This window comes from Brachyhypopomus gauderio, chromosome 13, assembly GCF_052324685.1.
Source record: "Brachyhypopomus gauderio isolate BG-103 chromosome 13, BGAUD_0.2, whole genome shotgun sequence".
NCBI classification, from domain to species: domain Eukaryota; kingdom Metazoa; phylum Chordata; class Actinopteri; order Gymnotiformes; family Hypopomidae; genus Brachyhypopomus; species Brachyhypopomus gauderio.
In genome coordinates, this window is record NC_135223.1 from 9,601,102 (window position 1) to 9,727,382 (window position 126,281).

General features: G+C 45.6%; 9 protein-coding genes across 14 annotated transcripts in view; 3 read left to right on the plus strand and 6 right to left on the minus strand.

Moving 5' to 3' along the window:
- Positions 1-398: 398 nt before the first annotated feature.
- On the minus strand, positions 399-8,493 carry cpvl (carboxypeptidase vitellogenic like). Of its 3 annotated transcripts, none has more exons than XM_076970732.1 (13): positions 8,275-8,493; positions 4,423-4,614; positions 4,116-4,234; positions 3,665-3,779; positions 3,498-3,556; positions 3,272-3,351; positions 3,122-3,188; positions 2,884-3,006; positions 2,650-2,781; positions 2,381-2,479; positions 1,737-1,910; positions 831-1,013; positions 399-690 (listed from the first exon to the last, which is right to left on the minus strand). In XM_076970732.1, the coding sequence occupies exons 1-13, from the start codon at positions 8,360-8,362 to the stop codon at positions 586-588; spliced, it is 1,536 nt and encodes a 511-aa protein (XP_076826847.1). In that variant the 5' UTR covers positions 8,363-8,493; the 3' UTR covers positions 399-585. The 3 variants fall into 3 exon arrangements, with proteins under 3 accessions (XP_076826847.1, XP_076826849.1, XP_076826848.1); XM_076970734.1 differs by lacking the exon at positions 8,275-8,493 and adding an exon at positions 6,851-7,000; XM_076970733.1 differs by lacking the exon at positions 8,275-8,493 and adding an exon at positions 4,926-5,081.
- On the plus strand, positions 6,358-35,803 carry chn2 (chimerin 2). 2 transcript variants are annotated; one of them, XM_076970736.1, is made up of 14 exons: positions 6,358-6,550; positions 6,640-6,949; positions 18,392-18,430; positions 20,329-20,384; positions 21,309-21,340; positions 21,971-22,084; positions 22,439-22,709; positions 28,539-28,625; positions 30,952-31,036; positions 32,661-32,834; positions 33,508-33,585; positions 33,771-33,908; positions 34,108-34,213; positions 34,702-35,803. In XM_076970736.1, exons 2-14 carry the CDS (start codon positions 6,901-6,903, stop codon positions 34,871-34,873), a joined length of 1,401 nt encoding a protein of 466 aa, XP_076826851.1. In that variant the 5' UTR covers positions 6,358-6,550; positions 6,640-6,900; the 3' UTR covers positions 34,874-35,803. The 2 variants fall into 2 exon arrangements, with proteins under 2 accessions (XP_076826851.1, XP_076826850.1); XM_076970735.1 differs by having other exon boundaries at positions 6,358-6,949.
- A 3,148-nt stretch (positions 35,804-38,951) lies between these two features.
- fkbp14 (FKBP prolyl isomerase 14) lies at positions 38,952-41,868 on the minus strand. Its single transcript, XM_076970737.1, has 4 exons — positions 41,517-41,868; positions 41,165-41,316; positions 39,651-39,778; positions 38,952-39,517 (listed from the first exon to the last, which is right to left on the minus strand). Exons 1-4 carry the CDS (start codon positions 41,711-41,713, stop codon positions 39,359-39,361), a joined length of 636 nt encoding a protein of 211 aa, XP_076826852.1. The 5' UTR covers positions 41,714-41,868; the 3' UTR covers positions 38,952-39,358.
- Positions 41,869-42,092: 224 nt separating this feature from the next.
- Positions 42,093-50,810, plus strand: plekha8 (pleckstrin homology domain containing, family A (phosphoinositide binding specific) member 8). The gene is made up of 13 exons (XM_076970738.1): positions 42,093-42,260; positions 42,648-42,764; positions 42,860-43,015; positions 43,238-43,368; positions 43,757-43,933; positions 44,112-44,152; positions 44,297-44,412; positions 44,560-44,833; positions 45,757-45,842; positions 46,426-46,484; positions 47,109-47,310; positions 48,148-48,209; positions 48,316-50,810. The coding sequence occupies exons 1-13, from the start codon at positions 42,221-42,223 to the stop codon at positions 48,511-48,513; spliced, it is 1,659 nt and encodes a 552-aa protein (XP_076826853.1). The 5' UTR covers positions 42,093-42,220; the 3' UTR covers positions 48,514-50,810.
- A 2,580-nt stretch (positions 50,811-53,390) lies between these two features.
- On the minus strand, positions 53,391-65,483 carry colq (collagen-like tail subunit (single strand of homotrimer) of asymmetric acetylcholinesterase). The gene is made up of 17 exons (XM_076970740.1): positions 64,886-65,483; positions 63,508-63,614; positions 62,984-63,097; positions 60,715-60,759; positions 60,285-60,311; positions 59,383-59,454; positions 59,158-59,220; positions 58,959-58,985; positions 58,776-58,820; positions 58,662-58,697; positions 58,490-58,570; positions 58,294-58,390; positions 56,777-56,916; positions 56,308-56,427; positions 55,768-55,894; positions 55,568-55,670; positions 53,391-55,467 (listed from the first exon to the last, which is right to left on the minus strand). Exons 1-17 carry the CDS (start codon positions 64,974-64,976, stop codon positions 55,398-55,400), a joined length of 1,365 nt encoding a protein of 454 aa, XP_076826855.1. The 5' UTR covers positions 64,977-65,483; the 3' UTR covers positions 53,391-55,397.
- A 1,829-nt stretch (positions 65,484-67,312) lies between these two features.
- hacl1 (2-hydroxyacyl-CoA lyase 1) lies at positions 67,313-73,802 on the minus strand. The gene is made up of 17 exons (XM_076970739.1): positions 73,665-73,802; positions 73,209-73,313; positions 73,056-73,096; positions 72,874-72,954; positions 72,704-72,776; positions 72,541-72,618; positions 72,331-72,425; positions 71,964-72,076; positions 71,499-71,634; positions 71,040-71,145; positions 69,940-70,023; positions 69,745-69,846; positions 69,456-69,610; positions 68,696-68,854; positions 68,497-68,604; positions 68,199-68,385; positions 67,313-67,497 (listed from the first exon to the last, which is right to left on the minus strand). The coding sequence occupies exons 1-17, from the start codon at positions 73,713-73,715 to the stop codon at positions 67,465-67,467; spliced, it is 1,707 nt and encodes a 568-aa protein (XP_076826854.1). The 5' UTR covers positions 73,716-73,802; the 3' UTR covers positions 67,313-67,464.
- Positions 73,803-74,351: 549 nt separating this feature from the next.
- Positions 74,352-75,417, minus strand: c16h2orf66 (chromosome 16 C2orf66 homolog). The gene is made up of 3 exons (XM_076970152.1): positions 75,234-75,417; positions 75,044-75,146; positions 74,352-74,609 (listed from the first exon to the last, which is right to left on the minus strand). Coding segments are annotated over exons 1-3 (297 nt in total). The 5' UTR covers positions 75,236-75,417; the 3' UTR covers positions 74,352-74,417.
- Positions 75,418-75,974: 557 nt separating this feature from the next.
- ankrd28b (ankyrin repeat domain 28b) lies at positions 75,975-93,477 on the minus strand. The gene is made up of 28 exons (XM_076970743.1): positions 93,269-93,477; positions 86,893-86,976; positions 86,580-86,658; positions 86,316-86,386; positions 85,905-86,105; positions 85,678-85,765; positions 85,445-85,587; positions 85,138-85,350; positions 84,899-84,977; positions 84,624-84,738; positions 82,536-82,618; positions 82,365-82,428; positions 82,189-82,257; positions 81,823-81,963; positions 81,626-81,737; positions 81,483-81,509; positions 81,302-81,376; positions 80,726-80,927; positions 80,552-80,639; positions 80,000-80,117; positions 79,635-79,854; positions 79,456-79,543; positions 79,269-79,352; positions 78,788-78,933; positions 78,554-78,636; positions 78,322-78,404; positions 78,083-78,174; positions 75,975-77,996 (listed from the first exon to the last, which is right to left on the minus strand). Exons 1-28 carry the CDS (start codon positions 93,293-93,295, stop codon positions 77,713-77,715), a joined length of 3,159 nt encoding a protein of 1,052 aa, XP_076826858.1. The 5' UTR covers positions 93,296-93,477; the 3' UTR covers positions 75,975-77,712.
- A 25,813-nt stretch (positions 93,478-119,290) lies between these two features.
- The window catches only part of hdac9b (histone deacetylase 9b), a 37,194-nt gene continuing 30,203 nt past the window's right edge, over positions 119,291-126,281 (plus strand). Inside the window, exons 1-3 of one of the 3 annotated variants that reach the window (XM_076970747.1) lie at positions 119,291-119,392; positions 121,417-121,674; positions 121,908-122,039. In XM_076970747.1, the coding sequence (XP_076826862.1) occupies positions 121,659-121,674; positions 121,908-122,039 (148 nt within the window). In that variant the 5' untranslated portion in view covers positions 119,291-119,392; positions 121,417-121,658. Of the gene's footprint in view, positions 119,393-121,401; positions 121,675-121,907; positions 122,040-126,281 lie in introns of those variants that run through there. The other 2 variants (XM_076970745.1, XM_076970746.1) reach the window with 2 other exon arrangements.

Below are 126,281 nucleotides of genomic sequence, written 5' to 3' on the forward strand. Positions count from 1 at the left end.
AGAACAGGCATGTTTTGCATTTTACATGTAATTACATTCTGCTCTTCAGATTCTACGGGGTTTGTGGGTTTTCAAATTTTGGAAATGATTTACTCGGGAAAATCTTTTTTAAATGAAGATAGAAGGACGTCATGCATTTGACCCCAAGACCTCTGGTCTACATGAACCAAGTTTCAGTTATGTAGCACAGTTATGTAGGAATACCAAAAGAGCAAAACCATATGGGTAGACATTACTAAGCATTTATGAGAAAGCATGTGGAGCACACACACACACACACACACACACACACACACACACACACACTACATTCAGCAGGGAGAATGAACACAAAGTTAGATCCAAGCAGTAGGAAACCAGGACGCCTACAAGCCAATAATAAGTGATACAGATAAATATTTGATTTTAAAATCAGATTTATTAAAAAAAAAATCTACAACAAAAGGAAAAAACCCTGGGAATAATCATTTAGTTGACAATTATAAATACACTGTATTTTTATTCATTCACTGAAGCTTTTAGTCACAGCCTTGCAAAATAAACCTAAACTTATGGACTAAAACATTGCACAAGACATGGCCTTCATCAGACAGATGAGAATCCCTTAGTTGACAGGAATCGATCAATCATGTCAAAAGATCTCTCTGGTTGGTCATAAGGCAAAATGTGTCCTCCCCCTCTAACAATTACCTAGGGGGGGGGAAAGAAAACCGTTACCCAGGCTTACATCATTTATCCATTTTTAGCAACTGTAATCAAGACCATGAAGACTAGCATCTTTGTTCCATAGACTACCCTTTCGTAGCTGCATTCTGGAACACACCACTGACCTGGTAGAAGTCGGCCACCTGCCGGACGTAACCTGCTACTTCCGTGTCACTGGGCTGGACCTTCCAGTGGAAGCGCTCTGTGTTTTTAAATGCATCTGCGCCGGTCCAGTTGACTGTGGGCAGGAAGCGCTCGGTCAGTGGAGCAGCCACGATCACATCCAGTTGCCCACTGTAGACCAGCACCTAGACACGCACCACAGACAAGAGCAGCGTTAGGCTGCACTGCAGTACAGGGAGAATGAGAGACGCGTTACGCTGTACTGCAGTACAGGGAGAAAGAGAGACGCGTTACGCTGCACTGCAGTACAGGGCTGAAAGAGAGGTGCGTTACGCTGCACTGCAGTACAGGGCTGAAAGAGAGGCGCGTTACGCTGCACTGCAGTACAGGGGGAAAGAGAGACGCGTTACGCTGCACTGCAGTACAGGGCTGAAAGAGAGGCGCGTTACGCTGCACTGCAGTACAGGGGGAAAGAGAGACGCGTTACGCTGCACTGCAGTACAGGGGGAAAGAGAGGCGCGTTACGCTGCACTGCAGTACAGGGGGAAAGAAGAGGCGCGTTACGCTGCACTGCAGTACAGGGGAAAGAGACGCGTTACGCTGCACTGCAGTACAGGGGGAAAGAGAGACGCGTTACGCTGCACTGCAGTACAGGGGGAAAGAGAGGCGTTACACTGCACTGCAGTACAGGGGGAAAGAGAGGCGTTACACTGCACTGCAGTACAGGGGGAAAGAGAGGCGTTACACTGCACTGCAGTACAGGGGAAAGAGAGGCGTTACACTGCACTGCAGTATTGGGAAAAGTGACGTTACGCTGCACTGCAATACAGGGGAAAGAGACGTTACACATAAATTAAGTACTGCGGTCATGGCGATGGTACACAGTGAGCCAGTGTCTCCGCTCTCACCCTGTAGCTGTCCATCAGGACACCGAGCCAGGGCTTAATGGACTTCATGACATCCTGGAGCAGGTGCTTCTCCACTTCAGAGCCATCGTTGAACGTCAGGTTTCCTACATGGATGGAGAGCCTCACTGCAGGCGAAGTCACAAATTCGTGAAAGTACTCCTGATCCACAGGTTCCTGCACAGAACACATCACACCCACACGAGACAGTGTATGAGTGCGGTATCTGCAGATTGTAGTTAAAAAGAAATGTCCTCGATACATAGACAGTTGCTATGCTGAGATCATAAAATATGTCCTATTAAGACCATTCTAAAAACACTGCTTCAATATACAACAGCAACATTTAGGACTTAATATATATTTAAGAGAACAGCATCCAGGATGCTTAAGAAATGAATGCAGCGGCGACAACACCATACCGATATCAGACATACCAATTGCATCCGCAGTGTACATGTAAACAATGGATCTAAAGATCCACTTGAACAAACATCCCTAAACTGATTGTGCAAGCAATTAAAAAGGTCTGTGACAGTCAGATGTTTAAACAGTGAACAGAATAAAAAGCCATTCCTGAAACACAACCAGTGTTCGGATATGAAACACCCTATTTAGGTCCAGTTTCAGCCGCTTTGTCCCAGTACCTGACACTGCAAATAGTTGAAGTAGTTGGTGCAGCCAGTGGCGTTCTGGAGGAAGGAGGGATATGGAACAAGATCTCCATTCACCAAGCTATCAAAAACCTGGAGGAGAAAGGACGCATGACTGTAGAACCGTAGAACCAAAGACCAGTAACCTACACGAGAAACCATTCAGCCAACATTTATTTAAAAGAGCCTGTTCTCTATAGCCAGCTCCAAACAGGGTGTGGAGACACATGCAGAGACGACGTGTCATGGTTATGAGAGCGCACCTCAAAGGCCTCGATCCACCTCTGCTGCTGAATGAGTCTCACACCAGCATCCGTCTGCAGCTTCACATAGTCTCTCTGCAGCTCGTCCACCAGGCCTGTCTGGTACAGGAAGTCCGCATAGCCTCCCAGCATCTGAGAGAAAGACAAACGGGTAAAAATCAGGGTCTCCCCCCCACGCACGCGCACACATGCACACGCGATTGGCTTTAGAAGGGGAGTCCTCTGCTGACTCACCAGCTCAGGGTCACACAGTCCATCACCAATGGCCACTCCTTTAAAGTTGATTTTCACTTTGGCAGAGGGGTTATTCTTGTGGATGTAGTAGCCAATTGCTGGTACATACTTGCCTGCGTAGGACTACAGTGGAAAGTAAAAAGCTGTGAAAGACTTTATGTCTGGATACATGTACATGTTCATATGTAACACCATCTAAAGATGTTCTTGTCATCCACCATGGCTAGACAGCACACACCTCTCCTGTGGCATAGAACTCGTTGGTCTGAAATTCACTGAAGAGCTGAAAGAACTGAACCAGCGCCCTGTTAGGAGAAGCCAGCAAGTGTTTCATAAACAATCAAAATGTCAAAATAAAAGCCTGGTTTGTAGACATGGGCCAGCTTACGTGTACAGGTCACGGCCAACATCATCCTGGTCTTTGGCAAAGCCTTTTTCATTTTCAGTGAAACTCCATCCAGTTCCCACCTAATTTAGTATGCCAAATTACTCACAGGACAGAGACCAAACTCATATGAGCAAGTCACTGTGCAATATTACACTGTGCTTTGATTCTCAGATACTAGAGTTCAGCTAGAACTACTGGCTAGAAACAGAGAAAAATAAGAACTTACTGGGTTGTCAATGTAAAGGACAGAGTACCTAGATGTCCAGGCGTATTTTCTGTAGCCCACTAAGGGAGAAGAGGGTCAGGTTTCACACATGCATTAACAAATGAGCACATCACCTGGAATTTACATCTTCCATTCCAAAGAATGCTGGACATAGTACATGTACTCACATGTGAGGTTCTTATACACTACATAGGGGCCGTGCTCCACAAACAGGCCAAACATGGAGGTGCCACCCGGCCCTCCCTGAAGCCAGAGGAGCAGAGGAGCCGTCTCGGGTCTCTCCTGCAGACACATACGCACGCAAGTGGTAACCAGCAACCACAACATTGACATCAAAAAAGAATAAAGGCACGCACACTTCAACATAAGCACTGGGGTCGCCTCTTGGGTTAAGCTGAATCTATACTTGTACTTATAATTTATTATAAGGGAAATAAAAATGACAAGGGAGAAATGGTTCTTAGATACATGGGCAGTATCTCTAACAGTTCTACAATGCAATCAGCACAGTTCATATCTTGAGTACAGATGTTATGGTAAATGTGATTCCATGAGTCCAGGGCAAAACCCAAAAATATGCCTCAAGTCTGCAAGCTGCACTGGGCTGCAGGGTTTTACCTGGGCAGGGACGAACCAGAAGAAGAGGTTGCTGTTGTAGTTTTTATTGACTGTGAGATACCCAGAGTAACTCTTCACATTGGCTCCAGGTAGAGGCCCCACCAAGCTCAGACTTCTGGCTGCAAGACATTACAGAACATTCCTTCAGTAAGAACCAGAAGAAAGGGTTCATAGTTACTGCTGAGTGGACGGTCTTCTCTAGGAGAAGTGAAAGTGACACACCCTTCTCAACCGGGACACATTCAAAACAGAAAGCAACTTTGCAGTCTCACCACAAAGTCGAGACGTCTGCATGACAAAACCATACCTTCATCCATCTTGCCTTCCTCTATGTAGGGGGAGAGGAAGAGAGGCTTGCCGGGGTCCGGTCCGTAAAACCCACTCACACGGTGAGGTTTGTGGCAGAAGAACGAGGAGCATCCTCTGGAGCGGACTGGCTCCACCACAGCACAGACCACGAGAAGACCCAGCAGACCCAGCAGCTCCCTCAACATCCTGGCTGTAGATACGGACAGGGCCCACAGGGAGACACGACACGCCATTTGCGATACTAAACGGGTCACATTACTAACCGTGCTGCATGCTGTAACATTAGTGTGCGCCCTTCTCATAACAGCACGGTAGAACTTCTAGAAACACACTAGATCAACAGTATATGAACATAGAAAGAACTGAAGAGTAAAACAAGCTAAATTCGCTCTTGAATAATTCGACTAGTGTATCCTGAAATAGACAACCTCCTAAAATACAGTGACTGGCACTCACAGAACTTTAAATCCTTATAGTTTTTAGCGGTTGCATAAAACCTACCTTGCAGATGTATACTGAAGTTGTGACTACTGGGATGAATCGGCGGCCACATTCACGTTACACTCAGTGACCGTATACAGTCAATGGTTACACTGCGCTATAAGCGATGAGGTCACGTGAGTAGTCGGTCATATGGCTGTCTGCGGGTGTCATGTGATCGATCACTGTTTTCAAACAAGAGCTATATTAAAAGTCTCCAATATAAATTGTCCAAAATTTTAAATATGGGGATGAAAAGCTGCGAGAGTCGTGTAATAGTAATAAATATGAAATATACTATTTTAACGAATTAAGTAATATGTGTAATATGCGAACTAGGACTTTTTCCTAATGGCCACGTCTACTGCATGTCCAGATAGACTATCGCGCAACATGCCAGACTGAAGCAGGTCGTTGTCCTGCGTTGCAAATGATAATTTTAGAAAATGTGCTAATCACCTTTACTTTGGTTACGAACTAATTTAATAAGTTATTCAATATTTACTATGTTATTTGTCTATAAAATAATTTTGTTGTTCATTAATCTATTTAATCATTCGTTTATTAGTCTATAAAGGATATTCGTGTACATTTGTAGATCTGTTTTTCATAAAACATTAAATAATATCAAATAAACACGTTCTGTTCGTGTTTTATGTTTGAGTAAAATGGACAAATACAATACACAGCGGAATAAAAGTTATAAAATAGGTAAAAGCCAATATAGCTAAAGAGAAAGAAATAAAGAATAGTGAGTATTTCAGAATAGGCAACATATTCTGTGATAGGTCATTAGGTTCAACTGTTGTGTCTGAAAATGCTAACAAAAATTTGACAATGTAATCATTATTATAAACACTAAATTATTAATATAATTTTAACCAAGTGATATGTAAAGGAGAGGAGTGTATCTTCAAGGAAATTAAAAAATCTGCAGTAGCAGTATTTTTATGTTACATATTTATTTATTTATTTATTTATTTATTGTCTCAGTTCAGTGTAATCCTTACATTGTACAGTCAGGTCATTTGACCTAGTTTGTGTATATGCTTCCATACCATACCATACCAGCTGCTAACATTCAGGTTAGCATTCATTTGTTAAGAAAACGTATGCCAGATGACTTTCAAATTAATCGATAAAGCCTTCTCCTGGTGTATAACAAGCTTGCGCTTGTTATGCCACGTATTTCTCTGAAATAATAATGGGACAAAATATCAAGAATTGATTTTAGAATATATTGTTTTTTTTCGCTGCAAGCGAGCTGATTGATTGATTTTTATTTACTACCGAGTTGCTAGAATTCAGAATAAATGTCTGTTATTGTGAAGTTCACCACGGTGGGTTGCCTAGATGTAGCGGACGCATGCTTCCCCCCCATCTGACACATGTCCCCTGTTACATGTTTGGTAAACTTTTTTAGCTCACACTGGGAATATGCGCGTTCCCCGAGCTTGTCCACCGCCACACGGCGCCCTTCCGCTTTAAGAAGGCGGATACAACTGCAGAGCGTGTTTATAACGAACCTCGAAGTGGCACATGGAGACGATAGAGTAATAATGTGTTTTTTTCCAGTACGACGAAACCCGCCGGTAGAGGAATTAAACTGAATACTTAAAGTTTAAGGTCATGGTCTTTGCCATTAAGTACGTGATTTGTTGCCATATTTTCTCCATGCATTTCGATATTGTGTGCATTTACAATTTTTTACCACATGCACGTTCCATTGCCACAGCAACTGTAAATGCGGCAACGTTGGCAACTCCCGTCTGATCTCGAGCGCCAGAGAGACTCCTGAGAGCCCGCCGGAGCGTGCAGTGCTGGGTAACAGCGGCGCGAGCGTGCAGTGCTGGATAACAGCGGCGCGAGCGTCCTCGCGTGAAGACGGCGCGCTAGTTCACGAGCGGAGTTTGACAGAAGGAGACGGACTGAGATGGACAACCTACCAGATGTGAGCGCACCTTAAACCAAGACAAATTATTTAGCGCATTGAGAGATGGCAGCTTCTAGTAACTCGAGTCTTTCGGGTTCTTCCGTCTCCTCTGGTGAGTAGGATTAAAGTGGGCGCGTTTAAATATTCATATTGCCTGTCGTAGTTGCGTTATCGTTTCAATTCGTTATTTTTCGGGTGAAATTCATTGTGTGGCACTTTGTAGCCCGCCGTAGGTTTACGTAAGAAAATGTCAGCCTATTAGTTACTCATTAAAGCAGGACAGAACATGCTGAGGTGTGTCATTTAGTGAAGTCTTGTTTTCCTCCTTCCTGAATACGAAACGTGACAATTCTGTATTTCTGTTACTGTGTGTTCCGTCCCTGTGCAGCAGAACCCATTTTAAAGTTCCGGTGGCAACGTGCAGAAATGTGGGCTTGTCATAACTGATACTGTAACCAGCTTGCGTTCGGCAGTCCTGCATGGCTGGTTTGGACCGAGGTGCACGCCTTGCTGCTGGGGAAATCAGAGATCGTGTGGCAGAAATAAAGGGGGTCCCACACTGATCACGGTTACTCGGATGTAAGAGTGCTCTGTGAATTGACATCATCCTGTCGGTTGATTTGGTGTAACGCCAGAGGGATGGAGTACAGGGCACGCTGCCCTTTCTTCCCTGACAGCTCTCTGAAGTTCTGATGGCTTCATTCACGTCCATCATTTTAATAGACAAAGAATCGATTGGCTCTTTGTGGCATGACGAGGTTTGACAAGAGGCCCTTTAAAGCTAAATATGTAAATACAGATGTATAAAGAAATCAAAATAAATGCACACAATGATATGCATGAAGTATCGATTGGCATATTAAGAGTGGTTCTGTCAAAGTATTGCTAAATTAGCCAGATTGAAAAATGTGGAACTGCAGGTTTAACTCTGTTAAATAAATCTGCCACAAATAGCTCTCCATCAGCTATGGAGGATGACCATGGTAACATCCTCTTCTCTGCTGCCTGCCTGAAGTTTTTAGAACACTAAAATCTTACTTTAGCTCCCCTGAGATGTTGGCATCTGTGGTCATTTTTCATTGCCGATGCAGTATGTCACAATGGGGATATTAAAGGTAATTTATTTAGTTCGCAATCTAAAGGCTGTATAGGTTCTGTGTGACTCCTACTATGTGAGTCGTTAATCCTTTTTAACTTCCCTTAGTTTGATTCACTTCAGTGATATCTTCTCTTATTCAAAGCTTGTTGTCCATTGTTGCTGATGATAATTGTCTTGAATTCTGGGGCTTACGTATATGAGGCATGAAACACAACTCAATGCATCCTGAGTGTTGATGTGTAATGGGGATGTTTCAACCCGCTACAGCTGGTATTAAACACCCACATTTTGAATTCACAAGGAACATGAAGCATTCATTAGGCAAACGCGATACAGACCTTGGGGTGGCTGGCCAGTGTTTCCCCGAGCTGTGATAAAGACATATGGCTCCCGTCGCCCGCTGACATGTGCAGAGGGGACCGACATGCAGGTGTTCAGACAGCCAGAGCAGCAGACAGCCAGGTGGAAACGGTGAGGAGGCCAGAGACGGCCTGTCTGTCTGTCTGTCTGTCTGTGAGTGAGTGCGGGGGTAGAGGCCCTGTGACGGTGGAGGGCTGGTACAGGACTCTCATACCAGCACGAGCTCCGATAGTGAGGAATCTGCTGCCAAAGAAAAAGGTTTTGTTCACTGGCCAAACACTGTTAATCAGATTATCACGTTTTTCTGCTAATCTGTCCTATAGGAGTTTGGTATTTAAAAATGCTGTCAGGCTGCTCTGTGGTGTGGAGGAAGAAGTTTGAGATAAAACTCAAGCTTGGGGTTGTTATGTATGCTGTGATTCACTCTACACTTGCTGTAACCATGCACACACACACACACACACACACACACACACACACACACACACTCATGCATATACATTCACACATGCTCACAAACACAATTTTATTTCCTCATGCAGGCCAATTCAGTAGAGGTGGCCAGGTCAGCGTGCCCGTGTGGTCCCTGAGTGTTCTGGAATAGCTTCTCTCATGTACACAGAAGATGGGCACGGCGACTGTGGGGACAGAATGGAGGGAAGTCTCCTCGGCCTGTGGTGCGGAGGGCTGGCATTAACGTGCTCTCAGCGGGCTTACGAGACGCCGGGTGCCCGCACCTCTGCCCGGCCCCCTCCACAGCCTGTCATTAGGATCCGGGAATGCTGCTCACCACAGCTCCAGCTCAAATGGCCTAGCCTCCCCGCGCGTGACTTTTGCAGAGCTTAGGGTGGGGTAGCTTTTAGGGGTGGGAGGAGGGGTGTACATGAAGACATTCACTCTGAAAGATGTCCACGGCACTCTCGGCTATCCGGATTTCGACATCAAAGGGCAGCCCGCCGGTGCCCATAAGGATCGGCGGCTAGCACCGGAGGTGAAGCGAGGTCAGGGTTCGGCGCTCGAACCTGAGGATTTGTACTACGAGGGCCTGGCTCCTGCCGCCGTGATTATTCCTCTCTGGGTGGGCAGGGTGTTGCTGTACTGAGCTGCCACAGGTTGTTCCTGGAGCACCAGCGTCACTGCTGCCAGTGCGGTAAAGCAGCGGTCAAGCGCAGAGAGCCTTCTGGACATGTTTAAGCTCCACACTTAGCAATAAAGCGGATGAAACGAGGAGGCTGGGGCCCTCCGGCCACAGCGATGACGTTGGGAAGTGAGGCGAGCGCTTCTTTAAGAGAGTGAGTGGTGTAATCTGGAAGGCCTTTCATGAACACCATCTAGTATTTAAAAGGATCCCATTTCGGAAGGAGGTTACAGTAATGGATGCTGTTTATTTTTGGTTGTTTGGTCGTCCGCGGTGTGTCTCCGGAGTTAGCCTTGAGCTTTAGGCTGTGTGAAGCTTCATGAATTACAGTGGTTACTCAAGCCTGTAGTTTTTTAGCTGTTGAGAGTGGTGGGCCAGAATAGGCAGGCAAGTTTATGATGGGTCTGTTTTAGGCCTGGAGCTTCTCTTTTGCATTCATTATTAATTGCTTCTGTAGTTATCGTCAGTGTCATCCATCACGCTGTCTTGGATTCATGTTACCAAACATCGGATCTGTAGGCAAGCATCTGTGGTGTGTGCACGTGTGTGTGTGAACATGTGTGCACACGTGTAAGCGCGGGTGTCGGAAGGAGACGAATAGTGTTCAGTTCACTTTTTCTGGAAACGGCCGATGCTGTGTTGGTGTTTGCCATATTGTGAACCTCACACAGCGTCACACTGACTGCACTGTGTCCTGCAATCCTCAAGTTGTGTATTGTATCCATAACGAGTGAACTGAGAAAACATAACGGTAGGCGTCTCATTAATGGACCATTTGTGACCGAGAGACGCACGGCATCTCTGCATAATGTACCGAGGCACTTACAGAACAGTACGATATACAGATGGTCTCTCTGCAGGAGACACCACATGTCCCCATAAATGCAGGATCCGCGCGGGTGTGTGAGAGGGAATGTGTGTGGGGGTCGGGGAAGAGGAGCAGAAAAGTATGTGCGTGTATTTGGGAGGCAGGGGAGTAAATAGCATATGTGTGTGTCAGGTTTTACTTTGACTGTCTTCCATTTTCAGCTGTGGTTTCAGTTATTTGGTTTGGTTAGTAATGCATGGGCGCTTTGTGTGTGTGTGTGTGTGTGTTGGTGTGTGTGTGCAGTGTCGAGGTTCTGTATTTGCTCTCGTCCACATCATTCAGATAACTTTAAAGTGTGTGAGAGATAAGAGTCAGCAACAAGAAAGAAGAGCCTGCAGCAACAGTCAAGATCAGAGGACAGTGTGTGTGTGTGTGAGAGAGAGAGAGAGAGAGAAGCTTAGGAAAGAGGTTGAGAGGCAGAGTGTTTGGGAGTTAAAGCAGAATGGTTTCTGAGTCGTTGTGTGCATATATGTGTGTGTGTGTATGTGTGTGTGTGACGCAAATGTCCATCCTAGTTTCATGCTCACGGCTGCCATTACACATTGGAGCTGCACAGTGGAAGCGTGTCCTCTGACAGACCGCCGTGGCTAACAGACTGCTGCCTCTGCAAGAATCACCATGCACAACACTCCAATAAGCATTCTGACGTGTCACTCACACACCAAAACGTCTCCTCAAACACAGACCAAACGCCTTGTCAGACACACACCAAGTGATTTGTCAGACATTCAACGAATGCCTTACTAGATACACACAACACCAGATCATCAGACACAAACCATACCAAGTATCTCATCAGACACACACCACATCAGATGGCTCGTCAGACACACAGAAAGGCACATCTCATCAGACACAATTCAAGCGCCTCATCAGACACACCAAACGGTTCATCAGACGCACCAAACACCTCAGCAGACACACACACCAAACGCCGTATCAGACACACACCAGACGCCGTATCAGACACACACCAGACGCCGTATCAGACACACACCAGACGCCGTATCAGACACACACCTGTGCTGTGGCTTTGCACAGTTGGTGCCACCTCCCTCCCCCATCTGGGTGGAGGTATGTTGCCTTGGTAAACTCCACACACAGCACCTTCATCTACTGGTCCCCTTCTTCCCCCAGTACGAACGCCTGTCAGACACACACTGTCAGACACACACTGTCAGACACACACTGTCAGACAGCTGAAGGCCGCACCGTTAATCACATTTTCTACTTCTTCAAATATTCATTTGATTTCTTTTCCAAAAGACTAGGTGGACTAAGCACTGAGCTTTCATAATGCATGATCTTTGTGACTGCAGAATTCTTACTCTGTCTCCAGTCCCATTGCCATTTATCTGTTTACGCACATTATTTATACGTATATATTTCTTACCGCCGATGTGCTGTGACTGTGACTTTTAAGATTTTTACAAATCCCTTATGCACATATGAGGCAGTTAACGTTCAATTGACTGGTCCTTCACTTTGCACCTGCTTGGATTTAATGGACGCCACACCAGTGCATGTAACCATACAGACGCCCAGCGTTCCACTTTCATACAGTCCGCCTCCCGTGCAGTGTCACAGTACAATAGCACAGTCAGGCAGCCTCTATTAATAAAACAGATGGACGAGAAAGTGAACGTTTGGCGCGCGGCCAAAAGAAATCACCTTTTCAAACGGGCTGTAGCAAAAGGAGCCCATTTACACGGTTCTCCAAGCCTGGAGCAGCACGGCGGTGCCTTTCATCACCCCAAACCGGTCCAGCCGTGAGCTCATGTAGGAAGGCCAAGGCGTCTTGGTGTGCATGGTGGCTTTGGAGTCCGATTAGTTGTTTCTCTTGTGCTTCCTGTCCGTCCTCCATCGGAGGGAAAGGTGCGATAGCCCCTAAAAGCCCCTAACGCTACCTCGCAGGCACTTTTCAAGCTGTATCGGAACTGTGTCTCGCTTTGATTTACGTGGGTCCGCCCAGCTGTAGCCTGTTAGTTTGAAAAATTGTACACTTAAAGAATGTGTTATGTATTTTCAACCCATACGTTATTAAGATTGCTGATTCTATTATGATCATGCACAGCCTGAGCTGGGTGCTAGGTCTGGCACAGAGCACTGGCGTTAGCACAGAGCACTGGCGTTATCCTGTAAGCCCTCCAAAACCCAAATTAATCTCCTTTTGAAAAATCTGCAAATTTGCAGTATAGTCACACACGTCTTTGTATTTATTTGGAGCATGATAACAGCAGGCCTTCATTTCTGGCCTTAATCACACACGGTTCGGTAGATTTAGAAGAACCTGCAATTGCAGCAGTACATTGTAACTGTAAACCTACACACCTGTATTGTAAATAAAAGCTGGTAGAAAGTATTGCTTCCAAGGGCTGTTTCTGTAGACCAGATTAAGACGTGTCCTTTCCCTGTTTTCGAAAAAGCAGATTGATTTGACTTGAAGCCTTTAATGAACGCACCATTGGATATAATCTTGCCAAAGGAGTGGTGAGTTTCTCAATGCTGAGATTTCTCAATAATGAGATTTCCAAGACTTTGGCATGAGGAATTATGAATGATATCACTTAAAATAGAAGCTTAAGTGCCCAGCCCAAAACCCATTCAACCACCCTGCCCAACACTCCATCAACCCCTCATCAACCACCCAGCCCAGCATCCAGTCAACCTCCCACCCCTGGACACAGCCCAGCACGCATCCCAACACACAGCCCAGCCAAGTGTATAGCCAAGTACATTGTCTTCTCTCCTGAGGGTGTGGAGACCTCCACCTGGCGTAGCCAGCTCCTTAACTGATTGGTTGAGCTGACGTGCCTAGAGGCGAAAGACTTGCTGCGTTGAGCTTGCACTTTGACCACCCTTGCTAATTATTAACATGACTTTTGATATGCAGAAAGAAAGCTGTTGTCAGTAACGAGGGTGCTAGCATTATTTCCCTGGCTAACAGCACTGTGCTGAGCTCGTTGCTCACAGACACAGCCTGTTTTTGAAGAAGTGGTGTGTTTGGTAGGTTGGGTTTGGCTAAAGCAGTGTGGTTCTGGTTTGAGAGTTTCTGGTTTGTGCCTTGTGTGTGTGTGTGTGTGTGGTTAATCGTGTGTGCTCCATGTTGAGTGTAGGCAGTATGGAGGGAAAATGCTGACCCTCTGAAGTCTGAAAGTGCTGACGGAGGGTGAGGCAGACGGCCTGAAATAAGACATAAATTCATGGGGAGGAAGCACACATGCACAGAAGATCAGAGAACACACACACACACACACACACACACACACACACACACACACACACACACACACACACACACACACACACACGTATACATGCTATCACATTCACTGACACCCCCTCCATCCCTTTGCCTAAAAGCAAACCTGGAAGTGGTTTGTGTTCGTTTGTGTTTTTGAATTTGGGTTTTCTGTGTATGGCTTACAAAAATGACATCTGATCGTCATCCAGGTCCTAATATTAACTAATAATCGCAGTCTTATTTCACAGTGTTAACACATGCATATACTGCTATACGTCTGTATAATGATCTGTAATCAGGCTCACTGATGAAAACAAGTGTGCGATCCCTTATGTTTAGCAACTTGTGAAATCTGCATTGGCAAGAACCTCAATCAAAAGCTTCTTCTGTTGCTGTTCATCATTGCACAAGCTGTAGAAGTTATAGGAGTTATTTTGGTATTTTGGTTGGGATTTATTCCGGCCCATTGCCCTATACAGTATCTCTACAGTGTGTTTACGAGACGTCTCGCATGAACAGCCTGCTTCACACGACGCCACAGCCACAGCCCTCCATAGGATTGAGGTCAGGACTCTGACTCGGCCATTAAAAAAAAAAAAAATTTTAAGCAAAAAAAAAATCCTGGGTGTGTTTTAGCCACTGTGTGTTGTTTGCTGCTGAGGCCTGGCTGGCTGGAGTCACGTGACCTGAGGGTTTCAGCCCATGCTTTACAGCTGGGATGGAGACACCTGCTCCTCAGGACAGGAGCCATGGTGCTGAATCTGGTCCACCTGTCTCTGCACTGTGGGAGGCTACAAACGCCTTATTTACAAGATTGTAAAGTTTTGTTAAGTAAAATGTTACTGTTTGTTTTTAGCTTTACTTAATAGCTGTTTTTTTTTTCAGTTTTCTCAATTCGTTTGGCACATTATTATTATTCTCAAAACCTGTGAATCTTTCCATATCACAAAAATGTTTTCAGTCTTTAAACAAACTGCAAATGTTTTAGCATGTCTGTTCAAATGAGCATGCACTGTAGTCCACAAATAGCACACTTATCCTATTCATGTATCTTGCTGTATCTTGCTGATCAAAAAACAAGTTATGCTGCTCCCAGGTTGAATAGTTGTCCTCTCCAAAACATGTAGGATTTCCTTCATTGTGTAAGTCATCGTTCATTCTTATGTCAGTAGCAGTTAGTCACATATTACATAAAGATCCTAGAGTGTTTGGAATGCTAAATTGCTAACATGCCTGTCAGATGAATCTTGAACGTCACTAATGAATCTCAAGTCTCACATCGACCAATCACACGTGCATTCACATAACTGACAAGTGCTTACTCGTGGTTAATAATTTATCGTCAAACGTATATATAGCGCTTGATTGACAGAAGTTTCTGAACACGGAGGACCGTGGCCACGTAACCAATGAAGGGGACCAGTAGCCTGCTTATGGAAGAGGAAGAGGAGTTAGAATGTGTGGTGGGATGAGGGGGACGAAGGCGGAGTGGAGGAAGAGGAGTTAGAATGTGTGGTGGGATGAGGGGGACGAAGGTGGAGTGGAGGAAGAGGAGTTAGAATGTGTGGTGGGATGAGGGGGACGAAGGCGGAGTGGAGGAAGAGGAGTTAGAATGTGTGGTGGGATGAGGGGGACGAAGGCGGAGTGGAGGAAGAGGAGTTAGAATGTGTGGTGGGATGAGGGGGACGAAGGCGGAGTGGAGGAAGAGGAGTTAGAATGTGTGGTGGGATGAGGGGGACGAAGGTGGAGTGGAGGAAGAGGAGTTAGAATGTGTGGTGGGATGAGGGGGACGAAGGTGGAGTGGAGGAAGAGGAGTTAGAATGTGTGGTGGGATGAGGGGGACGAAGGCGGAGTGGAGGAAGAGGAGTTAGAATGTGTGGTGGGATGAGGGGGACGAAGGCGGAGTGGAGGAAGAGGAGTTAGAATGTGTGGTGGGATGAGGGGGACGAAGGTGGAGTGGAGGAAGAGGAGTTAGAATGTGTGGTGGGATGAGGGGGACGAAGGCGGAGTGGAGGAAGAGGAGTTAGAATGTGTGGTGGGAGGTAGACAGCATTATAGAAGAATAAGCAGAAAAGCAATCCCCGATAGGCCAGAAGAATTGATTGTCTAATTAACTGTGGCCTTACAATGGTAGAGGCCAGTTAAAGAGTGCAGCCCAGTGTAAACTGTCCTACGGTATCTTCAGTTATTCAGACATGCTGCAGAGAAATACACACACGCGCACACACACACACACACACACACACACACACATACTCATTCAGTGCTAGAATCATTCATATTACTGCACTGTAGATAAAGCAATACAGTAACTAAATGTCCGATGCATTCCTGAAACTATAAGAAATGAGACCTCACAGTACAGTACAAATACAGTAACATTGTTTACTAATATGAATTCCAGTGTAAATGCCTTTATAAGCATTCATATAAGTACAATGTATAGGACTGTATATATGTACAGTGTACAAGTGTACATATATACAGGTCAGTATATGCTTACAGTGTACAGACTTTTACATGACATATAAACCTGCCTGTATGTTTACAGCATATAGGCCTTTGTACTTTTCTGTGATTGATTCTATATGTAGGCTGGAGTGATATTTTGTATGCTGTATTCACAGAGTAATGGAACTTACACCCTTGTGTTTGTGAATGAGGCTGGTTTCAGTTTGTTCAAAGACACGAGCCGTGGCTGAAACGCAATAGACCACCGTACTGTATCGCCTGTTCACCAAGACAGCGCGGAGGCAATATAACCAGAATAAGTGTGAATGCTGTGGTGCACATTTGGCCAGTATAGGACGGTACATCCTGACATTGGGCACCGCCTACGAAGATCTTATCCCTGAGGAACGAAAGAGGTTTTGCTAAGACACGACTTGCCAAATGTTGTAACAGTGTGGGAGAGAATGTAAGTTTCCACCTCACAGATGTCGTAGGGGGGATGGTTCTTCTGTCTGTCGGAGGATGCAGCTCCTCTCACCATATTCTCCATTCCTCCATCAGTCAGTACAGAGTACATGATCATGAAGTCATGACCAAATATCTCTGAACAGAAGATGCGTGTGATGACATCACAGCAGAGCATTGCAGGAGATGCAACTAGATTGTTTTACCCTCTGGCGTTGCGAAGGAAATTATCTGATGTGAAGCTGCTGGTGATCTTTAGCCAGACATACAGGAGTGGGAGGATGTTTAGTGAGGTGGAGACTGTTCAGCCATATTCTTTTGCCATTTATGGGTTTTGAACATGACATCCCATTTTTCAAGCTTCAGTGTCTCCCTCTGGTTGACCATGGCTTTTTTTAGCATAAAAAGGTCTCCCCATGCTGAGCGACAGTATGTCGGTGTGTACATTCTCTAGGTGCGTTTGCCAGGTCATAATTTGCTACATCTTTGAAAAGTGTCCAGGAATGCAGTAATATGCTCAGTCATACCTGTCGTCCTGTTAGAACACGCCCCCTTATAACATCCCAGAGATCTAAGGGAGCTGTGGCTATGACATTAGCTTGCCGTGACTTGACAGGCAACTGTCTGGATCGCTGCCAAAATAAAATAAACCGCACTGAAGCCTCGGGACAAAGGTCCTGATTTAACATCTCCTATATCTTCTCGCAGGGAGTAGCCGTGTAGCAGCACTACTGCCTCTCAGGCATTGGTTTGACATACTACGGCTGTAGTGTAATTCACATTATTCACGTTCGTACAGATAAAGCAGTCGCGTCGATTTCCACACACACAAACGTTAGCTAACTTGTGTTTTCATGCTAAATTGTCAGATAGCTGAAATGCCCCTTTAGTGTGGGACCTTAACTTACACCCAAACTACTGTTGACTCTTCCTACAGTGTTTTTACAGAAAACTTGTCAGATGGGATCCATTTTATTTAGGCTTGGTGAAGGCCCAAGAAGGGAACCTTCTGCTAAAAGTTTATTTTCCTAAAGGGGAAACGTGTATGTCCTCCCAGTTAGGTCCATTCGGCCTGCGCTGTGTCATGGCTGTGTTCTGCAGTGGTAGCGTAGAACAGTAAGTCTTTGTGCTGTGAAAAGATTTGACCCAGCAGCTTTGTGGTAGGGGAGTGAACTCGGCCTGCCACTGTCCCAACGCCACAACGCAAGCCACAAATTCCAGAGGTGTTTAAAATGTAGTTATAGTTGCCCTGACTTCACCCAGACATTAAGCATGGCCCTTTCCCATTGGTTGTGTGCCGAATCCCACCAACATGCACACGGCAGACATGAGCTCAGCTCCCTCCTCTGTTCAGTTTGGTCTGACCCAAACTCCTCCGTGTGGTACGGTTTCCTTTGAATCGAACATCCTCTCTGTGCTTTGCTTTGCTTTGTTTTCTGTTGTAATAGTTCTGTTAGCACTTTCAGCTGCCCTGCTTTTTTGCCCATGCATATTTATGGCAAGATTATATAGAGTAGGTGGGAGTACGCGGGAGTAGCTGTGTGTGAGTGTTTTGCCGAATGTCGGCGTGTGTGTGGATGTAATTGCGTGCAAGGCAGCGTGAGTGTGTGTATATTGATTCTCCTTGAACGCGGTGTTTAAATGGGATCGGCGTGAACACACACGGGCCCTGCGGGGAGTCAGGAGAGGACGGGCTGAATTGTGCTGCGCCGTGGAAGCCCCTGTTGCACAGCTCGGACGAAACAATGTGTTAACCTTGAAGTAAACTCCCCATCTTCACACTGACACTGCGCCTGCAAGCTGAAGGAGAAAGACGTCGCTGCTGATAGAAGCGTATTTTACCTCAGCCTAGTCTTCTAGCTGCACAGCATGTTGAATGAGGTTTTGTTTGTCTTTTTTAAATATTGTTTTGTTTCGTTTGTTTTACAGATCCCGAGGACTACCAACCACCAATATGGAAATCCTACTGTAAGTGTCGGATTCCTGACGGCTCTACAGTGCTGGTGTAACATAAGACCAGAAAGATTTCTTCTGGGTATCCCTTTTGAACTTAGCTGAAAATATATACAGTGACTGAAATGAGCACTTCTAAACATGTCCGGGCTGGTGTGCTACAAGGGCAGAAGACGTTTCACACTCTCGCACTCTCCTGTGTCACGTCTCCCTGTTAGTGGGTGTGACATCATAGGAATGTGGCCCGAGTCAAGGGAGCAGGTCAAAGGTGAAGGACGCGCACCCAGGCCGTGATCCCTTCCCTTCCTGACCAGCCTCTCCTAGCCGGCTGGGCTAAAACACGCCCCCCTCGCTATCTCTTACCCCCTCCCCCCACCCACCCCTTGCCGTGCCCGTGAATGTTCTCCGTTCCCTGCTGCTTGCGCTGAGCGTCCCAGGTGAAATCGACGGGGGATGTGGGACCGTCCTCGTCCGCCATATCTGCTGCCTGCCCTGGGCTCTTCTAGCCCGAGTCACCATGAAAGTGGCCCAGCATCTGTAACACCTACAGACTAAAATAGGTGGAACTTATAGTGCTTTTTATGCTGTATTTGAATCTGTTCTAAATCTTAGAATTGGGTTTGGTGTGTGTATGTGATGGAGCAATTCAATATTATAATAAGTATATATTAGCTATTTATAAATAAGGTTGTTATTATGCTTCAATATTTACAAAAACACTTCTAAAATGTACAGGAATATGATGTTTTTGGCATTAGAAACATCTTCAGTGTCTAGCAATAACATGCTAACATAGAAGGGCTCCAATTTCCTTGGTACCACTTGGTGCCCTCTATACGTAAGGATTTGAGATTGTTCTGGAACAATAATCTATGAGCAACAGAAAACACCTGAAAACATTTGGAATCAGCTTGGAAACATTTGTTAACCTGTATAGTCTACAACATTCAGACCTGAATAGTTTTTCTTTCAGTGCTGGTTTTGTTGGATTATGAATCCGCGGTGCCTTTCAACATCTCAGACCTGTGCTGTGATGATCCGAAGAACACTGTGTTCCTGAAGGCCAGTGGGGCGGGTCACCTCTGTAGCCACGCCCCCAGCTCAGCCGCCCTCTGATTGACTAACTGCTAGCGTTGATTTATTCACTGGCCTCCTGCGAAGGCCCGGCTTCATGTCCCAGTGGCTGTATCCACGCAGGCGTGAGCAGCGGCGTAATCCCTCGCCTCGCACTTTGACGCCATGTGCCAGTGCCCCACTGCCCCACTGCGATTCATTTGAATCAAATACCAAGTGGCATGTATATGGAGGCTTTCTGCAGGGACATTTCTGGGTGCTCTCCACTCCACTACGGGGAGAGACAGGAAGACACAGGGATCAAGAGACAGGGGGAGAGATTAGTCTGTTGTGTGTATGAAGTACGGTGACGTGCCTTTGTCCCGCTGAGGGCTCAGTGGTAACATGGGAGAGGATGGAAGGTTATCACAGCCATGGGGAGTCAAGACTGAGTGAGGAGCAGCTTTAACCTGACTGGAGATCTGGGAACGCTGGGGAGGTCTGGAGCAGCGCTTGGACCAAACTCAGCGCTCGGATCAATAACCAATAAAACACACACGGGCTTTTCCCTCCTCTTCTGCCCTCTGACAGCTACTGTTTCTGTATAGTGTTTCTTTTAACAGACATTGCCAAGAAGCAGCGTTGTGCTTTTTGAATTGAACAAGATCTGAAGAATCCAGCGTGTAGAATTCAGTATTAGCATTGTTACCTATAGCTCATTATTACCTTACTGTCACACCTAGTCTCACAGTTACTTATTAAGATGCTACATTTTCAGCGTGTGTGTGTGTGTGTGTGTGTGTGTGTGTGTGTGTGTGTGTGTGTGTGTGTGTGTGTGTGTGTGTGTGTGTATTTAACAGTGTACCAACTGCAGCAGGAGGCACCGAGACCAAAGAGAATCACGTGTCCACAGGAGGTCAGTACAGGTGCATGTTATTGTTCGCTGCTGGATCTACCTCCTGTTGGGCTTCCTTTAGTACCACCACCTCGTATCCCTGTGGATCTGCCCCACCCTGCTCTTAGTACCACCACCTCATATCCCTGTGGTTCTGCTCCACCCTGCTCTTAGTACCACCACCTCATATCCCTGTGGATCTGCCCCACCCTGCTCTTAGTACCACCACCTCATATCCCTGTGGATCTGCTCCACCCTGCTCTTAGTACCACCACCTCATATCCCTGTGGTTCTGCTCCACCCTGCTCTTAGTACCACCACCTCGTATCCCTGTGGTTCTGCTCCACCCTGCTCTTAGTACCACCACCTTGTATCCCTGTGGATCTGCTCCACCCTGCTCTTAGTACCACCACCTTGTATCCCTGTGGATCTGCTCCACCCTGCTCTTAGTACCACCATCTCATATCCCTGTGGATCTGCCCCACCCTGCTCTTAGTACCACCACCTCATATCCCTGTGGATCTGCTCCACCCTGCTCTTAGTACCACCACCTCATATCCCTGTGGATCTGCTCCACCCTGCTCTTAGTACCACCACCTTGTATCCCTGTGGTTCACTGGCTCCCCTAGTGGACTCGCCATTCTTAGGTTTCAATACAGAGCATGTTGTGTGTGATTAGACTAAGTGATTGGAACAAAGATTACTTAAAATTTATATCCTAGTCTACAGTTACATTACACGGACTTTGTAGAGACTTGAACCTAATTTGCTTGTTTCAACCTGCAATTAGTTTTGTATGTTTTCTGTCTCTCTCTCTCTCTCTCTCTCTCTCTCTCTCTCTCTCTCTCTCTCTCTCTCTCTCTCTCTCTCTCTCTCTCTCTCTCTCTCTCTCTCTCTCTCCATCTGTCTGTCTCCATCTCTCTGTCTGTCTCTCTGGCACTGCAGGTGGAGAGCAGACCCAGGCACTATGGCCGCGAGTGAGTGTGTAATCATATTATTATCTGCATTCTGGTTCCTTTACAGTAACATGTGTCCAGTGTGCAGAGTGTGGGCGAGACGTGTCCTTTATGCCTGGAATTAGATGGTGCTGTGAGACTCCGTGATGTGTGGGTGTTAGTAAGAGAGTATGAATGAGAGCAACAGTTAGTGAAGGACAGTAATGTGTCGAGTGTGTGTGTGATTGAGTACATGCATGTCCTTGTGTGTGTGTGTGTGTGTGTGTGTGTGTGTGTGTGTTTTATATGAGTCATCCTGTAGCATAACGCCAGCTCGGTTCGTGGGACTGACGGTTCAGCATTTGCGTCTGTGTTTTGTTGTTCGTGTTGCTCATGTGTGAAGACGAGACTCAGGACTGTTAGTCGACTACACAGACATCACCTCGACATTCATGTTTAAATGATGTTTCCTTTTGCATGTGTGTGGTTTTTGAGCTTGTCTGTACGTGAATGGGGGTTTGTGTTTATGTAATTATGTGAGAGCACGTGTATGTATGTATGTATGTATGTATGTGTGTGTGTGTGTGTGTGTGTGTGTGTGTGTGTGTGTGTGTGTGCTTGTCCATGTGTGTATAAGCATGTGGTCTCAGTGGTCCATGGGCTCTCATGCAGGTTCCACGGCCTGATCTCCAGAGAGCAGGCAGATGAACTGCTGGGGGGAGCAGAGGGGGCTTACCTTATCAGAGAGAGTCAGAGACAACCTGGCACTTACACACTCGCCCTGAGGTACACACACACACACACACACACACACACACGCACACACACAGACTCAAACACAGACACACACACACACAGACACAGACACGCGCACACACTCACACAGACACACACACAGACACACAGACACGCACATGCGCACACACACTCACACGCGCACACACGCACACACTCACACGCTCACACACGCACACACTCACACACACACACTCACACACACACACGCACGCACTCACACACACACACACACACACACTCACACACTCACACACGTACACACACTCATTTATTCACTTACAATGGCCTTTATCCTTTTATCTTTTAATTCCCCCCCCCCCCCCCCCCCCCATCTGTGTCCAGGTTCGGGGGTCAGACCCTGAACTACAGGCTCTTCTACGACGGTAAACACTTTGTGGGCGAGAAGCGCTTCGAGTCTGTTCACGACCTGGTGACGGACGGCCTCATCACGCTCTACGTTGAGACCAAAGCGGCTGAATACATCGCCAAGATGACCACCAACCCCATCTACCAGCACCTGGGCTACACGTCACTACTGCGGGACAAGCTGACCCCCGGGCTGAGCCGCCCCCGCTCCGAGCCCAGGAGGGTCACTTCACAACCCAACGACAAGGTCAGGAGACCCCTTTGCTATGGATAGCGGCATCTGCCAAAATGGGCTCAATGTAAATGCCTTTCGTAATGTAATATACTAATGGAGTCAACACATGTGACTGCAGGTGGTAAATGAGTAAAGAGAACTTGGCCATTGATAAGATGTGCAGTCACCAATCAACCCCTTTAATCAATCAGAGTATGTGTTTAACATGTAGAAAACATCGTCTGTCAACATCTGAACTGTGCTGTACAATCTCATGTCCCAGTATCACAGCTGCAAACAATCTGCATGTTGTTCTGTGTACACTCACCGAAAACCTCATTAAGTACATCTGTAGATCTTTTATGTATTTCATATAGTTATAGACTGTAGCCAATCTGACATTGAGATGACCAGTTATTACGTCATCTATCGATATAGTTTTTAGGAGTATCACTCTTTATTAGATATTATTATATTTGGGGTTTGAGGAACATTTCCAACGTAATTGTGACACTGACGTGGCATTGTCACGGTAGTTTTAACATATGTTAAACATAGGGGTTTTAACATATGTTAAATATAGGGGTTTTAACATATGTTAAACATAGGGGGTTTTAACATATGTTAAATATAGGGGGTTTTAACATATGTTAAACATAGGGGGTTTAACATATGTTAAACATAGGGGGTTTAACATATGTTAAACATAGGGGGTTTAACATATGTTAAATATAGGGGGTTTAACATATGTTAAATATAGGGGGTTTAACATATGTTAAACATAGGGGGTTTAACATATGTTAAACATAGGGGGTTTAACATATGTTGTTGTCACTGCTGGGATGAGAGTTCACCTCTGCCAAAAATATCCAACCAACACCAGTCCTGCGGTCAAAACAGACTACTGAGAAATGACCAGAAGACACTTGCTGCTCCTGACCACGGATGGGCTATGGTCTCTAATTTCACATATATATGGTGTCTCTCCAATGTACAATTTCTAATAAAGTCCTCTGCAAGTGTATTTGTTTGTTCTGGTCTGCCTTTCACAGACCATTAGGCCTAAATATTAAACGTCATTTATCATAAATAGACATGTGAGGCTCTATTTGCTCTGATTCTGTGGAAGATGTTAAAATAGAGCAGGTCCTCCCATGACAGGGTGTGATGGACTGTCCCCGCTGTCGGGACCCTCTGGCCCCGGAGACTCTGATGGACAGTTTTGGTGGTGAATGTGCCTCTGTCTCTCCCGTCTCTCACACGCTACGCATGATTTGGTCTCTCGACGCTCAGACGTGCTGTCTGATTTGCTGATTGATGAGTCTGATCTGAGTCCAGTGGGCACATACAGTCTGAATTCCAATCCGATGTACTTCGAGGGATGTGAACTTAAATGACTGGAGGGTGAGTGGTTTGTATTTAAAGGTCATACGAAACCTGAGCTGTTAGTGACACATTCGTATTCTTGTAGGACATCCTTTGATAAAGGCAATATTGCAAAACTGCATTAATTGAATTTATCATGGAGGCCCTAAAATCTGTTGTGATCTGAGTTCAGTTGGCTAATGAAATCCGTGTGTTTTGTTCTTTGCTCTCTCGCCACTAGAGGGCAAAAAGATCAAATCCGTTGAAGTGAGCAATGCAGGGTGTTTATACAGCAACATTAACTTGAACTTGCTTAGTCCTATTGTAAAAACAACTGCTAAACAAACAACAGTAGAATTCCAGTTCATTAGACCATAACCTGCAGAGACACATTGTTGGTGAATTACTAATTACTAAGACCAGTAGGGGGCTGAAGAGTGAGTATTTAAGTACATAAGAACGTGAAGGTGTCTGTGTCCGGTGTAGTGCAGATACACCATTATTGCTTCATGGGATCAGACACTGCTGACCAACCTGACAGGCCTGCTGACCACACTGACGTCTCAGGCCAAATCTGCTGCCTTTGGAGTCAGTGAGGTACATCCATAAGTATCTTGTGATGATCCTGTAAGGAATTGGTGTCAGAAACGACGACGACTGAGTGACGTTCAGCACAGCAATACTGAAAGTGACTGAATTTAGCGGCCCGGATGCTCCAGGTGCTCGTTCTCACGGGTCAACGCAGTGACGTTGCTGCCAAGTCAGAGCTTGCATGTAGTAAAACAATACAACTCGTCTGCACCTTCTGAGCTATGAGGAATGCAAATTAGATTCCTGCCTTCTGACGTGCAGGGAGGGGATGACAGGCATCTGTGGGATTGCTGTTGCCAAGCCTTTGATCTCCGCACACGGGGCACACGGGGCACACAGGGCACACGGGGCACACAGGGCACACGGGGCACGTCCTCCTGCCCAGAACTGAAAACATCCGTCCTGTTCCCTGCATCTTTCAGATAAAGAAGCCCTGGAGGAGGAAGCCAGTGTTGTGCGTGTATGCTAGGAGAGTCATAACAGAGGAGTATGCTAGCTGTCCTCGACGAGATAGGAACCACAGCACCTTTAGCATCTTCAGTAAGCACAACCCTGGATGTTTATTTACTTAATTTAGGACTTGAAGAAACAATGAAGGCAGACCATAAAGTACTCACACATCACAGAGCCCAGGTTTCATCCCAGCTGTTCTATGTGCAGCATGTGTGAGGAAGCCAGCAGTTTCTTTTCCTTTCCTGTCATAATATGATACTGGAACCAGTGGGGGCCAGTGGGGGCCCACACTGCATTGATTTTGTCTGGTAGGTTGGAAAGTGCTTCAGTAGGGTCCATGTTGAGCTGAGTGGCACACGAGTGGCAGCTGAGTGGCTACTGTACTACTGTCATGTGACACTATGGAGAGACCTACCGCACTACCACTTATCTAAAACTAAAGTGTGTGTGTGGGTGTGGTGGGTGGGGTGAAGGGTTCACTAAAAATGACATTCAGTGCTTGTTACACTTAAAGTAATTTATATATATATATATATATATATATATATATATATATATATATATATATATATATATATATATATGCCAACTTGAGTTATTACGAATCGGATGAAGTGTAGAGGTGTGCTTTAAGTTCAAGTAAGGATGCATTATATGCACTGAATGAAAGTCCATAAACAATTGCTGTCAATCCCCTCCGGTTTCCTGTAGTTCCACAGGAGCATATTAGTGGTGACACACCGGCTGAGGCCCTGATGTTCTGCACATGCTCACTCACGCTCTCTTATATATTCATATACTTTGAAAAAACTATTATTACCTTCATTGAACTTCCGTGTGGGTAATAGATAACACTAAAGTGTGGTTAGTCTCACTGCATGCTTGTGTGCATATATCAGAATATAATATTTTTAATACAGTAATGATAATTAGAGAAGTTTGTCCATAATCCATTGACTCAACCTACCTGTCCTGCCACCTTTAACATTCTCGAAGCACATCAAACATCATTTCTCATTTTGTGGTTGTAATAAGCTCATGTGTGCTGCCAGTCAAACTTCACCTAGAGGGCCATTCAGTGTGTATCTGTACCTCTGAATGTTCTCTGAGGAGGGTTTTCATGCACCACTGCTGGCATTTCTGCTACACAGTGTCTCTTTGCGTGAGGAGTCTTCCTGCGGTGTTTAGTTGTCCTGCGGTGTTTCGTTTTCGTATAATACTCTGATCTTTCACAGAACCATGCTACTGTTTCTGTTCTTTTTTATCTTTTCCGGAAGTATATTCAACTGTTGGGCTATAATCCAATTTTTGATTAACATATCGACATGATACATTAGTCTATATAGTCTGACTTTGGGAAATGAAAAATAAACCAAAAACAACAAAAGTTTTAAAGTATTCAATAAAAAAAAAAGGTTTTATTGTGCCAATATGCTTTAATTAGCTTTTCAATAAAAAAATACTCTTTTTTTTTAAACTTTCAGCCCTTTTCATAGGTCTATATTTTCAATAAACAATTATTATTTGTTAATACCCACAGACCGTTTATAAATACGTCTTTATACCGACTCCCTTTGAATGAATGTAGCCACTGTTTTTAAACGGTATAAAAGCATACTGCATGTTCCAGTTACATTTTAATATAAAACATAATGTTCTCTACATGTGTGTCAGTAAACAAACACTTGTGTATATTCTCCTTCATTCCAAGAAGCCCTGAGTTTCTTTTGTGGCTCAGCTGGGTTGTGAGTGTAGAATACACAGGGAGCCCTGGGAGAGAAACCAGCCCTCTGTGTTTATCTCTGTTGCTCCATTTATTCTCTCTGCCTTCTTTAGGAGACAACAAGCCATCTGCCTAGAGACAAAAAGTCCTGCTCTCATTCACACACACATACGTACACACACACACACACACACGCCGTGACACATGTCCTCCGCCCTCACGCCCTTCTTTGTAATGGCCTCGGTGTATGTGACTCCACCACGGTCGGAATGCACCGCGGCTGCACCCGCTGCTCCCCGTCGGCCCGCGGAGGTGCCGTGCTGACACGCGTCTCCGCCAGAATCACGGCGGGTGGCGGCCACCTGTTCTGACCCCTGGCAGCGGCGCTGGCCCGGCTGGGCCGACAGGGTCAACAGGAGCAGGAGCCCGCAGCCGGTCTAACCTCCTCGGTAAACAATGCGCTGCTCTTCAGCTGTGGCCGTGCGCTCTTAAGGGGGCGGGTCCGTTCTGAGCGGTTCCGGAGTCGCTCCGGGTGACCTCTGTGGGGAGACCTTTTGGCTTCTCGCGGGACCTTTTCATAGAGATGTGTGAGTGTGGGAGTTACGTTTGCACTGCACTCTTGTCACAAACTACAGATTTAAGATCCCTTGAATAGTTCCACTGTTTGCATGACTGCAAAGAGTCCCAGTAGGCAAAGGAGTTTTTGTTTATAAATAGACGCATTTGAACCACTGTTTTGTAAAATGTGCACATACTGTTTCTGCTCTTTTGCAGGACAGTGGTTGTGCAACCAGATTACTCTGGAGTGTTTTTCAAATAGAAGTCAAACAAGGGCAGATAATTTCAGATATAGTTCTTAAATCTGACTTACTTTATCAGCCAATCTACTAGACAAAGAGTTTCTTCAGGAGCTGTCAGTGAATGGAGTCCCTGGTCTCTTTATAAACATTGGTAGATATTTACACACAGCTTCATATGCTGGTGCTGGTCTTGGGGACTGCCATATGTACCACGAGAGCTGAAGCAAGGGTTTAAACAAGTGTGTATTACAACGTGAGGAGCGATTATAACAGTAATTTGGCCCTGTCATGAGGAGATCTGAGGTGGATGTGTGCTCAAAGCTTCTGTTTTGATAAACATGATGCTCTTCGTATATTAGAAAGGGCAGTGCAAGAAAGCAGCTTGTAACTGGTGTGTTGGTTTAAAGGATTTTAGTGCGGGACCACAAACCTCATCCCTCCACCCGAGTCCTTACGCAGGTCCAGCCACTGAGAGGTGCTGGGCCATATCAGGCGACACTAACGCCCCTGCCCTGCCCTCTTCTGCCCCTCCTCTCCCCTCCCTCAGCTCCTGCCCTTCTTCAGCACAGCTGAATGAGTCCCACTGTGTGGAGCGCTCTCCGGTCCTGCCCCCAGGACAGCCCCTGACCCCCTCCCCTGTCTGGGGCATCCCACCCTGCCCGGCCCCCTCACAGTCGACGGGGAACCGCGACAGCCACCGTCGCCGTGTCTCCCTGTCCGACAGCCACCGCCGTCGCCCGCCACGCTTCCCCGGAGGAGATGCAGGGCCCTGGCTATACTGCCGGGCCGGCGGGGAGCCAGCTGGCCCCTCTGGGGCCGAAGCGTCAGGGCCGTAAACGTCAGGATCTGCTGGCCCTGGCTCTGGGGGCCAGGCTGGGCACCACTGGTGCGCTGCTCTGGAAGCCTCTAAAGCTCTTGACTTGTCCACAGATCTCCATGTCTCCACTGGGCAGACGCAGCACGCTGAAGGACGGAGCCGAGAAGCACTGCAGCTACCACAAAGTCCATAACTTCAAGGTGAGCACCGATCGCACCGTAGCTGCAAGCACCTTGTTTTGCAGAGGGTACTGCAGATCTCAGCCTAGAACATTATACTTCAGTGTCATGATTAGTATAATAGTATATTGTAAGATGTCATGCATTAGATGCACAAATGTATCACGTATTGTATAACAAAGCTCTTAATCTATTGTAATCAACGCACTCTTAATACCTGGAAGAGTAAGTAGATCACGATGCTACTAACACCAAGGTCATGGGGTCAGTTCCCACCAGGTGCGTGTGCCATCACCCTGACCAGTACGTGTCTGCCAAACACCATAAATGTAACCTGACAGCAGCATAGATGAGTAGGACCAAGGGGCTCTATACTAACAACCCCCTCTCTACCCACCCCATACTGCGAAGGATTCATAAATCACTGGAATCTCCAGCAGAGCAAAGGGAGATGCATTCTGCTCAGTCACCCCTGTCATTCGAGCCGGGCAGAAACCGTGAAGCGCTCAGACGTGCCGAGCTCTTTTCTTATTGTGCCTCTCGCCAGTGAGCAGGGATTATCACGCACTATAGATGCGGATTATGGCATACCGTTCCTGACACACCCTCCTGCTGTGCGCACTCCGCTTCTCTTTTGGCAATAATGAGAAGGAGTGTCACTAATTGTTGTCATGAGACATGGCTCCTTAGAAAATGACTGCAGTGTGTTCCTTGAACTGGAGGTCGGTGTCCTGAGAGGTGTCGGGCCCGAGCAGGCGTCGGGCCGGTGGTCGCACGCGTGGTCTTCCTCAGAACCGGAAGCGGATGCTCGCTCTCCTGTTGCGTTGCGCTCAAATTTGGCTTTCATATATCAGAAATATGGTTTCCCTTATCTGACGTATAGTATGTTGACTTTGTCCAGACTATGCTTGTGAATGCATGAATTGTCTCATAATCTGATTTTGTCCAGATAGTTTACTCTCTACATCTGGGTGGTGATCTTATAATCCTGCCCATTCATTTTCAATGGGTGGTCAGATCTGATTAGAAGATGAGACTATAGGACTATAGAAGAGGAATCTGTCAGAAAAAAAAAACATCTGCCTGATTATTTAAATCTCTCTTACACAAAGTTCGAAATTTGACCTCATTTCACCTTTTGTCATTTGCTTGTATAGCATTAGAACTAAACCTTGTTGTCTTGCGCGCACACACACACACACACACACACACACACACACACACACACACACACACACACACACACAGAGTTCAGTGTTACATAAATCTGTGCCCACAGCTCTGAGCTTTAAATAGCTTTATGCCGGTCTCACTCACATTTTAACCTGCTGCAGCTGAATAAAGAAGCAGCTATGTATGATGTATGATGCTTTCAGTCATATATTTAATCAATACTGTGGCATGTGGTCATGCCTTGGCCACGGTGAACCTGAAGAACTGTAGGAGGAAGTGTCTGAAGTAGGGCATCCCTGAATATAATCCAGACGACCGATGAGGAAGAAGTTCTGCTCCCGTCACAGAACAGGAATTTAGTGCAGCCTTATTAAAGCCGAACCCGCGCTGTAAAAGATGGTGACGGCGTCGGCTGGAAAACGCTGTGCTATATGTAGCTTCAAGAACAGTCAGTACAGTTAACCAGGTCTACAGCTCTCTTCCACTCATTTTCTTGGCCAACATATGTCATTAAGTAAAAGGGCTGTGAGAAACACTGTTCTCTAAGTCTGAAAACTGCTCCAGGTTCTGGAGACTTCTGTCAACTGTAACGATGTACAGGGGTACAAATTGGCACGCAACTGATGTTTGGTGTCTGCTACATAGTCTAGAGTTGGACTATTGAGAGATGAACAACTACAGAGGGTTTTATAAACTTTGTAGAGAACCTGACATTTGAGGTGGAGGTAGAGATACCCTAGGCTGCTTTTTCCTCCGTATATAAAAACCTGACAAATGAATTGTTAATCAAACTGGGCATTAATAAAGGAGCCAATAGATCCCCAGCTATAATCTATAATAGAATGCCTGCCACAGTTAATGTTCATGCACTTATTAATTTTAATATAAACTGAAATATCCTTATCTTGACTAAATTAATCAGAATGCTGTGAGTTTGCTTAGTGTCTTTGGTTCTGTGAGATCAGGTTGGCGCAGTGTAGGCTCTGCTGCTCAGGGGCCATGTTGATGTTCTCAGCTGTAATTCACTCTTTGACCTTTTTGTTTGTGTCAAATTTGATTGCCTTGTGTGTGTGTGTGTGTGTGTGTGTGTGTGTGTGTGTGTGAGAGAGAGAGAGAGAGAGAGAGAGAGAGAGAGAGAGAGAGAACCTTCTCATCTGTGCTCTCTGCCGTGCAGGTCCACACCTTCAGAGGGCCACACTGGTGTGAATACTGTGCCAACTTCATGTGGGGCCTGATTGCCCAGGGCGTACGCTGCTCAGGTACCCACCTCCTCTCGTATACCCTGCTGCACGACTCTTCCATTCTCTGGATCATCTCCGTCATTTCAAAGTGAATCACTGATATTGAAATGCAGGATGAGGAAACAAAAAGCTTTTCTTCTGCAGAGACTATGACAGCTCGGCTGTAGACCTGTGCTAGTTCACTCTGTTACTGGGCTGACCCCTCCCAGGCAGTTGAAAGCACTAAGAAGGCCATTGCAATGCGGGTATATGGCATTCCTGACTGACACCTGGTCCACACCTGCTTCTCTCCTGTGTGTTGGCAACTATTTATAGTGGCATGTGCTCTGCTAGGGAAGCTTGAGATAGACACACCCATGTAACACCAGGACAAGCAAAGACTGTATCAGAGTTCAGCAAAAACTTTGGCTTTTCACCAAAGCTGGCTTTAATGTACACACAAACACACACATCCACTCGGCCACCACCAACCATGAGAAATGTCTTCCACTTCGATGAACGTTTAAAGGGCTTTTACACATGAACCTGTTTTGGATGCACTGTGTACGTAAACAATGAACAATGGCGAGTCTGATTTATTGTTTCCAGGCGATCTCACTTGGTTTTGCAATGTTTTCCCACGTTTGTTTACATATACACGTTCTGCAGCTATTTTTTTTTTTCTCTTTGATTGTCAGGTTTGTTCAGTAAGATGTTCCTGACTTTGGCTTCGTCTCTGACGTTTGTGTTTCCATTACTCAAAATTCAAGGGGTTAAAACTGAGGGACAGTTTGGAGCAGGAACCTCCCCTATAATCATGCTCTCACGCTTGCAGGAGTTTGTGTTAATAAGAAATAACTTGGGTTCTTTAACACACGAGAGACTAAGAGAGCCTGAACAGTCACAAGTCTTTATTATTTTCCATGGTTCTAACCGTAACTCTGACCTTTATCACCCACACAAGAGCTGCTGTTGTTGGCATCAGGGCCCCGAGCTAATCTTGGTGTCATCAGTCACGCTGTGCTAACAGCAGCCCCAAATCTGAGCGGAGGGCCACAGAGAACATTTCTTTCACTCTTTTCTTTCTCCTTTCTCCTCCCCAAAGACAGCACGGTGAGGGGAGACTTCAGGCGGGCTAGCGCTACAGTAAAAATGGCAGGGAACAAGATTGATGGGCAGACGGGGAGACAGCAGATAGACAGATGGGCAGAGAGAGAGAGAGAGAGAGAGAGAGAGAGAGAGAGAGAGATACGACTCTGTGGTCGGCTCACTAGTGTTTCACATGGCACACAGTCAACAACACACCCACAATAAGATCAAAGTGAGGCGCAAACTAGCTCACACCCACCCAAGCAAGCACACTTGTATGTCCTGAAGCAACTCTGCAGCCGCAAGTGTCACTCAGTGTCGCGCACTGTGAGAAACGAGTACACACACACACACAAATGCCCTTTGACATCCATTTCCACACTCCCATTTGACGTCCAGCTTAAATGAGCTAGCAAGCGGTGACTCACCTGCTTCTGACACACAGGCATACATGTGCTCACGCACACACACACACAGACACACACACCTACTACATACGTCCAAAAGAAGTTATGTCACTTCCTGTGGCAGTGTGCGTGTCTGACTGACCTCTTGACTTCTGGCCCGTCCTCAGACTGCGGACTGAATGTGCACAAGCAGTGCTCCAAGCTGGTGCCCAGCGACTGCCAGCCGGACCTGCGGCGAATCAAGAAGGTGTTCAGCTGTGACCTCACTACACTGGTCAAGGCCCACAACACATTGCGTCCCATGGTCCTGGACATGTGCGTCAGAGAGATAGAGCAACGTGGTATGTCCGCTTGTCCTGACAGGCTACCTCTCCTTTGTCTGCTTTCTCACGTTTGAAGAACGCAGCACTCGTGAGACCCTCCCCCACTGCAGAGGGCCTGGATACCTGCTCGGGGAATTCTGTTTTTCACCGTTTCATTACGGTAGTGCTCCTGTTGTGCCTTATGGGAAAGAAAGAGGCTAAACGTATCAGCCATTGCACTACTAGAGGTAGAAAGGTATCATGGCTGATGTGGAATCATTACCTTGAATACCTGTATTGTTTAATATTAACATTCATTTTCAGCAAGTTGGTTTTTAATGCTCTGGGCAGGATGGCAGATTGCCTGATAGATTAGATTTCAATCTGAATGGTTCATCCAGGAGTCAAAACCCTAGAAAGCTCATCCGCATGTCCATACATAAACCTCAAAATGTAGATCCTTTAAAATCCTTCCCACTCAGTCACATTTGAATAAAAAAAAACAAGTGAATTTTTATCATTCAAATATTTATCTAACTGTTTTCTTTTTTGACTTTGCAGCATCTCTGTTGTGATGAGCATCAGTCTTAGGCTATGGTTAGGGGTTAGGGGTTAGGGGTTAGGGGTTAGGGGTGCAGTATGGGGCGAGCCTTCTCCTGTCCTCACCAGTATTACTGCTGATCAGTAATGCTGATGTCTTCACTGTGCTCAGGCCTCAGGTCAGAAGGCCTGTACAGGGTGTCTGGCTTCACTGAGCACATAGAAGAGGTGAGGCTGGCTTTCGACAGAGGTACGTTAACACAAACTAAACGAAACCACAACCTCGCAAATTTGTACGTGAACGTGTACAAATTACATCGTCAAACTAGTTCCTCAGTATACCACATGAATAGTAACCACATTTCTTCTACGTTTTAGCTAAGCGCTAAGATGTTCATTATGTGATTTACAGGTAATGGTTATTTTCTTCCATAGATGGGGATAAGACCGATATCAGTGCCAATGCCTACCCAGACATCAACACCATTACTGGAGCCCTGAAACTCTATCTGCGGGATCTACCTATTCCAGTCATCACCTATGATGTCTACTCGAAATTCATACTGGCAGCCAGTAAGATACTTCATATACCATTTTAAAAAAAGAATAAACATTGATTCTGTGCCATGTAATGTGATCATAGTCATCTAAAGCGCAGCTGTTTGGAGGACTTCTTGACCTTTTGAACATTCAGAACCACCTGCACAACTTTCAGCGGAAGTTGTGTAAGTCTCCGCCGTGTGTAAGTCTCAGGCAGCGTGCTCTTGTGCAGAAATGGCCGACCCGGACTCCAGGCTGGAAGCCGTCCACGATGGCCTGCTCCAGCTGCCCCCAGCTCACTACGAGACACTCCGTTACCTTATCTCCCACCTGAAGAGGTGAGCTCCACCATCTGCTCCTGGGTCCTGTCCTCCTCCTCCTCCTCATGGTGTTCAGGGAGCTATCGGTCTGTTGCGTGACACTACAGCGAGAGCAGATGAACTTCACGTTCCTCAGATTCGCCGCACAAATGTTCGAGCAAATGATCTGTATAGTTCTACACCCATGTGCCCCGACTTTGCAGTGGCGTGTATATGCATGTCAGCTTTATTAAGGAGAACACCTTTAGGCTGGCCTTTTGATGTGCACTAGACTGCCTAACTCGGTCCCCCACATTTTCAAGGATATTTGGCTCTTTTCTCATTTCTGAAACATTGTGGGTCTTGACATGCGTGACCACTGAAACCCCAGGCGTATTATTATTCAGTAATAACTCCAGTACCTCCAATGTGAAAGGTATGCACTTTGAAGAGCGAGGAATGACCGTCTGGAACCACATGCGGTTCATTACCAGGTAACATAGTGTTTCTCTTGCATTTTGCATCAGGGTCACCATGTTTGAGAAGGACAACCTCATGAACGCAGAGAACCTGGGAATCGTCTTTGGGCCAACACTGATGCAACCTCCAGACCAGGACACTCTCACAAGCCTCAGCTGTATGCGGCTCCAGAAGCTCATTGTCCAGCTGTTGATTGAGCATGAAGATATCCTGTTTTAACCTCTTAAAACTGTAAACCTGTCCAACTTAGAATATTACTGCTGAAGATCTACATGTGCAGGTTCCAAATGTCCTCAGTAATCAGTGCCATTCATGAGACTGGAAGAACCACTTTCTTGAGTGCTTCACATAACCTGGAGATATTGCATACATTAATTGGCTGATAAATAGGTTACAAATCACCAATGAGAGTACATTTTTATATCAGCACACAGAGCACTACTGTGAACCTGGTTCATTTTATTTGAGTTACTTCCAATCTTGAATAAATACGAATGCTATTTTTATGCATATCATGCATAATTTTTTTAATTTATTCGTAATGTGGTCTCATGCAGAACAGTCCATGAGATTAATAATGTAAAAACAACTAAAAAATGGTTTGTATGTTAGAAATGGCAGAGTGTTCCTTAACAGAGTAAAATATACCGTTGTACAGGATCATGGTCAGAGTGTTGCACTGGCAACTATTTAAGGGTTCAGTATGATTTAAAAAGCTATTCCTTTGTATCGTGGTTGGTATGTACAGATATATGTGCACCTTTGTAATGTGTTCCACAGTAACACCCAAGATGAAGCACTTTTTTTCCTTTTGTGAAGAGTGTAAATATTTTGAGCTATAATGTTTGTGCCTATTGTTAATAACAAAACAATCCCCAACACTAAACATCATTAAATAAATATTTCCTAGCACGTCATGCATTCCTGGGAAGGTGCTGATACAGGGAGTTCTGACCATTCTTTATGTTCAGGCCTTTCACTAAAGAATTAATCATCCCCAGTCCTGTTGCTTTCATGTCTGTTGTCTGTTGAAGTTGTTTCTGACATGAGACCTTTCTACAAATTGTTTTATTACAAATATTTTCTGTGAAGAATATAATTATGATTGTAATTTATGAAATTCTGATGTATTAAATGATGTAAACATGGTTTAATGATTTATAAGTTATCATTTTCTTTAATGCGTGCGGTGTCCATGTTCTCAGAAAAAAAAGAAGTTTCTAACTAAATCGTTAAATAGACTCTACAGTGATGAAAAGCCGGCCCTGGACATACTGGAGCAAATGACCACAGTTTTCTAACCATATGTCTCTAACATCATGTGTCCAGAATGTGGATCATTTTTTACATTAATTAGCACTTCTAGGTTCAGCCTCAGAATCATGTACCCTTCTTCTACAAACGAAGGTGTTCAGCGGTTTCATGTCGCTTGACTGGATCAATTCAACAAGCGTGCCTGCAGGTGACTTTTTTTTTTGCCAGCTGACAGGTGAAAAGCAATAAAACCCTAAACCAGTTTTCTGAGGACAGGGGGAAGAGCTCCAGGAGTCAGAAGACCAATGAAAACGAGTGGGAGGTCATACAGACACTCAAAGGTGTGTGGGTCGAAAGTAAACTATAAACTCTCTGCTTGTCAAAGCTTGTTATGTCACAGATATAGACAAGGTGAACCGGTGTCCTGAGGTTCATTAGAATGGCTTTAAGGGCATTGACACTACTCTGTTGATGCCCATTTTCTCCAAAGGTAGCCTAAAAACTTGTTTTTAAACTCGGGGGAAAACACCAGATGCTGCTGTAAGCTTTAAGTGAACCCTGACATTACTGCAACAGTCCCCATATAATTTGTGGCTTTGGTAAGTACTTTTAATCAGTTTCAATATTGTGCGTTTCTCATTGCAGTCTGTATAATTTTTCACATGAACTCTAATTATTCTAATTTATGTTAAAGGTGATTTAAACACTTCAAGGATGGCAGAAATATATCCCTGGTGGAAGTCCTTCGCCGGGTTGAAGAAAAGCAAAATTCTTAAGGAATCTGTTGTTCAGCAAGATGCCGAAAATGAAGCCAAACCTGTGGATAACCCGTCCGTAAAACAAGGCACAGAAAACAAAACCTCCAGACTGAAAAGTGAGAATACTTATGATGATTCGCAGTTAGAGCCGGTCTTCAACGAAAACACCTGTCGGCGGAACATGAGAGTTTCGCGTTCGGGGCGCTTCAAGGAGAAGCGGCGAGTGCGGGCGGCGCTGCCGGTGAACGGCAACTTTTACGACAGCTCGGCTGCCAAGTAGCGACGGTACCGCTGAGGTTCACCCGAAGGCCGGAAGCCCGAGGATGACTTCGGAGGTTTCACTTGCAGAAAACTACAATGAGAAAACTGGCTAAGCTACCTTGCACCTGTCGCGAGTCTGAGTAGGCCAAGCAGTGGATTCAGAGGCACTTATATTTCTTTTACGAAGTTTTGACAGATATGACATGGACTGTACTGAGACAGGCCACCCACAGCTGTAGTTAATGTGTGGCTATCAACACTCATGGTCATGGTCAACTTTCAATAGTCCGCTTATTTATTATCTTAAGGGAATTGTAACACTTTAAATATGTTTTGAATGAAGGATAATTACAGTATATGTGTTCATGTATAGGCTGTGTGACCAGATTTGGGTTGTATGCAATTTAAATCGTTTATTAGCATGAAATGATACAGTTCACAGCAGTAAACATGAACACGGCACTTCCAATAGTAATGTAGGCCATCTATAAAGACCTCCTAGTTCCAAGTTTTGTTTTTATTTCTTGGATATAGCACAAAAAGTGTAGTTCTGAAGAGCTTTGCATTAATGTAACTTGTTTTTTATAAGATTTTCAACACAAGTAGAATTCTCTTTTCTTGTAAAATGAACACATACGTCTACAGAATTCTATTTTGATTCTTTATTATCATAGTAATGATTAAAATGCACTTTTGCTTACAAAGTGACAGTATAAAGTTTCTTGCAGAAATCCCTGACATCATTCTCCTGAAATCATATTCCTGTCATATAATCAGATTCATGGCCAGCATTGATTCTGGTGCCCATGGTTATGTGACAGTAGAACTTTCTCCAGTAAAGAGGTGCCACTCTTCACTGTTATAAAACGTTGACATGTTATGAAACAGTGTTTGTTATGGTCAGTGGAATTGTTGTAGGCTAGTCAATCCTGATGTACACGTAGAACATAACCCTACTAATGTTTCACCATTTTCTTGTTTAGATGGGTGGGAACCCAAACAAGGCATTGCAAAATGTAATGTTTAAATGTAATGATGTGTCTGCATTTTTTATATCAGAGCTGTATAAATTAGGGTTGACTGCCTTTTACCCACTTTTACGTGAAGTCCATAATTAAAAAGATAAATACTCTCGTAAATATGTCACAGTCAATTTTAAAGAGGATTTAGACTGTCAGAACTTGTCACCCATGTTCAATTCTGAAATCAAGCTAAGATCAATATGATTACAATCAGATGTTTTAGTCTAGTAAACACACAAGTACACCAAATAAAAAGAGAACATCATGTCAGGTTTCATAAGAACCGTTCCATCATATAATTATTTGGTATAAACCCTTTGCAATTTGAAGGTCTTTTAGGGCTGGATAATAGTTTAATTGTTTTCACAGTACTGGTCTTTACAATACTGATGTCACAGAAAGTTCATAACAGTAGATGCACTGTTGGCATTTTGAAGAATTAAGGCACTGAAGTGATCTAAAACAACATTTTGATCAAAGGAGTCTATTAAACATCACATTCTGTATACTTTTAATATTCCAAAAGGCAATAACTATCACAATATTAAACAACAGTATATTTGTATTAAAATAAAAACTGTTAAACAAAATCTTTTCCCAAGTTTTCTCTTCCAGCTGTTTGGCACTCTTGTGCACATCATTTCACTGCTCCTCTAACAATTGGTCCAATCTTCTAAGCTAAGAGCGCCACCTGCTGGTCATTTCTACTACTTAAATTATCCATCCTGCGTGGCTGGTCAGCATTTGAACCACACTTCATAGTGTACATTAATATCAAAACTTTTTTCTTAACTTTAGGAAAATGGCAATTCAGTTTTGAAAAATAAGTCAGACAAATTGTCTAAAAAGTCACTGCAAAAATCAGACCTATATCTGAATATCTCATATGCTTCATCAGCATTCATTCAACAGGCACTGTAAATACCAAAAGAACATAAGTCGTGCACGCACTTCTCCTCAGTGCTTGGATGTGAGTCATATGGCTGATCTTAGCAGTTCAACAACAACAAAAGTATATTGTATATTTCAAAAGGGAGCACATGAGGTTGGATCATCCCTGAGAATATTAAAATGACTGCAGACATAACCACATAATTGCTCACTAATACTTTTTCAGATCATTAGTAGCAACTTATCTCCCCCTCCCAAACACATTATATTGTACTGGGGGTGGTGGGAGGTACAAAACTGGGTCTAGTGAAGCATGTTCAAATTCAGAAAGTAAAAGATCTCCGCAGGATCTAGTTTCAACAGCCTGGATATGCAAATTAGTTCAAGCTGATACACAATAATGGAGTTCATGTTTTGTTTCTGATTCAGAACATGCGCTTCTCTGACTCAGTCCTCTGGCTGTGTTTAGGATCAAGTCTTCATGATCATTAATCAGGGGCAATATTCATGAAGGGTTTCTATAGTTCATCATGTTTATATGTAAATTCCCGGGCAGATATAAAGCCATCCTCATCTTCATCCTCTTTCTGAAAAATGTCGTCCACCATGACTTCATGATGGGTATCATTGGCAGGGTATCCATGTTTTTCAAACTCCTTACGTAGGTATTCCTTCACCTGAAAGACATTTTTTAAGATTACATCCAGTGCATTTTGACGTAATGTACTCATATCTTTGTATTGTTGAGGTCTGTTCACTGAAATCAAAGACCCGAACAAAGACAAGTCTACATATTTTGGTCTTACACACCTCGGATTTGGAGAGCTTCCAGTCATCATTGAGGTCCATTTCCTGGAAGGACTCATGTGACCTTGGGCCATTCCTGATCTCCATGACCTCGATCTCAAAGATTAAAACGCTCTCTGGTGGGATGACCCCTGAACGCAGGACACAGGCACATGTGTATCAGAAAAGTTGCAATTCTCTACAATTGCATCGCCAACTGTAATCTTTTCTTAGTACCTTTTAATATGGAATACATACTTTGTGAATTACATTTAACAGCATTACATTTACAGCGTTAAGCAGGTGCTCTTATCCAGAGTGACTTATAAAACTACCGTCTTCCACTCAGAATGTGTCCTAGCCAGTACAGTAGGTTAAGAGTTCAAGATATAATTGAACTAGAATACTGCTGAAATCTAAGAGTCAGTGCAGATACCTAGAAGTGCAGAATAAGCATGATCTACGTGTCAGATAATTGATCAACCAATCCCAGACTAGTGCTGGGCAATTCATCGAAAATACATAAAAACTGACCTAATAACCTTAAAATAATTTTTAGGTTAATTTTGTCCATGTCCGTTATAAATATATGTTAATGCTTAGCCCAATGTTCATGTACATTAAAATATTCTACTGCATGTGTAGTGCATGACTCCGCTCCGTCACAATATGAAAATATCCAAGCATTAATAGTTTTTAATTAATTGTTTCTGAAATGAATTAATGGAATTAATTAAATGTCAGTGTGAACTATAAGGGCAAAAATTTGTACCAAACAGTAAACAATACCAAATAGTAAATGATAGAACCTTCAGTTACTCAACAGTAGTATGAATTTCCAAAGGTGCAAAATCAATAGTCATTTAAATATTCCATAAATAGATGCCTTCAGTCTGCGTTTGAAGACTGCAAAGGTGTTTGCTGTCCAGACAGACAGTGGAAGGTCATTCCAACCTCCAGGAGCCAGGATAGTCACAATGCTTGTCTTCAAAGAGACTTGAGGCATGGAGTATCAAACCAGGCTACACTTGATGTTTTGAAGTATTCTGTCTTTCCATTTCTGGTTTGGTAGGTGAACATCAGGTTTCTGATGTAGTCAGCTACACAACACAGGTGAGAATACAGTAGTGAAGCGATGTATGAACTTTAGAAGACTTGAGGATTAGTCATGGTGCTGCAGCCTGGATCAGCTATAGAGGAAGACCAGCAAGTAGCAAGTTGCAGTATCCTAGCTCTGTGAATGACAAGAGAGTGCACCAGCATCTGGGTAGCTTCCTGTGAGAAAGGGCTGAATCCTTCATGCTACAAAGGAGAAACCTTCATGACCAAGTCAGGTTTGAAACACGGGTTGAGGACAAATTGCTGTGCTAACTTATATGACCAGGCTATGAACAACTTCAGAAGGCTACACCAGGGAGTTCTCAGAAGAAACAGTGAGGTCATTAGGAGGATTGGAAGTTACCTGGGATGTACAGAAGGTTGGTAACGCATGAGAAAATGACAAAGTCGAACAAGAAGTGCACTGAGCAAGCACCCACCTTTTCCCTCTTTGCCGTATGCCAGAGTGGGGGGAATGGTGAGCTTCCTCTTCTCCCCAGCACACATGTTCTGGAGACCCTTGTCCCAACCCTTTATCACCTCTCGGATCCCCAGTGTGAACCACACCGGATTCTTATCACCATGATGACGGCTTGCAAGAGCAGAAAATAAATTAATTTGATAGGGGTGCGACTGAGGGTTTGAAATTATGTCAACAAAAATGCATTCAATTATCACAAAAAACAACTTGGTTCAACTAATGAAGTTGAAGTGATGCGGATGAAAGCCAGAACTGTGCAGTGATTAAACATGCATTAGACTACAGTTACTCGTCATTCAGCACCATGTTACCTGGAATGAAACAGGGTGCCGTTACTCTCCAGAAATCCCTCGTAATGTACGAGAAGCATGTCCCCGTATTTTGATTTTCGATGACATAGGAAAGGTTTGTACAAAACTTCAATTTTCACCTCCGGCTCCGGAAGTTTTGCTCCATGAACACATAAAATTAATGCTGTGACCAAGTACACCCACAGCTCCAATATCATTTTAAATATAAAAAATAATGATCGGCTGCTTGTAACTGCAAAAGGGGTATTTCTGCACAAATATATGGTTTTTAAAAAAGTAACCTGAGTCTGGACCAAACCCGCTGACTACGTGGCATGCGCGTCTTTCCAAAGGATCTATTCAATCCCAAATATCGTCCCGTGTGAAAAAAATCTAAACACTCTGCTTGACTGCTATTGGTAGAATTAACTAAAAGACCCGCCTTAGAACTGAACGGTGTCTGTTCATTGGAGATTATTTAGACGGGTTTACGGACGGATTCCAATCAGAACAGCTCGAGGAGAACTTCCACATGACCTCATACAAATGGGCGGTGCCTTGCGTGATCACGTGATAGCGTGGAACGGTATTCTCGTACAATATGCGCTCATTGTTGCCGCGGTGTCAAATTATAGATGAGGCTTCAAACTAACGACTTTCGTGTTCAAGCGTTCAAGTGTTTTTAAACGAGCTAAAAGTGATGAGCCGTCAGGAGAGGAGCTGCCATGGAAGGAGTTCTTTATAAATGGACCAACTATATAAGCGGTACGAAGTTTACGTTTAACTAATGCCAGAATGTCAAGTAAGTTGTTTTTTGGGGAGTTGAAGAGTCTAACTGTGCTAGCTAACCCAGCTAGCCGGGCTGGGCTGTGTTTTCTGGGCGCTCCAGCTAGCTGAGGCGGGCTAACCTAGGTAGCTTCTGGCTAGGCAGCTAGCTGTGGAGCTATCGGTAAATTTTGGGAGATTTGGGAATCATTTGTGCGGTATGTTAGAGGGACTAAAGTAGCAGCTATTTGCTGGTTGTGTTGGGTAGCTGTCCACAGAGCTGGCGTTCGAGCTAACATAAGTTAGCTAACGTTAACCAGCTAACTACATGAACCTGGGGGTGACCGACACGTCAAATACCAGAAATGTCATTGACATTCCCTCTAGGCTGGCAGCCCCGCTGGTTTGTGTTGGCTGGTGGGACTCTCTCATATTATGACTCTCAAGAAGATGCGTGGAAAGGATGCAAAGGCAGCATCAAGATGTCCGTGTGCGAGATACAGGGTAATATAAAACACACAATCACATTCTGTAGTGGTCAGTGGGAGTTTGTTGCAGTACATGTTGTTGATCTTGGTTTTATGTTCCTCCTGTTTCAGTGCACCCCTCAGATTTCACGAGAGTTGATCTGACAATACCAGGGGAACAATACTTCTACCTCAGGGCGATCAATGCAGCAGAGAGACAGAAATGGCTGGTGGCCTTAGGAACAGCAAAAGCCTGCCTGACAGACAACCGGACAAAGAGAGAGAAGGGTAAGAGATACACGTCCTAAATCTCAATCTCTCTCTCTCTCTCTCTCTCTCTCTCTCTCTCTCTCTCTCTCTCTCTCTCTCTCTCTATGTAACCCTCTTTGAAGTGAATTCTTACAAATAGTGTACATCATAGAAGTATAATGAGCTATATATGTTTTTGACTGTATGTATTAAGGCATATTTTTGTCTTATTTTATCTACATTGTACCTCTTTCTACTCAGAGCTCCAGGAGAACACAGAGGCACTGAAAACCAAGATGTGTGAGCTGAGACTTTACTGTGACCTCCTTCTGGAGCAGGTGACCAAACTCAAGGAGGGTCCCCTGGGTGAGGGGGCCACTCCCTCTGGAGAGGTGAGTAGGTGCCTGTCTCCTGGTTCACTCCTCTTGGGCATATTGATGGGTTGACCTGACTTCTGTTGAGGTGCCCTGACGGGAAGCAGCATCTGCCATCAATACCCTAGCAGTCTTTAGTCAGTCAGATTGCTGCCTGATACGGTCAAATAATATTTTCTGATGCATGTAGGTTTACTCCTCAGTACTGTATAAAACACAGCTGTACTCACAAGTTGTACTTCAAGCCATTTGTCACAAGTCTACAAAACCCACAAGGAAGAATTCCTTAATCAGCACCAGCTTTTACAAAATGTCTGGCATTTGCTATTATTCAGACGTATAAAACCGCCTCTGCATTTCCAAATGTGTCATGAAAATGGCCCATTGTCTTCTGTATGACGCGTAGGTAGGCGATGACACGGGAAGCTTGGTGAAGACCACTTGCACCACCTTCCTGAAGACACTGGAGGAGTGCATGCAGATAGCAGGGCGGACATTCAGCTCAGACCTGCTGAGCTACGGCGTGCCCGGATCCCACAGCCCTCCTGGGTCTCCTGCCCTCACTGCTGTTAAACCTCAAAAGGTGCTTCTGAAGAACTAAATCAAGCTCTTGCTTGGTGAAATGTTACGTCATATTTAATATGGTGAAAAAAATAATGAAATCTCGTATCATGCTCTGCTTGAATGATTTCTGACTGCATAGATATAAATAGTTTACTGAGAGTGTAATGTTTTAACATGCCTGTTTTGATATCCTGCAGATCAAGTCTCTTAATCAAACAAGTCCCCATCCAGAAGAAAAGTGAGTCAAAGGAGCATTCTTCATGTACATCCTTTTTGGGTCAATATATTTATATTGTTCCTGAGCTTTATGGTTTAAATGCCCATGGTGGGCAGTTGGAACAGGGTTTACTCTCTCACTCTTTATGTTGAATTTATTGTACAGACAGAAGTCTCCAGTCAACAGCTCAGCTAGTGTCTCAGCACAGAGGAGTGTAGAGTGTGGACCAGGGGGACAAACCTCTTCACCTCCCCCACACCACACAGTTGCACCTCCAACAGGTACTCAAACACACTCAAAAACACATGTGCTCAAATGAACATTGTACACCCTCTGAGTCCAGTGTCCTACTGTATATATTCTAGTTGAGGAAGAGGAAGAGCTGGTAAGCCAGTACTCTTCATCTCATGCAGTCCTCATGTTTTCAGGGAGCAGGCTAATGGGGCAGGAGAGCAGGGACCCTGCGGAGGCTCAGGCTGCTCTTCATCCTGGCCTGCAGGCTCCTCCCGAGAATGAGCACGCCACCGCAGAGACAGAAAGGGACGTGTGCCCTGAGAAACCACGAGAAGTCGAGGAGTCGAGCCGAGAGCGGCGAGTCGGTGATCAAAACGAGGCCGACCCGGAAGCGAATGAACTTGAATCACAGGGTAAACAGGAAGAAGAAGAGCAGGTGGAAACTTTCTTCAGTAGTATGAGCCACAGGTATGCGGAGCCTCTGCTATGAGACAGAGGTCAGAAACCTTTTGATCTGTTATCTTATGCAGATTCAGGACCAAATAACATATCAAGTACTACACACCTCTTCCCACTAGTACTAGTAGGTAGCATTCTCCTTGGGATGGTGTACTTATTTAAGAGTATGTAGCAGAATTATAATTCCGTTACTGAGCTGTTAAATAAATACTAACAAAATGTGTAGGTTTTACGCAAAAGGGTAGGTTTTAAGAAATACAGATGAACATGGAAGTTCTGAACATGGGGTCTTACTGTAATCTGAAAATGTCTCTAACAGAAACCAAAATATTACAGTAATTCTGGAGTAATGTTTGGAGGACATCTTGTGAATGATTAGGTGTTTATGTTAGTGTGTTTTCTCTCACACTGAAAGCGAGGCCCTGCCTGTGATAATGGGTTTGTAGAGCCTTTTTGTTACCCTTTCTCTTCCCATCGCCCTTGTGCAATAAAACGATCAGCACACTGTAAGAGTAATATACCATCAGACTTTTCATGGTGGTACGAGTGAGGTTTAATGTATCAAGGAATCAATATGCAATTCATACTGTGAAACATTTACCAAAGCAATATATAAAAAATACCTTTCCAGTATTCCATTACATTTTGAATAATGTAGTCAAGTGCAGTGAGAATCCATTAGCAAATTCCGCAGAGAGGTTTCTCATGAACCAGCTGTCGGCTACACATTTTGGTGCACATTCTTGGGTATTCCTTGGATTTCTTTGCATGTTCTTTTTCTTAAGTTTGCCTGAGTTCCTGAATTTGGTTTGGTTCGAGTGTATTCTTTTGGTTGTCATTGGTGTTTGTGTTCATCAAATAAATGTGTTCTTCTGGAGTGTGCTGCAATGATTCTGTGTGGTTCTGAATGTCTGTGGTTTTCCCTTTTGTAGATTTAGTGATATAAGACTGGAAGACGACAATGGTATCCCCACACGGGCCTTTTTGGACTCTTGCTATGCTATAGTACCAGTATTAGGTAGGCCAGTCTCTCCTTTCACTCTCCACACTGACCATTTGCCTGTCAGTCTCTCTCTCTGCTCCCTTGCTTTCTCCTTTTCACCCTGCACCTGCTTTTCTCCTCACTGTCAGCCACCTTTTCCTTTTTTTCTGTTCTTTTGGATTCCCCTCTTCACATCATCACTCCTGCCTTTACACCCCCTCCCCCAATTTGCTGTGGAGTCCTGCTCGACGTCTCCTTTCGTGTCCCGGAGGTTGTGTCATAAGTAGGTACGGACAGGGTGACTGCTGGCGACAAAATGCTTGTGTTGCTTTCGCTGCTGGACGCTGGTGCATTTACGCTGGTGCTTTTACGCCGAACGAATAGACAGTAGAGGGCAGTTTCTGACCTGTCGTAAGCTAAACACGCTCACGTCAGAGAAAAAGCACCCGGGACCTTTCAGGCTTGAGCTGTTCCTTTCGCCTCGGTCATCACCGGGTCCTTTTCCGACCCACGGGGTCCAGCTGTGGGAATTTCATCAGCCTGCTAGCTGATCCCATACACAGGCCTCTAACTATGCGAAATACTCAACTGCACAGTGACGCTGGCTTTTTCTCCTCAGACAAACTGGGACCAACTGTCTTCGCTCCGGTTAAAATAGATTTTGTGGGCAACATTAAGGTGAGTGGGACATCCGTTAAATATCCAAAATGTAAAAGGAGGTTTCACTATTTTTACTTCAAAAGGGCATTGCTTTAATCACAGAACACCGTCATATAACATATTACATATAAAGCTTACATATCCGCCATGTAAGCTTTACCTGAAGTCCTTTTTTTTTTTTTTATTTAGGTTTTATTGTGAAACGAAGCTCATATTTTATGACCACAGACTAATCTCCGTGTAAGGGTTTAAAAGTAGCCAAGAATCTGAAGAAAGGCGCCATAACGTCTCGTGTTTCTAGTGATGTGGCTTGTACTTGTTCACAGGGTCAATAGCTTCTGATGACAGTAATTTGTCCTAAAACTCCCAGAAGCTTAAATACATATAAAATCAGTACATGGAGTCCAAGATGGGTTTAAATCATCTGTGATGTATAAGTCCAAAATTATCCATATCTCTTTACATTTCTATTACATTACTGTAGTGCAAAGAATGATTGATTCATTAACATTATTATATGTATTGTATATTTTTGTACATACTATAACACATTGTTACCTATAACTTCAAATGACCATTCATTTAGGCCATATCAGCTGTGAAGGGCCCTGAATCTAGAAAGATCTTTGGTTCCTTCCTCAGAAAGTCCAGCAGAAGCTGCTGTCTGAGCCGGACACTTTCCCCACCCTTCAGAGCATCGTTCTGCACGAGGTGGAGGGGAAGGTGGCGCACGTGAGGAACTCCGCCACAGAGGCGCTGCTTTGGCTCAAACGAGGGCTGAAGTTCCTCAAGGAGTTCCTGGCTGAGCTGGACGGCGGCGAGCAGGACATCCATTCTGCTCTGAGTGAGTGGTTTGGGGGGGGGTGTGTGGACGGCCAATATGGTGGTGGCTGGGGGACGTTGTGGATAAACACCTGGAGCCCTGTCACTGCCTCAGATGTTCTTGCCCAAGATCGGTTGAATTTTTCGGTTGAATGACTTTACGCTTCCTTCTGCTTGTACGAGAGCTGGTTTTGTTGATCACAGTGTCACAAAGGAATTCATGTAGGTCTTCTTTGGCCTTATACCTCAAACTCCACAATGGACGTACTCATTGTTTAGTTAAGATTCTGAAAAGAATTATATTTTTAGATGGAAATATGGAATCATGTGCATTGTCTTTTTGAAGCCACAGCAGTAGGTTTTGTACTAAGTTTGAATCTCAGCAATTAAATAACGTTTAGACTGCACGTTCTGGTGATGTTAAAGACTTGGTCTTCCTGTTGCTACCACTATCCCTGCGGTGTGATGTGTTGAAATGGACCAAGCCATTTTGAAAGTTCAGGAAACATAAACACTGCTTTAGTCTTTGGCAGTAATGGTGTCAGATTGGAACCCGAGACCATCTCTGGTCTAACCAACCAGGACCAGAAGCACCTGAATATTTTGCCATTTATCAGAGCCTGAGAGATGAAAACAAGTCCTGACAATGCAGTGGAGACAGTATAATAGAATGGGGTAATTGAGCTTGGCCTGCCAGGCAGTGTATGTACAGGAAGAAGATTCACATACACACTCGGTGTATCTCATTTCATCTATATAAAGCATCCTTATCGGATTCAGTAGTGTGTGGTGTGCAGTTCCCATTGCGGCACTGCAATCTTAAACCAAGATGGCTCAAACATGGTTCTTCCTGTTCCAGACAGCGCCTATGGAATGACACTACGGCAGTATCACGGATGGGTTGTGCGGGGAGTCTTTGCTGTGAGTATTGAAAACGTGACCCATTTTTCCACACGCACAACCACAAAACACGCCCATCGACCTCCCTCCTGCCTCCCCCCACAACGACGTGTGCTCGGTCTCACAGCTGGCTCTGAGGGCCGCGCCCTCTTACGGGGGCTTCATGGCGGCGCTGGTGTCCCACGAGGGCGATGAGCTCAAGGAGGGGTTCTCCGTCAGCATGCACAGGGACCTGGGAGTCTACCTGCCCGCCATGGAGAAGCAGCTCTGCATCCTGGACGACCTGTACGAGGAGTACGGCCTGGAGTCGGACGAGGTGGTGTGAGTCGCCCGCCGAAGCAAGCACAGGCCGAAGCCAGACGGGGCTCTCTCCATTCAGGCGTTCTCTCGGGGTGGGCGGGGCTGCGGAGGGGGTGACGGCCCGGTTAGGGGACGGTATACGCTGCTGCTGCAGGGGCCTGGTCCGTACGAGCAGTGCAAGCCGTGCTGGAGCGCCGGGCTTGTGCAGATAGCTATAGTGCTCTGGCCCCGTGCACTTAAGACACGTGGCTGCCTAAGCTTAATGGTGTCAGAGGGGTGAAGAACGCTCTGTCCTGTAGGCTGTGAAGGTGGTTTCTGGGAACAGATCATTGCATTTAACCTCTATGGTGGTTTAGTTTGGAGATTAGTGGCTTTATTCCTTTTTATACATCTGTGCCCATAGATAATCTACAATGCCATTTTTAATGATTCAGTGTTAGATTTTTTTGCAAACACATCCACACCTGCGGTGGTTATAGGAATACCAGTATCATACTGGGTAGTTTATATATATGCAAGCCACAGGTTTTCTATTTGTGGTCTGCATGTAAAAGTTTACCTTCGGTGATGATGCCCTTGTTATTTTCTCTTACAATATCTTATTTCCTTTGGTACCTTGAACAAATAACCACAACTACACAATATAGTGTATATATATATATATAGTATATAGATGAGCACAAAGGAAGCATTATATAGCAGTCATCTAAAAGTACTCATATGTACCTAAGGAAAAAAATTAGGTTGTCACACCTGTCATCTGTTATTGTAAAAATACTTTATCTTTAGCACATTTTTTCTGATTTTCTTATTTTATTAAAATTGTAAAGTATATATTTCCTAACAACTATTTGTTAAATTATTGAGACGTGTAAGAACTCTGAGTAGGTTGTATTCTAATTGTACAATGTTTACTTGTTAATATAACCTAATGATCAGTACTGACTGCATGTGATATTGCATGGGTTTGTTCATTTATTTTTTTGGTCTACTGAGTTAAAATTACCCAGACTGAAGTAACGTGTTGATTAGTAATATACTGGCTAACTCTGCATTATAGTTTCCACGAGACATGAAGGCCAGCTGTACAAAGCCAGTTTCAGGCTATGTCTGCCTACTTTTAAGACTCCTTAAGGGATTTGCAGTCTCCATCAGAGTCCCCTTGTTGAAGAAATATAATAGTGATCCATTTAGATTTTGTACTTAATGTTTGTGACTTTTACCTCATGAAATGGAATTCCATTAACGCCCATTAACTCGGTGGCTGAGGTTTGAGGTGCTCCTGTTCCCCTATTCTGCCTCACAGGCTATCCTGACTTTTACAGTCTGGTGTTTGCTGGAGTCCACACATCTCTGGCGTCCCCAATAATAACCCTAACAAATAATTGTCACTTTTTTTTTTAACATGTTGACTTTTTAAACTCATTAAACATGTCTGTAAATTCTGAAGTCCAATGAATATGCCCCACCTGAGTGGATTATGGCTTACTGTAAGAGGTATGGTGGCCTTTGAGTTACAGCTGTGGAACAGGTGCTCCTAAAGTGTGAGCTAGGCCCGTTGTTTACTTGGTTAGGTGTTGGTATCTTCTAGGTGAGGGATGTAGATGTTCACGTCCAGACTGGAGTCTACATGGTGCCATGGCCAGCTTCTTTCTGACTGATGAGCTCGTAACCAGGGCCGAGCAGATCTGATTTTGAGTAGATCATTCTCCAGACAGCCGTTGCGTGGTCGTCATAGTGGCATGGTGGCGGACACGAGTGGATCGGCCTCGGCTGTGGTGATGGATCTTTTGCACGTATTAACGTAATAAATGTAAGTAGTCGTGCCAGTCACGACCCTGTGGTCAGAAACTGGAGAAAGACTAGAACAAACATGGCACGGGCTACAGCGTGTACCAGGGGTTTCTGAAAGATACATTGCTGTTGATGTAGAAACGTATTTGGTTAAACAGTGCTTGTTGTTCATGTAAAAATGTAGATCAAAGCACATTCTTGTAGTATGGCACAATGACTGTGAATAAAGATCAGTGACCACGGAAGAGTGGCCTTCAATCTTTAGATTATTTCTTTAAGTAAAGGACAAATCAGAAAACTCCAAGTTCACATTAAACAAATGTAATGTAGCATATGTGAATTCCTTCAGGTCTCTTGTTTTTACCGCATTGCCAACATCATACTTACAATCTCACTCTTCCTGGCACACCACGGATGCTAAATTCATTTTATTGTCTATTATCAAACACCATGTTTGCATATGCAGTGTGTTCATATGCAACACTGAAGTGTCATTTTCATCAGACTGTATTAAAAATTAAAAACATGCATATTGTGTGTGTGTGTGCCTTCGTCACTATTAATAAAAAAAATAATCACATCTAAACACTACAATTATGACTTATTCAGATCTGTCCCACTGTCACCATGACGATCAACCTTTCAGTATGTCTGCATGCAGTTGCCTGGACACGCAGCAAAAACAAAGAGGGTCATTGTCCTCAATAATGGAGTCCAAGAATAGAAAGATTGAATTTTCATAGGGGAAAGAAAGAGGTTGAGCGGTGGAAAGAAGCAACTGTTGCCCTGTGCACCTGGAGTTGAGATTATCACTTCTCCCTGATCACAATCGCACAGAGGCTGCGGATGCACCTCTGACTAAATCCAGTGGCGTGAATGACTGGGGTGAACCTGTTTCCTTCGTTAAGGTCTTAAACGCAGCTCTACCAGGACTAAATTTACCATAGTTGTAAGACTAAAATAGTGTGGACTTCACTGTCGAGATGAATGTGACCACATTGCATTCCATACACAGTGGAAACACTTTTACTATGTGACTGTAATCTTCTGTGCTAGAAGGGTCGTGTGTTCATCTGTGACAGTTTGGAAACATTGCAGAGAATGAGCTGATGGGGTTGTGGTAGAAACAAACAGGCTCTATAATAATCAAAATCAACACATTGATTCTTCCAGATCAATTTAACTTATCTGGATAAGTCACTTACTAAATATTCTAGTAACATGTCTGGACCATCACATACTGAAGTGGCAGACCTTGTAGAGAACTGTGTAGTGTATAACATGTAATGTTGAGTAAAATCGATTCGATCAGGTATTGTTCAGTGAATGCTCCATGACGTCATATTATATTGTGACGTTAATTAGTCTAATAAAGGCACCTATGTCTTGAATTAGGGCAGACCAGATCTTGCAATGATACCAACTTGACAGCAAAAACAAACTCAGAAAAACGACATTCTCATAGTTCATAATTCATATTTTTAGCCATCGTATTGGAGCATAAACATAGTAGATTTGAAACAAAGCCAGAAAGCCTAATGGACCAAGAAGGTTTTCTGGACAGGTGGCGAAAGGGTCCCTATCCAAGCATACAGTGCTGCCTGAAAGTTTGTGAACTCCTTGAGTAGTTTAGATTTTTCTGTTATTTTACCATGATTCTCTTATTTTCTCACTACATTTTGTATATGAAATGTCAGGGTTATGTTCATCAATTCCATTTACTTGTTTTGTGTTTTTGTTTAATGTATGAGTTCAGTTGCCAGCAGACTACATGAAACATGGAATCAGAGCATGTGCAGAAATAAATCAACCACAGCTGCACTGGTGAAGTCAATTAGGTAAAAGACTCACATGTGAGTGCTCAAGTAATCAATTAAACAGACCAATCAAACAAGACGTCCTTGGGAAAAGGTTTGAGCCACACTGATTGAGAGGAAAACTAGAGAGGAAGCCAACCAAACCACTGTCGTGTCAACAATGCCAGGTGGAAATGAGACATCAGGAAATCAGGAATAAGGTGGTGACAGCCCGTCAGTCTGGGGAAAAGATATAAAACCGTCTCCAAGAGATTGGCGGAAGCATCAGGGATAAATGTACATACATCTACAATCAGATGAAAAATCAGTAGACATTCCATGGGACATTCATAGGAAGCCCCAGAGAAAGAAGATACGCACTTTGGATTGGCCCAGTCAAAGTCCAGAAAATGCAGATGTGAGACGTTTGTGGTTACAGAAGACATTTGGTTGAAGTAATGGCTGCAGGAGGAGGTGCCACAAGCTACTAACTAAAAGAGTTCACATACTTTTACACTTGGCAGATTTTCAGTTTTCGAGTGATAAATTACTTCTGTTTACTGAATAATCAACGTGTAAAAACGGTACGTTAGGCCACAGAACCCTACGTGTCTGCCATTTCATCCCATCGCAGCTTTCCACAGGCCCTGAGCAGGCAGCTGGCCCCGCATGTGTCCTGTGTGAGAGGCCCCATGTTTCAGCCACTCTGGAAACGTGACACCCCCCGTGCACCAAAATAATCTGTATGTTAAGTGACCTCCCTGCCCCCTTTTTAATCTCACCACCTAGTCCAGGTCATCCCCGAGTTTCCATCCTGCCTTTCATTCAGCACAAGTAGCAGCGGCAAACCACGGTCGGCACGGCACAGATCACGTTACCAAGTGCTAATCTTTACTCCAAAGTCAAGCGTTCTTTGAATCCCGCTGCCTCGTGTTGTTCAGTGGCCATGATCGAACACACACACACACACACATAAACAACAAAACAAAAAACAAGCACATGAAAGCGCCAACCAAGCTAAGGCCAACAGCCCTGATGCAATTAGAAAAGTGGAGATACAGCTGTGTAATACGTTTACAGAGCAGCGCTTGCCCATCGAAAACCCCCCTACACAGCCCTCCGCCTGTCTCGCACACTGACAGGGAGGAAGAGAAGCCATGAGTCAGTTATCCTGCATATCCCGCTCCCCCACACCCCCCCACGGCGCTGCTGACCACGCGCTCGCTTCCTGCGGTCCTGCCACGCCATCACCGCGCATGCCGCATAGCACGCCCTCCGACAACAGTAATGAACAAAAAGGAGGATTTCATAGTGGAGCTTTTTAAGCTTTATTTTAAACCTCAGTACAAGGCTGTATCAAACATCCGAATTTCATAAGAAATGGTTCACCTCAACACAGGTCGGGACATTCAGCACTGCGTTATATTTTAACATGCAACTGCACCAGTGCTTGCAGACTCGTTTCTCTGTTTGTATACACTGCATATGGCATGAACACACATTCTCCAGTCACTGGAAAGGTGAGACGGCAGTCCATGAGGAGTCTTAATGCAGTTCGCAAACGGCCTTCCTTTCAACAACACAATCACTGTATTTAACGACACTGCCTGTAATTGGAAATACACACTATAGACATACGTTAATGCATTGCATTCCAGATCTTTTTCAATGGGAGTATACAGTAACAATAACATGCATATGCACAAGAACGATTTCAGACATTTTTCTTCCCTCATACATTAGATGTACACAAAAGTCAGGTGGGTCACACCCAGAAGTCATTAAGTAAGGAGCGGCCTCCATTGCAAATGCTGCTTTTAGCTTATGGAAAAACGTAGCTTGCAGTACACTGTATCAAAAACGACAAGTCCCACTTAAAATACAAGAACGGCAGACCGATGAACACAGTATTTTCTATATGCTACACTGTAGTTTTGTGTCCGTAGAGAGATTGAAGACATGCTATGTGATGAGTGGAGTTCAGTCCAAATTCCAGTCCTAGGAAATAATCAGCAACTGGCTAGCCATGTTTACTCCACTGTAACCTACTGGATAGCAGCATTAGACGTCCCCTACCAATGCTGACTGACAGTACACAAAAGATTTATAACAGTTTGAGAGCCGGTAATTACCCTAAGAACAAGGATCCAAAGGTGTCAAGATCTAAAGGATCATAATGGGGCTTTTTAGGGTTCCTTCATCAGATCTAGAAGCATTTACAGCATACATGTATTAGTAGACAAGATATCATCATAAGAACACTAGAGTATGGCAGCCTTGCACCACCCAGTGATGGAGGCACAAAGGCTAATATGAGGAGAAGACACTTCCTGAGGTAACAGTGAGAATGTCTGACTAAACACTAAGCTTGACCCTTTTTTCGAGGTTGTGGTCAGAGCGCTGCCTCAAAATGGCCCCAGGTGAGGAGTGTTAGCACTCGAGCTAGCTCCAGTCTTTTCGGTTGTTCCCCGTAGAGACGGTTCTTCTGACCTTGCGGCTCGCTCGACGCATTCACAGGCCTGAACTTCACGGCCGTGCCGCCCGTGGAAAACGCAGAGGCGCTGCTGAGCACTTGTGTCACAGAGCAAGGCTCTATTTCAGAGCCAGTGTGGTCAACCGACTCCCAGTCCTTCCTTCCAGTGCTCTAACCATAGGCCTGGTTTCCTGGTTTTTGGTCAGGGCCCACCCACTGAGCTCAATGTACACAATTTTTAAGGAGTTGAGCGGTTTTCTTCTTGCCTTGCACATACATCTAAGTGGCCTATTGCCATAGCTACAGCGAGCGCAGCACCATGCTAAATGCTACAGGAAATGGTTCACATTGCAGTGTGAGTAGACAGCACCGTGGGCAAGATGGGCCTTTGTGTTTTGTTTGTTTTTTTTTTGTGGAAAAGTTCTACACTGAGGTACTGAAGGGCCTGGTTTGGGCTCCCCTTTTTTTCCCAAGAGGTGGCGGGCTATCCAGGTTCCTCTTCTGGTGGCGAAGCAGAATGTTGAGCTAGGTACCCAGCTCCAGAGTGTAAGGCTGAGCAGAGAATGGCATCTGAAGTCCCAGTTGAGTTCTTAAGACAGAGAGCGATGAGTTGTGTCCGTCTGCAGTGACCGAGTGGAGAGGCTCGTTTACCCTGTGAGCTACGTGGCTTCTCAGCAGCATTACCACAAAGGAGTACAATATACATGTTTGCACCATTCCCCTCTTAAATGCAACCTCGTCACATCCATCCTCGGGTTCTGGTTGTTTGCAGTATCTTGGGTTACCTGGGTCTCGGTCCCTGCCGCTTAAACAAGAGTGCAGGCTCCTTTGTATCCTCCTGCCCCCTCATGTAAAATACTTGCAGTTTGTGGAGTCGATGTAGCAGTCATCAGTGCATTTGAGGTGCCCGTAAGATCTGGAGACGGTAGAGAAAGCACAGGACATTAGTTGGACCTGCATCCGACCCAACACCGCCGTCACGGGTCCTCGTATGGAAGCCTTGAGACGTGGCTTACCCAGGAAGGTAGGATTTGCAGGTCTGATAGCCAAAATCCTTTCCATCACACTCCTCAGCTCCCTCGTAGCGATAGCCATCTCCGCAGTGCGCGTGTCTGCACTCTGAGAAACACACACGCAGGTGGAGAAGGGCAGACAGACGATCCCTGAAATGGTGGAATACGTGTTTCGAGGCGAGGCATTTAGAGGCCGTACTCACTGACACAGCCGTCTGTAACCACTTTGTTTGCATCGTCACACTCCTCGCCGTTCTCAACCTGCACGACGCCGTCGCCACAGAACCCATCCGGGTCTGGAGCGTGCTCCATGGACTGGAACGGCGTTAGCTGGAACGACAAAACTCTTCTGCTGAGTTTAGAAACTCGGGATTTAGCGTCTATACCAGGGGTACTCAACTGGCGGACCGCGGTCCGGATCTGGACCCGAACGCAGTCCTGTCCGGACCCAATCTCATTCCTGATTAACTGGATACGGACCAAAAAAAAAACCGGAGCATTTATTTCAGGGCTATGGAAAAAACACTTCGCCACCCCCCCCCCCCCCCAACAACTTACGGTCGCCACCCCCGCCGCACTAGACCTCAGGTCACAGGTATCTGCCAAAATTGGACCGCGGACAAATTTAGTTGAGTACGCCTGGTCTACCTGGTCTATACACTATATTGGGACTAAAGTACTAAGATTAAGTTCTTTATTAATCTGATGCTAAAATGCTTCCAGCGAGTTTGAAAAGCAGGTACCTGAATTGGCAACCAGCCGTCGGTGTCCTTGAAGTAGAGGGTCCTCTGGTCTTTGCGGAAGGCCAGAGCATTCGCAGTGTGGAGGTGGTCCAGCTCCTCCTCTTTACTCACCACAAAGATCTGCAAGGCAGCCATTACAGGAATGAAACAGACACATTAAACGTGCTGCGTTCCTGTTCTCTTTTTGACATAAATCACACACTTTTCCTGAGAACACGTGAAGGACGAGAGAATGGCCTCAACGCAGACGCGACACACAAGTCCACAGAAGTTCCGCAAGTGTTGTACTACAGTTCTACGAATCCGCGCTACGCTTGGTACTCGTGTCACACGTTATTCTCTTTCCGTTATTTAGTTTCGCGACTTGCACTTCGTTCGAAAACTCCCACGTTTACAACAGAACCTGTAATAGTGAAAATGTCTTACTCTCGGTAGCGGCAGTATTAAGGTATGGCAAACACGGGCTTACAGCAGGCACTCTGGGATAGGGGCTTCTGTGTGAGCTCTGGTCAAAAGCAGGGCCGTTGATGCTGGTGTGGGAGCTACAGCCACAGTGCCCTGGGCTGCCGGCGTGGCCCTTCTCTCCCTTGGGCCCTACCACGTACAGCCCTGGAGGACAGACACAATAACACCAACTACTGGTTAAAAATCCCTCTGTTTGTCTTCATATCTGGAATAAAGGCAAACTAAGCTACCCTGAAGAGGCTGAATCAATGAACCTTCAAAAATAAATCTATACAGTGTAGGCCCGACATTGTAAGTGAGTCTGGATAAGAGGGTCTGCTAAATGTCGTGAATGTAAATGTAAATCTAATGCACCAGCAGTGTTCACCGATGCTTTAAAGCTTCTTATAGTCCGTCACAGAGAGTACGTTCATTTGTACCGAAAGCTGAACAAAACGGTAGCTGCCGCTTTAATAAAGTGATGACATGATGTTTGTGCATTGGTGAGAAGCTTGACTTCTTTATAGGTCATTTTAAGGACATGATGTCATGGCCGTGGCCTCCAGCTGGGCAGATCGGGTTGCCCTTGGACTAAATGTGTCCTTCCGTGTGACTTCCTGTACTCCTTCTGTTGGTTCTACTCACGCTGCAACCTCCCGTCGAATACACACATACCCGACGTGGTGGACCTTGTGGTCCCTGCACCCACTGTGGGATGCACATATAGTGCCTGCCACTATTTAGACAGCTCTGTATTCCAGCTCACTGATTTTAGAATGAAACAATGAACACAAGGTTAAAGAGCGTCTTGTTGAATGTGAGGGTGCTAACATGCCTACGTGCCCGTGCCCTGGGTAAAGCCCACAGTAATTGTAGCCCTCACGGTCCTCCTTAACTAATGAAACATTTGTTCATGGGTTTTCTGTTGTTGGTTGGGCACCAGTGTGTGGTTGCATCCATGAGAGAGTCCTCAGGAGGTCTGGAGCTGATTGTAAATGTCACACTTGCACCTGTAGTGTACCAGGAGAGGCAAAGGGGAAACTGTTGGTAACGTGCAACCAGATGCCTGGATGGAACCTGCAGAAGAATCGTCCAGAAACAAGCGCTTCACCCGAGCACAGCATGGGTTGTAGAGTCACCAAGGAGTTGCAAGCAGATACTAAAGTTTTATTTAAGATTATGTTAATCCCATTATTTATGATAGCCAGAAATGGGCATCTATGTATAAAAGGATTGGGGTTTATATATGTGCAATACATTTGTAGATGTAAGTGCAGATGTAAAAAAAAAAATTATGGCATTCTGCAACAGTGTTCTGGGTACAGAGCCAAAGTAACCAAAACTGGGTCTAACTACCATACAAAACACTATATGTAGAGATGCAGAGTGGTTTAGAGCTGCATTAAAACATTTTAAACAAAAGTCTTCAGCCAATTACATTACATTCTACCTCCCATTAGCAAATAAACGCAAAACGTCATTTCAACTCATCATTTCATTTAAACTCTGTTCGTAATGACAGGTTTGTGGTTAGACTCCTACCTGAGGCAGGCAGACCAGGTGGACCAGGATGTCCAGGGGGCCCCTGAAGGCCCACAGGTCCCATTGGTCCTATTAGACCAGAGTCTCCCTTGGACCCCTGAATCAGGCAGACACATAAAAGCTCTGTATCCAACTGAACGCATGATGGAGTGAGCCACAAAGCCCCGTTCTTCAGAACTCAGGGGAAGTCCTTCACCTGTTTGCCTCTCTTTCCTGGTCGTCCTGTGGGGCCCCTGTTTCCAGCGATCCCGGGCTCTCCTTTCGGGCCCATTTCACCCTGATAAAATACCAAGTCCACAGGTTTATCAGCACGGTCTCCGTGTCCCCTGGACTAATATTACCAAATCTCACTGGGCTTTGTCCTTCACCTTTTGGCCAAGCATCCCTGGCAGACCCATCGTGCCCTGAAACATAAGAGAACACACCATTAGAAAGCCAAACTCCTCACCCTTCACTAATGAAGAAAGACCTGGTGGGCTCACCTTATCACCCCTTGGGCCGACTTCACCTCTGTCACCTCGTGAGCCCTAATAAGAGATGGGAAACACGAAATCTTAACAGGCACGGCGCAGACATGTTTCAGCATCAAATCATCAAATTCCAGTAGTTCCACTGATTCAGATTTAATCACCTAGGTGAAAGAACAGAGTCCGACACCAACCTACCTTTTCACCTTTATACCCCGGCACACCCTGCATCACAGAAAATAGAAACACATATTACTGCAATGGAATCTAACAGTACTGCATGTTGTATAAAAAATGTACTCTTGGCTACTGTATTTCTGTAGTGCTTGGTTGCAAGACTAAATGAAGTTTCACAGCAATAGAGTTCATTTAGCATCTGCTCCCGGCCAGTGCAGACCTTGGGTCCAGCTGGTCCTCTTGCCCCGGGCAGACCCATCAGTCCAGCGTCACCTTTCTCCCCCTGACGGACACACGGGTTACTTCACACCGCACCACCACCTGCTTGCTACTTCTGCATTTTCCATAGCATGCTTGCGAACGGATAAACTGCTTGATGAAGTGTTAACACGAGTGCAGTCGAAAGGTTGGCTATCGTGGAGTCAGTCCGACGGGTGTCGCTCACCTTGGGCCCACCTGGTCCTGGCCATCCACTTGGTCCCTGTCGCCCTGGGAGACCAGGTGGCCCAGTGCGTCCCTGGAACAAGACGAAATGTTACATAGCACTTACAACACTAAGCCTGACTGAGACCTTGTGGTCCTGTATATTAAAATAAGGCACAGTCTTATGGCTGAGCATAATGGTTATGGCTCATCAGAATGAGGAAAATACAAAACATATTTTCTGCAAGAAGCATTAGGGCACAAAGCAGTAGAGTGTCCATGGTGGAGGCTGCTTCCCTGATGACCAGGAACGACTTCTATTATTCCCTAAAAACAACCTGGAGAAATGTAGGAATGTGCTTGGAAGAAGGCAGAGACTGGGCGAGGGAGAGAGAGAGAGAGAGAGAGAGAGAGAGAGAGAGAAAGAGAGAGAGAGATAGAGAGGTCCATCACTCTGCTGGCTTTAATTAAATGATGTGCAGGGGGCAGGAGCCAGGGCTTGTGGGAAAGCAAATGATTTATGGGGAACTCCAGCACTAAGCTAAATTGCCCTGCAATGCTGCAAAGCTCCATCCACCATCGCCAGCAACCCCCCCCCCCCCCCCCCCCCCCCTCAGGCCAGCCCGCAGGGTGCCCACCAATGAGATCCCATTGTTAAGTGCAAATTGTCTGCAGAGTTCCAGTGGCGTATCTGAACTCTGTGACCCAGGTATCTCTGTCAAGGTTGCATTTGCTTAGAATATCTTTACAATTGTGTTGTGCACGTGGCTGCGTGGAGCCCAGTGGGGAGCAGGGCCGGCGGGCACACGTGCACACACGTGCACACACGTGCACTTCATCGGCTCCTGCTTGGATTTATTTATCGAATTTACTTTTGGGCCAGCCAGCCAAATCCACTTATGGAGAAACGGAGCAGCGTCTCACCTTCTGTCCAGGTCTCCCGATTTCTCCCTGACAACACGAGGCCGACAGCGGAGAGGAAAGACGAGACGAGAGGCGCATCAATACACTGCATAACCAACCTAGCCACGCCCCTGTACAAACCCCGCCCCTCCACAAACCCCGCCCCTCCCAAACCACACCCCCATTCCTCTACGTCTCATTAGAAATCACGCTTACACAACATGGCATTATGTGGCTCCGGGGTACAACGGTGGTATATGAAAGAGCTTAAAATATGGGATCATAGCACACAGCACGAGAGATTAGTCACTCGTATTTATAAACATATTAAAAAATACACCTGCAGTCAATAGACAGGGAGATGTCTTAATCAGACTGATGTCTTAATCAGATGTCTTAATATTTAGTTCCTAATTCTATTTGCTCCCCTTTGTGTGTATGTGAGTTTCACCTTTTCACCCTTTGGCCCCTTTGGTCCTGGCAGTCCGGCAACACCCTGTAAATGACATGAAGACTGTGGGTTTAGGCATCACAGGTTAAAGCATTATGAAGCCCTAACAACTATTGGTATCAGGATCCTCCAGAATCATAATAAACGAAAATAGTGAATCCACCATGTTACAGTAGATCTTATTTAGACATCCTTAACTAACAAAAGATCACGGAACAGTGTGGTGGTCCCTCAATAACACTCTTCTTATTGAAGGCATCTTAAAACTGCAATCCCGTAACCTCTCGGAAGACATGATGAAAAATATCCAATACATATCATATATCATGCAGACAAGCAGCGTCTTTATTTAGTCTGTGTGGTGCAGTCGGTGAGCCGGTGAGCCGGTGGACCGTTTCTAAGAAAGGTGCGCGGGGCAGAGACGCGCAGTGGAAAAAAGCTATTTACGTCCGCTCTAAATGCAGGGTGTTAATGGGCTGCAGTGTGGCGTGGTTGTAGGGGGCTTGGGGGGGGCGCGGTGGCAGACACTGGTGCATCTCTGCCAAGGCCGAAAGTGGTCAGAGGAAATGAGAAGGGTCTCGCACGGTAAGGAAGCCCCCATGGCAAAAAAGGATCTAGCCAGAGGATGTGGATAACTAGGAGTTACCACCTCAAAGAAGCATTCGATGTAAAATTCAACGTGAGCATAGGGGTTACGTCGAGGGGGCTGTTGGACATGCTGTAGCTGGGGCCCTCTAGCTGGACGCACTGTAGTTGGGCTCAGTGTAGCTGGGTGCACTGTACAGCTGGGCTAACTTTAGCTGGGCTCTGTGTAGCTAGGTGCACTGTAGCTGGGCTAACTTTAGCTGGGCTCTGTGTAGCTAGGTGCACTGTAGCTGGGCTAACTTTAGCTGGGCTCTGTGTAGCTAGGTGCACTGTAGCTGGTTGCGCTATAGCCAAACAACTACTGAACTGCTGGTTACAGGGTGAATTTAGGAGACTGCTCTCATCATGACCAGTATACATGAACATTCGTAAAACCAGAATAAACTTTACCACAAATATACACAACTGTGACCAAATGCCAAGCCTTCAAATTACATGGTCACCAGCTTCATAGTTCCTGAGGCATGCTGCATAAACTCTTCCAAACTTCACAATTGTTCACCACATTCTGGGTCATACTGTGATCATTTTGTACCTCAGTGCACAGCAAATTTTACAGTGTGAATAAGTTTTGATATTCTGAGCATTTTTAGCGTTAAAAATGTTAATTACAAGTATTAGGTAGGAGGTTTAAAACTGATCTTGGAGGGGGGTGTGGGTTTGGGACACAAGACCTCGCTGAAAAGCCCTCCGGAGGTGTCACGGACTTAATTCAGACTATCACAAATATGAAGGGAGGAGCTTGACATTCCCTGTGAGGAGCGTTGAGGAAGGGTTGCTTAAGTGAGTAGGATGGGTGAAACTGCTATGATTTGGCATAGGATATCCTGACTGTAATTACATTTGGACAATTTCACAAGTAATAAAGTGAAATATATCATTAATCAATATGTTGTTGTATCTTTTTTTTACTCAGTGCTATTTGAATAAAACAAGACACATGTCAAAATTGTGTAATTAACTTGGTCAGTGTAACCTTAACTCATTTCGTAATGTGGTGGTTGTACATCTGAAGCGTGAATGACACCATTGAGCTTAAAGTGCATTGGATTTTGTGGTCTTGTAACCATTTTTAAATTAGCTTGGAATCCGTGTGGTAAGGCATGTCTAATTATTGCACCTGGTTGCTGTGTTTGAGGCGAGGCAGAACAACCGCCATTTTCTCTACGCTTGGTTGGTAGTAACAGATACGCATTTGCTAAATAGGCAAGTATAAGAAAGAACAATTTATATGTATAAATGAATTCTAATAGGCATGAATACCTACTTAAGCACTTCTGTAATGAAATGTGATGTGTATAATTAAACGAGCCCTTAAAGAAGTGTAAAATACCAACAGTTAATAACATGTCATACGAACTCAGTTTGGTATCTACATGTACTGTATGCTAAGGAGTTTGCCTCCTTAATCTAGAAAACACGATTAGATGCAATTAGATGTGGTGCACATTTGCACGTACACATTTGCAACGAGGGGTTGTGTATCCTGAAGTAATGAGAACTGAGTAATGGCCCTCTCTGTGAACTCTGTGTCTTCACCCTGTCAAGCAGCCTGTGACTCCTCTCAGTCTGGGAAGGCAGCGAGGTGGTGTCTGCTGTCTACCTGCCCAGCCGAGGGTTGTACCTGAGGTCCTGATGGGCCTGCTGGTCCAGGTGGCCCCACAGAGCAGGTAGGGCCGCTTGGCTTGTGATCAATCTCCTGTGTGCTCTCGTGTTCATATTCATCGCTAACATCCCTCTGCAAGACGAATCATATAAAACGTGACATTACGTTCTTTAGCGTTTTCAAAGGGAAATGTAATGTTAATGTAATGTTCATTTTTGTAATTTCAATGGTATTTCACACCAATGGCTATTGTTATATCTCTGGCATTTAAACTAACGGCGCTTTTGTTGACCATTCGTTCATAGTATTTGCGCAATATTTGCTAGCGTTGACTGCATAAGCACAGCCCGAGTGAAATGCGAGTTTCACAACACCACATACACATGGTGTCTTCCACCTTAACGATTTTATGACCATCACGAGATCCGTCTCATCCACAGATCGGTATCAACACCTCCTCATTGTTACCCACAGACGTAATCGTGGAAGCCGTCCAAGGACGGATCACACCCCCACTGAAGCGAGAGAGTCACATGTCATACCAGGGGCCTGCGCCACAGAGAGGGGGGCGGGGGAATCAGGGGGGGCGGGGGCGGAGTCAGCATGCAGCAGGGGTCCAATTTCTTTCTGGGCGCCAGTGCCTGGAGATCTGCAGTCGGGGGGAAAGAGGAGGAAGATATCAACAAACATGCAGAAACAGGGGCAGGAAAGGCCCAGCGACGCGTAATAGCGACGCGTAATAGCGGCGCGTGGGGGGGTGACAGCTGGGCCCGAGCTTAACAAACGAGGCGAGAGTCACAGGCTGAGACTCTCCACTGCCAAACGTTGTGGGATTGCTGCTAGTGGTGGGCCAGTTTGGACTTATGCAACAACAGATGCCTTCAAGCAACCCGACGTGACCATCTGCTCAAATGAAGATGACAGGCAATACTGTATGGGCTCGTCTTGCTCTCTTAGAAGTGGGGGAGACTCATGATGCTGTAATGGCAGCTCATCTTGCTCGAGTTCCCAGCAGACAGCGAGGACAATCACAGCGGTCGACATATCAGAGCGGGACAGATGTAAACACTCGCATGTCTGCAGTACATATATACATGTTGTGGAACACAAATCACAAAACACAAATATTGATATATTTCTAATCAAAACTGTGCAAGAAAAAAACTTTGCACAAAATTACTGATCAGCTTGGACTCAAAACGCTGACTTGTCTCAGATGAGACCTCAATTGTAGTTTCAGCACTTAGAACCTACTGAATTTAGAACGTCAGTCATGTTTGAGCTGTAATCACATAATCATTGCTTAAAAAACACTTATTATTAACCATAACCCATGACACTTCAGCAAAATTCACAGCCAGAAGGGAGGATGTCTAGACAAGAGCAGTGAGTGCATGTGCCCGTCCACATACTAGATACTGGAACGCTGGCCTTTAGACGGCTGCTAAATCAGAAGACTGTTAAAACAGAACCATCCAAACAACATACAACAGTCACCATAGCGGCAATTTCAACACCTTATTACTAGCGTTGTTGGCTTGAACCAAAAAGAAATCCCTTCATAGTTCCCTCTTTACGGATTCAAACGGTCTGACTTTGAATAAGTATTTTCCAAGTGGTTACAAATCAATGGAGAACATTTGCACACGTCTAACTGTAAATGACAGACGGCAATAAATATCCTGCTGTGATGCTGCTATTCACCGGTCAACACTGGAACACAGACTAAAACATGCTGGCGTTTACGCCACTGTAAAAGTCGAAATGCTGCAAACGGCAAAACAAAGATCACTTCAATACTCTCGATTCTGCACACCAAATACACACATCAGGCACACATCAGACTGACATCAGACACACATCAGACCAGGAGCAGCCAGAGTGTGCAGCTCCACGCAGATGGAGCAGAAGCTGCCGTACCTGTTGGGATGGGGAACAGGTCACCCATCAGAGACTGAGGGCAAACGTGCTGAAGGAGGAGTGGGAGAAGTCCGAGCGTCAGGAGGAACATGCTGCCCACCGCAGAGTGTGTGCTTCACTAGCGACTGATCTGGCTCGCACGCCGAGTCTCCACGCTGCTCCCCTGCCTGCTCAACGTCTCACACACACACACACACTCTCACTCCCCTCCCTGCTCAACATCTCACACACACACACACACACGCGCTCTCTCACTCCCCTCCCTGCTCAACGTCTCTCACACACACACACACACACACATACGCACTCTCTCACTCCCCTCCCTGCTCTCTGTCTTTCTCACATACACACACACACACACACACACTCTCTCCCTCCCCTCCCTGCCTCTCCCACTATCACCACGCCTCTGGGAGAAGAGAATGCCAGCCCATGCCACAGCTGAGTGCCTCCTTTGCACTGGTCCTGTGCTAAACATGGAGTCAGTTGGCCTTTGGTAGCCAATATTAGCGCCTCACTACTGCCTCTGCCTTTGTTTGTGCCCCCTGCCCCAAATGGAAGAAAACAAATCGAGTTGTGTGTGTGTGTGTATATATAAATATATACATATGGTAACTAGTAGTAGAAGGACCCACGTTGCCTCAATGTCAAGCAGTACAACTGTTTTCTTCCATATGTGTGTACAAATATATAGCCCATAGTTCTCAGTGACACATGCTCATGGGTGAATTAAGACCTCACATCCAACATCCCTGGTGGGATGCGGTTGATTAGCTCCAGAAATTCCACATTTACATAATAGGTTATGGCCACTGAAGTAGCCATCACCTATTTAACTCACCCCCTTTCAAGGCCAGGACAAACAGCATTTATTACAAATAGTAGTGACAGATTTAGACTGGATTGTGAGAGAGTCTGCACCCCCACTCCCGCCCTTTGGGCCGGGTGTATCGACCAGCCCAGCAGGGTGATGGCTGCCCTTCCTTCCTGTCAGAATGAATGACAACACAATCAGGCGGAGGGCCACTTTAGTCTTCCAGTGGGAAGGTGCACACACGTTGGTGCCCCCTGCTTCAGTTGTCCGCCCATCACCACAAAGAAGAGACACACAGTGGTTTTATAATCAACGTTTAATTTACAGCACGTCGTCTGACGAAACACAAACGCACGTGAGTTTAATCATCCGTAGCCACATGCGTAAATGGTGTACTAAATTACCCCGGGCACATCACCGCACGAACCGTTCTGAATCTTTACAGACTCGCACGTGCTTTTTGCACTTGCAAAGGGAAGTTTCACTTCATGTCTGAGGAGGGTGAATGTTCCTCTGCTCTTCTTAGGACAGTGAGGTAACAGTCTTTGAGAGGAAGCAGAGAACAGTTAGACTGTAATTGACTGCAGGCTGAACTTAACAGGCTGAGTTTAACCAGAGTTCACCCATCAACCTCCGCCTCAGCCTTCAAAGCACCACCGATACCTCTGCATGCGCTTAAAGCTCATCACGCACCTTTTGTGGGTCGAATTCATATTCATATAATCTCACAGTCCAACCCCAAATTCTACTGCCATAAAACGTGTTTCAAGTATTTATCTCTTAAAAAACATTTGACTGTATATGACCCATGAACGTGTGTAATGCTGGAGAGGCAGCGTGCGGTGGAGGGTAGAGGGTAGATGTGTAGCTCTGGGGGGGGGGGGGGAACTGACCACTGTGCCCTTGAAGCAGCAGATGGTGGTGTGGAAAGTGTGTGGTGGCCATAAAGAGATGACCTGTAACTCAACAACCACAGACTTAGTCAATTAGACAGAACAAACATCCCTCAGGGAGTAGAAAGCGTTAGACCAAACAATTAATGAACAAGCTTTGTATGCCGTCACATACAGGATAGCTACTGTGTAGCAGCTCAAATCCGGTCCTGGATTTTGTAATGATTCATGTAGCCACTGTATCATCACCCCTGACTCCTAGATTAAGGTAGAGAGGAAAACCTGTAGCAGCTGGATCCTGAGGACTGGGATTTAAATACATCTCCTCCAGGGCAACGTGCTTGATTTCTTGCAATATCACAAATGAGACGCAGCTTGAAGACACACAAGGACCTGGAGACTATTAGGTGTGTTTGAGCAGAGACACATGAAATGTTATAGGTTATGCGAAAAACCAGTCCAGGCTGCTTAAGCCTCCTAATTGATGTGCACGCACACACACACACACGCACACACGCACACACGCACACACACCTGCCCTCGGTACTCAAGATCCTTGATCACTTCTTTCGGATGTGTACAACAGTGAATCTGGAGCCAAACTCGGCAGGAAGATGAATCCTCAGGTGCAGACACGTGAAGCTGTTTTCTCCCCAGACGAGGCCATTGTGGAAGTAGCATTATGTGCAAGATGAAGCACAATCTTTATTATTAGCTATCCCCCCCCCCCCCCATCACCATAAATGTAGATTCAAAATCCAGTGTACTGAGGTCAAGCTGTGGCCCTGAGCTTCAGGAATGAGAGCTGACCCCAGTGTGTAAAAGAGGAGAGGTCAAGAAATACACTCCCCCGGGCACGTCTACCACCACCCTTACAGGCTGGACCGTGTCAGCCAGGGGAACTCCTAAAACACACACACACACACACACACACACACACACACACACACACACACACACACACAAACAGAAGAGAGAGGGTCTGAATTTGTCATTTTTAACAGAAAACTGTTCTGTGGGCTTTAAAATTCTGAGCCACATTTGGTCAATCATTAAAATGCGATCTGTTGACCTGCACACCCACACACACACACACACCCACACACCCCCCCCACACACACACACACACACACACACACACACACAGATCGAGGGTGTTCCACAGTCAACATGACACCCTATCCAACAGTGTGTGTGTGCCAGGACATGCACAGCATAACCCTGCAGGCCTTTACTGTCTATACTGAGTTCACAAACAGCAGGGTCAGAGATGGTGTGTGTGTGTGTGTGTGTGTGTGTGTGTGTGTGTGTGTGTGTGTGTGTGTGTGTGTGTGTGGGCTACAGTGTACGTGGAGTAATGAATTAACACATGAGAATATTAACAAATGAGGACATTTGGCCAAAAATCCTATTACAACAGCCAATCAATTCAGATCATATTATTGTGATTTTCTTATAGACAGTATATATGTTACATAATACATATGAGGTATTGTAGCCAAGCCAAGGAGAAACTGGGTAAAACACGTCTGTTCATATCTGAGAAATCACTCACATTTTTTCAGGGTGTTTATGGTAATGTGGGGGGGGGGGGGGGGGGGGCTACCTGCTGCTTCCTGTCAGCTGCTGGGTCTATGAGCACGTTGAGAAGGCTCGGGGTGGCCGTGTCCGCCAGGCTCTGCTGCAGGGCACCTCGCAACTCTTCCACCGTGCGTACCAAATACCCACGACCCCCGAAGGCACGCATGACCTGCTCGTAGCGGGCCTCGGGCAGGAGCGTGACGGGCGGGGCTCTGGAAACACACCGCCCAGTTACTCCACCTCCACACGTCCAGACGGCTAGACGGGAGGACAGACAGCAGCGCGGGGGGGGAGCGTCTGCAGGTGCGTGAGGCAGGACTCACGTGGTGGTCAGGTCTCCCATCTTCTCCATCTCCCTCCACGTCTCTGGACTCACTCCGCTGTAGATTCCGTTATTGTTGACCACGACGATGATGACCGGCAGCTTATACCTGTTCAGAGGGGGAGCGTTAGGGTGTTAGGGTGTTAGGGACTCTTATTCTTCCGCAGATCCTGGTGAAGGTTTTCGGGTGTGAGGTTCACCTGCACATGGTTTCCACCTCCATGCCGGAGAAGCCGAAGGCGCTGTCCCCCTCCACGCACACCACCCTCCGGCCCGTCCTCCCGCTGCGCTCCAGGACGGCCGCTGCCACGGCGAAGCCCGGTCCCACCCCCATGGTGCCGAACGTCCCCGCGTCCAGCCTGGAGCACACGACCAGCGGGCTATCGTTAGCTAGCACACCACGCTAGATGCTATGGAAGTAAAGAATGTGTGGAACTGTGTTGACGTGCAGGCAGGCGGAGGGGGGGTTTGGGGGGGGTTGTGGGACCTGTGTCTGGGGAAGTGGTTGTGCAGGAAGGTGGGGGGGGGGGGGCACACACCTGTGTCTGGGGAAGTGGTTGTGCAGGAAGGTGGAGGGGGGGGGGCACACACCTGTGTCTGGGGAAGTGGTTGTGCAGGAAGGTGGAGGGGGGGGGCACACACCTGTGTCTGGGGAAGTGGTTGTGCAGGAAGGTGGAGGGGGGGGGCACACACCTGTGTCTGGGGAAGTGGTTGTGCAGGAAGGTGGAGGGGGGGGGGCACACACCTGTGTCTGGGGAAGTGGTTGTGCAGGAAGGTGGAGGGGGGGGGCACACACCTGTGTCTGGGGAAGTGGTTGTGCAGGAAGGTGGAGGGGGGGGGGGGCACACACCTGTGTCTGGGGAAGTGGTCGTGCAGGAAGGTGGAGGGGGGGGGCACACACCTGTGTCTGGGGAAGTGGTTGTGCAGGAAGGTGGAGGGGGGGGGGGGGGGGGCACACACCTGTGTCTGGGGAAGTGGTTGTGCAGGAAGGCGCGGCCGATGTCCATGGTGTTGGCTCCCTCGCTCACGATGATGCAGTCTCGGGGCAGCAGCTCCGCCATGTGATGAAACACCGTGTAGTAGTTCATGGGCAAAGTGGTGCGAAGAGCCAGAGCCTGTACGCAAGCAAACGCATAAACAAAAACAAAAACAAAAACAAACTGCTGATGCCAGAGGGACAAGATAAAAGAAAAACGATGTATGCAGCCAAAAGGCCTGCCACAAAATGCAAATGCAAACGCAATCGTACCTTTGATATCTGAGCATTGGAGGCCATCTTTTCTCTCAGCATCACCCACCACTCCGAGTCTGAAGGGTATCTCCATGGGTCTGACCTAAAGCTTTGCACCAGCTAAAGATCAAGTTAGGAAAAATTACTTCTTAATGCTATTTGAATCAAAGCTGATTGGTCTATAGGGCGTGTATGAATGAGGGATGGAGGTACCTGGCCCACCACAGCCCTGACGTCTCCCAGCAGAGCAGCCGTAGCGCTCACGTTATTACTCATCTCCTCTGCACACAGGTCCACCTACATGGGGATCACATGTGTTATGAGGTCACACACCCTTCAGCCAATCACAGTGGAGCACAACAGAGTCAGCCAATCCTGTAGGTCAGAGAAGGGAGGGAGAGCAGAGTGGGGCCTGCGTGGTCAGCCTGCACTGGGGACGTTTACTTAGATGAGGCTTATTAAGGCTTAGAAAAGATATTTCACTCACAGAAGAAACATTGATGTTAATGATGCAAAGAAACAATGATGTTAATGTAATGTACGGTGCACAAAACTGTTTGCTTTGAATATTATACACACACACACACACACACACACTATACTGCCAAAAGTATTCGCTCACCTTCCTTGACCCACATATGAGCTTAAGTGACGTCCCATTCCTAATACATAGGGTTCAATATGACGTTGGTCCACCCTTTGCAGCTAGAACAGCTTCAACTCTTCTGAGAAGGCTGTCCACAAGGTTTAGGAGTGTGTTCATGAGGATTTTTGACCATTCTTCCAGAAGTGCATTTGTGAGGTCACGTACTGATGTTGGACGAGAAGGCCTGGCTCTCAGTCTCCGCTCTAATTCATACTAACAGTGTTCACACTATGTGCTTCAGCATCCACTGACCCTGCACCGTCCGTTTATGTGACCCACCACTTTGTGGCTGAGTTGCTGTCATTCTCAAACACTTCCATTTTCTTATAATACAGCTGACTGTGTATTGACTGTGGAACATTTAGGAGTGAAGAAATGTGTTGCACAGGTGGCATCCAATCACAGTTCCACGCTGGAGTTCCCTGAGCTCCTGGGAGTGATCCATTGTTTCATGCAGTCTGCATGTCTAGGTGTTTAATGTTATACACCTGTGGCCATGCAAGTGATTGGAACACCTGATTCCGATCATTTGGATGGATGAGCGAATACTTATGGCAATATAGTGTGTGTGTGTGTGTGTGTGTGTGTGTGTGTGTGTGTGTGTGTGTGTGTGTGTGTGTGTGTTGAGGCGAAACCTCAACCTCTTTCATATACACACCTAACTGACCTGAATAATTTTTACATGAGGGCTGAATCTGGGAGGCAAACCAAAGTGAAGCATCCAGTTGAGTCTGGCCCCCAGCAACACCACCACATCGGCCTGCAACAGAGCTCTGGTACACAAACACACACACACACACACACACACACACACACACACACACACACACACACACACACACACGCACACGCACACGCACGTTCACACACATGCACGTTCACACACACACACACATGTACAAACACATGCACAAGCATGCACACACATGTACACACACAGACACACACGCGCGCACACACTCGCACACACACGTTGGGACGATGCATCATGGTTACAGATGCGCATGCATGTCAAAACTCAATTCAGCCCAGCAACACGAAGCCCCCCCCCCACACACACACACACACACACACACACACACACACACACACACACACACACACACACACACACACACACACACACCTGGAGCGGGCGGCAGACACACAGCTGGGATGGTCGTCAGGAAGCACTCCCTTCCCCATGGGAGTGGGCAGGAAGGGCAGACCCGTCACCTCCACCAGCTCCCCGATCTCCTCCTCTGCTCTCCCGTACGCCGCACCTACGTCAGGGGACACACACCTCCTCACAATACTGCAGCGACACACACAGACACAATCACCTGCACTTAAGGTGCTCACACACACGTTATTAACACAGCTACATCACACTTCAGTTCAGTACTCCATGAAGTTGTGAAACACGCTGTCCTACCAGTTATCAAGTGTGGTGAAGTGTGTTCGAATACATGGAGTTTATTGCTTACTTTTTAACTGCAAATTTAACATCTATTTTTAAGATCTTCGTCCTGAGTATTGGCTACAATGTGTGGCTAATTTTAGGAAATCTTAAGACTGTTATCAGTATGTGTGTGTGGAGATTTACTGTCACCTTTGCCGATGACGAGCAGTGGTCTCTGAGCCTCTCTGAGCACCCTGATGGCCTCGGCGATCTCGCGGCTGCTGGCCAGACTGACTGGAGGAGGGGGGCAGCAGGATGGGAACCTGGACCCACACAGCACCGGCCTTGTTAGTCACACCTGAACCGCCTTTCTAGTGGCCTGGGTGAAGGAGGGAATCCCCACCCGCTGACTTCTTATAAGAAACAGGTTAGTGAACACAGGTTAATACAGTTGGTATGAAGGAGCCTGTGGTGAGGAGACGTGGGGCTTCTGTCCGAGGCCGTAATATGTGAAGTGAGGAGAATAAAAGCAGCATGTTAGTGTTTTGGGGGTGAAAGGTCGCCTGACACTGGTCACCTGACGCTGGCCCGCTCCACTCTGTCATTCACCATGTCTCCAGGGATGTCTACGTAGCACGCTCCTGGACGACCGTAAATACTGCTCCTTACCGCCTGAGGAGTACGCAGCAAAGACAGATGGTTTGATTGTTTTTTTCCATCCAGATAAACTCAGACCGATAAACCATGACCTGTTAAAGGGAGAAAAGGCAAAGTGACCCCGTCTCACCTTTTCCACCACGGCTGGTATCATGGCCAGACTGCCGGGGCGGGCGGAAAACTTGCTGTAAAGTCGACAGGCTTCTACCTAGTTCAGCCAAACACATATTCACTTTTCTCTTAGAATTACTTAACGCACAGGCTTCAAAATGCATGCTGTTTACTAAAGGTACCTGCGGGAACTCCTGGAACGCTCCGGCGGTCTCCTGGTTCCGATCCGAGGATCCTCCAAGAACTATCACAGGCCTGCCATTAAATGTGGTTAATAACAAAGGAAAACAGAATCACACGTTCCTGTTGTTATTATGAAATTGTTATTTGTATTCAAATCTACTGGCATTACCAGCAGTTAATGTTGGCATTAGCCATTCCACCAAGTGCATGGATCAGCCCGGGTCCAGACACGACCAGACACACAGCCGGACTGAAACAGGGAGAAAAAGAGGAACACAGACGAAGTCTTATACATGAACGATTGTGAAGTGCACTGCTAAGGAGAAGAAATGGATGGAAGCGCACACGTACTGTCCTGTCAAATATCCCACCGCTGAGGCAGCATAGCAGGCCTGTGTTCCAAGACAGAATAAACAGTGAAGGTGAGAAACAGGTGACCGTGTCCGTGCTGAAGACCTCAGAGCCTTTATTAAAGGTTTATTAAATGTGGTGAAATGGACTTACTGCTTGCTCATTGCGCATGCCCACATACTTGATACCAGCAGCTTGAGCAGCCATGGCTACCTCGATGATGGGCACACCGACGATGCCAAACATGTACTCCACATTCTGCAGAATACATTAGAAACAGAGTTAAAGAACCAGATTAAGATCTATCAGCTATCTATCAGATATTCATCTCAGATTGGTCAGCTCTAACAAACTCTTCACTGGCTAGTAGACAGATCAGAACACATCAGTCAACTCGCACAACCTTTGACACCTTATCATGGTTCAGGGTTGTACAAGCGGAAGCTTCGGATTTGACGCAAAGTGCAATGCACACGTTAATGTTAGTCAGCAGAGGCAATTTAAAGGTTCAAACTCAGCAAACGAGCTATCTAGTTTAACTTAACTCTTCTGAAAACAACCGAACCGTATTGGATACAGAAGTATTAATCTTAGTATTACTACACTAACCTGAGACTTCAATGCCTCAGCAATGATTTGTGCTCCTGTCACTTCTTCCATAACTTTCGCTGTAGTGTCCACGGAAGAGCAGAAGCAGGTCGGTCACAGCGCAGGAGAGCGCAGCGCGATAAAAAAACACCTTCAAGCGGATCAATATACGGCGATTATGCGCAGGCCAACGGCAAACCACCCACAAAGCCGTCTAGATTTAGATTTTAAAATTTGACTAACGCCGCTAAATCTCTTTAAAGAGATTTTTATGTTCAGATGTGTGTTTGCAATTTATTACAGCAACTTCATGAAATAAATATTATTCATATGTACACACACATGTGAAGAAGAAAATGACATGTAGGTAACTGCAGTGTACTGAGGTAAGATACTATGCTAGGTAGAGGGTATTAAACATTGTAGGAAGGAACAGGACGTTTGGGAGAGGTCAGCTGTGCAAGTGCAGAAGAAATATTAACAAAATAATGACAGGTCCACATTTTCAAAATCCCTTTAGCTATATTAATAAATAATTTGTAATTTTAAACATTAGGTGTCAACATTTGTCACAACAGAACACGGTTATTTAAGTATCTAAATTGCAAATCCAGTGACTAAAGGCTAATTCCGTATTTTCACCGGAAAAAAACACAACACAGAAGCAGAGTCAGAAAAAAAGTTTACTGTGTAAAATCAAATCAAACTGCAGCTCATTACACATATAATGATTCTGTGATATATCTAGAACCTTATGAGCATGAGTTTATCTGATTAAATGTCATAAACATCAATGAAGTTATGAAGCAAGTTGCTGTATTTGTCAAAGGCGGCACTCGTAATTTGGCTGTTCTTGTCTTGCTTCATACTAGTCTTTCTGCCCAGACCAGAGACCGTGTATCTCTGTCCCAGACCTTGAGCTTGACTATCTCTGTCATCAAGATATGACTGCAGAATCTGAAAAAACTAGCCAAAAAGAAAAAGAGAATGCCGTTCACAACATGCATGCAAAAATGCATTTAAAAATGTTATACATGAAACCAGCTACACACAATTTTACAAAATGCCCACCTAAATGTAGCAGGAAAAATATATAGCCTATAGCATTTCTAATTTGAATGTGACATGTATTTATGGCTTAATTATACAATAAATATTAAGATGAAACAGACATCAGACAGATTAAGTAAAATATTGAAAAAAAAAATACAAAAACCAAGATATTTTCCTGTGAAATGTATTGCAGGATATAAACAGAAAGGAGCTTTGGAAAGTGTGTTTTGGAACAGAAAGAGTTTAGAAAGTTTAGAAAAATCATTGAGAAAGTGTTTTTAAAAATTGTTGAGAATATATATATATATAAAACATTTTGTGGAGAGGGTTTGAGCAGTAGAACTCACCAGGATTCTGCTTTTTGGATTGTTGAGAGATTTCCACTCTTCTGTGTTTGAGGGGTCTGATTCAGAGATCCCCACCAAAGCCACCAGAACCAGCATAGCCAGCCTGTCCCCAAAACACACACAAACAAAAGAATCCTCAGCACATCATTTCTTTACTTGATACTGAAGAAATTATGCATCTGCCACTTACATGTCTGCTGTTAATAATTTCAGTGTTAATCTTCAGGCTGATTTCCTCTGTGTTTCTCATGCTCCTTCTGCTACCGTTTTATATGCAGTGACATAGCACTCATGAAGAATTTCCACCTTCAGGACAAATTGGAATTTCCTCTTGAATGAAAGGAAAATCACAGGGTACATCATGAGCTGTAATTAACGCACCCACAGAGTAGATGTAATCTCATTAGTCTCTCTCCACAGACATTCAGTTAATTATGATATATATGGATTTAACCTTTAAAAGGTATGCCAAAAATAGACAAATAGAATGTGCAACAATGGATCAAGTGGTTTACAGGGAATGTGAATTTATCAATTATAAGAGGACTAAGTTGACCACTAATGACCAAATGGTTGCTCGTGAATCTGTCAGTCCATTTAACTTTGCAGTGTACTCAGAGAACCCCCCCCCCACACACACACACCAATAATAACATTAAAACCATTGACAGGCGAAGTGTACAACATTGTTCATCATGTCACCATGGCATCTACCAAAGGGTGGGGTATATAATGCAGTTGGTGAACAGTTACTGAAGATGTGTTGGAAGCGTAAAAAGCTAGGTCCGATCTCCTAGAAGAGCTAGAAGCCACAGGACACCTTCAGAGTGGAGTTGATGGTGGGGAGACCACACAATGTTTAGCAGGTGGTTTTAAGGTTATGGCTAATTGGTGTACGCTTGGGTAAAAAAAAAAAAGGCCAAACCCAAAATTGCAGCTTAAAATTTTAATGGTCTTGACAGCAAATAACTAGAAAATGATCAACACACCCAGACACATTTGTTTGAATTTTACATGAAAATATAAGTCCTTTACACCAAGATGCAAGTCTGTTCATGATTTTATCTGTGTAAAGGAAGACTAGATAGGGAAACATCCCTGCTTCAACTCAGCAACAATTCACTGCAGCAGCAGAAATGAGCAAATGGTGGCCCAGATCTCATTAGTGCATTTTTCATAGTTCCCGTCACTTTTCACAGATTTTTAAAACAGCTATGAAGCCTTTAAAAACACACTCATTAACGAGATTACGAATTTGCTAAATCATCTTGAAACGAGGCATTCCTGAAAGAAAGCACAAACAGAAAATGACAAGTCATTTCTTTATTCAGACAACCATAAAATATACAGCAGTCTCTGTGCTGAAGGAGCAGAGGTGAGGAGTGGCCAACGTCTCTGCTGGCTCTTCTAGTACCTCACTAACACAAAGAACAGAGTAGGAAAGAACAGGGAAGAGAACGGCTCCTCCACTTTCATCTAGCCAGTAAGGTGAATTAAACACATTTCCAGTTTCAAATCATTTTTAAATCCATGTCTGAAAAGAGTCAAGCAACTTTCACAGACCACAGGCTGAGTGGTTTAATTAGCTAATCAAAGCAAAAAAAAAAAAAAAAAAAAAAAAAAAAGCAGCAAAGCCAAGAAAAAAATATATATACATAAGATTTTAATATTCACATTTTACCATACAAGGGAAATCAGATGCTGTCCTGCTATTGGTTTACACAGTGTTCTTCATCCAGAGCAAAGCATGCTGGGAGCTTTTTGCTTCAGTTCAGTTTCAGTGCTTTACACAAATGTAGTGTTATACTTGTGCATCATAGATCCCCAAGCTGACCTTACTCTCCTGCAGCCACTCTAACTCATGAAGGCACAAATGATGAAGTATGGAAACTAAAAATAAATACAACAGATAAAAAGAATAATTTATTCTGAGAAGACAGCAAAGTTTAGCTTGCACTTCACTCAACCATTGCTTTTAGCGTTGCACTGCTGATAAAATTCATTTTCCATCACTGGCCCTCTAAGATTTGAAAATAGGAAATGCTATGATTTTTTTTTTCACTTTAGAGGGACAAAAGGACAAACGTGTATTAAAATCCTGTTTTAAAAAATAAATCTCTCCCCCCCCACCCCTCCCCCGACCCAATGTCATTTACCAATTGCGAAATTAACTGTGCATGAACATTTAGATCAGTTTAAAAGCTTTACAATCAGCCCTGTCTTTCTCTCTGGGGACAACTGAAAACCTCCCCTCGTTTTCAAAAGTCGAAGTCTAAAGAAATTGATTTGAAATTGCACCTACAAACATTGGTCCCAGGCTGATGAGTGTCCATGTGTTATTGCCGTGTACACAGAAGGCTAGCGTGTGTCGGAGGTGGACCGCTGGACGAGAGGAGAAGGTACGAGGTATCTGCTGAAGGACACGAGGTGCTGGGTGGACATGATCAGACGGAGAGGGGGACTAGGTAGGCCAGCCTACTGTGCCTCTATGATCGAGTGTCTGAGTGTGTGTCTAGGCAAGAGACTGAGAGAGAAAGACAGAGACTCTTAAGGCTCTGCGCAGTGGCCAGTGAATCGGGCCAGGCTGCCTCTGTGTGATTAAGACAAGTTTGCATCTCTGCTCCCCTCCCCCACTTCCTCTCCCTCCCCTCTCCCTCCCCTCCGAACCCTCAGTACGTCTCCGAGTCCGAATCGTTGAGCTCCTCGTCCTTGTAGAAGCCGTCGTGGCGGCCGATGCTGTTGAAGCTGCAGTAGGATCCGTGCTCGCTGTGCAGGACGGGCAGGCTGTCCAGCATCACGCTCTTGGCCGGGCCCGTGTAGTGGTTGATGGCGCTGAAGGTGAGGGCCGGCGTGGGCCCGCTGCCCGCCGACACGGGCATCATGGTGGCCAGGATGAGGGCGAGGCAGTCTGCCACGTCCTTGTTGGGGGCGCAGGCCAGGGCGGGCGTGTAACCTGCGGGTCGAGGAGCGCCGACGTCAGCGGGCTGGGGAGACGGCCGACAAATACGAAGTGGAAAAGGAGGCGCGCGGTGGCATTACCGTTTTCGTCCACCGCCAGCACGCTGGCGCCCTTGGCCAGGAGCTCCTGCACCACCACCGTTAGTCCGTTCCTGGCCGCCACGTGGAGGGGCCTGCGCACACACACACACGCGCACGCACACACGCACGCACGCACGCATACGGACACATACGGACACATACGGAGAGCACGTCGGACACCGGGCCGGCGAGGAGAATTCTCATGCAAAACAGACCCCTCCCCCATGAGATATGCATACGTTTGCAAAGCTGCGTTGGTGGAGTTAATGAGATTCCTGTCTGTGATCTTCTCCAAGATCAGCAAGGCACTGGTCTCGTGTCCCTGTAGGAGAGCAAACGTGCATCAGTAAAGAAGGACCTACTGGAACTCCTTGATGGAATTGAGTGCAGGAGAATGAGAAAAAACGACCCATAACGACTTAACAAACCTCCGCCAGTGTGTGTGTGTGTGTGTGTGTGTGTGTGACAGACCTTACTGCAGGCCAGGTGCAGCGCTGTGTTTCTGCTGCTGTCCTGTAGCGTCAGGTCCGCCTTCGCACTGCTCACCAGCAGCTCTGCCAAACCCAGACATGGAGACAGAGTCTTAGCGCTGAAGTACACACACACACACGGCCCGTCCGCTCCGTACGTTCGGCGTGCCGATCCTCCCCACCGGGCCGGGCCAGGCCGGGGGGAGGAGAAGGCTGGGCTGAGGCGAGGTCTTACCCACGGCGTTGGTCTGTCCGTTCTCGGCCGCCATCATGAGTGGGGTTTTGCCGCTGGCGTCGACGCTGTTCACCTGGGCGTTTTGGCCGAGCAGGAGCTGCAGACACTCCGCGTGGTCGGTGAAGGCCGCGGCGTGGAGGGGAGTCCTGTGACAGGAACACGCAGCTTACTGCCCCTGCTCACTACCTCAGCCTTCGTTCTAACACTACGCATGTTTTCTGAGGCCATGTGCCGCTGCTCTGCTAACAGGGTTGAGATTTAGAACAGGACTACAGTTTAGAACAGGACTACAGTTTCCTTTATGCTAGAACTCCAGGCTGGCTCCCAAAACCCAAGTCAAACACCAATTTCTCATTAACAACCATAAACGTAATAGAAACTTAACAGAATCAGATCAAATTCCTATAAGGTAACGCCTGACCACGCCTTCAGACCCTACCACAAACCCCCCACTTCATAAACAATAAACAATCAGTTCTACCTGTTTTTGGAGTCGGTGGCGTTGACGATGACGGGACCCAGCGTGTCGATCAACATCTCGGCTGCCCCCTCGTTGTCGTTGATCCTGCAACGCAAACGGAAGCGTGAGTTTGGGTCGGGAGCGTGCGCATCTCTTTGGGTCGGGAGCGTGCGCTTCTCCCTTGCCCCGCGTGCAGGATCGGGCTTACACGGCACAGTGCAGCGGGCTGAACGGGTTCCCCTCGGCCTGGTGGAACACCTCCTGCTCCAGCAACACCTCAACACACGTGTCGTGACCTAGGAGGAGACGCACAGACGTTACGGCGACCACGCGTAATGAACTCGGACACTAAAAATCTCTTTGTCGGGCATCGGCTCCCGCGCGTACCGTTATAACAGGCCCAGTGCAGCGGTGTGTAGCCCTGGTGGTCCGTGATGACGGGCGTGCCCTCCACGGATTGGGCCGCGTGCAGCAGGCCCCCCAGGACCCCCACGTGACCGCAGGCTGCCGCCAGGTGCACAGGGGAGCGCCCCTTGCAGTCCCGCACCATGAAACTGGCACTGTGCTGCAGCAAGGCCTCCACACACTCCTCATGACCCGTCACCGCCTGCAGAGGTCAGCAATACAGCGCTCACGCCATCAGCGTTACAGCTCGTCTAGGAATTACGTCGTTAACCAGGGAGCTAGTTTCTAACTGAAACGGCCCTGTGCTTTGAGCAGGGCTGAGTGGAGGGTGTGTGTGTGGCTCTCACCCCTCGGTGGAGGGCTGTGCGGCCCCACTTGTCTTTGGCTTCTACATTGGCTCCTTTGTTGAGCAGAGAGTACACGCAGTCCGTATGTCCGCTCAGCACGGCCAGCATCAGCGGCGTCCTGGGAGAGAGGGCACACACACGTTAACCTCACCACACACGTCGCAAGAGCTTTCTACACTGCAACTCTAGAGACACGTTCCAGTACCGGGCTTAGTCACACACACACACACACACACACACACACACACACACACACACTACAGTGATCAACTCCTTTGTTTGTATTTCACATGCAAATATCGGAACGTCCACAGAGATGACTACACTGCCTAATCACAAACCCCAATGAGAACCATCTCCTTCAGACCAAAAACTATGTGGTTTCCAAAGCAGCATTAAAGGTTTCAAGGTGGCATTCCAGAAACGACCTCCTTTCAGACGGAGATAATGTCATTGAAGCACTATGGCTCTGTCTGGAGGGGCGGCCGGCCGTCTGAGTGGCCGCTGGAGTGTAATGGCTCAGTGGGTGAGGAAGTGAACCCTGTGACTTACTGGCCAGTTCCATCCTGAATGTCCACCGCACTCTGCAGGTCAGCATTCCCGATCAGTAAACGCAGACAGTCCGAGTGTCCGTTCGTGGCTACAAATATATTTTTGAAGAGACACAGTGAGGAGACGTGAGAAGATGTCTGCAGTGATCTTTAAGTGTTGAATCCTCAGAGCTACCTGCTGCGTGGATGGGGGTGCGTTTGAGGGCGAAGTCCTTGACCAGGATGGAGGCTCCCTGGTTGATGAGCACGTCCACACACTCCACGTGGCCCTTGAAGGCGGCCAGGTCGAGCGGAGTGTGTCCCTGCTCTGTCCTCACGTCCAGGTCCAGCAGGGACTGAACCAGAACCTCAAGAGCCTGGTGGTGCCCGTGATACGCCTGAGTGGAAAAACAGATGTTTTTATATTTACACACACACACACACACACACACACACACACACACACACACGCGCACACGCGCACACGCGCACACACGCGCACACACACGCGCACACACGCGCACACACGCGCACACACAGTACAGGAGTTCTCCCTGTCACCTGGCTGCCACTACTCTAAGTGACAGAGAGAGAGAGTGACCACCCAGACACCTCAATAACACCATTTCTGGACCATATCTGACCATATCGCCATCTCCCGACGACACGCCCACACCTCAGACTGCACCACGGGGGACCCCAGATGCATCGTATTTATTATTATTGAATACAACAAAATACCCTAAGAGGAATAAAGGGGCCATGCACTCACAGCGAGGTGGAGAGGGCTGACAGGAGCTCGCACATCAGAGTCGTTCAGGATGTCGGTCCCTGAGGTCTCCATTAGCTAGTGGACACAAGCCAACAGCAAAGCTTTACAAACCGCAGACATTACAAGGACCGGGAACCAGAGTCCGGTGTAATCTGACATCAAGACGGTAACGTGTACTCACCACATCTAAAGGGGTTTCACTCGCAATCTGAGAGATATGAAAATAAACACAATCAGGGCTTTGGGCACAGAAGCGCTAGCGTCTGAACCAGACGAGGCAGACGGGGGCGTCCAGCAGGGCTGGGTGTGGACGGAGAAGCTCACCAGCTCCAGACAGAGGCGGTGTCCGTACGCAGAGGCGTAATGCACCGCGTTGTAGCCCTGAGTGTCCCGTATCCCTGGGTTAGCGTCGTTCCTCAGCAAATACTCCAGGCACCTGCAGCAAGGGAGGACGGGTTACGCACGGCCCGGGAAGGACGCGGTTCTACTGGGGGGGGGGTTCGGGCCGCGGCGAGACTCACTTCCCGTCCGAGTCGGAGGCGGCGGCGTAGTGGAGAGGAGAGCAGCCCCTCTTGTCCAGGTCGTTGACGCTGGCTCCTGAACCCACCAAGGCAAATAGGCACTGATAGTTACAGTTGGCAGCCGCATAGTGCAAAGGCGCCCTGGGGAGAATATAGTGTACAGTTACAAACTACAATACAGAGAGATGCTGGGGATGGTGCTGATTAATCAATAATGTTATCATCATCACTAGAACATGGTAAACACAGTACATTACACCAGCTACCTGTCAGGTCCCATACTAGGCCTCAGAAACTACTTTACTTTTACATATTCCTTTATTTATGATAACATTTCTTTTGTTAGTTTTAAATAAATTAACTGACCTCCCAAAACTGTCCTTCTTGTTGAAATCTGCCCCCGTGTTGAGGAGCAGATTCAGACAATCTAGGTTTCTGTAGAGAAAAATTCAAAATACAAGTCATCAGGGAAGCACCTGAACGCCTGGATTATTCTACAAGTCCCATTACACCATTAAATGAGGAAGGTGACGCCCCCTCACCCCCCTGCAGCTGCAGCGTGTAAACACGTCCTCCCAAAGTCATCGGGAGTGTCGATGGCGAAGCCTGCAGAGAGAGAGAGAGAGAGAGAGAGAGAGAGACACATCAGCACAACGACCGACAGGTTCACTCGAGCTGCCGGCAGGCTGGCATGTGGGGGACGGGCAGCTCACCGGAGGACAGCAACTTGCGGCAGCAGTCGGAGAAACCACTCAGAGCGGCCAAGTGAAGGGGGAACATACCGTGGATGCCCCGCCTGCAGGAGACAGGGGACCAGAGACAGGGGACGGGGGGACGAGAGACAGGAGACGGGGACGAGAGACAGGGGACGGGAGACGAGAGACAGGGGACGAGAGTGGGTCAAGGACGGGTCCAGTGCTGAATTTCTAGGCCCATACCAGCATGGTGTAGCAAGATCGTGTGGAGAGGGGCGGGGCAGGGGTGTGGCGTGTGGAGAGGTGTGGGGCAGGGGTGTGGCGTGTGGAGGGGTGTGGGGCAGGGGTGTGGCGTGTGGAGAGGGGCGGGGCAGGGGTGTGGCGTGTGGAGGGGTGTGGGGCAGGGGTGTGGCGTGTGGAGGGGTGTGGGGCAGGGGTGTGGCGTGTGGAGGGGGTGAGGGGCAGGGGTGTGGCGTGTGGAGGGGGTGAGGGGCAGGGGGTGTGGCGTGTGGAGAGGGGCGGGGCAGGGGTGTGGCGTGTGGAGAGGTGTGGGGCAGGGGTGTGGCGTGTGGAGGGGGTGTGGGGCAGGGGTGTGGCGTGTGGAGAGGGGCGGGGCAGGGGTGTGGCGTGTGGAGAGGGGCGGGGCAGGGGTGTGGCGTGTGGAGAGGGGCGGGGCAGGGGTGTGGCGTGTGGAGAGGGGCGGGGCAGGGGTGTGGTGTGTGGAGAGGGGCGGGGCAGGGGTGTGGTGTGTGGAGAGGGGCGGGGCAGGGGTGTGGTGTGTGGAGAGGGGCGGGGCAGGGGTGTGGTGTGTGGAGAGGGGCGGGGCAGGGGTGTGGCGTGTGGAGAGGGGCGGGGCAGGGGTGTGGCGTGTGGAGGGGGTGAGGGGCAGGGGTGTGGCGTGTGGAGGGGGTGAGGGGCAGGGGTGTGGCGTGTGGAGAGGTGTGGGGCAGGGGTGTGGCGTGTGGAGGGGTGTGGGGCAGGGGTGTGGCGTGTGGAGGGGGTGTGGCGTGTGGAGAGGGGCGGGGCAGGGGTGTGGCGTGTGGAGAGGGGCGGGGCAGGGGTGTGGCGTGTGGAGAGGGGCGGGGCAGGGGTGTGGCGTGTGGAGAGGGGCGGGGCAGGGGTGTGGCGTGTGGAGAGGGGCGGGGCAGGGGTGTGGCGTGTGGAGAGGGGCGGGGCAGGGGTGTGGCGTGTGGAGAGGGGCGGGGCAGGGGTGTGGCGTGTGGAGAGGGGCGGGGCAGGGGTGTGGCGTGTGGAGAGGGGCGGGGCAGGGGTGTGGCGTGTGGAGAGGGGCGGGGCAGGGGTGTGGCGTGTGGAGAGGGGCGGGGCAGGGGTGTGGCGTGTGGAGAGGGGCGGGGCAGGGGTGTGGCGTGTGGAGAGGGGCGGGGCAGGGGTGTGGCGTGTGGAGAGGGGCGGGGCAGGGGTGTGGCGTGTGGAGGGGGTGAGGGGCAGGGGTGTGGCGTGTGGAGGGGGTGAGGGGCAGGGGTGTGGCGTGTGGAGGGGGTGAGGGGCAGGGGTGTGGCGTGTGGAGAGGGGCGGGGCAGGGGTGTGGCGTGTGGAGGGGGTGAGGGGCAGGGGTGTGGCGTGTGGAGAGGTGTGGGGCAGGGGTGTGGCGTGTGGAGAGGTGCGGGGCAGGGGTGTGGCGTGTGGAGAGGGGCGGGGCAGGGGTGTGGCGTGTGGAGAGGGGCGGGGCAGGGGTGTGGCGTGTGGAGAGGTGTGGGGCAGGGGTGTGGCGTGTGGAGAGGTGTGGGGCAGGGGTGTGGCGTGTGGAGAGGTGTGGGGCAGGGGTGTGGCGTGTGGAGAGGGGCGGGGCAGGGGTGTGGCGTGTGGAGAGGGGCGGGGCAGGGGTGTGGCGTGTGGAGAGGGGCGGGGCAGGGGTGTGGCGTGTGGAGAGGGGCGGGGCAGGGGTGTGGCGTGTGGAGAGGTGTGGGGCAGGGGTGTGGCGTGTGGAGAGGTGTGGGGCAGGGGTGTGGCGTGTGGAGAGGTGTGGGGCAGGGGTGTGGCGTGTGGAGCGGTGTGGGGCAGGGGTGTGGCGTGGTGTGGGACAGGGGTGTGGCGTGTGGAGAGGTGTGGGGCAGGGGTGTGGCGTGTGGAGAGGGTGTGGTTCACCTGGAGGTATCGGCCCCGCTGGTAATGAGTGTGCTGATGAGGAGTTCGTGTCCGTAGCGTGCGGCGATGTGCAGCGGCGTGTTGCCGTTCTTGTCCTCACAGTCTATCTCCGCACCTGCGCGCACACACACACACACACATACACACACACACACACACACACACACAACACCACCGCCTCGTTACACTGCCAACAGACCGAATACAGATGCGCGTCACGGGCGGTTAACGTGCGAAAGAGGGAGCCGGTCCAGAAGCAGGACATGGATCATTACCGTTCTGAATGATCGCCTGAGATCGCGAGAACCTTCCATGAATCGCAGTCATGTGCAGAGGAGTCTTCCCATCTTTGCTCTAAAAATAAACACAAAACGTCATTAAAATAATTCGCTAATCCTTCACACTGCTTCCTCCACATGAGCGGACGCTGCAATGCAGACAGAACCACACAGTAAGCACTGCAGGTCCTTCTTTTTAATATCAAGAGCAGGGGGGTGTGGAGGGGGGTTCTGACCTTGATGTTGACATCTGCCCCGTTGCCCACGAGCAGCTCGAGGCAGAGCGCCCCGTGGCGGGAGGCGGCGGTGAAGTGTAGGGCGGTGAAGCCCTTCTCGTTGGTCTGGTTTACGTTGGCCCCGCACTCGATCAGCTCGTTCACCACCACGTCCTGGCCGTTGTAGCAGGCCACGTGCAGCGGGGTGTTGCCGTACGCGTTGGGCTCGTTTATCTTGAAAGAGAACACACGGAGAGACGCTCATTCACGTGATTCTACGTCTGATGCTCACGTTCTCGTGTAAACAAAACAACTGCACAGGACTCACGTCTACTCCCAGATCCAGCAGGTACTTGACCACGCTGATCATCCCACTAGAGGCAGCGGCGTGGAGAGGCGTGTAGGCCTTCTTGTCTTTACACGTCACCTCCGCTCCATGGGACACCAGCAACTTCACCACATCCAGGTGACCTGGGTGAGGGGGTCAAGGGTCAGGGGTCATGGCATCACAATCACACACATTAAGACGGCGGTGGACGCGCACGGGGAACAAAGTCTTACCCATGTACGCGGCCCAGTGTATAGCCCTGCGGTCCTTCTTATCGAACGCATTAATGTTGGCTCCTCGGGACAGAAGCAGCCTCACCATCTGACAAAATAAAAGCACGCACTCAAATCTCACGTTATAACACAGCACCGCGCTAATTCCAGTGTTTCGCGTTTCGAACGCCGTAAGCGCGCTTTCTGTTCCCCGAACGCCAAACGTCCGTCCTCGAGCGTGCGCTGACCTCCAGGTGCCCGCTGAAGGCGGCGTGGTGCAGGGCGGTGCGTCCGGCCCGGTCCGACACGTTGACGTTGCTGAGCAGGGGCGCCAGGGCCTCGGCGCACCGCACCGCCTTGTTGGCCGCGGCCACGTGCAGCGGCGTCTGCCAGTTCTTGTCGCGCGCGTTCACGTCGGCCGAGTGCTTCAGCAGCACCTGCACCGCCTCCTGCAGGACGGGGGGAGAAACGCGCTCGTTACATTTTTAATGTATCCAAAAATCTGTTAACAAAACCATTGCAAATCTTATATCAAACACAATTTGTTTGAAAACTTTATGAATCTATTTACTAACTGCAGAACTGTAGCAGATAGCGCATGCATTATGTAGCGTAAGGTGAGTGGTAGCTTCTGTAGGGTCAGTGTCAGAGCGCAGTACCTCACTGCAGGAGGCCACTGCCCGGTGAAGAGGAGTCAACCATTTATTGTCTTTGGCATTTACTCGTGCCCCTATAGAAAGACGACACCATGGTGTCAGCTAACAAAACAATCATTCAATACTTCACATTCAAATCATGTTTGAGGTCAACATACGGATATTAAAATAAGAGCAAAGCAAATAAGGCAGAGATATCAAATGGAAATGAAGCGTGGCTCTCGTGAGACGGGGAGAATTAGCGGAGCGGACCTGGCTGGTGTCTACCTGATAAAACGAGGAGCTCTATGATTTCAGCATCTCCTAAGTATGCAGCGGCATGCAGGGGGGTCCTCTTCTCATTATCCTAGAGTACACACGGAGACATTGTGTGTGGCAGCAGTATGAACCCCCCCCCCCCCCCCTCCTCGAAAAGGCACCTCTGAAAAACTAAATTGTATGCAGCTATGTTTGGGTTCCTGTAGAACTGTAGAAGTGAGAACTTGGACGCACACGCACGAGTACGTGCACGTGCACACACACACACAATGAGAGTAAAACCGAACTTGAACTGTAAAGTACAACGCGGGCTGTTCCTTACCTGCACGTTCACGTCTTCCTTCTTGAATATAAGGGAGCGGACTTCGTCAGGGTCCACGTTGAAAATAGCTTTCAGCAGGGGAGGCTAAAAGACGAGAGAAACCCATGAGTGGGATCACGCCACGGCTGTGGAGCTGCCTCAGAACAAACGTGAGGTTGCCATCCCACACGCACTGGCTAGTGAGGTCATGGCTTAGCTTGGACTCTTCTGCAGAAGAACAGGGCCCTGACGGTCACACGGCACACACACCAATGACTTTTACACAGCAACACAAACACATTCAAATCTGTTTCCATTCACTTGTGCTGGAGGGGAAATTTCCTCCTCCAAAAACCCGACGCGTGAGATTCGTTAATACATAATCCCAACACGGACGAGTCCAAATCCAAGCAAACCGCCTGCGTTTGTTCAGGAGCAGGGAGCGAGCAGACCCAGGCTAGCGACGACACTCCGGCCAAGCGAGGCAGCCCGCGGGCTTCCACAAGACCCTTGGTCCTCAGTGAACGTCCAAAGCTAACGTAGACGAACAAACGTTCCGCCTTCCTGTTCATCACTGCTACAGCCAATGAAAACAGTTCGGAAATCACCCCCCAAAGCTACACAGAGTACTTAAGCAGATGGTGTAATGCTAGTTGCCTGCAAGATCTTCCCAAATCCACAAGACAAGTCATCACAACAATGGCTGAAGCTCCAGATCCTCTGGCAAATAAGCTGTTCCTGTTCAACATGGGCTTCTGGCTTATCAAGGAACCAGATGGTGAATTCTTCACCCCCCCCCCACATTCAACTAACTTCCGCAAACATAAGGATTCTGGGGGCAGACGAACTAACTGCTTGCGGGTGCACAGGTCTGCATGCCTGCACAATAAGACAGCTGTTTTACTGTAGATATTACTCATTCATCAAATGAAAAGCCTTCAAGAACAAAAACTCAGTGATTTTAGGACCTCACGTTTGACTTTAGCTAAAGTATGCTGTTCAAATACATTACTCACATTGCAACTATAATATAAACCATTTTTTTAAACATTCAACTTTTTATATTACCCTTCTCAATTTTTTTCCTTTTAAACTCGTCTTCCAGCACCAGTGTTATTGGCTTGTGTGATATAGACCTCCATCAATGTACCATTTTATTCAAGTGATCCGCTATTATTTGAATGCCTCTTGATCGCCATCACACTCAAATCTACAGCCGGCCTCCGCTACTATACCAGCTCAAAGCCATTCAGATCATTTTATCCTATATAATCCGATATATCCTTAGCGTTTCCTTCATCTTTACAGATTAAAATAAAAGCAACAGGTGAGAGTAAAGAATTCATGGATTGATTCCAATGGGCCAATGCAGTCAGGTTGAAGTCCGCCCGTTCTACACCTGATTTAACAGCAGCTTTGCCCTGCTGAACTGCATAACCGACACACAAACATCAATGGGTGCCCGTACACAAAGACGAAAGGAGAGGCTGCTCTGAGCCCAGTGTGGCTAATCATTAACACAGCGAGGCAGCACGGTCATTTTGGAAGAGAAGTTAAATACAACATGAACTCGGACGTCACTCACATCAATATTTAACGAAGCACCAATGTTGGATTTATTGAGCTGCAACATTTAACCAATAAATAGCACAATGTTGTGGGTGATGCTGATGTTAATAACCATTGACTTACTTCATGCATTTTTTAAAAGTCATCTTCCGTCTTAAACTGGTACAGGTCTAAAAAGGTCTACAGGATTTATCTTCTAACTGTAATAATATAAACATGGACTAAAGTAAACATGGCTTAATCTGTTGGTTAGATAAAAATGATCGATTATTGGCCAAAATTCCAACTGACATTAAATTAAAGAAAGTCTACATTGGCAAATATCAATAGATACTATATGTAATATTTAATATATAACATAGATACTATAACATATAGCTATAGACAAATTCTCTCAATTTCTCCAAATGCACTCCACTGAGCAGTAGAAATATATTGTCTGGAATGATGAACGCCACTCCGAGTGTGTGATGGATGAATCGGAGTTCACCCAATTCTCCATGTTTGCCAGCTGATCCTGGACTGCTGATGGAATGCTGGCTGGTTCCTGCGCTGGGACAAAGTGGAGCTTCCTAGAGCTTCAGAAGCACCTTGCTCGCAGAAATGCAGAAGAATTTTCACTACTGCAACTTTTACAACACTTCTCTCTGTTTGTATATAAGCAGTCCAAATTTGCAATTAATTAACAAATCACAGAGCTATATACAACCCAACCATAAACATCAGACATTCACAGCTGCATAATAATCAATCTGCTGTGTTCATTATGATGCCTCCAGCATCTCAGTGAGGGAAACCATGAAGTGTGACCAATGTAATTACAGCAGAGTAAATGAATATTACCAGGACTACAAGCAGATGCAATGGTTTCATTACTTTAAGTCAGACCGAGGTTACAGAGAATTTTTTGACCTGCTGAAAATGACCTGGTGAATTGAATCAGGGCTGTTACAGCAGATGAAAGTGCAGTGAACGAGCAGAACTGGGATGGACCAATGCGGTGGGATGTCTACTGGTCCAAGTCTACAGAGCGGATGCGTCAAATCAGGATCAGGATGACGGACCGCAGGAAAACGTCTTATCGCACCCAGCGGTCAGCAGGAACACTGTGTTTACCCTCACTGTGGACGGGGATGTGGTAAGGCACACACTAAAGTCCACTGATCCAAAAAAAGGCTGCAGGTACTGATGGGATCACCGGGCGTGTGCTGAAAGTCTGCTCAACTTGCTGGGGTCAACCATAGTCCCGATACCAAAGACATCTCAGATCACCAGCCTTAATGACAACTGGCCAGTTGCTCCAACCTCGGTGGTTAAGTAGTGCTTTGAGGAAATGGTTAGAAATCACATCCTTTCACTTCTTCCATCGAACTTTAACCGCTTCAGTTTGCATACAGGGCTGGCAGGTCTACAGAGGATGCAGTAGTTACTGCCCTTCATACAACCTTAAACACTTAGAGCAGCAAGGAACTTATGCCTGGCTCCTTTTTGTGGATTATAGCTCAGTGCCTTTAATACCATCATCCCCCACAGACTGATGACTAAGCTGTTGGACCTGGTTCAGCCTCATCACACCCGTCTATGGATCAGAGACAAAGGATTAGAGAAGGACCTTATACCTCTACACCCATCAGCCTAAGCACAGGCGTGCCTCAGGGCTGTGTGCTGAGTCCCCTGCTCTATACCCTCTACACTCATGTCTGCACCACTGTTCACACCAGCAACACCATAATCAAGTTCTCAGATGATACTACCATTCTGGAACTCGTCTCCGGAGATGATGAGACAGCCTACCGGGACGAAGTGGAAATGGCTGTCGTTATGGTGCACAGACAACAATCTACGTCTGAATACATCACAGACGAAGGATGACTGCTGGTCATCGATTTTAGGAAGGCAACCCATAACTATAAATGGGGGCTGTGTGAAAAGGGTCTTGGGTATCCATATTAAGGAGGACTTAACCTAGGGTGTGAACATCAAGGAACTTATAGAGAAGGCACAGGAGAGACTCTCAGGAAGAACAACATTAATCAGAGACTGCTGGTGTCCGTCTATGGTTCCACCATAGAGAGCACCCTCACTCACTCTTGTGTTTAGTTACTACAGAGGACTGGGAGGTCTGCAGAAAAGATCATTGGGTGCTCTTTACCCACCCTGGAGGTTCCACACAGTTCTCGCCGTCTTCGAAAAGCCTGTAAAATTATCATGGACGATTCTCACCCCTGGTCACCATCTCTTAGAGCTGCTACCATCAGGTAGACGGTACAGAACTGTTCAAACAAAGATCAACCTGCTCAGAAATAACTTTTACTCCACCGCTGATCGGGCACTAAATAACTCATCATAACTCTTTTTAAACTTAACATGGGACTGTGCAATATTTTACAAATTCATTGTTATAAGGGCAATGTGGATTTTTTTATTTTTGTAATTTATGTAAATTATAGTTGTCTTTATATTCTTGTCTGTTGCACCCCAAGTATGGCACCTTAATTTCATTTTACTTGGTATAATGACAAAGATATTCTGATTCTGATCTGCCCTGCATCTGTCTAATGGCCTGAATACTAAACATCTGCATTTAAATGTCTTGATCTCAGTGATTATACAGTAAATTAAAGCCCCTGAGGCGCTGCCTTATTTGGCCACAGCTCATCAGTAGGGCTAGTCAGACTAATACACTGCTTCAGACGCATCAGCCTTTGAACTGGAAACACCACGCTTTCCTACACAGGAAAACAAACAATACAAAATGCTTCTCCTCTAATAGGCCAGATTTCCTAAAAATCTGGACTACACAAAGAACTTTCTGAGCAGGATTTCCGGACACGGACTAAGTGTAGTTCCAGGCTGAAAAGGTCCTTCAAAAGAGAATTCACATTATTCATAGACAGACTATCCATGATGACCAACCCTTGCTCCTCATTTTCCACCAGATTCACTTTAGTGAAGTAATTCCATTTTTTTTTACAAGAATTCTACATTCACACATTACTACTCAACAGGTCTTGCTGGCATGAAGAACTTAGGCTCTACGCTAATGTAAACTTGGGTTCTCTGGAACTTTGGCTATGGGAAGTATGCATGCTATGAATAACTGGAAGAGTTTTGTCACACATTCTCGAGCTCTGTGAAACAGGCTACACAACATGCTGTTTAATGGGAGAGACGCCAAAGGCCGATAACACAGCTCATCAGCTTTCATGCAGGACACCGTCCTTGAGGTCTACAGACATGCCACACACTTCATTGTGGCCGAACGTTTTGAACAATAATTTACTAAAATTTCATTTACTAAACATTACGTATAAATAGCTCACAGTACATAAAATATTACCCTTATTTCTGGAAGGGTAACAGATTAAATATCTACACAGCATAAGCAGACTTAAGCTGAACTGAGGTTGAGCAATACAGTTTGGATATGAACAACAGTTTTCATAACTCATCTGCAATTTCACACAAGAGGAAACAAATACAATACAGAGCTTCATGCCAGGTGAAAAACTTCCTTGTTGCTCAGTCAAAATCCTTTTAGGGCCAGTTCAGGCTGTCATGAATCAGTCTAAAGACAAGCTTTTGAGTACTTTTGAGAGCAAAAAAAAAAAAAACAACACAAGGGACCACTTGTACTTGAACCTTCAGATTTAAAAGACCCCTGTTGTCACACACAGAGAGCTGAGATCTCCATCGCCTGCTCAAACACTGAGATCATCTTCCATCTTCTTAGAGGAGCTAATGCCGTCACCATGGTGACGACACTTCGGTATCTTCAACCTCTCGCTCTCCCAGTAACATCACCACCGCCTCAGGGACAAACTGGCGTTATATGAACGTTTTAAATACACCAGATAACAGTTTTAAGGTCTCCCCTCATGCTGAAACTGGCGTTGGCTAACAAAAAAAAAAAACTAACGTGCGTCTCGTATGACAGGCTCCAACTATTTATCTATTTACAATGTGGCAGTGTAACATGCCCGATATAGTAGAACGCAGTTATAACGTTATCTGAATAGGTCGGTCCAGATCAGTGACGGTATATTATATTATATATACGGTCTCTGGTCCAGACAGCCTGCATGGATCAAGTGTGTGTAACCAGGCACTAAAACAAACGGGACCCATGTGATCACAAACTTGTTCACTGAACAAAGTTGCTAAAATGATCCAAGTTACTCTTCTCGGGCGATTCGAGACCGTGACCGCACTTCCATCATCTTTAAAACGACCAACACCGTCGTGTTCGGCGGACACACGGATCTATAAAACGGGCTGTTTTGGTACATTTGGTGCCCGTCAGACATTTTCATTCTCGCTGAAGCGACCATGTTGAACAAACCCTCCCATGACCCCCACTACAGTAGCTTAACCTACCTACCCAACCTTATGTGACAGTTATGTCTCAATTCGCCACAATACGTGAAAATGTGAGACATAAGTTACAATTATTCGTTTTTTTTAATCAATTAGCGACGTTGCCGTCGTGGCCTGCGCACAGACCCCTAGCGAGCTAACGCAGCTAGCGTAGTGGCCCGGAGACCGTGCTCGCCTAGCCGCACAAGCAGCACCGTGTCGGGTGTTGTAGCCACGTAGCTGCCGGTACATAAACGTCAGTGCTGTAAATGTCCGCTTGTTTATTTTTTTAGGTTTTACGAATTCAAGTGGCGCTTAAACTACAGAAAATAATAACTGGGTCACTAGGACCGCACCATTAGTGAGGGCAGCGACACTGGTGGACTGTTCCCCCGCTAACTGGTGTTAGCTGCGCGGCTATGTAGCGGGTTAGCCAGCAGGAAGCAGGCTAGCTCTTCCACACATCACTCACCTGGTCTCGAATTTTGAGAACCACCATTTTCCAACAGTCTTTCTGGCTCTCATGCAGAAAAGGCAAAAGTTTATTCGACCACCTTTTGAATGCCGGTACTCTCTGGTCCCGTAACTTTTAAACTTCCAGCAGGCCTCACATTTCCTTTAGCTAGCTACTGAAGGACTGGGGAAAGAAACTCCATAACATTACCGCCACTATGACACCTCAAAAACAGAGGAAGTGATTGGCTAAGATGACGCCACACAACGAGTAACACAGACACTAATTGGCTTTTAATGAGTTGGGGTCAGCAGGGACTCTTCTTGCTCAGAAATGTAGAAGCATTCATAATCTGGAATACAATCTGAAGTAGATTAAGTTCATTTTAATCAACACATGATTATACGATCATATTATATGATTACTACGAATTAAATCTCAACTTGAAGTTCCCTCTTGAGTATAATACTACTGTCATTAATGAACATTTATCTGTGACTAATATAAATACTGTTTTTATTTATATTGCTACAGAACATGTAAACACACGCACACTTGCAGTTAGGGAGGTAACTTTTTTAGTTAAAACACTTTAAAGGACATTAAAAAGGACTTAAAGGACACGGTCTCATAAAAAAATGTACATTATTTTTGGTTAATACTTATAATCATTAATTTAAAGGATGATGCATTCAATTCCATGACCATATCAATTTACTCTTGCATTACTTTCAATTTAAATACTAATAGACTCAATAAAAGCCAATGTGGTAACTTTCATTCCTTGTTTACATGGATCTTTGCATACGAATCTTTACAGCCTTTACAAGTAAGATATTAGTATTCCACATAGACTTTCTGGACACACAAACGCACTCACAGTCATAACCTTTTATTTAGAACCCATTAGTGAAATTAGTGAATCTTAAAAGCAAACAACAAAAATGATTCCATTGTGAAAATCTTAATGGAATTCGCAATAAACACTAGATGTCGCTAAATCTTTAGGGCACGGATTTACTCTTGGCTACTATGTTAAGCAGGTACAGGTGTACATTATACGAAGCATTATATGTACACATTGCAACAGTAATAGTTCCCTTACCGAATAAGCTGCTGAACCAGAGATCAGGAAAGTCTTCCACATGTCTCAGTGGACAAAGTGTGCAAAATTACACACTTGTGCAAATGGGCAAAATGACAAAACACCCTGAATACAGCCTTACAGGCATTAAAAATACTATCCGTGATATTTCACTTCTTGAAAAGCAAATATTAACAGATTAATGCAATATCCTGTGTTTTACAATGTAATTACATTAAGACAAATTAGTGTTAGTATGATGCTGCCTGAATTATTATCTAGTGCATAACCATATGCAAATTTCAAAATTCATAAATTGTCAGTGGTACGATAGGTTACAGGAATGTTAACCGAGGTGGGCAACGGTCTGTCAGAGTTCAGAATACTCTTACTGAAAAAGGTAATAATTTGGTTATTAACTGTCCAAAGCTTTTGACAGATATGACAAATCACGCTATTATCTATTAATGCATAATAGATAATCTCATTATAATCTTATTAGGAAGATAGTTGGCAAGTAAATTGTTGTCTAGCAATACATTTAGCCAACTTACCTGGCTAATATATAGGGAGTCAGTTGTCACTATTTATTGGCAACATAATATCGGCAATTGGTGCATATGTGGGGATTTATAACCCAATAGTGCAGTTAACCCAGTAGTGCATGTGTCTGTGAAGCTACTGTGTCAGTGATTGGTCCTGTCCATGCGTTTGTATATGCAGTCTAACTTTCAAATCCACTATGACTCTAGATGGGGATTATTTGTCCTCTTGGAGGTTGGAGATGTATTAGGCTATTGAATTGATTAGTACAGCATTCAGAGTGACTTTACCAAACATACATTTGATATAAACGTTTGTCATAGCAATGGCAAACAAATCTCTTATTTGCCTGTTTTCTGTGTCTATGATTTTTGAAAAGGAATTTTTACATGTGTTTTTTTCTGTTTTTCTTTGTGGGCTCTGAGAGCCATTGGTAATTGTTGTGTGTGCATGCGTGTGTGTGTGTGTGTGTGTGTGTGTGTGTGCGCGCCTAAAGAGCTTATGTATTCCTGAACAGACTTGTTGAACTGTTGACTCTTGATGTCTCCAGCTACGTTGACCTGTTTTCAGAGAACCTCTGATACGAACCAGTGCTGAAAGGAGATGATTCTTTAGGGCTGTATTTGAGAAGCACTGCATGTGAGCAGGAAACCCTGCTTAGATATGATCTTAATGTCTTAGCTGCACACATTTCCCCTACTGATTGGACCTGTGTCTTGTCAAATAATACAGAAATGAGGTTTTGGTATATCTGCTATTTTCTTTTCTTATAGGTGGACACTTATTCTTTTCCCCCCACCAATACATCATATTAATAATACATTATATTAATAATACATTATATTCTGTTTGTGACGAGATGCAGGGTGTATCCGACAGCCACAAGGAGCAATTGGTTTTCTTTTCCTTTTCTTTCGTTACCTTCTTGACATAAACAGTAGATCTTTATAATGCATTTTTCGGGGTGAGTTGGGATAAACATTACCTTACCCATTATATGTGTGTTTCCCCACAGCTCTGTCTGAATGTGTTGCAGGTTTTTATAACATTGAACTTCGTTTTGGTGTCATGGTACCTAACATGGAAATATGTGATTATCTGTGTCTGTGAGTGTCCCCTAATAACACTAATACAATCCCTACAAATGTAACATAATGTGTACTGTGTATGTGCATTACCTGAGTGATTTGCCCTGATCGTACCCATATTTCTCCATATCAGTTTGGTGTGTGGTATCTTCACCAAGTTGAAGCTGGTTAAGAAGTTGTCATGGAACACCACTGTGGCCTCCTTGTTCACAATGGTCTTGCAGAGTGTAGAGACAACCTCGCTGCCTTGGAGGAGGTTGTCCTGGTCCAGTTGTGTATGCACTTCCTTTACAATGTTGTTGAATGTCATGGTACCTTGGACCCAGACAGTATGAAGTCATGGATGATGTCAGAGGAGCTGTCCCAGCAGATGATCTTGAACCTCCAGGTATCTGGCTTGTTTTGAACATACTGCTGGAGTTTTCCAGCACTGGTGCTCTCGTACGCCAACATCAGTTCAACATTGTGCCTGTTTGTGGAGAGAATGAGGAGGCGTTACTCTGTGAACTGTGAGCAGTCAGTGCTGCCCTCCATCTGGACATGGTCACTCAAATGGACAAACCTACAAAGCTTCCCTTTGTAGCACTTCGAAATACATCACTGACATGGTGTGTCAGCCATGATTCACAGATCCAGTAATCCTGCAGAGAGGGCAATTCAAAAACAGCCATGTACAGTGAAACAAAGTCTTCAATTTCAGCAGTTCTGGTGTTGTCTGGAGTATTAATCGGCGAGGTAAATTTTGCGTCCAGTCGTCTGGTCAGTGAAGAGCTCCCAGAGCATGTAGTCTAAGATGGAACTGGACGGACTCTGGGACCATAAAGGGAAAGTTGGAATGTCTTTTGTTGACCCACTTTCTCGGTTTGACTTTGCAGGAAGGAGTGGATTCTGGTACAGGTCTGAAGGGACATCAACAAACCTGTTCTTGCTCCACTGTTTATTTACAGAGGCTGTAAATCTTTGCTGAGTGGAAAGATATAATTTACATCATTTCCATTCTGTGGATCACTGAAACCTTTAGCCTCAGAGTCACATTTGGGTAAAAGTGCAATAGTGCAGCCAGCTAATAAAAAGTACACCTACTTATAAAAATGGGATAATTGTTATGTTGACTAACAAGCATGTTAGTGCTGGAGTAGGCGGGTGGGAGAACTGGGAGGATCGCCGGGTTGTTGGTCCTGTAGGATTCCAGTAGTCAGTCAATGTGATAATTCTGTAAAATGGCGTGGACTCATGTTGCAGCTGTGCAGCTTGTCATATGGTTTCTGCTCCCAGTAGCCTTTCACATATCCACCATGACAAACACTATCAAAGCAAATGTCCATGAGAACGCAGTCTTTGCTGTCTAAAACATTTTGACATTTGCAGACAGTATGGCTGTCACATGTCAGTTGGCAGGCGTGAGGTGGAGTGTTACTTGATTTAACAGCTGGAACTCTGGAGGTTTCACAAAACTGCTGCTAATGACTTTGATACAGCATGACAACATTTGGCACAGATCTGTCAATAGGGAGCGCTGCTGAATGAAAACTTTTTTACTGAAGAATTGTTACACCACCCCTCTGTAACACTCATGTCCCTTTACACCACCCCTCTGTAACACTCATGTCCCTTTACACCACCCCTCTGTAACACTCATCTCCCTTTACACCACCCCTCTGTAACACTCATGTCCCTTTACACCACCCCTCTGTAACACTCATCTCCCTTTACACCACCCTTCTGTAACACTCATGTCCCTTTACACCACCCCTCTGTAACACTCATGTCCCTTTACACCACCACTCTGAAACACTCATCTCCCTTTACACCACCCTTCTGTAACACTCATGTCCCTTTACACCACCCCTCTGTAACACTCATGTCCCTTTACACCACCCCTCTGTAACACTCATGTCCCTTTACACCACCCCTCTGTAACACTCATGTCCCTTTACACCACCCCTCTGTAACACTCATGTCCCTTTACACCACCACTCTGAAACACTCATCTCCCTTTACACCACCCTTCTGTAACACTCATGTCCCTTTACACCACCCCTCTGTAACACTCATGTCCCTTTACACCACCCCTCTGTAACACTCATCTCCCTTTGCACCATAAGGGCAGAGCGGACAGCTATAAGGGCAGTGCAGACGGCCATAAGGGCAGTGCAGACGGCCATAAGGGCAGTGTGGATGGCCATAAGAGCAGAGCAGACGGCCATAAGGGCAGAGCAGACGGCCTTAAGGGCAGTGCAAACGGCCATGAGGGCAGTGCAGATGGCCATAAGGGCAGTGCAGACGGCCATAAGGGCAGTGCAGACGGCCATAAGGGCAGAGCAGATGGCCATAAGGGCAATGCAGACGAGGAGGTTCTGTAGAACTGTGTACTTTCTCTTCATTACTCAGTGGAAAATTGCTGCAGTTTCCATCTGCTGGAAATACAGCAAGATTGGTGCACTATCTTCAAAAAGAACTACAATAACCATCATTAACCAGTGGAGTTCAAATAGTAATACTGAAAATCTCTGCCTATAATATTATGGGATTGTCTCGATAATTAATTACATAACATGTAAAAGGTAAAAAAAAGCTAATGTAAAGGCTTTACTGTCAGCTGCATCGTCAAGATGAAAACTACTTAGTTGGTCCTGATTGTGAATGTTGACAGCAGAGATAATGATACAGAAATTAAACAGAAATATGAGGTAAAGTAATACAAATAACAGGTGTGCATGTGTCTTCAAATGCAAACACCTAAAACTTAAACTTCATTACAATTCTCTGGCATTAACAGGATGAACTCTGAAACTGCACCAGGTTTGGCCAGAGATTTGGCCAGAGGCTACTTGGCTGTGAGAAATTACAATATGGATCCAAAGGCTTGTCTCACTGCACTCAACTGTGTCATTAAAATCAGGATGTCTCCCTGTCCAAATCAGGATGTCTCCCTGTCCAAATCAGGATGTCTCCCTGTCTATATCAGGATGTCCTCCTGTCCAAATCAGGATGTCTCCCTGTCTAAATCAGGATGTCTCCCTGTCTAAATCAGGATGTCCTCCTGTCCAAATCAGGATGTCTCCCTGTCTAAATCAGGATGTCTCCCTGTCTAAATCAGGATGTCCTCCTGTCCAAATCAGGATGTCTCCCTGTCCAAATCAGGATGTCTCCCTGTCTATATCAGGATGTCCTCCTGTCCAAATCAGGATGTCTCCCTGTCTAAATCAGGATGTCTCCCTGTCCAAATCAGGATGTCTCCCTGTCTATATCAGGATGTCCTCCTGTCCAAATCAGGATGTCTCCCTGTCTAAATCAGGATGTATCCCTGTCTAAATCAGGATGTCCTCCTGTCCAAATCAGGATGTCTCCCTGTCCAAATCAGGATGTCTCCCTCAACCAGTTGACTTCTGTGGCATGGAATAAAGCAGAGCAAGAAGGGTTGCAATGGCTCTTGCTGATGGACCAGGAGATTGCTTCCTGGATTGTGTTGATTCCACTAATTTTACCTGGATTGCACTAATTAGAGAATCCAGCAAGCTTGAGTAAAATCCTGGGAAGGAATATCCACCTCTATACTTTGCCACAGATTTTATTGGACTTATGATTTAAAGATTTTCGTCAACGTTTGGAGAGTCATGTTTTTTTTTACTTAGCCTCTGTGATCCTTCTGCCCTTCTCACCAGTAAACTCTCAGGTTGTAAACCCGTCTGGATTCCTGTCATGACTATCCCAGATTCTGTTAATAATGTACATTTAAAACTGTTGAAAATGTTTTTATTGGATCTTAATTTATACCAGACCACATGAACTCACCACCTGTCACTTTCCTTTCTCAAAATTCATCTCCTTATGGCAAATTTTCCCACAATTATAAATTATATCTGATATGATTTTTTTTCAATATAAATCACTGTGAGAGAGTGATTGTAATGTTATACTATGCTCCAAAAAAACCCAAACAAACAAAAACCAACAACAACTAAAAATAAGTGGTTAGTAAATCATCAAAGATTAGAATCTGAATCAATAAAACTGAAGGGATATCAGTCTGGGTGGTGGAAATCATAAGCAATTTGCAGATGCACTGGAAAGACCACAGCAAGACCACAGCAAGACCACAGCAAGACCACAGCAAGACCAGCCCTGAAGAGGTCTGACAGGTGGAGGCCACAGACAAAAACTCTCTCCTTATCTATCCTGACCGATCCTTCTCTATAGTACTCTAGCACTGTGCCAGTGTTTGAGGTGGTATCTGCAGCCCATTCGGGTTTGCCAGGTGGTGTAACTGCTCCAGGGTGGCACAGGATGGCACATGCAACACGTGTGTTCTGTGTCTGCCAGTCAGAAGAGGATGGAGGAGATTGTTGATTGGTGAACGTTACGGCGCCTGCAGCGTAATATAACATGACCGGTTTTGCAATGAGTAAGTGATGTGGGGAAGTATGTGTTTGAAGTATCACACCAACCTCTATGTCATGGTTAATACTAGCCTGATTGCTGTTAGCAGTTGGGACGAAGTCCTCATAGCCGATGTCAGAACTTACGTTGCTGCAGTGGGCCGTGGGTCCCTCCTGGTGCATGAAAACGCCCAGCCTTGTGTGGCCACAGTGTGTAGGACCAGGAAGGCATTGGTGCAGATGATTGGCACTCAGAGGATACCTGAAGTTGATCATCTATGTGATCTTTTCAGTGGCACTAAACAAGGGCTAAAAATGATACTGTATCTCTCAGGATTAGGCTTGTTTTGTGGTGATGTCTGTTTTCATGTGACAGTGTTCATGTGACAGAATAACTTGACATGTCAGTATCCTTACATTCATGTCCCACCACTAATAAAATGAAAAACAAATCTGGCAGAATAATAGATGAAATGCGGTATGTGAAGATTTGCACATATGGCACGCACACATCTGCCTTGTTAAACAACAATGTTTGTGTCTAAGACAGATTGATCTTCAAGAAATCATACCTGGTTACATTCCAACTACTAAAGTGTCCAGTGTGGAAATTTATGGCAACCAATTTTCATTTATTCCATGAACATGACGTTATTATTATTATTATTATTATTTTCTTTATATTTTTTTTCCCAAAATTTATTTTGTTTATAATGAACTGCAGATTGAACATAAATAAAATAATTTGGCCATATAGGTTTGGAAGGCAATTGTTATTAATCCTGAAAGTAAGTCAGTGTAATAAATTGAAGTGATTATGTATACATGCTGCCCCATTCAGTAACAGAGGTACACTTTGTGAGGTTTCTGCTATTCAACACAGATATCATTGATTCTTTACCTCCAACATTCAGCGTGGCGCCAGTAAACTTCTCTCGGGTTTCAGACAATATCCTGACACAATACTGCCACCCAGTGGATGTTCTCATTACAGACTCTGTTCAGTGACCGCAGGTGGTCAAAGGTTTTATTACAGCAATGTTATCGCAAACAAGGTTCGGGTGCAATTGAAGAAAATCCAGCAAGCTTGAGTAAAATCCTGGGAAGGAATATTTTTGTAGATTTGTAGATTTTACTCAGTTTAATAAAAAGTGCTGTTTTATAGCGCCACACTAAAGCTGTTCTTGAGTCCAGTACAGAGCACAATGTTCTGTAATTCACTGACAAGGTTCTGAAGTTAAAACCGGTCGAAACAGGAATTCAAATACCATATTGCTCTACATGGCAATATAATAAATACCAGTTTTGATACTTTACATTTTACATGTACATCTGAGAGTTAGCAATCTCTCTGTTAAGGCAGCAAAGCTTAAATTTAACTATTTGATTGGCTGGACTGAGTTTAAAAAGTTTATTTATTATTCATGGTGCTACCTAGTGGCATTAATTATGGGAAAGGACTACTTGCCTTAACTTAACTTGTTCCTTTACCATTGTACTGGAACAGGAATGGATTGTAGCCTTCAACACACCCAAAAGCAAGAATGATAGTAATACATTCTCTACATAACATTCATCTTAATTGGTACATTTGATCATTTTTAATGCCTCTGTGTCTGTCTTTATTTCCCTTCTCTATCTCACCCAAATACTGTCATTAATACAGAGTGTTGTTAGGTCCCCTCTGAGGATCCGTAGTGTCAAACATTTAAAAAGACAAACAGTAATTGGTCTCAGTAGTTATGAAACTCTGAGGTGACTGGGTGCAAATTCAGTGAAGAGATGGTCTTCCCATTCTTCTCTAAACACCTAATTGACTCCATGTGATGCTGCAGGCATTTTCTATAAACATAATTGCACTAGTATTTCCTCACCACACTCTGACATTGGGTTGTAAATGGACGACAATTCCGGCGACACAGTTTGGGTATCTTGTTAAATTGACCATGGGCGTAAAAGCCTAATGTCAATTTGGTAGTTAGAGCTTTTTATTACTTACCCAGACTCACCGTAATCCATTCCCAAAAGCAGACATCACGTTTAGCATAGAGAATGTGGGTACAACTAGCTGTGAACCTAAGAATCAGTCAAATACAGTACAACACAGTCATTTGTTCAATGGTATTTTGGCCAAATTGTTTTATTGAGTAGCCACAGGAACGGTGATGTGGGTTGTTTATGTAAAACATCCTGACAGTGTTGTCTGGTGATATGTTTCATGAGCAGGTGTACTTTAAAACCCGCACAATCTAGGACTCTCTGCGTGTGCATCTACGTCCAATGTGTGCACCTGTACCTTTTTGCAGTCAGATATTGTCCATCAGTGTGTTAATGCCATTATTCACACAGATGACAGGGAGGGCTTTGACTGGCAGCTCTGCTGGGCTCTAGATCTCCAGTAGTTCCCCAAACCCTGGGAATGCACCGCAAGGGTAGGATTAACAGGTCTGGTCAGACCAGAGGTGGACATCCCAGGTTCAGAAAGTAAAAGATTTTGCTCTGTCTTCTTGCATCGATCCAACATGCTTGAGTAAAATCCTGGGAAGGAGTTTTACTTTCTGAACCTGGAATGTCCACCTCTGGTTCAGACCGCGAATACACACCTTGGAAAGTGCCATTCAGAAAAAAATACCATCTTATACTATTACAAAGGGAGGAAACCACTCGGATTACACAAACATTATTACTCTTTGTTTTAGCTTGGCCAAAGAAGACATGTGACCATAGACATATGAAACACAGGCCAGGTGCAACCCTGTGTCATAATACGTTATTAAAAGATTTAGATAGTAAGAACAGCAGTAGTGGATTAGACAGCGCTCCTCATGATATCAACATGTCACGAGAACAACCCAAGATGGATTTAAAACCGAATGCCATTTCACATCGGAATTCATGGATGTATGTTTACGGCGTGAATGTGCCAATGAAATCAACTGTGGCATGCGAGTTGTTGTGAAGCAACATGTTCCACACGTTGGGCTTCCACACTGCAGGTTGGAGGCACCGTGACTTGTATGGTTAGAAATTAGTCTCAAAATTCCTTACAAATGTGTAAATGATAATCCACAAATTACACATATATTGCCTCAGAGAATGCACGCAGCGCCCCGGAAACCCGGGAACACAGTTTGAGAGGATGGGCTGTCTTCAGGATGAGCTCATTTTCTAACACAGCCACTACTGGATTTCTAGAGAAAAAAATGATAAGTTTTATAATTGTATGCTAATGACTGCTGCACAGAGGGCATAGATAATGAACACCAAGGATAACAGTTATTTATTCGCTTATATATATATATTTTATATAGCCAGTGCACGTATAGCTTTAAATTCCTAATATGGAAATAGCCATTCTATAATTAATTTTCTCTGCAGCTATCAAACATTTACAATTATCACCAACCCTGAGCAGTTGCCATTAAAGAACTGCAATCTCCTGGAGCGAAATTTCATTGGTGCGTTAAACAACTCGTCTGGTTTTCTTGTGAGTTACTTCAAGAAACTTGGAGAGCAGTTTAAAAAGATTTAAATACGCATTCCTTCTCACTGTATGATTCTATGTGCTTTTTAAATTACGCAAATACATATGGCTTATCTGTAAAACAGTTTGTTCCTTAAAGATATGAAGAAACAATTGACCACCTATGAAACCATGCTGTCCACTGCTTGCTACCTAGTGTGATACAGTTTGGGATTAAAATTTAGTGGCACTGGAAACTCTCTTTGAGGTCTAAACATGGCCTTACGTGCTGTAAAGCCAAAGTTTGGTCATACGGATCATTGAATAAATGGATAAAGTAAAGCACTATTCTCCATCAAACATCCTCAATTGGCAAACGTCCCATCCTGAATTTGTTCAAAAAATTCAAAGTTTGACACCAAAGTGCTCACCATTGTCTTTCCCATGGTTTAGTGCTGTGTGGGACATATGTGAATGATGGCGTGTTGTTCAAGGAAAACTCTGTTGCAGGGAGCTCACTGTGCACTTCTGATGAAACCTGAGGGCCAAAACTCTTCACGTTGCAACAGTATTGTCATCGCATCAATCTGCTCTGGTCTCACACCTGGTAAGCTAGCTATTGACACAACGTTTCAACATGTCCATCCAGACAGCTCAGGAACTTGACCTTTTAGAAGGTTAACTGCTACTGACAAGCAGGTGTGGCTCTGCCACGGAAAACAAAGGAACAGTCCATGCTGCCCTCAGGGGAAGAGTCAGGCTGATCAGGGTGCATATTTCCTGCTTTCTCATTCATCTGAAGGAAAAATGGTAAGCAATGTCTAAAATGATCCCCTATGACCCGTACCTTGGAGTTGAACCGCCTTTTTTGATGGCTGTGCAGCAGAAGAACCATGTCGTGGACGCAGTGGGCCCAGCTGCAGTAAGAACACTATAGACCCAGCTGACACAGTATACACCAACCAAATCCAGTCATCAATGTCTGTTTGGTGAGATTTCACAGGATCAGGTGGTGTAAAATTGTGTGTTAAGACTTTTGTTAAATAGCAAATTTTGCATGTGAAATTACCAGTTATCAACCCAGTTTTTAAAAAAATGCTTTATATTTTGATAGCCTACTGTTTACAAACAAAGGTCACCAAAAGTGCATAGTTCATGCCCTCTTAAATCTGTTCTACTTCTGGGTTCAGTGAGAGTTCATTGGTTGCTTATCTCAAAAAGGAAGTGATCATCAACCTTACAGTTTTTCAAGTTCTTACAGTTTGCACATTTAACTCTAATAAATATTGTTCTTATGTACTTCCAATTGAATTGCAGACAAAAGTTAAACCATTCAGTCATCTCTGAACTGTTCCAAACCATAGTTACTGAATTGCCCTCAATGTAATTCCATAGTCTCTGAGGACAATAATCACAATTTATTGCAAAATTCAAACTTTTCAGTCTACTTCTGTGATACTGGAAAGTTTTGAAATCTATTTGAAAATCTAGGCTAAACCTGCCTTCAAAAATAGGTACTCATTCTATATATACATAAATATAAAAGTTTAGTTAATTTATTTTAAGCATTTTTACATTGGAAAGCCCTTGGAGTTTGTGCAGGAGATGTTTGAAGTTGGTGTCCTTAACCTAGCAGCGTTGTCTTGAGTTTGTGAGACTGGCACCACTTCAGTGTTTGTTCCGGTGTCTCTGGTGCAGGCCACAAACATTCAGGGCTGTTTGAAGCTCCTGCTTGGGCAGAGTGGCGGGACGGTGGAGGGAAAACTCCTTCCACACCTGCAGTCCTGTTTGCTCTGGCCTAGTCCAGCCTCCCTCCATGAAGTTCGACTTCAGCCCGACTGAGCGCGGTGCCAAGTGAGAGCAGTGATGGTCGGCTCCTCTGACCGTTTCTAGCAGACGCCGTTTAATCGCTCGTCAGTTTGGTTGGATGTTTCCCTGTGATTTATGTTTAGTTTAAACCAGCATGGAGATTTAACAGAGGGCCAGGTTTGTTTCCTTTATAATAAAAAAAACCCCAACATGGATTTCTAGACATCGCCGACTCAGTCCAGCCAATCAAATAGTTATTACATTTAAGCTTTGCTGCCTTAGCAGAGATGTAATTGTAAAATGTAAAGTTTCAAAACTTGTATTTTTTATATGTATATGTATAAATGCCATGTAGAGCAATGTGGTATTTGTATTTCTGTTTGGACTGCCGAATACATACCACAACGTTTTCCTGCAGCTACTCTGTCTCCAGCACCCAGTCCCACCTGAATGACGTGTGCTCTGTGTCCACAGAGGGAGTCGTGGACTGGGCCACACAGAGCTGCAGCACCAGGGCTCCGGCTTCCGCTGTGTTCACACAGCACACCTGCTCTCCTGTGCTGAGACACACGTGTGCAGTATGAATCTGTCCCTTCTGTCTCACACTTCGTACGACACGTGACCGAAGGGTTGACGTTCACGCGCCCCGCACTTTGTTTTGAGCGTGTTCTGTGTTCAGCGCTCAGCCTCTATGGATACGCTGCTGTGTCGCTGGTGGGAGGGGCCGTATGAAAGTAGCGACCATGAAAGTAGCTTCATGTGTTTGACTGTTCAGTAAACCTTTGCGGAAGGGTCAACTATTGCAATAATATCTCAAATATTTGCATGGAATGAGGCATTAAACTATTTAAGACTTAAGAATTTGTTAGGCATTAAAGTATTGCTGTCAGTAACACTGAAACCTCAGTAACCAGGTTCCTCTCCTGTTTCATTTCTTGTGTAACTAGCTTTTTCAGTACCAGGTCCACTTACACACTGTGCTGCAGACTCAACCACATTGCATTAATATCTGTGTAACTGATTGAATCGTCCTTGTTAGTAAACAACATCAGGTTGTTCAGAAGAATAATCCAGTTCTCTTCTTCTCTGCAGGGATGAAGACAAGGTAAGCATGGGATGACTGCGTTTAGGTTTCCCATTAAACAGAATTGCTGGGTTCGTATTCACACTCAGCCAGACTCAGCTACGAAAACTGGTGCTTTCTGGCTTCATCATCGCCCTCACACATCCAGAGACACAGAGATGAGATGATCAGAGACCCTGAAGAAAACATTTTGGAGTCACCATGGGAAAGGTACAACAGTGGCCTTACCAAATCTCTGAGTGGCCTCATCTCAGATCCTTACTCCACTACCCCAGGAAAGAGGAACCAGTCCATTAGCTCTTATGGATTAGATCTCTCTTCTGGGCTGCATGCTAAAGCAACAATCTATTTGTGTGTACAGTGCAAGCCACAACGATCCCCAGAGATCCACTAGAGACCCCGAGGATGAAGATGTTGATCGGGTTAATTCCCAGTAGCAGAGAGGAAAGTGTTCTTCCTCTGTCTGAGAGTGCTCTCTGGAAACAGTAGCAGTTTGTCAGCTCTGAACAGAGAGACTGTGAGATGTTGAGCTACAACTCCAGCGACAGGACAAGCTCTTCAATAACTATGGTCCCCATGAGCTTTGTGTCTTTGAAGACCTCACAGATGAAGGTTCTTTCCTATGAGCACAATTCTCACTTTCCAGAAACACTCCAATTTGGAGGAGAGGAGAGTGGGTTCATTCTATAGTTCTCAGTATTCTTTCCCATCTGCCCAACTGCCTCCATCTTGGTCCCATCGCAGGGCCAGAAGCTGCGGTCAGTCAGTCCTTTGATGACCCAGTACCGCCCTTTCTTTGCTGAGCCACTGACAGCACTGCACCCTGATGCAATCTGGACTACAACACGGGCAATCACGTCTTGTGAAAGAGCGGCGTGCCGAATCCTCAAAGGCGTGGCCTCATCCACACAGACAGCCAAGCTTGAAACAACCACATGAACGTTCCTGAGTGTCCTACTGGGGGCAGCAGTCAGTGACCCTGCAGATGGGACTTCTGTTGCGGTTACGGCAGCAGGCACAGACACGTCATCCAGGGGACCACAGACATGTCATCCAGGGGACCACAGACACGTCATCCAGGGGACCACAGACATGTCATCCAGGGGACCACAGACACGTCATCCAGGGGACCACAGGCACGTCATCCAGGGGACCACAGACACATCATCCAGTGGACCACAGACATGTCATCCAGGGGACCACAGACACATCATCCAGTGGACCACAGACATGTCATCCAGGGGACCACAGACACGTCATCCAGGGGACCACAGACACATCATCCAGTGGACCACAGACATGTCATCCAGGGGACCACAGACACGTCATCCAGGGGACCACAGACACATCATCCAGTGGACCACAGACATGTCATCCAGGGGACCACAGACACATCATCCAGTGGACCACAGACATGTCATCCAGGGGACCACAGGCACGTCATCCAGGGGACCACAGACACATCATCCAGTGGACCACAGACATGTCATCCAGGGGACCACAGACACGTCATCCAGGGGACCACAGACACATCATCCAGTGGACCACAGACATGTCATCCAGGGGACCACAGACACGTCATCCAGGGGACCACAGACACGTCATCCAGGGGACCACAGGTAAGCACAACAGCCTGAGATTTCCCGCTCCTCTCCTGCTGAGGAACAGTTTCATGATGGACCAGAGAGCATCCAGGTGAGTGAAAGCAGCACAGTGCTCTACACAGTGGCCCCAGTGACCAGCAGCTGCAACCAGTTTCCCAGTCTGGAGAGCAGCAGTGTGGAAGCCATTCACTGGAAGCCACCACTTGAAGTCTAGATTTGCCATGCAGGAACCAGTTAAACACTGTGCCTGAAAACTGCATCTAGAACCTTCTTTCCTTCTACGTCTCTGTGGAGGACCCAAGGGTTCACTACGCAGGATTTGGAGGAGCTGCCAAACACCTTGGAGAAGATAGACCAGGAGAAGCATGGGCCATCCTCTAGAGCTCCAATGAGAAGATACTCCTCTGTGCCTCACAGCCTGGTCCAGTGGATATATAGTACAGATAAGACTGAGTTGTTCCTAATACAGCTTTTTGGTAAATAAAGTATAACATTATGTTCTAAGCCCTTTTGATTATTGCATTTAGTGTATTCATTCAGTACACACTGCAAGTACATTTAAAAGTTTTTGGTTTTAATAATTTCATGTTTTTTAATTGAAAGCATGAGAATGAGGCAAGGTCACAGAAAGGAACATTTTGTTATTTCTGGGCTTAGATGCTACGAGTTACATTTATTGCATGTGAATATAATTGAAATTTGTTCCAAATGTTAATTTCATATGAAAATTGATTTCAGTATTTCAATTTATAGGTGAGAAATCACACATACACTTTTTTACATTTACGTGTAAATCTCCATTTCCTTCTTTATCATTATGTTTGTGCAAATAACAAAACTTTACAGTTCTAACCATTATCAGCGTAGCGTGGTGAAAAGCACGTGAAGCTAGCTGACCTATATTTTCAAGCAGTTCTGTGCAGTGGAGGAGAGATCTAACAGCTACTTGTGCCCGACTCACAGTCAGTAAGTACAATTGCTGGCAGTTCAAACTACCGTTCCAGTAGAAGAACACAGGTCTTCAGGTACAGACATGTACCTCCCTGGGTTGAGTTACGAAAAAGTGCAATACTGTCGGTGTTTATCTAAACCTTTTCTCCCGTTGCTTGTTAAAAGCAAGTGTCTTCTTCCTAATTTCAGAATGGTGCTCATAGAAACTTGCGGGGGCAAAGTGGAAGCTAGTGGAGGCTTCTCCCCACAACCTCCCCTCAGTGATCGGAAGTCTTGCCCAGATATTACCCTCGGGGAATACAACAGGGTGCCTCTGCACACAGGAGGTCTGTGTAGAACGGACCACGCGGGGGTCGCTGCCCAGTAACAGTCTTTCCGCCTACCGAGTGGCCTGTTGCCGTTGGTGAGAAAAATGGTAAAGAACCGTGCGTCTGTCGGAGAGAGAAAAACAGGTGGGAAAGGGTAGACGTGCATGACACTCTGGTTTATTTTGGCAGTAATATTATCCACGTTGGTGGCTTGGCCAGTCAGGCCCCTCAGGTGAATGGAGAGATATCTGCATGCGTGTCAGTGGAGAAGGTGTGTGTGACGGTGTGTGAAGTGGCTTCCTTCTCATGGTGTTCTGAGGGAATCCTGCACGTTTGTCCACATTCCTTACCAACTGACCTTCTGACATATGGTTGATAAAACGTGACTTCCAAACTGATTTAAATTGAAATACAAAAAGCACAGACGGTTTGGCCATATTGACCAAATATTTTACATGAAATTAATTACTAAAAAACTGTTAGTAAAAAACTGACATTTTTGACATTAATAACTGCTGTGTATTGTGTTGTAACAGGTTAAATTTAATCATCTGTTTTATGCTGTTTGTTTGCCACATTCAGGTGATTTTCTGTAATAATTAAATGATTCAGATTTCTGTAATAATTTATTCAAATAGTTGAAGTTATTAAAAGCTATTTGGAAAAACACTCCTGCCCATCACACTTATGAGCAGCACTTCTTGCGTCGCAGGGGTAGCAGCCTTCTAATCTTCTGTCTCGTGGTCGATGTTCTGGTCCAATCAAAGGGTCTTCACTGAGATTGAGGTTAGAGCTCTCTGTAGGCCGTTAAGAGGTCCTTCACACCAAGCTTGTCATACTGTGTCTTTATGTATCCAAATACTGGTCATACTGGAGCAGGATGGGGCCTCCCCAAACTGTTGCCACAATGCTGGATGCTTATAACTGTCTCAAATGTCATTGACATTAGCATAAACTGGAAATAATGCGTCTAGGCACAGTCCAAGGCAATTATCCCTGCACCAAACTTTACTGCTGGCACTGTGCGTTCTGGTAGGTAGTGTTTTCTCTGCATGTGCCAAACCCAGAGTCATCCATCAAACATCCAGACAGCGAGGCGTGATTCACCGCTGTAGTGGAAGCTTCCTCTGCTCCACAGTTCTGCAACATTGTGCTTGCATCACGCCAGCCGATGCTCGGTATTGTACACAGTGTTCTTGGGCATGTGTGCAATACTTGGAGTCCATGGGAGCCCATTTCACACAGTTCCCCCGCCTTCCAGAGGCGGTTTGAACTCTGTAGTGAGTGATGCCGCAGCTGAAGGGTGTTTTTTAATGGATTACGCAGTTCTCAGGTTCAGGTTTCAGGTTTGCAGGGTCTTAGTGCTTTATGACTGAACTGTTGTTCCTAGATGCTTCTATTCAGCAGATCATGGCACGGTAGAAGCTGGACCTGTGGACAAGGCTGCACCACTCAGCTCTGTGTAGGACTCATTCCTGTCTGTGAGGACTGCACGTGCATGATTTCATATGCCTGGGCATGGGTGAAACACCTGTACTCAGTAATTAGGAGTGGTGTCCACATGTATTAGCCATGTAGAGTATATAGCCATATAATGTTTTTATAGAGATACATACATATTTCCTTAGCACTGTGTACAACGGAATATTGGTAACTGAGTAATGCATAAAATATAAAATTCTTGTAGAACTAATGTTTTATGGTTGTAGTGGTACAGTAATTTTACACATTTGAATATGTTGCATTGGGCATAGAACAACAATCGTGACATGTAATACTTTGCAGCAGGATCTGAGAGTAAACACACTGTTCTCATAGCAGTCATGGCTGACAGATGGATATTAACACCTCCAGCTAGACGTTCTTTAAAAAAAAATAGTTTGCATTTACATTGTATATGCAAAAATGGTAAGATATAACTGTTAATTGTGTCTGATTGTGTTAATTACATGATGTGATGGCCTGAAATAGTATATATTAAAAAACTGGACCACATTAATTACGCATTCGGAAATCTTATTCATTTCTTTTAGTACACAGTTTATATTCCTGAAAGTAGTAACACAATATGTGACTTAATTTATTAATGTGCTAATATTGTGTTAATTATGTGTTAATAATGTTTACAAGGAACTAGCATGTGTAATGTGGGTCTCTGTCTTCTCACTGTTTTTACATAAATGCTTATATCTTAGTGTTTATTCTAAGACGTATTTGTCAGAATTTTATAACTTTATACCCTCCAATACTGACACAATTCACTCCTACACAAGAGCTCTCTTTAATTTGTCTTTTGAATATATCACCCATTATGTGTGGCATTAAAGTGTTGAATATATGGATTCTGTTTGGCAGACTTCATTGTCTTGTAGTGTGTTAACACAGTAAGACCCTTCATTTTTGAATAGGACATGCAGAAGGCCTTTACACTGAATGTTAAATCAGACCCATTCCACATCACAAGGCCAGCATTATGGAAACGTACCTACATTTGAACTTTAAGGTCTGAAACCATCTGCTGCTTCTGATAGAAGTTCTTATCAAGTTCTTCCCATGTGGTTACGTCCAAATTTCCTGACCGCACCACAAGAGAACTTTATGAGAGATTGTGCTTGCGTTGTGCACAGTAATGGTCTTATAAATTATTTTAATATCATCAGATACTGCAATTCATAGCCTCTCTTGTTGTTTCATATCGCTGCAAAATCTGTTTGTCAAGATAGCAGAGGGTATAATCCAGGATTTGTGGAAATATCAGGTTAAAGATATTACGATCATACTTAAGAACATAATAGTGTACATAGCTAGTTCAACAGATTACTTGTAATTATAAACTAATGGCAAAAATGGTTCTTCTCCAGATTTCAAGTAGGCATAATTATATTGAATGGGATTTGTTCAGCGAGCTTTGTTTATGGGAAACTGCCTAATTAAGCAATGGTTATAATGAGCTGAGAGCAGATCTCTGTGCTCATCCTCGTCTCCGAACCAATTCTGACTCGTCTCCAGCCGACTCTGCAGTCAGTGGGTGGTTCTGGTAATGTTGGGTCATACGCTCCTGCTGTGTAAAGCTTGTTTCACAGTGTAGTCTATCCCCTATGACTCTTAAACTGCACTTTCCCATGCCTGTCTCAAGAATGGTTCTCTTCAAGATGTTGAGATCTCTAGGCGACAATTGTAATCTGACTTTCATGATGCTCAACAAAACACCGTTTCTGTTTCTGTCATTTCTGCAGTCCAAAGAGGGTAACAAACATGCCTCCGTTGATAAGTGGCTGTGGCTGATGATTGATAAATAGCCAGTGTCTGCTTCACGCTGGCTTTTCCTTCACGATCTACGTTTCAGTCCAGCACTGCCCTCTGCTGGTTAAATTACATATTCGTTGCAGCACTAAATATAACTGAGAGATTGTATGTCAGCCTGTTTTTACTCTCAGGAGCAACGGTAAAATTTATGTTTTGCTTATTTTCTCAGAACTCGTACTGTGCTCCGTGCTAAAGATACACTAAGTCAACGACACATCGTAGTGCAACATACACACCGTAGTCTAGCTGCAGCACACGCAGCCCATAATAGCCAGAGCTGTGTGGGAGAATAGCCCTGTTATCAAAGAACCACACGACGCGCCTGAAGCGTAGCAGAGCCTCAATACTCCATGTCCTAGACATCATTCTCTCTGCTCCTCTAAAGGTCCCGTCTGTCTCCACAGCTCCCTGGGGAAATGATTAGGACGTTCTGTTGAAGGAAGCCGCACGTCCTTATCCATATGCTTGCGCTTACTTAAAATAGACAAGGACTTTGTCTGAAAAGTGTGATTACAGCATGGTTTCCTGTGGGAAAACACATGCTGGTGCACATACGGAGACGCGGGGAAAAAGAACAGTGTTTTTCTCAGGGGACCAGGCGAGACACGGCAGATTCAGTACTCTCGGAATCAAAGTGTAATTTTATGCTATGGGTATTATTAAATTATCAGCTATGGACTTCAGGCTAAAATATATGAGCGCAGTTCCTGGTTTAATACAAGACCTTGAGAGTGATATGATAATGAAACTCTGTAGTGTTGATGTTGTGAGTTTAGGCAAAACACTGCAGAAAGAAACTTTAAGGGGCTATACAAAGAATGTTAATGAATTTTTTAAGGCATCAGTGAGTCATTGCGTGAATGGGTGAGCGATCCCAACCTGTTGCCTCTCAGACATTAAGGATTCCTGATCATACGAGTGTTGCAAACAATATGAAGCTGGTAGTAACCGCCAGCAGGCAACTCGTCGTAATAGGTCAGAAGAAACAAATCTTCTGCTCTAACGTAAGTGGCCGCAGTCGTGTGACAGCACGCCTCCACAACGGCTGTCTGTGAGGGGGGAAAGCGCTCACCACTGGGGCTGGCAGAGAGAGAGGACCACAGAACTGGACCGGCCTTACCACCAGCCTCAGAGGAACACACATACACACACACACACACACACACACACGCACACACGCACACACACACACGCACACACGCACACGCACACACGCACACACGCTCACTCACACACACACACACACACACACACACACACACACACACACACACACACACACACACACACACGCACACACGCGCGCACACACGTTCACTCACACACACACACACACACGCACACACGCTCACTAACACACACACACACACACACACACACACACACACACACGCACACGCTCACTCACACACACACACACGCTCACTCACACACACACACACACACACACACACACACACACGCTCACTCACACACACACACACACACACACACACACACACACACACATACACACACACACACACACACACACACACACACACACACACACACACACACACGCACACACGCTCACTCATACACACACGCACACGCTCACTCACACACACACACACGCACACGCTCACTCACACACACACACACACACACACACACGCTCACTCACACACACGCACACACACACACACACACGCTCACTCACACACACACACACACACGCTCACTCACACACACACACACACGCACACACACACACACACACGCTCACACACACACGCACACACGCTCACTCACACACACACACACACACACGCTCACTCACACACACTCACTCACACACACACATGCGCACACACACACACACACTCACACACACGCTCACTCACACACACACCACACACACACACACGCTCACTCACACACACTCACTCACACACACACACGCACACACACACACACACACACACACACTCACACACACGCTCACTCACACACACACCACACACACACACACACGCTCACTCACACACACTCACTCACACGCACACACACACACACACACACACACACACACGCTCACTCACACACGCTCACTCACTCACACGCACACACACACACACATACACACACACACGCTCACTCACACACGCTCACTCACTCACACGCACACACACACAGTCACACACACACACACACACACACACACACACACACACACACACTGATTAATCCTTTTTTTTTCCAAAAAAAAAGCATAAACTGGAATCCTTTTTTTTTTCCATTTTCTCATCTTAGAAGTCTATATATTTTTCTCCAGTCTGATTCTCTAATGAATGTATAGCTACATTTCCTAGTTGTCTGTAAATGTCTGACCAGCATCCAGCACTAAAGATCTATCAAGGAACGATAAACTGAAAATGAGCAATAACCTTTTAGACACCTGTTGTTTCTTTTTTGCAAATCAAGTGTAACTCCGAGTATGAGCTATGAGCTATAACTATGATCATTTGCAGCTATGAGTGGTCCCCCCCCCAGCTGTAATAAAGAGAACAGAGAGCTCAGTTATAGTTGTTGTGCAGTACAACGCATTGAGGAAATATTTGGGCTGTGCTCCCACACTTTCGCATGATCTCATGTTTCACGAAAGGGAGAGATGGGGGTGGAGGGGGGGGGGGTGGAGGTGGTAGCAGAGGACTTGCCTGGTGGTGGTTACATGGAGGGACCGAATCACTTAAGCAGCAGTAATCCCTCTGGATCCATCAACATCCCACTAACAGCAGCTGGAATGCGCCCTCACTGGGAGAGTCTGGAGGTTCCCACACGGCTGAGCAGGACGCTGGCAGAGTGGGGACAGTGATGGAGACATCCCTGCGTCCCGCCCCGGTCTGTCACGGCCTGGTGGTCCCAGCCCTCGCCGTAGACACGCATGGGTCTTGGTGCATAAACCTCCAGACGCACGGTGTTCTCTCTGCTTCCTGTTTCCTGTCTCACGGGCCATGAGGAGATGAAGGCGCTCAACGCTTGGCCTCGCGCTCGGCCACGCTTGCGGCCGGGTCCCCGTCCTCACCGCAGGGTTCACGGAGGAGGACGCCCGCCCGCCGTGGAGGCCGCGGCCCCGGGTTGGCCTTGGGGGGATTCCCAGGCTGTCAGCGTGAGGAGTGCAGACACATGCACCCACCCCATACACACACGCACACTGACCGCTAGATCTGAACCAGCTGCTGGGAAGGGGAGGAGAGGGAAGTGTGGAGGAGAAGCAGTGATTACACATCTCACCGAGGTTCCAGAGACACGCGGGCACGTCACACACCTCCAGACCACACTGCCCGTGAAGCGGAAAACAGGGCCCCTCGGTTTATAACCATCGATCGTAGCGATTAGACAGCGCGGCGAAGAACGTGACCTCACGGTGGATGTGCCTGGAAGTGCACGAGGCCACGTTCAGCAGTGCTACGAAGACATCCGTCAGGAGCCCGTCAGGAGCCCGACGTGAGCAGTAGAACTGGCCGGGACAGACAGCAATGCCTTTGAAGTGACACGTAAAAATGTGAAGCCCCCAGCAGCTGTGGATTTATGAGGATGACCAATCTGCAGAAAACTGGCACTAATTGAGTGCCCCCCCACCCCTCAGGAGAGATAAAAGAGTCCCTGTCCTGGTATCCCATCAGTGGACCATCAGTACATGGACAAAGGACAGTGGGAACAGACTGTTGCTAGGCAGCCTCTGTGGGCTTTAGGGTCAGCTGCTGCCTGTCCTCGTCATAAAACACTGCTTGATAATAAATTCTAGGAGTGAAACTCACTGTAGACAGCTACCTCACAACACCGGTACTCCATATTGTCCATATTATGTATATAATTTCTATGATTTTTGTCTCTTCTCCTCATTAGCATGTGTTGATCTAATTAAGGCGTTTCAAATCATCTGTCATGGTGACTTATAGGTCGGTCAAGCTGTATTCAATTTTCGACAGCAGGTGGCGGTATTATTCCTCTGAGTTTATTTCAGTAACAGGTGTATTAGACAAACTTCTAATTATGGACTTTCTCACCAAGGACAAGCTTTGTGCAGTGAACCTGTGAATAGGTTGTCTATTAAATATTGACTTATGCAGGAGTGGATGACAGATGGAAAGTGAATCAGTATGTTTTTACTACTGTATGTTTTATTCATAACTTGGGTGCTCAAAACCTCAGCATAGCAAACCTCTCTGTCCTCATTTCCAAAGCTTTCTCCCTTACTCTGCTGCCTGTCAGCAAGTCTTAAAGTTCCCAAACACTGACCAGAGAACAGTCAGCTCTGTCTCCATCCTGCCCTGCCTCTGGTTTAGCGTTTGTGTTGTGTGGCTGCAGTGAGATGTTTGGCCTGGGTCAGAGAGCTTTCTCCAGACACAACACGGAGCCAGAACAAACATTACTGATGCATTCCCACACCTGCAAGCCAAAGCGACCTCCCTCCCGCCGCCCTACGTGTCCCCACCACAATAAATCACGCCACTCATTACGCCACTCACCCTAACACGTCCCCCCTTTTTTAAACGGTGAGACGAAAGTCACGCGTAACCGAAGACGGAGTGGAACGCGCTCGCGCTTTCCGTCCGACCCACCGAAATGTGGTAGTGAGCGCGCGAGCGAACGCAAGTTTTGGCACGTAGTGAAAAGAATAACAGGAACGAGAGGTGTTCCGTGAGAGGAACCGGCGTAGCGATGACACGGACATGAACAATGGTATCCGTCTGACATACCCTCACCCCCATATGTACATACTTAGTAACTAACTTACTGACATTACTGGTGGCATGGTCCTCACTATCATGACTGAAGTCATCTAGTGCTGAGAAAATGTGGAAATGTACCCCTATGCACTCCTACTGTCTACTTGGAACCTCTTTTGAGGGGCCTTGCCGCTTCATAGGGCGCAAAAAGAGCATAGAACTAGTCTGTATGTCTAGCCTAGCACTGACTAGTAACGTCACAGGCTAGGGGGAGATGTTTACTCAAGACCGAGAAGGTGTTGGTCTGTTATCACTCACAATACATTCAGAAACTATTCTACATTTGTGCACATGCCTATGTAACTCCACCATTGTATTTATAGTTTATTTATAGTATACAACTTAAATTAAAGCTTGATAAGCACATGCGTACAAAACTTTGTGATGCAAAATCAAGTGAAATCAAGAAGAAAATTACATTATAATGACAAAGATATTGGATCCAAAGTCTTAAAACAAACAGCAAATGGTTTCGTTTGTGTTTCATTATTGATTGGCTAGAAAGCTGACAGAATTAATGGAACGTACTCTGCTACCAGTAAGTCTGCAAACAAGTTCAATTTGTCATTTGAGAACTCTGATGTGCATGGGGTGATCAACGCATTGATGGTGGTAAAGAGGAAGTTACACTTGCATGTCAACAAGGCTTGAAAAATAATACTCATAATTTAACAATTTCACATGATTTTAATAAAAGTCACAGTAGAAAGTGAAAGTTTGGTGTGGATCCAGTGTGTTTTACTCTGCAATTTTTTATTTCTTTTTTTATTGTTTAGGTGATTGAGTTTCTCTATGGGACTTTAAAATGTCTAGACACAAATGTATTTTTTTGTTGGGAAACAGTATTAATCCCATCATTAAGTCTGACTGTAAATGTTCTAGAGTCTCACAGGGAGATGGGGATGTAAAGAGATCCGAGTTGCCCCTGAATCATTATTAAAGGAGCACTGTTCCTCGCTCGGGTTGCAGATGAGCAAAGACACTCCAAAAAGACAAAGTGCTACTTGTAAATCTAAAATATTCAACAAGCAACATCTAAAATATCACACCTTGATATCTTAGCCATGTGATATTTTTAGATCTAAAGTATGGCCGTGTTTATATGTAGAGCCTGCAAATTGCAAGACAAAATGAGCATGGTCAAATGAAAATCATTAGTAATAGTATGGCTTATTGGCTTTTTGGAGTGAATATTAAATTGTTCACTGATTAATAAATAGTCAGTCATGAAGAGTCATGAGGAGTACTCCATAAAAACAACACAAATAAATATTGTTGTCAAATGTGCAGCGATCCAGACTGGCCACACCATCACACTTCTTATTAATTTCATCTCAGTAATTAATTATTCATTCTTGGAACACAGGAGGAGCTGAAAGTATTAAAGCGGTTACACTTCTACATTCCTAATGATTTCGTTTGGTCTTGGGGGAACTGGCCAACGATCTGTTTATTGTTGTTGGGCCATGTTCTCTGGGGGCGTAATGGTGCAATGTGTGTGGTTAGCACTTTAGTGGGTACCTCTATAATTAGAGCAGTTGTGAGCATTGTCGTTGGGTGAGGCCACGCGTCAACGTTCAGAGTTTGGGGAGGCAGCTCAGCCTGGTGAGCTGATACGGTGGGCTGAGAAGAAAGAAACGCGACTCCAAACTCTCAGGGTCATGTTCTCAGGCTCAACACCTTGTTGAAGAGGAAGGGGTGCAGTTGTCCACGCTGCATCTGGGGGGCAGAAGGCCTTGGGTCCAAATGTAAGTGACCACACTAAATGAAGAGCTAGGCAAAAATAGTAAACATGGCTAAGATATATGCCAAAGGTATGGACAAATTCATGAAAATATAAGCACACATGCTGTCATGAATTTAATTAACATAACTTATTATGATAAAAGAATACCATGTTCACTAAAAACTTAATGCTACACAAATACTAAAAACGAATGTATTCTCAAAAAGTGCATTTTGGCAAAAAAACATACACCAATATAAGTTTATGAAATGGGTATATAATTATATTGGCATTGGATAACATTTTTGACTTGGAATATAAAAAAAAAAGAGTATTATTAGAAAAATTAGTATGTCAATGTTCAAAATTAAATATCGTTTTTTGTACACATTCCCATGTTTTGTGAATACTCTATTATGGGCATATGGCTATCTAGGACTTTCAATGTATTAGTTGTGTTAACACTTAGCACTGCATTGCTCCCTAAGTTAAAAAGTTATTTTCAAGAAAAGATAACAAGCTACGGTATTTTCCATGTAGTTAATGTCTTTACATTAAATCAGCACAAAGGGTTGACAGTAACAGGTTTGATGGTAACAGGTTTGACAGTAACAGGTTTGAAGGAAACAGGAATGATGGTAACAGGTTTGAAGGTAACAGGATTGATGGTAACGGGATTGAAGGTAACAGCTTGATCGTAACAGGTTTGACAGTGACAGGGTTGAAGGTAACAGCTTGTTGGTAACATGGTTTACAGTGACAAGGTTGACAGTAACAGGTTGGAAAGTAACGGGATGGATGGTAACTCACTAGGTGAAATACATGGAGAGGCAATTTGTGTAATCATAAAAGTTTAAGTTTATTTATGCATACTTGGAGTTTCACAGTTTTCCAGTTTTAATTCATTAGCATTGTTAGCATTGTTTCTTCATAATGAAAGGAGGTCACTGCCTAAAAGACATGTGACTCAGGACAAGAGATTACTATTTCTGGGACGTTCTGCTAATGAAAACACCACTGACAAGAATTCAAGGACAGATTTACGATGCCATTTTTTGCATTTCTGAGCATTTCTGCTCTGTTGGACTGGTCTGACTATCTAAGGGAAAGTCTGTGTGAACATGATTGGCGTTGTTCTCTGGGTGAGAAGGAGGGGCTTATTTGCACCCCTGTATCGATCTGTCCATTGCTAGCCGATGTTAGATCGCTTGTAGAGAATGTTTGTGCTGTCCAGAGACCGTATCTCTGGTGCTGTCCAATCACGCTCAGCGGTCCTGTGACGCTGTGTGAGCAGAAGCTCAAAAAGAGGCAGTGGCTGGTTTCATGTTTCTGAGGAAGTCCACGTTAGCTTTTCCCCTCCCAGCCTGTAGCTTAGCTTGGTAGCTTGTTGTCAGATTTCAGTTGCTGACAACTAAACTGCAGCTAGCCAGTCTATATAAGTTATAATAAGCTATGACCAAAATCAAAACAATAGTGAATGACATTTATAGTGTGTATAATACATTTTTAGAAATTGAACCAACCCATAATTCTTAAACCAGGGTGGGCTGGAGTCAGATATGGTGCAGTGCAAAACATACTTAATAAAAACATTTTTAGTTACAAAATGAAAAAGGTTTAAGTATTAGTGTGAAAGGTGTTGACTCTATGAAAAGTAGCAGTTTAAACCTTGTAGCCTTAGACCAGTAGTGGTTTCGATTTTTGTAGGCATGTGATTCATAGCTATGTGACAAAGAATTTCTTCTTTAAAAGCATTTAAATATTATATGCAATTACTAAATGCTAATAGTTTGACTAAATACTAAATATGATATACAATTACTAATAATGTTTTAAAATCCTCTGAAGAGGGACTTTCTGAATTTAAACTCTTTAGTTCTCTGAAGAGTTTAAATAAAGTGGGATAAGAAGCTTCTCGTTGGTATAACCATTAACACATGAATTTCCTGACATTAGCATGCGAGGGTATGAAACTGGGAGTTGCTGTGTGAGTAGTGAGTGAGAGGCAGAAAGTGACTCAGACTCCATATGGCTGCTGTGTTACAGATCACACAACCCACAGAGAAAAAGGGAATCAAAAGCTTTGACACGCAGAAACACTTCAGTCCCAAATACACACATCAGACCTTCACTTCCTTCAGTTTTGTTACTGGAATCCACTGTGAGTTGTGCTTAAGTCATGATAAGTATTTGTGGTTTGAAAGCATGACCTTTGAGTCGATACTACTGCATTGAAAAGTACGCCGTGTCACTGGAAACAGTCTGAGTGAGTGAAGTGAAGTGCTATCATGAAGAACAAGGAGGGTAAGTCTCTATATTTGATATTTGATATATATATTTGTTTATTATAATGTGTGACTTAGAAATGTGATCTTGTCACAATATTGTTTAATGATTAGAACTGTGCCATGCACAACGAAGATAAAAAATGACTCTAAACGACTATCAAGTTGTCAACTTCCATATAACTTCACACGGAAAGTACAGACAGTTTTCTTTTCCACTGCTGACTTGATCCTCCTTATGTCCTACTACAGGTAAGAGAGCAGAAAATGTCAGAAACCACAGAGCCCTGGAAAGGTCATATTCCTACGGGCCTGTGTTCTGGGGGCGAGAAAGATTTCACCTGCCAGTTTTATGTGGAGCAGGAGAAACACTGATGAGCCACGGTAAGACTCTTCATGTTACACTCAAAAATATTACTTATCAACTGTTCAAAGGCAGCATAAATGAATCATAAATGGGAAGACGTTTCAGAGTGCTTAGATTACAGTTTTAACTAATTAATAATTTAATTAATAACCTGTGTTGAAAAATACACAATGAATGTAAACGTAGTTACTCTGAGACCATCAAGTAAACTAACAAAATAAATCATGTTTGACTGATATGTAATTTTTGGGTTAAAGAAATATTCCAGCTCTAAACCTCAAAAACATGTTTTATTTAGCGTTCAGTGAGCAGACAGGATAAAACACACACTTCTTTCTAGACTTCTACAGGGACTAATATCAGGGCACTGTTTTTGCATTGTCTGTAACTTTAAAATCAAGAGATTGACAAAAACTCATTTAATGCATGAGTATTCCTTTAAATGTGCGGCTAGGTGCAGAGTATGGCGATGCTTTGGGTGGTTTACTTATGCAAGCAAACCTTTATCTTTATATTTTATTTAGTTCCATAAAGCTCTTTTTTATGTCTTACACAAGCATGACACTGGCGTGTCTCTATGGTTAAGTAATACAACCTCAGAATGCTGCTTTTGTTGATGGGAAATGTGGACAGGGAAGTGTGATGACCTAAAAGAGGAAATGCTGAAATTTTTGAGCAGCCTCTCCCAAATGATATTTTTATGAGCTGGCCTTTGAAAGCTTCCTGTTTTCTACTTTTAAGAGTGCTTTTGTAATGCTGTGTCTAAAATGTGCGCTGGTTTCTTTCAATGAGAGAGAGAGAGTGAGAGAGTGAGGGAGAGAGAGAGGAGGGAGAGAGACAGAGAGCCACAGACAGAGGGATGTAATGAAAAACTGTTGCTAAAATGCAAATGAGAGACTGCGTAGTCTATTATGTTCAGGAATGTTATGTATTTCATAATTACTGAGTACTTGTTCCTCTTTTGTTGGATTTCAATACATTGCTTAATTTAAGAAGAAGAATAACAGTATAATCAAAATCTCCCTGAAATTCTGAACTAGTGTAAATTTCACAATTCCTAGTCTAATTCAAGCCTCTGAGCAATTTCACAGACAAGCAAAAGACATTTGAAATATTAAAAATTAAAAAAACGAGGATAACAGATTAGTAAGGGAAGACAGTCACTATTTATGCCAGAACAAGAAATATATTTTCATATAATCTCTGCAGAACTCGTGACCCTGGGGTCTAAAATTAGCTTAAAGCCGTTTGGAGATCAGTGGATGAGAGAAGAGACAGGAGGAGAGAGTGCTATTGTGCTCCTTATTAAGTGCCATGTTAGATGTGACGCACAAGTGTTTGTCTCTAAGCAACCGCCTCAGACGCTTTAAAACTGCTTGAGTTTCCCCAGCAGTGTGTACATACAGCGTCCAGCCCCAGCAGTGTGTACATACAGCGTCCAGCCCCAGCAGTGTGTACATACAGCGTCCAGCCCCAGTCCCCCGGGAACAAGGACACTGGCAAACAAAAACCCACAACACCGCGGCACTGATAGTGGGCGAAGCGTTCAGATAGACATGGCTGCTTCTCTTCCTATTGATCTTTGCTCCCACTGGGAGGAAGAACATATCCAACATACGCTGTCGAATACAATATTGTCATCTATTGTTTTCAGGCACTGACATGAGTCCGTGTCCCTTGCTGGCGAGAGGTGTGTTGGAGAAAGCAGTTTTTGAATGTACTGTATGCAGTGAAGGTGATGCTCATATATTTTAAGGGAGCATTAGTCAGAGGGTGTGGAAAAAACAATGTTGCTTTGTGAGTGTGATTAGAGCCAATCCTGACCTGTGACTCAAGAGCTATTACGCCTGCACAAGAACAGATTTTATTTAAAGGTAAAAGAGCAGTATGAACCATACCGTTTCTGCTTTTAACCACCTAATGCCCCAAACCTGTCAGAATCCAGAACACATTTTGTATAGTAAGAATGCAAAAATATTGGCTTGCTTCTAATCATGCAGTGTTTGTTGCGCTGTCATGACGTTTCTACGTGACTGCTAGATGAATTGAAAATAACCAAACCAACTATGGACTTTGCCCCCTTACAGCCCTGTTTGCCCCGAGGTCACCCATCAATGGTCAAGGGTCAAGGGTGAACAGGGCGTGTGGCTGTAAGCCTCATTCACTGGACTCTCTGTCTGTGCTGTCATTCCTCAGGAGGTAGAGCTATTAAGTCTTTGATGGTAGAAACAGACACACAAGGTGTGATACTGCTTATGCGCCATCATCCACAGTGCCAAGGTCACCGCGCCGTCTGATTGGACGGCCCTTTGTTCTGGCCTTTCATCTACGGGGCACCTGTCCTGCTCTTCCTCTGAGCTGTCCCAGTGAGTTATTGGGGGGCACGGGACAGAGAGGCATGAAATGGGCAGAACAAACAGGCGGAGGGGTGGGGGGGGGGGGGGGGGGGGGGGGGGGGGCGCGTGGGTCTCCACATGAGCTCCCACATGAGCCCCCACAGGCCCATAGCCTGCCACACGATTCCCTGAGCAATGCATCTAAACCTTATTAGTGTTCCTAATTTAACAGTCTACACCATATCAACCGAGAACAAGGGCTCCATAAATTTACAAAGTAGCTTCCAAGCATTATACATGGCATCACTATTGTAATTGTAATTAGATGTAGGCCATCTGAAGCCGTTTTACAGGTGGAAACACTTCACGGCTCTTCAGATTCCTGTCATGCAGGTGCACATCTCCTGCTAAGGGATTACAGTCAGCGTGCACATTTGATGGTGGACGCTAAGCCACCTAGCACACTTCTCTCGCTCTCTCACATGACGTCCGCAGTATGATTACAGGCCTGATAAAGAGCGGCTTGCCACGGCCGGCTCCCTCTCTCTCTCCCTCTGATCACCGAGGGCTATTTACATCCCTGCCCCAGCACCGCGGCCTCGGCCACAGACGCTTTTAGCACACGCTGTGGTGTTTGAGAGCATGATGCTGTTTACTGGGAAACGCGGGGAGAGTCCGAGGCAGTGTTGTGTTCGCCCCGGTCGACGTCCTGTTGTTTGGAGACGGAGAGGAGTTGATGTTGTGGGGTGAGAGACGTTAGTGTAGATATACTGAAAAGGTTTAGGGGTCCAGGATGAAAGATGAAGATTTTGGGGAAATTCTGAGAGAGCTCACAAACACAGCATGGTTTGTGTGTGCATGTGTGTGTGTGTGTGTGTGTGTGTGAGAGAGAGAGAGAGTCCATATTTGTGTGTACAGAGTGCCATTTGAGAACTGGGAAAACTAACAATACACCATGGAGTTGCAAAGCCAGTTTACATTTGACCAGAACTCTTTCTCCCTCCCTTTCTCTGTCTGTCTCTCTCTGTCTGTCTCTCTCTCTGTCTCTCTCTCTCTCTCTCTTCTTAATGCGAACTCAATTCTAGCTTGATTTATCACATCGTATAAGAAGGAGGCATCACACACAGCTCTTTTTAATGTTGTTTTAAACACTCGAAGTGTATGAAGAGGCTGAAATTCCCAGGCTCTTGTCACAGGCTGAAGAATGTCACCTCACCATAACACCCCCCCCCCCCCCCCCCCCCCATCTTCATAACAGATCTGCTGTCCTGTGAACAAGCCTCTTCTCCAGACTTGTTAGCTGTTAGCGTGCTAGCGGTCGTCTGCTGTTGCCGGCTGTTTGCCGTGGCTGGCCAAATGGCACACAAAGATGCATGAGCTGTGCGCTGGGGACGTGAGGCACGACGCCATTTGGGTTGGGGGCACATCAAAGTACGGGGTGTTTTCTCCTGCCCAGTGGTCTGACCTCTGACCCGTGGCCAGTTGGGGCCTGCTGCAGCAGTGAGAGCCGGTGGGCAGACCCGCGAGGAAGGTGGGAGTAAACGTGTCCGGGAGGGTTTTCCCTGTGAGCCGATGTAAGAAACTGGAACTGAAATAAAATCATATACATGTGTGTGTGTGTGTGTGTGTATGTGTGTGTGTGTGTGTATGTATGTGTGTGTGTGTGTGTGTGTGTGTGTGTGTGTGTGTGTGTGTGTGTGTGTGTGTGTGTGTGTGTGTGTGTGTGTGTGTGTATGTATGTGTGTATGTGTGTGTGTTCATTTGCCCTTTGTTTGTTAGGGACCCTGCCACAGATGTGCTGGTGATGAGGGTTAAGATCAGGATAGTGAGCTCTGAGGACATAGTTTGAAATTCCTGGATTTTATTCTGAGAACACATTTATCTTAGCCAAGCAAATAGTAAAGCAAGACTCATTTTCCTTAG

Bases quoted from the DNA above. Each gene is read 5' to 3' on its own strand.
- chn2 (XM_076970735.1), top strand. From the start codon at position 6,901: ATGGCAGCTTCTAGTAACTCGAGTCTTTCGGGTTCTTCCGTCTCCTCT. The intron at 18,431-20,328 runs GTAAGTGTCGGA...TGTATTTAACAG, and splicing joins ACCAATATGGAAATCCTACT to TGTACCAACTGCAGCAGGAG. The intron at 22,710-28,538 runs GTCAGGAGACCC...ACTTGTCCACAG, and splicing joins CTTCACAACCCAACGACAAG to ATCTCCATGTCTCCACTGGG.
- cpvl (XM_076970732.1), bottom strand. From the start codon at position 8,362: ATGTCGGTCCCCTCTGCACATGTCAGCGGGCGACGGGAGCCATATGTC. The intron at 3,189-3,271 runs GTAAGCTGGCCC...TTCTCCTAACAG, and splicing joins GTTGGCCGTGACCTGTACAC to GGCGCTGGTTCAGTTCTTTC. The intron at 1,014-1,736 runs GTGAGAGCGGAG...GTGCGTGTCTAG, and splicing joins TCCTGATGGACAGCTACAGG to GTGCTGGTCTACAGTGGGCA.
- fkbp14 (XM_076970737.1), bottom strand. From the start codon at position 41,713: ATGATATTGGAGCTGTGGGTGTACTTGGTCACAGCATTAATTTTATGT. The intron at 39,779-41,164 runs GTGGGTGCTTGC...TCCTGCGTTCAG, and splicing joins ATACGGCAAAGAGGGAAAAG to GGGTCATCCCACCAGAGAGC. The intron at 39,518-39,650 runs GTGTGTAAGACC...AATGTCTTTCAG, and splicing joins GGAAGCTCTCCAAATCCGAG to GTGAAGGAATACCTACGTAA.
- plekha8 (XM_076970738.1), top strand. From the start codon at position 42,221: ATGGAAGGAGTTCTTTATAAATGGACCAACTATATAAGCG. The intron at 43,934-44,111 runs GTGCTTCTGAAG...GATATCCTGCAG, and splicing joins CTGCTGTTAAACCTCAAAAG to ATCAAGTCTCTTAATCAAAC. The intron at 48,210-48,315 runs GTGAGTATTGAA...TCGGTCTCACAG, and splicing joins TTGTGCGGGGAGTCTTTGCT to CTGGCTCTGAGGGCCGCGCC.
- colq (XM_076970740.1), bottom strand. From the start codon at position 64,976: ATGTTCCTCCTGACGCTCGGACTTCTCCCACTCCTCCTTCAGCACGTT. The intron at 60,760-62,983 runs GTACAACCCTCG...TGTCATTTACAG, and splicing joins CAGGCCCATCAGGACCTCAG to GGTGTTGCCGGACTGCCAGG. The intron at 55,468-55,567 runs GTAAGCCACGTC...TACCGTCTCCAG, and splicing joins TGCAAATCCTACCTTCCTGG to ATCTTACGGGCACCTCAAAT.
- hacl1 (XM_076970739.1), bottom strand. From the start codon at position 73,715: ATGGAAGAAGTGACAGGAGCACAAATCATTGCTGAGGCATTGAAGTCT. The intron at 72,619-72,703 runs GTACCTTTAGTA...TGGCTGAACTAG, and splicing joins CGTTCCAGGAGTTCCCGCAG to GTAGAAGCCTGTCGACTTTA. The intron at 72,426-72,540 runs GTGAGACGGGGT...CGTACTCCTCAG, and splicing joins TACCAGCCGTGGTGGAAAAG to GCGGTAAGGAGCAGTATTTA.
- c16h2orf66 (XM_076970152.1), bottom strand. The intron at 74,610-75,043 runs GTGAGTTCTACT...CTTTTTGGCTAG, and splicing joins ATCCAAAAAGCAGAATCCTG to TTTTTTCAGATTCTGCAGTC.
- ankrd28b (XM_076970743.1), bottom strand. From the start codon at position 93,295: ATGGTGGTTCTCAAAATTCGAGACCAG. The intron at 86,106-86,315 runs GTACTGCGCTCT...CCCGTCCTGCAG, and splicing joins CAGTGGCCTCCTGCAGTGAG to GAGGCGGTGCAGGTGCTGCT. The intron at 79,353-79,455 runs GTAAGCCCGATC...TTTGCGTTGCAG, and splicing joins AGCCCGCTGCACTGTGCCGT to GATCAACGACAACGAGGGGG.